Genomic DNA, 111,127 nt, shown 5'->3' on the forward strand with positions numbered 1-111,127 from the left:
TTTTCTTTTGTATTGCTTTTTGTTTTCTTTCTCTGTCTTGCTTTTTAATTCCTCTTTCTTTTTTCCTTTGAAAGTTTCCATGCCCCACTTGATGTCATCGAGATGAAGCAGTTGCCCTGGGGTCTCGAGGTGCCCCCTCCTCTTCAACAGTGGTACTTGGTACAGTACAGATTCTGTTCATCCTGTGGCTGCATCCACTTGAGAGATAACTGGGTAAGGATACAAGGCCCAACCAGAAAAATATTATTCAGGGCAAGTAAAAACAGCCAAGGTACACCCCCCCACACACACACACACACACATACACACTGAAGACAGAATGGCACACAGATCAGTAGTGGAGGTAAATGTGGAGCTCTCTTGTACCTTGTTCACACCAGGCTTAGTGTTAATTCAAGGAAGACCCTACACTTACCCGTCCTAGAGTTCTCTCCTTATCCTGGGATTTTTCCCCCTAGGCAGTAAGAATTATTCCACTTTACAAAATTCAGAACTGAATATGTCCCTCCAACACCAATGATTGTGAAGGAAGGAGGTGTCGATCAACTCTGGAATGGCCAGTTTGGAACATTTTCTTCCTTTCTTTCACAAGAAATTAAATGTCTTAAGATGTGGAGAAAGGCCTTTGAAGGAAACATGGGCTAAAACATTTGGGTTTTAATTCTGGGTTCATTTCAAACAAAATTTCAAACATATACAAGATTCCTTTGTGGGTTTTTTCCCTATAATCTTTATGACACAGCATCTGTATTGCTCCCATTCTTAAAATCTAGATTATCCCAAAACTGTTTGCAATGTAGTTCATATCTTGGAGTTATTTTTGTTTAATGTCCTAAAGTTAACTGGTTCTATTCCCAAGGGAAGGAGCTCAAAAAGTCTTCCCTTTCTTTTAGAGCCATGTTTTAGGAATGTTGTTTATCTAGCAAATATTATGATAATGTTTACAAATTTTGTTTCTTCTACAGTCGACTCCTTTTTATGGGACACGCAGTCAGTCGCTGCAAAGGCCTTTCTATTCATCGCCTAATTTTATGAATTTTAGAGGCTTGTGCCCTTGGATGTACAGCAACAAAACAAATTAACTCAGTGGAAGGTTATGATGTGATCTTTTATTTGTATGTATCTGCATGATTTTAATTCATTTTCATTTATTGAAAACCCCTTTTATGATGCCTTTGAGAAAAGGCTATCAAGTGTTTTTATATTTCAATGTGGCCACAAATTTATAAATAAAACTTGACATTTTATATCTGTATTGCATTCCTAACTTAATTTCTAAGTTGTTGGGCTAAGTTACTAGGAAGATGGAAATTGGTGGGAAGATTATTACCAACCTTGCTAATAGGTATTTAATACCAATACACAGCTGTTGAAAATAGGTCCTAGTGGTATACAGTAATATGGCCAGTAAGCCCAGCTGCAAGACAGAAGGGAAATTCAAACCCACCAGAGAAGCAGGAGGAAGCTCAGAAGGGTAAGTGGGCATGATGTCTATTAAGAGTCTCCCCAACCAAATTATAACCTAATATAAATCCAAAGAGTTGGAGTTTTTCCCCCTTCTCTTGACCTGTTGCTCCATTAGTTACTACTGAGCAATGTCAGCAACCTTTCTGTTCTTGGGACCAAAAATTCTGTATTAACAAGATTTGTTGCACAAAATGCTCTGAAAGTTCTGATCAGCCATCCATGCCTTTTCAGATTTATTTTTGCCACACTGTTACCATCATTTTAAACTTAGAAGCTGTGTTACCATCAGGAAAATCTCAATTGCATGCTCTGTGGTAATGATCCATGTACCTCTTGGTAAAAGGGGCACAATAAGACCCCCAGGTGAAGGTCAGAGTTTTTTCCAAAGTTCAAACCTGCCACTGAGTACCTGTCTCTAACCTGAGTGGATTTTTACCTGCCAAGAGTTCAAGTCACCCTGTCCATGTAATTACCACATTTTCTGCTCAGGCTTTAGTAACACGATATATTTTCTGTTTGCATATCCATTTAACTTTAATTCAGCAAGGGAAACACCCACTCCCTGAAGCTACCATGGTATCAGTCCTTTCTACAAGGAGCAGCTTCATTTCTGGGTGAGGGTACAGGGCATCTTGGTCTCAGTCTGCCTAGGGCAAGGCCAAGACTCTCTAAGCATCCCCCTGTAGGGGGATCAGATGTTGAGAAACTTGCTTCTTGAGCCTAGATTCTTCTATTATGATTACCTTTTTACCTTGCAAACAAAGAAAGCTTCTTCCATTTCAAAAGTTTTGGGACCACTATAGCCTCAGAGTAAGTTTCCCTTGCTTGAACCCACTATGTCAGGCCCAGGTGCTTTCCTGGGCTTCGTAATACCAGCTTGTGATATAAAGTGAACCCTCAGCATGACTTTCCTATATTCCCAGTGCAGAGTTCTTGATATTTGACCAGTTAACTCTGAAACACTCCTCGCACGAAACATTATCATTTTCCTACTGATAGTATTATTTACCTACTATCTCCCCATCCTTTCGAGCTTTCCTTATAAAGATCTTTTATTATATTTTTATGGCTTTTACAAAGGAGAGAGTAACCGACCCCCCCCCCAAAAAAAAGCAACTTCAGAAAAGAACACAAATCAAGAATCTAAAATAAATCTCTCCCCACCACAAAGTGTGTGCAGACAGATGGGTGGACAGATGGATGATGGTACATAGATGGTAATATATATATAGAGAGAAAGATTTACATATAAAAATACACATGTTTTCTCATATTATTAAAGACACCCAGGACATTACACTGGAAGATTATCTTATACTGTGTTAATTTCTTACTAAATAGAAGCACTTGGTTAAAGCAGATGGTTTAGACTTTTCCTAAAAGTTTAGTTACCAGAGCGCAAGTTAGCATAGGTCGTTTTTTATTCAGCTTTTTTGCCATAGCTGTTAAAATGTTCATCAAGCATGTATTTTTCTAACTCTTTCCCTCTTTCCTTTATCTGATATACCTACCCTGCCTGGCTACTTCAGAGGGTTCAAAATCAGTGTGGTGGTTTGGAGACGACACTGAAGGCTGGATAGTGACTTTGCCAGTTTTCTTATTTTGCTATAATTCTTCTGTTTAAAATGGAACCTATAGCACAAAAGAACTCAATGCAGTCATTCCTGACTTTGAGTTCATGACAATGTTGAACAAAGCTAAAGAGTTCTATAGTCCATCCTGTTATTCAAACATCCAAACTGTCATAAGCCATCCTCCCTGCAGATGGCGCTGTTTAATAGGTTTAGAAGTGGGAGAAGCTACCATTATAACATCTTTTTGAGCATCTGCTCCTGCTTCCCATTAAGTCTAAGATGCCATTAACTTTAGATACACTGTTTTTTAAAACCAAGATAAAGAAACTTTTTTTAGACAGAAACTAACAATCTGACAGTTTACCATTTAGTTTTTAAATAATTTTATAAAAATTCAAAGAGCTCTATGGATATTTTAAACCATATCACCTTGTGCCGTATAAAAAAGCAAATATGAACAAAATTAATGCAATCCTAAAATGTTGTCACAGTGAGTTTGGCTCTTCTACATAACTGCTTGGTTCATAGTCATCAATGTCCCTGGTTCCCCACACATTTACCACTCTTTGAGCCATCAGGATCATTGACAATGCAACATCTCTTTAAAGAATGTTCTGCTCTTATCTCCAGAACTACCTGCCATCTAGTGACCCCAATTTCTCAAGTTATCAGGAGGTGTCAGCACAAAGTGTCAGACCAAATTTTCCATTTGCAGGCAAGAACAGCTACAGTATAACTGTCCACTGGCCAATCTTAATAAGTTGTTGATTGTAAGTCCTCTAAAATACTGATGAGTCTTATTATGTGAAAGAAATGTGCATGTTAGAATGTGAAATATATGTGCCTGTTCTGTTCCCTAGAGATGCAGAAATGTGCGTATGCTGAAGTGTTAGTTATCTTGTTCAGGTAACATAATAAAGGGATACAGAAGATAAAAGATAAATAACTATCATGTTAGGTGGAAATAAACACTATGAAAGCATTAGGCTTGTAAAAGGTTTAATGTAGTGAGGGGATAGAATTTAAAATACTTTTTTTCAGTAAGGAAGGCCTCATTGACTAAGTGACATCTCGGCAGGGATCTGAAGTTGTCAGGGAGCTGATCACAGGGCATGGGGGCAGTAAGACCTCCAGGCAGAAGGGCATCAGGATGCAGAGGCCACACAGCAGGAGCATACCTGCCTGCTCAATGACTGGCAAGGACACCAGGGAGCTAGAGTGTAGAGACTGGAGGGGCATGGAGAGAGATGGGGAAGTTGCCATTTCCTGGCCCTCTTCCCCATGAGGTAGCCAAGCCACTCTGCATAGGGCCTCACAGGCCATAACAAAGACTATGACTTTCACTGTGGGTCAGATAAATACAGTGGAGGGTCTTGAGCAGAGGATTCTGAGAGGGTGTGGCCTGAGAAGGTGTGATGAACTGAACTTTGTCTCCTGAAATGACACCATGAAGCACTACACCAATGATGCAGAAGGTGAGCTTATTTGGAAATAGGGTCATTGTTGATGTAATTAGTTCTTAGTCCTGCTGACACCTTTACTTTGGATTTGCCTCCCAAATTGAGAAAATAAGTTTCTGTCGTTATAAGCCATCCCATTTGTGGTGCTTTGTTATGGCAGCTCTAGGAGACTAAGGCACTAGTGAGTGTTAGCAGAATGACTCTGGCTGCTGGCTGGAGAACAGATTCTCCAGAACCAAGGACATAATCATTAAGAGAAAGTGCAGTTATCTAATTGGGAAATACAGCATCATGGAGCAGTTGGACCAACAGAACTTAGAGACTGGTTATAGTATAGACAAGAACAGAGGGCTGCTGTTTCCCGAGATGGAAAAGCTAGCGGAGGAGCAGACTGGAGTGCAGGGCCAAGAGTATACATTCAGTTCTGAACTTATTACGATATTATTGGACATCCGCCTGGAGATATTGGCCAGGCCATCCCCTTAGGGCTTCTTCTGTTATCGCGGCTGGTCCACAATCAGAGTTTTCTTCTCACTCTGGACTGTAAGTGTCCTTTGCCCCCATTCAGACTAGAAGGTCTGTTGATGATCTTTGAGGAACATTACAGCAGGATCAAAAAATCATGACTGGGGGCCAGGCACAGAGGGTTACTTGTTATTTATGGGGTATGCCACTTTCAAAGTAAGCTAAAGGAAAATGACCTGTGTTTATGCCACCACTCCCTCTACATAGGAATCACCCCACCCCTTTTTGCACTGTTTTACTGAGCAAGTCTCATGACAACCCCGCTTTCTCTCCATGACCCCACAAGGCCCCTCATCTTGCCCCACCTCACACACATGCCACCCTCAGGGCTTTTGCACCTTCTGTTCCCTCTGCCTGGAACTCTCCCTCCCCCCTACACCTCAACCTGTTCACCTCCTACTCAGGCTGAAGATCTTAACTCATCACTTCCCCAGGAGAACACTCCCCCAGAGTGCATCATCCCTATTTGTTAAACTGTCTGCAGCTTCCTGTACTCCAGCCATTAGCAATTTTACATATGCAGGATTTGGTTAACCTCCATTAGGTCTTGAGCTGAACACACTTGAATGACACCTGAATTCTGTCTTAATAAGTTTCTCCAGGTACCTGAGAGAGGCCATTCATATTTTATCAGATCATAAAAAAGCAGTTGGATGTTTTGTGTTAAAGAGAAGAACAAAGTAGAAATTTGATAAGAGCATCACAAAGAAAATCTGAAGCAAGGAGCTCAGTGAAGAAAGTCACTCATAAGAATTAAGGAAGGTGTTTAAAAGGAGGATGCAAAAGAAACCGGATAGAGTAATAAACCAAATAGAGAGAATATAGTTTTCCAAAGGCATTTTAAAAAGAGAATTAACCGGTTAGGCTGAAATTCATCACCCTTTAATATAAGCAGCAAATAATTCTGTGAAAGCCACCAGTCTGGAAATCCTATCACTTAGTCATTCAATCAAACTACCATCAACCCAAGATTTCTTGCCTAAATGACAATATTAATTCTTTGTATAAATCAAGGAAATGAGGACATGCAACTCTCTTACCACAGAGTGGCTTGCGTCTTGCTAAACCTCACAGCAGGGCCTGTTGAGGAAATAGGAAGGGAAGGTTTGGGATGTCTCACAGGATTTTATGCTGTGGCTGTACTAAGGTGTAGCAATTATCCCCCCTGTTAGCATGCCGAGTGGGAACTGTCATACCACCATCACTTAGCTTCCAGAAAGTAACATTTTTATGACAATTCTGGTAGTAAAAAGTGCATGTTGACCCATGCACTTAAACAGATCTTTTCAATGTCCATGCACCTGAGTCTTCCTGGGAAACTTTAAAGTTCCTGAGAGGATGTCACACACAGATGAGCCAACTTACAGGGGCCTTGGAGGGTGAGTTTAGGGGTAACACTAAGCTTTGTCTTAACACACAGAGTTCTTTGTACATTTGAAATTATTATTTCAGATGTAAGATGAGTCCTTCAGAAAGCTCAGCACGTATCCACCTCCCTCTGGGCACTGAAATAAGCAGCTACAGCATAAGAAAGGCCTTTATCCTTCCCAAAGGGCAAGTCCAAGGGGACTTAGACCTGAAGAATCATCCTAACCTGCTCTGGAAGTAACTGTGGTAGAATCCCACCTTTCAAAGTGAACGCTTAGTTAATTAAGCACAGAAATCAACTCTGAGAAGACATTTCTAAAAAATAAATCCAAAACTCCTTAGGACTACCCCCTCTTTACTTATTGATGTTACCTACCTAAATTGTACTCACCTATGAAAGTTGTGATTTTTAATAGTCCCCTCTTACAAAACTAGCAGACCTGTGAATATGAACAGTATATGAACAGCTTCCCACAATGGGACCAACGAGGGACAAAAATCAATGGAAATGCTTTTTCCCTCTTCAATATTTCAGGTCCTCCTAGGAATGACAATGACTCTGAGACACTGATTGGAGCCACCATTGTCTTACCATTCCCTGGTTCCCATTCTAGAGTTGGTGAGCTTCTGACCTTTTAAAGATGGTGGGAACAATAAGAAATAATCTTGTATGAAATTAATTCATTCCAAGTAAATGCTAGATAAAAAAAGAGAAAATAAATATACAAGTTGTAATGACTTTTACCTCTCATACAAAACTCTTTTCCTATCTCCATAACTTAAATGAAAACTATACATTAAAGCTGGGGCATGGTGGTACATGCCTGTAATCTCAGCAACTCAAGAGGCTAAGGTTGGAGGATTGAAAGTTGAAGGCCAGCCTCGGCAACTTATCAAAACCCTCAGCAATTCAGTAAGACCCTGTATCAAAATTTAAAAAAATAAATATAAAAAAAGGAATGGGAATATAACTCATTGCTAAAGCATCCTTGGGTTCAAACTCCAATACAAGAAAGAAAAAGGAAGAAAGGAAAGAAGGGAAAAGGAAAAGAAACTATCTATTAGTACACCATTTTCTGAAGTTACCATTCCCTGGATTACATTCCTAAATTAGTTTTTTTTTTTAAAGGGATGAGAAAAAATGGCAGGAAAAAATATGTCCTATTAAAAGTAGCAGGAATTCATTCCTTGCAGATGAATGCTAGATATAAAAGAGGGAGAGAGGATGAATAAGTAGACTGTAACCAATGTCAATCCTAATTAATAGATAAATCCTTGCTGGTCCCCATTGCTATTACAGAAAGCAGCGCCTGTCTTGGCACAGGAAGCTCAGAAGTGTGGCTGACCTGTTATCTCAGTTCCTCAGGTGCCCTTGTGCTGTGCATTGTGGGAGCTGAGAGTTCAAAAATTAAATTCTCCAGCCTCCCTCTCAGGCTCTTCCGGCAGAAAACACTGGCAGAGATGAGAAGACCTCCATTTGCACCCTGGTGTTTTCTAATGATGTGTGCCCAGATTCTCCCAAGTAGGGCTCCTTAATATCAGGTGAGGCACAGAATTGTACTGGAGGATTTCTGTTCTATTTCTCCAAGCATCTCCTGATCTGCAGAGCAGAAGCAATGTGAGAAGTCGGGCTCAAGTTCTGACTTGCCGTTTCTTAGCTCCCTGATCATGAACACATCAACTTCTCAGCCCTAGTTAACCCATTTTTCTGTGTCTTAGTTGGGGTTCCCAGCGCAGAACTTGACAAGGGGATTTATAGGCAGATGACTTGTTATGGAAGTGTTCCCATTAAGGGAATGAGTAGGCAGGCCATGGAAAGGAAAGGTAACCAGCATGAAATCTACCTACTGAAGGCACAGTCCTAGCCTCCACAGGACCTCCAAAAGAGCTCCGGCATTAAACCCTGCCTCCAAATCCGTCTCTGATTCAAGCAGCAAACCTGAACTTTCACACTCTTGCATCACTTAAGCATAGGGGTGGCAAACATTGTGTAAATTTTCAGGCTTAGCTGGAGTCATTTGAAACCAAACCAGACACTGACCAAATGACACGGATCGGCAGAGGGACTGTACAAACCCACATTATTGCAGATGTCAGAGGAAGCTGAGCTCCATTTTCCAAATGTTTTACTTGTTTTCCTTGGAAGGTGAACTGCAAACCAGCTGATCAACTAGACTCACTGGAATACAACACACACCACAGGAATTTTTCCAGCAGTTCCTTTGCATATTACAATGGAGGGCTGAATAAACCCAATGGGACAAAAGATCTTTTTAGGTTGAAGTACGTCATGTTACACAGCAGTTTTTTGAACGTGATATTTATATATTTATATGAATTAAATGGTGCATTACAGTCATATATAATAGTGAGATGGGTTATACCATCATTATACATGCACATGACATAATTTGATCAATCTCATCCCCCAGTACCTACTCTTCTCTCCCTTCCTCTCTCCCCAGATCTGCTTGCTCTACTTATCTCCCTTCCATTATGGTTATTTTTAATATGCAGATTCACTGTTCATTCATGGACATAGCACAGTTGGGAGATTTCATTCCCCAGTATTTTCACATGCTCTTCCCTCCTCCCTCCCTCTTGACCCTAATTCCCTTCCTCTATTGGTTTCCCTTTCATTTATTTTTGTGAGAGTCCCTCCTTTTCTTTGTTTATTCTTTTCTCTCTTGCTCTCTGTTTCCACATGTGAGAGAAAATATTTGGTCCTTTATTTTGAGTCTGATTTAGTTCATTTAGCATGATGTTATCCACTTTTATCAATTTACCCACAATTGGCATAACTTCATTCTTCATGGCTGAGTTAGACGTCATTGTGTAATATACCACATTTTCTTCATCCATTTGCATGTTGAAAGATCCCTAGTCTGGTTCTATAACTTAGCTATTGTGAATTGTGCTGCAATAAACATTGATGTGCCTGTATTACTGCAGTATATTGATTTTAGTCCTTTTGGATAAATACTGAGGAGTGGGAGAGCTGGTCATGTGGTGGTTCCATGCCTAGTCTTTTCAGGAACCTCCATAATGATTTCCAGAGTGGTTGTACTTTGCAGCCCACTGACAATGTATGCATGAGTACCTTTTCCCCACATCCTCACTAGGGTTTAATATTATTTTTCTTCTTGAAGACTGTCATTCTAACTGAAATGAGATGAAATCTCAGGGTAGTTTTGATTTGTATTTCCCTGATTTCTAGGGATGTTGAACATTTTTTCATATATTTGTTGACCATTAACTGAAAAACTTCTTCTCAGTAAAAGAAGAGGTGCATAGAGAGCCTACAGAATGGGAGCAAAATTTTTACCACACACACATCAGATAGAGCACTAATCTCTAGTGTACATAAAGAATTCAAAAAACTTGACAGCAATAAAACAAACAACCCAATCAGTAAATGGGCTACGGAACGAACAGACACTTCTAAGAAGACGATATACAATCAATCAACAAATGTATAAAAAAAATGTTCAACATCTCTAGTTATTAGAGAAACGCAAATCAAAACTAAAATTTTATCTCACTGCAGTCAGAATGGCAGCTATTAAGAATACAAACAATAAGTGTTGGCGAGGATGTGGGGGGAAAGGCACACTCACACATAGCTGGTAGGACTGCAAATTGGTACAACCAATATGAAAAGCAGTATGGAGATTCCTTGGAAAACTGGGAATGGAACCACCATTTGACCCAGCTATACCACTCCTTGTTTTATATCCTAAGGACTTAAAAACAGCATACTACAGTGATACAGCCATATCAATGTTTATAGCAGCACAATTCACAATATCTAAATTGTGAAACCAAGCTAGATACCCTTCAGTAGATAAATGGATAAAGAAACTGTGGTATATATATACAATGGAATATTACTCAGCATTAAAAGAGAATAAAATCATGGCATTTGCAGGTAAATGGGTGGAGTTGGAAAATACTATGCTAAGTGAAGTAAGCCAATCCTAAAAAAACAAATTCCAAATGTTTTCTCTGATATAAGGATGCTGATCCATTATGGAGATGGGAGGGGGAGCATGGGAGAAAGGGAGGAACTTTAGATAGGGAAAAGGGATGAGAAAGGGAAGGAGGGGGAGGGAGGGGTATGGGGGTAGAAAGAGATGGACATCATTACCCTAAGTACACCTATGAAGACATGAATGGTGTGACTCTACTTTGTGAACAACCAGAGACATGAAAAATTGCGCTCTATATGTGTACTATGAATTGAAATACATTCCACTGTCATGTATAACAAATTAGAGTAAATTTTCAAAAAGAGATTCTCAGCTGAGTTCTACAAGACCTTCAAAGAAGAACTGACATCAATACTTCTAAAATTATACCATGAAATGCAAAAGGGGGGAACACTTCCAAACTCATTCTATGAGGCTAGTATCACCCAGATACCAAAACCAGACAGAGACACATCAAGGGAAGAAAACTTCAGAACCAATATCCCTAATTAACATAGATACAAATATTCTCAATAAAATTCTGGCAAATCACATAAAAAATATTAAAAAGATAGTGCAACAAAGTAGATGCCCAATAAATGTTTATTATTATATTTACATAGCTAATTAATTACCTTGTCTATAAAACTCCCTGACTGTGAAACTCAACACAAATGTAGGTTTTCTTTTCACTTGCTCTACTATTACTTTTACCTTCTTTTTATCTGATATGTTGATATTTTACTAAAAAAACAGTATGTTTATCCTGGTTTTTCCAGTTTGTTAATATATAACTATACCAAACACAAACTATGGTTATTAATCACTTTATCTGTAATTAAATTTTATTTCATCCAAATAAAGTTTGTATTCCAAAGTATATACATTAAAAAAAAAAAAGACAGTGCAGCATGTTCAAGTTGGGTTCATCCCAGGGATGCAAGGATGGTTCAACATACAGAAATCAATAATATAATTCATCACATCAATAGACTTAAAGACAAGAATCATATGATTATCTTAATAGATGCAGAAAAAGCATTTGACAAAATACAGCACCCCTCCATGTTCAAAACACTAGTAAAACTAGGGATAAAGGAATGTATCTCAACACTATAAAAGCTATCTATGCTAAGCCCAAGGCCAATATCATTCTAAATGGAGAAACATTGAAAGCATTCCCTCTAAAAACTGGAACAAGACAGGCATGCCCTCTTTCACCACTTTTATTCAACATAGTCCTTAAAACTCTAGCCACAGCAATCAGACAAATGAAAAAAAATTAAAGGGATATGAATAGGAAAAGAAGAACTCAAACTATCACTATTTGCCAAAGACATGATTCTATATTTAGAATATCCAAAAAAATTCCACCAGGAAACTTCTAGAACTAATAAAGGAATACAGCAAAGTAGCAGGACATAAAATCAATACCCATAAATCAAATGCATTCCTATACATAAGGATGAATCCACTGCAAGAGAAATTAGGAAAACTACCCCATTCTCAATAGCTTCAAAAAATAAAATACTTGGGAATCTAACAAAAGATGTGAAAGCCCTCTACAAGGGAAACTACAGAACACTAAGAAATAAATTAAAGAAGACCTTAGAAGACAGAAAGATCTCCCATGCTCTTGGATAGGCAGAATTAATATTGTTAAAATGGACATACTACTATTCAGATTTAGTGCAATTCCTATTAAAACCCCAATAACATTCTTCATAGAACTAGAAAAAGCAATCATGAATTCATTTGGAAAAATAAGAGACCCAGAATAACCAAAGCAGTCCTTGGCAAGAAGAGCGAAGCAGGAGGCATCACAATACTAGACTTTAAACTATACTACAGAGCAACAGTAACAAAAAAGGCATGATATTAGCACTGAAATAGAAATGTAGACCAAGGGTACAAAATAGAAGACACAGAGACAAACCCACATAAATATAGTTATCTCATACTAAACAAACATGCCAAAAACATCCATTGGAGAAAAGGTAGCCTCTTCAACAAATTATACTAGAAAAATGAAATCCATATGTAACAAAATGAAATTAAACCTCTATCTCTCACCCTGCACAAAAAATCAACTCAAAGTGGATCAAAGAGTTAGGCACTAGAGCAGAGACCCTGAGCCTAATAGAAGAAAAGTAGGCCCAAATCTTCATCATGTCAGTTTAGGACCTGACTTCGTTAACATGACTTCTAAAGCACAAGAAGTACAATTAAGAATCAATAAATGTGATGGATTCAAACTAAAAAGCTCCTTCTCGGCAAAGTAATCAATCAATAACATGAAGAGAGAGCCTACAAAATGGAAGAAAATCTTTACCACATTCATCTCAGATAGAGCATTAATCTCCAGGATATATAAAGAACTCAAAAAACTTAACACTAAAAAATCAAATAACCCAATCAATAAATGGGCTAAGAGGAACTGAACAGACACTTCACAGAAGAAGAAATAAAATCTATCAAAAACTATATGAAAAAATGTTCAAAATTTTTAGCAATTAGAGAAATGCAAACAAAACTACTCTTAAGATTTCATCTCACCCCCCATCAGAATGTCAATTATCAAGACTATAGACAACAATAAGTGTTGGCGAGGCTGTGGGGAAAAGGTACACTCATACATTGTTGGTGGACTATAAATAGTGTAACACTTACACATAGCTAATGGGAATGCAAATTGGTGCAACCAGTATGGAAAGTGGTATGGTGATTCCTCAGAAAACCTGGAATGGAACCACCATTTGACCCAGCTATCCCACTTCTCGGTTTATACTGAAAGGACTTAAAAATCAGAATATTACAGTGATGCAGCCACATCAATATTTGTAGAAGTTCAATTCACAATAACTAAACTATGGAACCAAACTAGGTGGCCTTCAACAGATAAATGAATATATGATGGAATATTACTCAGCCTTAAAAAATAATGAAATTATGGCATTTGCCAGTAAATGGGTAGAGAATATTATGCTAAGGGAAATAAGCCAATCCCCAAAAAACACAAAAGTTGAATGTTTTCTGATATGCAGATGCTAACTCATTCAGTCTCCATTATTTAAAGTTTGTGGTTTTAAATAAGAAATATGATGTGTCTAGGGATCACTCATTAAATGACATCTCTGATGGATTAAAGAAGGTAAAATAAGACCAAATCCTATTTCCTATCATACATTTCTCCTTAAATGACACAAACTTAGCAAAACATTTTTGCTCTCTTTTCTAATAATCATAGTTTTAAGGATCTCCAATGACTTTTTAAAAAGAAAAAAAAAACAGAAACCAGTCCAACTCTCATGATGTTGACCCAGTTTCCAGAAATCCCTTCATCCAATGCACCATTTCATACCTCCCTCCTACTTTTGCTTCCTCTACACACTTATACATTATACTAGGGGAAAAAAGAGAAAAAGATGAGACAAATCAGTTTGCTGCATGCCGTGTTCTATCACCCTCAGGTCTGGGAAGGAAGGAGTTCTGCTCAGGAACTCACACTTTATACAGCTTCACTCTGGCCTTCTCCACTGTGCCCTTTTCTGGGGGAAAGAAGTGTTCTGGGCCACAGGAACATGCCACCAAGATCTCAATCCCCCTGAATTCACTGCCCAAATAGCCCTGAACTTACACACAAGGCCTGCCTGAGCCCCACTGAGTCTGTCCTCCCAGGTGTGTGTAGCCCTGGGCCCAGTGGCAGCCCAGGGACAGTTGTCTGCTGGAAATACGGATGCAACTTGGACACATCTGCACGGGCAGGCCCCATGCAATGCAAGTGAGAGTGGGATTAGAGAGAATGGATTTAGCCACATCCATGGACAAGGGAAGGGATTCAAGTGGTGACCATTGCTGGTTCTTACCACAATGTCCCAGAGTAGAACTCTGGAATTCTAAATTAAAATCCACCTTTCCGGCTCATGAAAGTTGGTTGTCCAAATATGAGGGCAAAACTTATCTTGTTTAACAGTTTTTTCAATTAATTTATAATTTTTACATGGGTCTGCACTACATGTGCCTCCACTTACACCATTAGATAATAAGAGAGACCAAGGAACTGAGGGTAATGGAAGGAAGTGTTTGTAGTGAATCTTGGAAAGTTATCTAAATATGGTAAGAAGTAAGGACATGAGTAGAATAAGAGTAAAAAAGGGGAAGGCAATATCATTGGCCCTAAATGTGGTAAGGGCAAAAGTATATTGAAAAATTTAGATGAGAAATTTAAAAAAAGGATGATGCCATTTGTCCCACACTTTGTAGAAATCAGTCTATACTGATAAATTTAGGTGAGCTAGTAAGAAAGGGACAATACATTGATCCTATGCATGGTGGAGGTCAAATATTTATTAAAGATAAGTATGAGATTATCCCCACACAAAACCTAAACTTCTTAGAAACCTGAAGAATGGTTCCCATCTTGGGGCAGGGGGAGCAGAGGGCAAATTCCCAGGAACCATGGAGGCATCTTTTGTCATGACTATTGGGATGAGGGATCATTTTTACCTGCCAAAGATACTGATAAATAACATTCAAGGCACAGGAAAACCTTACACAACAAGAAATTATTTGGCCCAAAATGTCAACAGTGTCACTTTGTAAGAAACCTAGGCCTTGAATCTTTGCATATTTACCTTGTCTTAATATTCCCCAGCTTCCATGTGAAACCTTACATTCAATGTGTGTCTCCTGAATGTCTTCTATGGATTGGACCATGTGCTATACAAAGAAATTGTATTGTCAGTGTTCTCCACAGAAACAGTAGGGGAAAGAGAGAGAGACAGAGGGACAGAATGAATGAATGAGGAACTGATTCATACAATTAGGGAGACTAAGAAGTACCACAGTCTGCTGTCTATAAGCTGCAGACCCAGGAAAGCAAGTGGTATAATTCAATCTCAGTCTGAAGTCCTGAGAACCAGAGAATCCAATGGTATAAATCAATCCAAGGACTTCCCAGGAGAAGTGAGAAGTCCCTTCTAATCTTATATGGCTATACCCTCACAGGCACATCAGAAATAATGTTTCATTCAGGCTCCCCATGGCCAGTCAAGTTGACACAGAAAGTTAACCATCAGAGTGTTACAGTTGGATATGAGCTGTCCCCCAAGAGCTCATGTGTGACAATGCAGGAATGTTCAGGGTTGAAATGGTTCGATTGTGAGAACTATAACATAATCAGTGGGTTAATCCACTGATATGGATTAACTGGGTGATTACTTGCAGGTGAGGTATAGCTGGAAGAGTTAGGTCACTGGCAACATAACTTTGCAAAGCACTTCTCTCAGCTTCCTAGCCTTCATGCCCTTACCTGCTTTCCTCCATCACGTCCTTCCTCCATGATTTTCTGCCTTACCTTGTGTTAGGGTTCTCTAGAGGTACAGAATCAACAAGAAGTATAATTATAAAAGGGGGACTAAGTAGGTTGGCTTACATGACCAGAAGCTGGATGGTCTACAATGGCCATCTTCACAGTGAAGAGAGCTGGGAGAACCAGTAGCTACGCAATCCAAGAGGCTGAAGCCCCAGAACAAGAGGGATCAACAGTGCTACCCTAGTCCCAGACCAAAAGCTTCTGGAGAATCACTGGCAGAGCCTGCTTTGCAAGAGTGAAGAAGGGAGAGTCCAATATCCTCAGACAATTGCAGCAGCAACCAAGAACCCATTCAAGAAGAATTAAGCTTGCATCTGCTGCTGCTTCCTTGTTCTTCCAACTTTTATTCCACCCAAACCATCATCCTATTGGTCAGTGCTGCCCATGCTTAGGGAGGGTCTCCATTTCAGGTGGCTATCCCACATGCCAATCATTCCTGGACACACCTCCAATAACACACCTATAATCCTAGGCATCTCTTAATCCAATCAAGTTGACAATTCAAATTGACGATTACACTTTGGGTCCAGAGCTTCAGGCTCAGCTGACCACCAACTGAACCTCTGAAACTGTGAGCCAAAATAAACTTTTTATCCTCTATCTTGTTCTTGTCAGGACTTTTGGTCCCTGCAACACAAAAGCTGACTAAAACACAGAGATACAATGCCAATGATATGTCACAAGTCATGAGGAAGTAGATTGACAATATTCTCTAATAGTGCTTAAAAGAACTACAATAGGCAACACATATCACATATAGCATATAATATGTAGCAATTTTTTGGCAGGCTGAAATTGACATTTGATGTATATCTCTCTGGTTTTTCTCTAGGGCAAAGAAACTCTCTGGACATCATGAACCCTAAGAGAAAATCTTAGCTTAAAAACCACCATACCAAAGACTGCCTCATAACCCTGCTTCCCTAATCTTGCCTGCTCCAATTTTTGACTTACAATTTCTACTTTCTTTTTTTATGTTATATGCCCTTGTCCCATCAAATCTGATTTCTCAGGAAAAATAAATCAAACAAAACCAAAGTAGAGTGGAAACGATGATAATGAAAACTTAGTCGAATGTAAAGGACTGATTTATGTCCATCAGACTGAAAACAAGTAATAAATGTGAATCCTGAAGGTGTAGAACAGGAAACAAAAAAAAATATTTCCTCATTCTCCCTGACCATACCTTTCAAGTCTTCTTCCTGATTTGTCACATTACTTGACCACACCTCCTGACATTGCTCAATATTTGCTTGAGTGAGAGGGGCTGAGACAACTGGAGAAGGAGCTCTCATTGCCCTCTGCCCATCATCCAGCCAAGTCCTCAGTTTTCCAGTACTCTGCTGGAGAGATGAGGCATTCATACCAGCAGCCCTTAGTGGGGCTCCTACTGTTTTCTCTTATTCCAAGCCAACTATGCAAGATCTGTGGTAAGTACAATTTCAGCTAAAATTATTCCAGTGTGAAAGTCTTCTGAAAGCTATTATCAGAGCACTCTATGTAGAGTTAACTAAGAAAAGACCCTATATCAGGTCTATGTGTGTTTCAACTCCATGCAGAATGGAAAGGGTAATTTAAAAATGATGAGAAAAATGCCACAAGAGGAATCATAGATTCTGTATTAAACTGCTTGTTCTTCCTAAGCTCCAATCCTCTCTACCACAATACCCCTACCAAGTAACTCTCTACTTTGTTCATTTCCAGTGATGGAAAATTCATGATCCCAGAAACTTTTCAGGATCATAGAAAGTGATCTTCTGATTTTGAAGTGCAATCTATTTCTGCAGTTCAACCCATGGCTTTGGTTTAACCCTTTGTAACTCACAGGAAAAAAATAATGATGATAAGCTCTTTCAAACAATGAGTCTTCTCTCTTGTCATTGTTTATGTTTAGATATTTCAAGCTGCATATCTTCCATCCTTCCATTCTTTCTATAGGACATAGGTTAGAACCTCATCATCTCTGAGTATTAGCTCCAGAGACTGTGAAGTTCTATTAAAAAAAAGTAAAGTGGGAGAAAGGAAATCCAGACATGGGTCTAGTTTGACCCCTTAAGTGGAGGATAATGAAGGACAACTGTTGAAACACTTGATCTCTTGAAGTCTGGAATAGGCCTCAGATGTATGATTTCTCTTTTATGAATCTGTATTCTAGAATTTAGCTTTAAACAAATCCAAAGATGAGTAGATTGTGCCATCTGCAGCTACATACTCCTGGTACTCTAGCCAGCAAGAAGAGATCAACACCATAGGAGACAGGCTTGTATTCAAGCCAAGACTAAAACACAGAATCTTCCAACTCACATTTTTCTTCCTGTACTGTCAGTTTCCCTACCGGATCCAGAGAATAGGAGACTTCCGGGGAGGCTTTGAAGTTCAATTCATTGCAAAGAATAATTAAATTTGTCTTTACTGGTCAAGGAAGTTGATTAGAGTTGTTGAACAGGAACTAAAAAGTCTGCTTTAATGCCAGAAAATCTGCTGAACTGGATGCTTCCACAAACCTCAGAAATATGATTCACAATTATCCTATTATGCCTGCAACAAACTGTGACCTTCCTACAATCACTCCATTCAGATCTTCTTGAGTGTTTATTACAGTGAACAAAATGTGCAAGAGAAATCACATCTCCTGTCTCTAAGTATGACAATAGGAACTCCAGTTGTACTGTAAATAGGAACATATGGAGCATTTTACCATGTGTTAATATCCACAATTTTTAAATGAAGATACCAAAGGTCAAGAAAGTTACATAACTTACCCATAGTCATAAATTAAGGAGCAAAGAGACCATCAAAAGGTGCTGAACACAGGACTAGTTTTCTTCTCACTGTCTTACCAACCCATGAGACTATATGGAGATGGGAAGAATTTGGGGATATTTCTCAATATTGTAAACAAAATGTCTTATGTTTTAGGTGGCAATTAACTCTACTTATTTTCCTCCAGATCTTTGGGGCCTCTGGATTCTCTTTTACCTCCACAATAAAATGAACTTCCTTTCATGTTCTCCACTGTAATTTGGGGATATTGTAGGCTAAACCTAGAGACATTCCAAAGGGAGTGTGCTGCTAAGTAATGGTCTTGATGCCTGGCCAGTTGGGCAATCAGATAATGCAACTTGGGGGTCAATCATCAATGTAATAGAATTTTTGCCTTAGAATGAATGTTCTCAGGATTAACCCAATAAAGTTAGAAGAAAGAGAAGAAACTAGATAGAAAAAATAGAAAGAGCAATAGATAGGAGTCAGAAGACATGTATTCTAGTTTCAGTTAACCTTCCAATTATGAAAATTTCTTTAAGGATATTTCTCCAGGGAATGATACTAGATATCCCAGGCAGGACTGATATGCCAGTACCTGATTCACAAGCTGTTAAAATACTGAAATACTACAATGCTACTTGTCACAGAAGTCATGAAGTGGAGGAGGGCTCCAGACCCACCTCTGTATTATTTCACCAACAGCTAGTAACTACTGGATTGACTTTGATCTGGGCCATAACTATTAGTAAATATTTTAATATAACCCTTGTTTCTAGTCTTAATGTTTTATGAGCATTAATACTGTTACATAAGTTTGCTAAGTTCAGAACCAAAGGGGGTTGTGGACCACAGCTGAGAAAGTTGATGTTAGAGAATCGACCATGGAACAATACAAATTTGGTTTGGGTTCAAGTTCCCATCAAGGATTGGTCCAGTTATGTCAATACGGAACCTTCATTTTTAGTTAATGTAAGGGGGAAATGAAGCCATCCTGATCTACCTCATAATAGTATTGCCACATTATTTCTTCCTTTCTGTACTACAGAGGTCAATGAAGAAAACTACTCTTATCTGAAACATCTGTTGAATACAATGATCAATTCAGAATACACAAGCAAAACCCAATCTGCAAATGTCCTGTTGTCCCTCACCCTTGTTGGAATTCAGAACCAAACCCTAAAACAACAAGTCAAAAGAACTACGGAAGGGAAAGGTGAGTGTTATATTCTAGGAAATATTTAAGAAACGATCTACCTATCTAAAGAGATTATCTCCAACAAATCCTAAAAATTACATGTCCAAAGTACCTCTGATGCATTAGTCCCAGCTGTATAAAACCTGAAGTGACAGTGCCTAGCAGCATCAGATCCACTCACTCTAGAGCTAGGTCATGCTTCTTTGGATCCTTTAGAACCACAAAGGAAAGCAAAATATATAGACTCTTAATATGGTGTTGTAAACTAGATGAGTTTACACATAAGGATATGAACCACAAACAAAAAAGCTCACAGTAGAGCAGCATCTGTGGAACAATAAAAATTTGAAGTGGGTTCAAGTCCAGGATTATCCTTGAGCCAGTCACATTAATACTGAGCCTCAGGTTTTGAGTTGATATAAGGGGGAAATGAAGCTACGCTTTCCTCTTCATATTATTATAAGAGAAGTCTGAAAGTTTTGATACTCTGTAAGACAGAACATAAAAATCAATTATTACTGTCCTAGCAAGATGGCAATATGAAGATAGAAAATCCAAAGGTTTTAGTATATATCTATTTTTCTTTTTTTCATCTTTTGTAAATATTGCATGATTTCAAAAAATCCCATTATTTCATGAAAAAGACTAAGACCTATCTTGCACTGATACAGCAGAGCCTTAGAAGGCTCTGCTTTGGGGATTAAAAAAAAGAGAACGATAAAAATTTTAGTGTACAGTAGAATGGAGAAAAAGAAGTTATAAGCAATATAAGCCACAAGGAAGACAGGAAGCAAAAAAAAAAATCACAAGCATGTGTCTTGTTAAACTTGAACACTTTTCTTTTCAGATCTAAATTTAAGCTCGGGACAACTTGCTGTGATTATACTGGCTTTGGAAGCATGTCATCCCACTGGTGAAAACTCTACATATAAAGAAAATCTGCTCGGTCGTCTAGAAAAAAAATTCCAAGATGAAATTGAAAACATGAGTAAGAATCAAATGTTCAGAAACCCTCAACAAATTTGACTTCTCTACTGATTCAGAACTGAATAATGTCCCTCCATTGTGTCCTCCTTCCTCTTCATCCGATTCATCCTGTGGCATCCTTGCAGGTCACTTCCACCTCTTCCCTCTTTCACTGTGCAACCTGTATTTTTTTTCTTTTCAAACTGTGTTCAACTGAGCATTGCCATACCTATGTCAAGGTCTCCTTCTCACACACACACACACACACACACACACACACACACACACACACTTCTTTAGTCCTCCAAGAGCTTGGCTTTTAGACAAACAATGAGTAACACCAGAAACAGCTGAACAACACAGGACACTGAGTTGTAAGTAACAAAGCATTCAAAATTAATATAAGAGCTAAAAGTGGCCAAAGTACTTTATCACTGGGAAAAACGGGTTGACAGTGGTGGCTACTAGTGAAATGCATTATTTTTTTAAACTCCCACCTAATATATATCCTATCATTTATTAACTTCCTCCAATCCCACCTTCTTTGAAGTGCCTCCAACCCAAGCCTCTCAGCTTACTATTACAAGTGCAAGAGGCTTAGAGGTAGGAAACCTAGGTTCTAGTCATAACTCTGTAACCAGCTGAATATCTGGATAGTCCTTTAATCTCTTCACTGTTGGCTCTCCTCAGATTTAAAATGAAAGGAGTTAAGTCAGATTTGGTGGCCTTTAAAAGTCTTTACATTTCTTGGGTTTGCTCATCCTATGAGTGATCTCTACCTTCTCTTATTTACCTCTCTTTAAATATACAGAATGGCAATAAAGAAAGTAGGAGTATGTTGAAAGGAGTATATACCCCAGTACCATGAGTAAATATTTATCCTTTTCTTTCTGCCAGAAACACACGATGGCAATCCACTGACCAACTTCTACCAGATCAGCCTGGACGTTTTGACTTTGTGTCTCTTCAATGGGAACTACTCAACCACCGAAGTTGCTAAATTATTCAATCAGACAAAAAACTATTATTTGGGTGGTCAGTTCTCAGTAGGTGAGTGTCACTTAACCCAATTCCCTTGGATCCGAGGATACAATCACCAGTAGTTCTTGCCCTTTGGGTTTTTGTACCAACATTAATCATATTTTTTCCTATCTTCTTTACCCTCAGAAGAGAATATTCTTTGGGGGGAATCATGGATAATGGTTGGCAGTTAAGCCTCTTTCCAGATGTGTGGTACCATAAAAAGACCTGGCTCCTAGTGCGGCTTAATATTAAAATCTGTAAAATAAGGATGGAACATGAGAATGTACATACAAAATATTTTAGAAAGCATAGAGTTTAAGAAATAAAATTCAAGGCAAGTCATTTAATTTAACACTGCCTCTTTCTCTAATTTACTGAGACAATGTGGACATGTTGGTTGACTTGAACAACACAACCTCTCCTAGGGAAAAGTCTAATATTTTGATCAAGTAAAGGAGAAGAACCAATTTCCCACTGTGTCAGTTTAATCATCCAAAAGAAGTCTCCTCTAGATAACTAGTATTGGTGCTCAGCTCCTATGGATCCAGGTACATGGGCTCATCTTCATCTAAAAGGTCAAAGCAAAACACCAGTCAGTATTTCTGGACAGAATGTGAGACTTCCCATATTCCTTTTCTTGTAAGAGAGAGAAGGTGCCATACCAAGGAGCAATCAAGCATCAAAGAAAGAGTCCTTATCCTTCCTTCTTCCCGTCTTTTGCCTCATCCTGTCCCTTGAGGGGATTTACTGGGGAACAGTTCTGTTAACTGCCATTTTTATTCAGTGTAATGGACTGATTAGGAACACACAAAGATTTTTTTTTGTTTTATTATCCTGGATTTTCTCAATTCCCTTACCAATGTGGTTGAAAAGTTGAAGAAAGATTTAAAAAGATGAGAGCAATCAAGATCTAAAAGTGAAAGCTAGAAAGAAAAAAGCAGGGAGAGGATTTCATAAAAATGAAAGGGAGATCAGTAGAGTAGAGATAAGGATGGGAAAGGGAAGAACAGAGGAAATGGGGAGGTTCTGGGCAATAAAATCCTGCATTCCTGGAAATCCCTCCGTCCAAGACAAACTGGAATGGTTGGTCAACCTATCACCAACGTTTTGTTCCCTGACAGATATTGGTGCACTGGCTGAAAATAGACGGGAGATCAGTAGAGTATAGAGATTAGGCAGAGGGAAGAGTGGAGGGATAAGGGAGGTACTGGGCAATGAAATTGATCAAATTATGTTAAGTGCATGTATGAATATATCACAACAAATCCCAAGATTTTGTATAGTTATGATGCACCAGTAAAATAAAACAAAAATGGAAAACTGTTCATGAATATGGACTTACAAATCCATATATGGTTTTATGGCTGTAACATAATATGTTATATATGTGCACATGACAACCCCACATAGGGAAGAAATCTTGAAATAAATTTGAGTGCATAGTCCTAGAAAGATGATCAGCCATATCTTGAAATCCTTCTCCGCTGTCATCAATCCGAATGACCAAACATTCTGGTTTTTCCAAATTTGTCCATTTAGCTGACTCTAAGTCTTATCTCCCCAGAAATCCCTTGGTCTAAGACAAACTGGAATGGTTGGTCAAAACATTCCCAATGTTTTGTTCCCTGACAGATACTGGTGCAATGGCTGTCCTGGCTCTGACATGTGTGAACAGGACTCTAACAAATGAGCAGATCAAAGCAGAAAAGAATTTAACAAAAATTGATGAGTGCATAAGGTTCCTGGTAAAAAAAATTCTGTCTGAGAAAAAAGAAAATGGTCTCATTGGAAACACATTTAGTACAGGAGTAGCTATGCAGGTAAGTCAGAGGGTAAAAATAGGAGACAGAAAAGGGAGTCACAGAGAACAATACCTTGATCCCTTATTATTGACCCCTAAGATGATGATGATATTGTTATTATTACTATTATTATTATTATTTCTTTTTTAATACTTTTTATTTATATGACAGTGGGATACATTACAATTCTTATTACACATATAGAGCACGAATTTTCATATCTCTGGTTATATACAAAGTATATTCACACCAATTTGTGTCGTCATACATGTACTTTGGATAATAATATCCATCATATTCCACCATCATTGTTAACCCCATACCTCCTCCCTTGCCCTCCCACCCTTCTGCCCTACCAGAGTCCATTTATTCCTCCCACCCACACTCCCCCTCCCTACCTGACTATGAATCAGCCTCCTTATATCAGAGAAAACATTTGGCATTTGGTTTTTTGAGATTGGCTAACTTCACTTAGCATTATCTTCTCTAACTCCATCCATTTACCTACAAACGCCATGATTTTATTCTCTTTAACTGCTGAGTAATATTCCATTGTGTATATATGCCACATTTTTTTATCCATTCATCTATTGAAGGGCATCTAGGTTGGTTCCACAATTTAGCTATTGTGAATTGTGCTGCTATAAACATTGATTCGGCTGTGTCCCTGTAGTATGCTGTTTTTAAGTCCTTTGGGTATAGACTGAGGAGAGGAACAGCTGGGTCAAATGGTGGTTCCATTCCCAATTTTCCAAGAAATCTCCATACTGCTTTCCATATTGGCTGCACCAAATTGCAGCCCCAACAGCAGTGTATGAGTGTATCTTTTTCCCCACATCCTTGCCAACACTTACTGTTGTTTGCATGCATAATAGCTGCCATTCTGACTGGAGTGAGATGAAATCTTAGAGTAGTTTTGATTTGCATTTCTCTAATTGCTAGTGGTGATAAACATTTTTTCATATATTTGTTGATTGATCGTATGTCCTCTTCTGAGAAGTGTCTGTTCAGGTCCTTGGCCCATTTATTGATTGGATTACTTATTTTTTTTTGGTGTTAAGTTTTTTGAGTTCTTTATATAACCTAGAGATTAGTGCTGTATCTGATGTGTGTGTATAGTAGGAGGAGGAGGAGGAGGAAGAGGAGTATGTTTCCTACACTATTTTTCTTACATGATTTCCCAACACCATCTGAAATATATTCTTTTCACCTTCAATCTTTACCTTTTCATATCCAATGCTTTTATGAAGCCTTTCCTAACTACAATTTCTTTATGAAATTAGAAATTTTGCTACAACCTATCTTGTTATATCACATGTAATTTCACACTTTACCACATACTGTTGTTTTGTGTGTTCATTTTTCTTCCAAATTATGTTACTGCTGCATTAGTAGTGATAGTAGTAGTAAATAGTGTCAGTATTTGTTGTGTCCTATTAAATAAATTAATGCACATAACATCATGAGGAAAGGATTATCCTAAACAGGAACATGAGTCAGAGTGTCAGTAAACTTGCCAAATTTTATAAAGCCAGAAAGTGTTATGGATGGGGATGGACATCAACAGTTGTTCTCAAAACTCACTCCGTACCTATACTGTCATGCACACATTCCTCAAGGTCTGGCACTTTTTCTACATTCTTTCATTGACTTACTGAACTCTAAGTGGTAGATACAAGAAAAGAAAAAAAAAAGGTTTGAAGGGAAAAAATGCAGAGTCATTAGGATGAATAGTTATTTGCCAGGCTGACGTCGGGTGAGAGGACTTTCAGAAGCATCCCTTGGGGACTGGTCAAAATGCAAACACTCTCATCATTTCAAGGCCATGTGCTCCCCATTCCTACCTTAGGCCTTTGCTCATGCTGCTCCCTCAGCTCAGAGTCCCCTCCTCTTTCTTCCTTCCAACATGCCTCATACTGCCAAGCTGCCAAGGCTCACCTCCAATACCACCTCCTCCAATGAAGTTTTCCTCAGACTCACTACATATATGTGAAACCCTCTCCATTTTTGAAAGACAATGTCACTAGACACTTCTCTTAGGGCATTCATTTAGGGCACCTTTTACAATAGTTTGTTGATTATGTTTATTGAGTGCATCTTTATGATAGGTATTATTCTAGAGCTAAAATACAGGAGTGAATATGGCAGAGAAAGTCTATTTTCAATGGAATCATTGTAGCTTGCATTACACAATTCCCCTGCACTCAAAACTAGTCTATAACCTTCCATATAGTGGGAAAGACAACTTAATTATCCAAGGTGCTTCCTATGTTGTCAATGTTCAGTAAATTCTTACTGAATTAGTTAGGTGCCACCTTCCACCCTATTTGAAGTGTCTCTAACTCTTTCTTTCTCACTAGGCCCTCTTAGTGTCATCAAAATGTTATGAAGAAAGTGAATGGAATTGCCAACAAACTCTGAATACAACATTCAAGGAAATTTCTCGGGGAATGTTCAATAATCCAACTGCTGCGGCCCAGATCTTACCTCCCCTGATGGGAAAGACCTACTTGAATGTTACAAACTTTCCTTGTGACTCTGATTTAGGTATAAGCACTGAAGGAAGGGTAAACTCTTTTGCCTTTCAGCCTAACACCCAAAGGATGTGAGAGGCAGGAGTCTTTAGGGACTGAAAGTGAGAGGATAAGCCTCTAAGCCATAGAAGTTTCTAGACAGAATTCAGTTCTCATTACATCATCAGGAATTACAACCACCTGAGGACTTGTTCTCAGGGTGGCAGACCTTATTCTTGATTGAAACATAGATAAGTGATGTCTGTCTTCAAAGAGATGTTTTCTGATTGTAGATACAGAAATTCCCATCCTAGACAAAGCATCATTCCCATTCTAAACAAAGTATAGAAAGTGAATATTATATTTCTGACTTTTCATTATTCACACAATAATTTCCATTATTACTCTGTGAAAAAATACATGGTTGGAAAGAATATGGCAGTATTCTTAGACAAATGTAGTATGAATTATTTATTCAAACAGATTATTTTGAAATAAGGTAGAAAGGAGTCATTTTCTTCTATCTCCCTTCATTCCTGGTACAGCCACTTACGGATTTAGGGGCATTGGGCAAATGTTTAACCTCTAAGCTAAAGTAATTTCTAATGTAGAAAATGGTGACACTACCTCACACAGGTTTTGTGAGAACTGATTGAGCTAATTCATGTAAAATGATTATTGCAATGGCTGGCACTTAATATGTTCTTAGTAAACATTAAGAAATAAAAAGAGGGAAGATAAGCATTGCTGGATTCTGTACCAAAGGGGAAAAAAATCAGGACTGTCTGTGGAAAACAGGCATTAAGCCAACTGAATTGTTTAAACAGCTGGGAGTTGAGCCCAATGCCAGCATTCACAGGGTGAGTAGTCTCTGTTTTCATTTCTGTTTAGTCACATGAGAGATCTTCCCCTTGATGACATTTGCTCCTTGTAGCAAATTCATCTCTGTATAAAGGAAAGGAGTCCTTAGACAGGGGTAGAATGGTATGCAAACTCTGACACCATATTTATTCTTCTGCATATCTATCTCTGCTTTTCTGTCTCTGTCAGATAAATTCAACATTTCCAATGATGCACCTGAATCTAACACACCTTCTAACTCATCCTCATCCATCCGCGTCCATTACTCTGTGGTAATCAATGAAACATATCCTATCGATATCACCGTGCCAAATGGTTCAGTCTTCCTAGATGTGATGAAAAAAGCTCAAAAACAGAATCCGACGGAATTTCGGTATGTCTGACCATAACCTAATGCTAATGTATTTACTGTAATTTTGAAAGACTCGTTAAGAATATATCTGCACCTGAATATAAAGTGTATTTAAGACACTTCTGTACTGGTACTTTTGTTATCCATCTATACCTCACAGCAGGGTTTAAAAATACCTATTATATGCTAGGAAGATTATTTCACCTCAAAGCACCTTATATGTATTAAGTTAATGTTCACTTAATGAATGAATGAATCCCGAGATTCTTTCTTTTTTCAGCAAAACTTGAATAAATAGAACCTTTTATATCAGACATCTGTGTCTAGAAGAGTGGTTCTTAACTACTTTTGAATCAATGACTCCTTTGAAAATCAGATGAATGTAATGAATGCTCATCTCAGAAAAATTAACACCAAAAAAATTGACATTTCAATTGGTAATTTCACAAATGCACTTAAGTCTCTCCATTTCCCCTTTTCAGGAGATGTATGGACCCCTAAATTAAGGTTCCCTGGCCTAGAGAGGTCAAATAGCAAATTTAAGATATTTGTGCCCCTGAAAAGTATGATTTATTTGACTCCTTAAATCTAGTTGAAAGTTATTTATTGTGTCTAACAACATGCGCTGTAGAGAAAATCTGAATAATTGTGTGTGTGTGTGTATATATATATATATATGTAATATATATACATATATAATAAATATATTTAAAAGACTGATTTCAAGAGCTTCCAAGCAGATAATGAAATATGACTAAGGAATGTGAAATAGATAACAACCTTGTCATTTTGTAATACACATCACATGAAATATCAATCCTTCCTTCCTGATTGTCTTTTCTAAAAGAAAACCCACTAATTTGCAGTGCCTTGAGGTTAACATGAGGTTAACACTTTCTTCTACTGCTCCAGTATCTTCAACAGGTACTATTTCAGGGTGGAAGGTTGAAGAAGTTAATTGCAAAGTGTGTATAATGGCAGTGGGGGAAGACAGAGCCATGGGCATCACATTGCCACTTTGACAGAGTGTGAAGTGCCTGCATCAGAATCCCTGGACTTTTGATAAAACCTGCAGCTTCCTGGTCCCCAGCCCAGACCTAAGAATCAAATAATCTGAGTATAGGGCCAGGAAATCTGTATTTTGGGTTACATCTCCAAGTTATACTTAAAAACATTAAAGGGTCTCCTTTGAAAATTCTAAATTCTTATTACTCATTCACTGTCCCCACAGTTTCACAATGGAGCAGAGTGCATGGGGCCCCTACATTACTTCTGTCCAGGGTCTGTATGCCAACAACAATAAGAGAACCTACTGGGAACTTCTGAGTGGAGGCAAATCACTGAGCCAAGGTAAGAAGAGATGTACCAAGAAGATCCATGGAGTATAAATGCCCAAAGTTCTCAGGTGGGAGGGCATAAGCTTTTGTTGGAAATGGGCCAAAGTGTTGGGCAAGATGGCATCCAATGGTGATTCAGTGGTCATATCTTTTGACCTCTCTTTCTTCCTCTTTTCAGGAGTTGGTAGCTATGTTGTTCATAATGGAGAAAACTTGGAGGTTCGTTGGAGCAAATACTGATAAGCCCAGACTTTCCTCTTATGAATGCACCTTTTGGAATGGAATTCTATGCAGAAATTAGCCCAACACTCCCCCCTCCAATTCAATAAAAGATCAAGGTCTGTACAAGAAGAGCATGTTCTAATCAATTAATTTTCAAAAGGATTTTATAAGTTATTACAGGGATGATCACCTAAAGAAGAATAGATTAGACCACATGTCCAATAAGCTGGGTTCTGCTCAAACTTCCCCAACTATCTGGAGGATCTTTGGCAATTGGGAAAAATTAAAGTCTACATCTATGGCTGGGGTTGTGGCTCAATGGTAGAACATTTGCCTCACATGTATGAGGCACTAGGTTTGATTCTCAGCACAACATATAAATAAATGAATAAAATAAAGGTCCACCAACAACTAAAAAAATTATTTAAAAAAGTTCTAGGGTCTAAAGTTGCAGCAGCAACCATGAGATCAATGAAAAGCTCACAAGGAGACATCTCTCTGAAGAAAGCAAGGGAGGAACCCAGGTGTCATTGACTTCATACAGGCAGTGAGTAGAGAGAAAAACTGTGTGGAAAAGGAAATCAGTCCATAGTTTGAGGAACAATACTATCACCCCCTCTGTTTGTCTCCCTTGGTTCCATTTGTTCTTCCCCCACATTTATTTTCCATTTAGTTCCCCATAAATTCACCCTAGTATTCATGTTAAATATGCATGCAAAAAAATCACATCTGATCAGTAGTGGAAAGAGAATAGCAGGAGAGAGGAAGGGGAGGAAAAAAAATCACCTCTGATGTCCATTTTCACCAAATTTTAAAAAAAAAATTTTTAAAAAGGGGGTGAAAGGTGTCTAGGCAGCATGAACTGAATTGTACTGTAAACCAAGTACCTGAGTGGCATACAGATACAGCCAGGAGCCAGAAGTACCTTTAAGATGTCAAAAGGTTTCAGTCTACTGTCATATATAACTAATAAGAACAAATAAAACTTTTTTTAAAAAAGATGTCAAAGGGTGGAAGGTGCTTCACATATCACACAAATAGCCCATTTCAAGTAACTCCCAGAAGAAAGATATCCTCAGGTAGAATCAAAATATTTTAAATTACTCCTCATACTTTCTTCATGATAATCTTCCCCTCTTCCACCTGCGACCCTGCTTCATAGACAGAGGCTGAACCCTACTCCTACATACCACTTTCTGATACTGATTCTCAACTCTTAGTTCAACTCTCCCCTGTCCTCTTTTCAGGAGTTGGTAGCTATGGTGTTCATAATGGAGAAAACTTGGAGATTCCTTGGAGCAAGTGGGACACATGTCCCCATTATTAGACTGCAGTGGATTCTATCTTCTTGCTACTGTGACTTACCTTGAAAGTAACAGTAGAGACAGGAGAAAGGTGTAAGCCCTTCCAGGCCCTCATGGTGCTGCTAGTACAGACAGCAATTGTCAGGTGTAGACTATACACTGAAGATAGTAATTTGGGAAGACAAATCCAGAAAAAAAAATGTTAGAACTGGCACACTATCCCATACTCTGCAGAAGGGAATTGTACAAGGGCAGAAATAGCAGGAAGTGGAGACACCGGCTCACGTTAGACATTGTCTAGCACACCCCAATATGTACCCTGTGTTCTCACCTCACAAAACCACCAACATTCCCTGAGAAAGTAGTGCTTTAGAACGCATGTCTTACATTAGTTCACTAATTCACTCACAGTCACAGTCACAAGTGCTGGGGATTGAGGAGTGAGAAAAACAAACCAACCCCTACCTCCTTGAAGTAGTTATTCTAATGGGGAGGAAGACAGTAGACAACTGTACCAGTGTGACAGCCATAAGTTACAGCAGGGAAGGGTGTGGTGACGCTGGTGAGGGTGAGGTTAATAGGGGATGGTCTGGAAGGCCTCTCTAAAAGCTTCCCTTTGGACAAAAAGATGAAGGAAGTGAGAAGCCACCACAAGGATATCTAGAAGAGCGTCCTGGGTGGGATCCTGGAGGTAAGGACTTAAAGGAAACCCAGAAGCCACATCTTATAGAGCCTTGTAAGTCATAAAGACTTTGAATTTTATTTTAAGATGAGAGCCACTGGACAATTCCCCCCAAAAAGCAGCTACTTAAAATGCAGAAAAGAATCAGCCCCTTCCTTCATAATTTCGAAATACTAGTTCCAGTTCTGTATTATAGAGGAGTTTTCTTTGCTTTATAAAATGGGTACATTTATATATATATATATATATATATTTAATCTAGTTAACTGATGCCTTATTATCTAATTACTTGTCTGAAGGGCTTGGGTGTTGGAGACTGTTGTCATCCCCAGGTAAAGAAAGATAAATTTAATTTTTTTTTTAATGAAACAGAGGTCTTGTTTAAAAATCTTCAAAGAATCTGGGCCAGAACCAGGTCCAGGTTAACTTGATTAATTGCATAAAGCCAAACTTCACCTGGAAGATCCCCACCTGAGAACCAAAAAAGGGGCCTTGGACCATAAATGAGCTCCTGTCCACAGATCAACCAAACCTCAACAAAGTGGCTGCAGATAAACATTGAGTAGGTTATTCGACTGATGCAGTAAGGAATAGAAGTCTTGTTTTATACTCACACATTAGCCAAACTTTCTAATGTAATGACCTAGAAACTTGGTAAAGGCCACTTTCTTGTCACTGTCTTTGCTACACCTAGCCCCAATTCTCTGTATCACTGTACTGCCTAGAAGTCACCTTCAGACACCATGGAGGGTCTATACAGTGGGTAAACATAGATAAGCAATGGAAATTGGTTATATCAGGAAAAGTCAGCATAAGTAGTTAGGAGTGACTGGGTCAGGAGCAGAGTATTTTACAAAGATAAGCGTATATAAAAGAAGGTAGAATAACACTCCACTTGCAAACACTGGTATCTGTGGACAGGGAAACGTGGGCAGGACAGGAGAGTGAAATGGCTTGGCTTGCCCTCTACCTCCTAAACCTTCTCTGGGCTATGGCTGGGACTAGTACCCAGACCCGAAGCTTGTGCTGTGAGTATGCTGTTTATTCTGAGATAGCCAGGGAAGCAGTTACCCTGAGAAGAGGCAAAGACCTCAGATAAAAAGTCTGCTGATGAGAAAGTGATTGGAATAGCAATCACTGTAAGAGTTCCAAAGTGGGTGAGTCAGGGTGCAAGTGTGTGCTGTTCATCATTCCTGACTCAAAGAACTTGTGAGCCAAGTTGATGCATTTTTTATTAAGATGAGCTGAAGTACTATTGCAGGAATGATGCTTGCTGGTACAAGACAGACACTTAGTGGCCATTGAGACCTGGTACCACTACCAGGGAGGTAGTGGGAGGTTTTGGTAATGACTGAGGAACATACTGCCCCAAATCTTTAATATTCTTCATGGAAGAGTGGGGTGAACATAGATGCAAGGCAAACAGTAATTTTAAGAAGTTACCAGAAGTCATGTGAAATGTCCATGAGCCATATCACTTAAACATAGTAAATGAAAAATAACTTTTACAACCCCAGATGTGATTTTTAAGAAAATGTAAGGACTAAATTACATTTTAAAAATCAATGTTTTCTGCATTTCTCTTCAATTATTTAAGTTGCCAAAGCCAATCAAATCTTCTATTAAAAAAATGGGAATCATGTTTCTGAGGAGAGGGAATAAGGGAAAGAGGTTTGATAAGTAGTTTTTCTCTTCTCAGCTGTCCCCTCAGAACAACAGCCTTGGGTTGATGGCCTACAAGCACTCATGGAGAACTCAGTGATCTCATCAGCCTACCCAAACCCCAGCATCCTGATTGCCATGAATCTGGCTGGGACCTACAACCTGGAGGCCCAGAAGCTCCTGACCTATGAGCTCATGGCCAGTGACACTGCAGGTGAGACATCTGAGCCCCTTGCCCACCCTCACAATCACACACACCACTAGCCACTCTCAGATACCAACTTTATGTCACCCCATCACCACCTGAATGCTGCCTTTGACTGTACCTTGATCACTTTTCCTTACACACTGATAAATACCTGGAAAGAAATGTGTGTGAAGTGAGAACATTAATGGAGGAAGATGGTGAACCAGAAAGAGCTCCCAACTAGACGTACAGAGAGCAGGCTTCCAGTTCTGAATATGCCACTTACCAACTGTGACCTTGAGTTTGAGTTTCTTTTCTTTTCTTTTCTTTTTTTTTGGGGGGTGGGGGGCACTGGGGATTAAACCCAGAAGTGCTCTACCACTGAGCTACATCCCCTGCCCTTTTTTAAGACAGGGTCTAAGTTTCCCAGGTTGACCTCAAACTTACAATCCTCCTGCCTCAACCTCCTGAGTCACTGGTACTTTAGGCATGAGCCATCACATGCCAGCTACTCTGTGACCTTGAACAAATCACTGAATGTGACTCAATCTCACCTCACGCTCTAATAACAATAATGCCACAACTAATAGCAATGACAATGACAATACAATGTCTCTTCTGCCTACCTCACAGGAGTCACCTTAAGGCCCAAGTTCAATAACAAATTTTAAATTATTCTGCAGTTGCATATTTTCATAGAGAAACTTGTGTGAGTGTTCTTGCTGCTTTTTTAACTAGATACCAGGGATTATTGGCAGAGTCATGGATCACACAAAAGATACTAGATTCAATACTCCCTTAAGTATTTTTCCATATATATTTCTTCAGAAATATCAAAAAATTATGTGAGTACATAAGTTTAAAAAATCAAAATAACCTGGATATGCTCAGCCCTACCCTGGTGATCCCTCCTCTGAGGATGCCTTATGTCACTGCTCTGTTTGCTCCTCTGCAGACCTAACCACTGGGCAGCTCGCCCTCACCATTATGGCCCTCACCTCCTCCTGCCGAGACCCTGGGAGTAAAGTGTCAGTTCTGCAAAAGCAAATGGAGAAGTGGGCACCTTCAAGTAAGACCTCATGGGAAGGGAGGGGATAAAGAGCACAGAGTCTCTTTCCTGAAAATTTTAAACCCAGAAAGGAAGAGTAGAGGTGGGAGAGTTACACTGTCACCTTCTCTGATAATTCCACCAGTGACAGATTCACTCCTCAGTCAAAAAAAAAAAAAAAAAAAAAAAACTAGAAAGTCAACAGACTGTTCACACTCATTGGAAACAGCATCATCCCATCATCCCTTTTATTCTGTTCAATTGCCAGATGATATTCTGAAAAACACTGAAGTTACCCTTTGCCAATACTCTTTCTTTAGGGAGAAGTGTTCTAGCAATTTCTATTTTAAAAAATTAGTTTTTCCTTCTTCATAAATGTCTCAAGCATGAGGAATGTTAGTCTAACAAAGACTCTTTATTCCCTCTTGAGGCCCTAATGACCAAGTGACAGCTTTCTATGGGCCCAGTCTGGCGATCTTGGCACTGTGCCAGAAGAACTCAGAATCAACCTTGCCAATAGCAGTCCGCTTTGCCAAGACCCTGCTGTCCAATACCTCTCCCTTCAACGTGGGTAAGTGGCCACCATCAGACATTGCCCTAAGCTGAGAACATCACAGGCACGATGTGCTTAGTAGTGGAGCTGGACAAGGAAGTAAGGAGTTTGAAAAACCTGAGAACCATGCAAGCTTGTGCAAATGGGAGACATTTAGCAAAGTTTGTTGGATATGTGAATTAGGGAATAAATGAAGGAAGGGGAGATAGTAACATGTAGAAACAAGGATAATATTTGAAATGTCCAGCAGCTACAGAACCTCCACTGGGAACAATAAACATGTCACCCAAGTGTAAGGGTTACTTCCAAAGTGATGCATTGCTTCAGCCCTGCCCTGCACCATCTTTAATTGCTGCTAATCTTCCACACTCAATTTTCCTAATGCTTCTCCTTATTACATCCAAATATCCTCTTTCTATTAAACAGCAACTGTCTAACCCATAATGTTCCCGGCTTCAAGAAACACTGGGACCATCTTATTCCTTTATTCTGAAAGCTTTCAGCTGCTAGTGCATGGAAGCTTTCTCCTTGCACATCCTTCTTTGGTCCATTCCTCAGAGTGTAATGATCTCTTCTCTGTAGGGGTCACCATCATGGCCCTCCGCCACTCTCTCATCAGTAGCATTATCTCAGGCTTTGCCCTTTATCTATGCCTCATCAGAAACCTGTCGCATATCAATTTCTATCAACAAGCAGGTAAATGTACTCTGGGCCTTTCTCTGGATCAAGAACAGACGCATCTCCCTTTTCATCCTCGAACATTTCTGGGACATCTCAGCCAATCCAGAAACTCTGGACTTCTTTGCATTGGGTTTTAATAACACTATCATCCGGAATGAAGTTACATGACTTTCAGGTGGAGATTAGGGTAGGAGGAAAAGATCAGTAAAATAAAAAAATGTTATCTGGCAAGTTTTCCATTTGTTCTGGTCTTGTCACATCACAGCTTCCTCATTCAGTCCACACAGGTTTATCACACACTAATAATGGCAAATCCCTGTGCCGAGTGCTCTGGGGGATGCAAAGTTCCCTTCATTCAAGTGTTCACAGAGTGTAACAGCCACAAAACACAGCAGAGGGTGCTGAAATCGCAGAACAGGCAAAACAACAAATGCTAAATGAGTTCAGAAAAGAGGCTGCAACTGACAGAGAAGACTTCACTGAAATGTGGTGATGGTCAGATTTTCAAAAATGGTGGATTTTTGAAAGATAAAAATGGACAAAAATCATGGGATTGAACATACCACCAGTCTACATTAATGGAAAGTATGGGCTGTAAAGGTGCAGAGATCTAGGTTCAAGTTCTGCCCCTGCTGCTTACTGGTTGTGTGGCCTTGGGCAGTTATTTAACTTATCAGACCCCCCATTTCCTCATCTCTTAAGGAAGTTAAGTACAGTTTCCTATTCCAAAGATTATCCTGAGGACTAAATTAAATCATGTAACTAGAACTCCATGAGCACATGTAAATGTTAGCTGTTCAAAATGCAGTGGTGGCAATGATGGTGGTAGGTCTGTCCCCTCTGTGATTCACAGACACGGGAGCAGTGGCAACCTTGGCTCTGACCTGCATGTACAACAAGATCCCTGTAGGTTCTGATGAAAGCTATAGAGCCCTGTTTGGTCAGGTACTAAAGAATATTGTGGAGAACATCAGCAATCAGATCAAAGACAATGGCATCATCGGAGACATCTACAGTACTGGCCTTGCCATGCAGGTAAATACGTCTTGAATGCCCTTGATTGAGTCCAAGTCAATAAGCCCAGATTGTAGGATCAAGAGATCAGATGTCTGCTGACATCTCTGGAAAAGCCCAACTTTGAAGTAGATTTCTAATGGCACCTGTGCCTCAGTTTCTCCACTGGTTAAATGCAGGTAAGTGTTAATTCTCTCTTATCTCATAAAGTATGAAAACAAATCTATATGAATTTATTTTCCTTCCTTGGGAAAAAATGAAATAAATAAATTCAAGAAATGAATTGGTTTATTATTAATAATGACAAGTTTACCAGTCATAGTAATAATGATTGAAAGTTTGATGTGTACATAATAATATTAAAGCAGATCCTCAAAAAAAATTGAATTTTCTGATTCAATCTTGCCAGCCAAATGCTCTTTTTAGCCCTTTGTCTTGATCCAAAAAAGGTCAATTTTCATTTTAAATGGTTAATGAAAATAATCTAAAATTGACTCAAAAAATTCCCTCATAAATGGTAGGACCAGTCTGTTACCAAGCCCACACTCAGTCCTACACTCCCTAGTATATATTTCCAAACTTAGGTTTGGTAAGATGTTGCTTGATAGCTCCGACAACACTTCTCCCTACCCTAGTTGATTAAGGCAGCATCCTCTGTGGAATGCTGATGCACCCAGGATATTAAAAAGCCACCTGGGTCAAATCCTCTGATCTATACTGAGAAATTTATGCTCTGAAGTCTCAAAATATCTTATGGGATTAAGAGAAAAGCTGCACATGAACTCTCCACATCAGGAAAGGGAGAATGCTGGAGTTAGGATGCCAGCACTAAACCTAATCTAACTCTGGACTGCTACTAAAAGGAAACAGTCTCCTGAGAAAATAAATGCTGATATTGGTATTCTCCAGACATTAAAAATTAGTAAAGGGCATAAACAACCTAAGTATCAGTTAATGCTAAACATAAGAATAAAAAAATTCCCATTCCAATGTACCATGTTTAGTATTGACAAATAAGAATCAAGTCAGTTTTCATGTCATGGTTAATAAGAGTCTGTCACAGTACAAAGCACTGGATATTTTCCATGGTTGAGTCAATCATACAAGAGAATCCCCAGTACTCAGGTCTAGAAAACTCCATGAAAGAAAACAGGTAGTCTGGAAGAAATGAGCATACGAATTGGTGGGGGTAGAGGGAAGAAAGTCATGACTCAGCTAAAATAATCTTGCTTCAACCTAATGCCTGATAGAGAAGTGTTTATTTTGTAAATTTGCCTTATGAATTCTGTTTCGGATCTTATCATCTGTTAGTTATACTCTGATAAGCTGTACCTGGGAACTAAAGCTTTTCCTGTGGAAAGGCGGGACCTCCTCCAAACCCAAACACCACAGACCATGTGGGTTTCTCAGTTAAGACACTGCCCACCTGGAGTTTACTCAGGCAGTGACCCTATCTGAAGTCAGCAGGTATCTAATATATAACCTCCATCTAATCTAAAATGTTCTGGTATTGAGATCAAAGGGTTCTGCAGGTATAACAACTTGGGTTTGAATCCCAGATCTGCCCACTATCTTGAACAAATACTGAATTTCTTGGAATTTCATTTTCTCTACAATAGCGAAATTGCAACTAAGTTAAAAGAAATGTGATGTACAAAAAAAAAAAATCACAGATGCAATTTCACGCTTGCTCACTGTTCATGGTCTCTCCCAGAAGAACAGCAGTGCTATTAATATTAAATCTTTTTAGCCTTTGTTCTCCCTCTTCCAAGATGATGGTTCCCCTCACATGGCTCAAGCTACCCTCTCCCTTCCCAATGGCACTCTCAAGGCATTTCCTCTGTTCTAACATTTCTCTCTAAATGCTATCACTTTAAGCTTCCTCAGATAGGAACTTACACTGACAAGGGATCTCATAAACCTCTTCATGATAGTTATTAATGACATCTAATAGCTTAACAATATAGAGTTTTGGCATTGGTAACTCTTAGCAGAATTTGGGGGGGATATTGTTACTGATACTATCTGATACTTCTTAAACCAAACTGTTTTGTAAAGTCACCTGCAGCAAGATCTATGGTTCATGCTTGCCAAAGATAACAGTATGGTCATACATGTCACAACTGTCAAAGTGTCCATACCTCTCTCTCTAGCTGAGAGAACCATTTCTGACTCATCTCTACCTTCTTCCATTCTCCATAACCAGCTCCAGGCAAACCAGTCATCAGCAATCCTAGCCCTTTAACATGCTCTGGTGGCCCTAGCCAGCACAACTGTAAAGGAAGGAATGTGGTAATGATAGTTTGTACATCACATTACAAAATCCTTTTAAATATTAGCCCATAGAATTTCAAATGTCAATTTGAAATTGTCAAGCAGGAATTGTGCTTTTATTTAACCCATTAGATAAAAAACTCAACAATGTTAAGTGAATTGGTTGGTATATTAGTCAAGACTCATTTTTCAGTAAACTGAACTACAAATCATTTTGCTAAAAAAAAATGGGAATATCATATACACTTGGAATTCCAAGGCTACATTAGGTGGTCTCAGGAATAATCTGAATAAAGGGTTCAAACTATGATATCATGGGCCACCTTTCTTTTCTCATCTCAGCCTGGTTTCCCTCATTCTCTCCTGCTACGTGGCTTCTTCAAAGTATTTCAGGAAGATGATGACTCAATGTGCACTCGCACAGTCCCAGCTGAAAAACCCCAACAGGAAAAAGAAGTGTTTCTCTCCCCAACTACCTATATGTCAGAGAAAGATTAAATAGTTCATGTATCCACAGTCACTGTCCCCAAGGCATTGGTGCATTGAGATCAGCCCAACCCAGGCCACGAACCCACCCACAGCCTTCATGGTGGAGCCTCTTATTGGCAGTGCTGACAGTTATGAGCTATAGGGAAAGTCCACCTGAGGGTGCACATGACAACACAAAACAAGGGAAGTCGGCTACATGTGTACGGCCAGGTTTTTCTAAATCACAGCTCCCAATGGAGTTGGCTTTGCCCACTCTCACCCTCACTCTACACCCAAAGTCTGCTCATAAATATGGCAGCCCTACTGGTGTTCCTTGAATCTGACCATCTCACCAGTCTTTATTTTGTGACTAATATGTGACAGATACTGCGCTAAGTGGTAGAAGTGCAGCATTGAGGAAGAAAAATATAGTTCCCAGAGCTGTGTATTCCTTACAAGTCATGTAAGTAAACCTATACCTAATCTTTCTCTCTCTCTCTCTCTCTCTTTCGTTCTCCCTCTCTCCCCATGTTCCTCTCTTCCTCCCCTCTCTCCCTCTTGTCCCAGGCCCTCTCAGTGACACCTGAGCAACCTAACAAGAAGTGGGACTGTGAGAAGACTATGAATATAATACTGGATGAGATTAAGCAGGGGAAATTCCAAAACCCCATGTCCATTGCCCAAATCCTTCCTTCTCTGAAAGGCAAGACATACCTAGATGTACCCCAAGTGACCTGTGGTCCTGGTAAGAACTCTTAATATCTACCTCTACTTATGTCATAAGTCAGCACCTTATGCCAAGATGAAATGTAGGTCAAAGTTAAGTGGCATGTAGGCTTTGTATGTCTTCCTCCCACATCTGTCTTAAAATCCCCAAGAGCATATGTTAGCATACAGCCATACCATTCAACCCTCAGAATTCAGCCCCATGTCTACTTCATTCAGCATACATTTATTGAAAACAACTATGGACAAAGCATTTTGTGGGATACTAGAGAAGGGAGGCCTATAGTCTGAACAACCAAATAGCTTCACATTCATTTGACAAATGTACCGCCAAACATTATGCATATCTTATCATATCTGCTTTTTACAAAGTATGAGACAAATACACAAAAACTATAATATTTGGAATAATGAAACAAGTATTAAATAGAAATTAAATCCATTCACAATGCAAAAGCAAAAAAAGATGACCAATTATTGATTTTATTTGGGAGGCCTAAGATAAAAGAGGTGACATTTTAGTCATCTAATTATGAAAGCTTGATCTCACAGAACACCAAAGGGATGGTGTGGAAAAATAGCATGCTACTTTTTAATTTGAAATATCTTTATTTTATCCAATCATAAATACAACACAGAAATAGGTAAAATTCAAATATTGCAGAAATGTGTGTTTAGAAAGTAGGGATCTTTCATTAAAATTGTGTACTCCAGAGATAGTATTGGTATGGATTTCTAGCTCTTCTTTCTAATCAAATACCAACATAAAGTATTATTCTCTTAAATTAACTTCCTAAGACAAGAAGAGATTATAAACTTCTTATCCATTTCAACAAAGAATCTACAGAGACCAAAGTTAAGCAAACTGTTCCCAACCATACTGAATATTTATACTCACCTAAGTCCTTGGGCTGTTTCCCAATGATTTCCCAACTTTAACAAGTTGGCCATAGAGTCTTTGCCAGGATTCTACATTAGTTGTCCAAGTACCTTGTTAAATGGTCTGAAACTTATTACTTGCTTGAAATGTTTCTGGGATAAGTTGTCAGTAACAGACTTCACACCAACCACAGAAACCCCATAAACTTTGACGTATTTTATATATTCACTCTTCACAGATCATGAGGCGCAACCAACTCTACCCAATTACCCTTTCCCTGTCCCAACCTCAGCATCTAATATCACTGTCATATATACCATAAACAACCAGCTGAGAGGGGTAGAGCTGCTCTTCAATGTGACCATCCCAGTTAGTGTGAGAAGTGGATCAGTGTTACTGGTTGTCCTAGAAGAAGCACAGCGCAAAAATTCCATGTTCAAGTGAGTGCTGCGAGTGTTGCTTGCCATTCTCCTAGTCCTGCCTTCAAATATTTTCTCTTTCTCTCCCTTCCGTATCCTTACTTGTATTCCTTCTGCTAATTTAACATGCTTTTATAATAGCCCCTTGAGGAGCTCATGAAAATTTAAATCATACATGTCAATATAAGTCAAATGAGTCAATGTTAAGTCATACAAGTCAAGGAGAGTCCACTGTGGATTAGAAGACTCAGACTCCATGGCTTTGTTGGGCCCCAACAACTAGGTACTATTTAGGAAGATGTGGAATCTGTGCTATAACAAAGCATTTGAGATAGGAGTGCACAATCTGGGGTTAGTGAGTAGACTGGTGTTCATACAGGAGAAAATAGAGGGCTAAATTAAGTGACATCTGAAAGGGTAGGTTGGATGACAATGTAAAAAGTCTGAAGTCCCAGGCTAAGGAGATCAACTTTCATATTGTAGATATTGTAGATAAGCATTACAAGTTTTTGTGTAAGGAGACCCATGTTGTAAAATGGTCCTTGGACTGTGAGAAGAGGAGGCAAGCACAAAACCTATGATAGCTACAGTAATGAAGTGTGAAGTGACATTTACCTCACCTAGGGTAAATGAACCACACCAAGGAAGACTGTGCAGTGACAGGGAGTGGAAGGCAAGAGAATGCCCCAAAACTATTGATGGGAGTGTCAAAAATAATATCTTTCAGAAAAAATCAGACTGGTTTAAAAAATATGTGTTCCAACTTGAAACACTGGAGACATTTAGAGGAAGTCCTTGGAAAAGACACCAAGATAGGCAAAAGAGATGGGAAAATAATCTTATAGAGATGACAAAGTTAAGGAACTATGCAGTGGGTGGCAGACGCGTGCCCCCCAAAAAACATGAGGCAGCTCTAATATTTCCCATTTTACAGATGACACCCTAGACCCAAGGAAACTAAGGAACATTCCTAAGATCACATAATGCGTAACTGGCAGCGTGGAGAGCTAAGCTCAGATGTGACTGACTCTGAAGCTCATGTTCTTTCCACTCTCCTGTCAGGGAAGAGCAGAATACAGGAATAAATCATGGATGAAAAAGCTAAACTTTGGGGAATGCTTATAGTTTGCAAAGAGAAAACAATAAAGAAAAATAGGTAAGTCTGTTTAGAATGAGCCAAGGGAAAGTGCCCACTCATGGAAAGAAAAAAGGAGATTAATTTTCAAACCTTCTGAATATACTGTTCTTCTCTAAGCTTAGCTTTAATGTTGCCTGACTTTTCTTTTTCTGATTGTAAATATAATAAATACACATAATAAATTTTAGGAGGGAAAAAGCATAAAGAAAACAAATCTACAGTCCCTTCACAATATAACCACTGTTAATACTTTTTATAATTTTGTTTTTTCTATGCATATTATAAACAGTTGTAATCATCCTATAAGTGGAACAGATATTTCTATAAAATATGAATCCCATATTTTCATTTAGCATTATTGCTTATTTTCCCATTTTGCTGAAAATTATTGAAAAATATTATTTTCATAACTTTCAAATATCCAATCTCAGATATTCATTCCATTATTTATGTAATTTTTTACCCATTTCGGGCATTTACACTTTTTAAATTTGATTTTAAAAATCCATTCATTTTAATTTCATTTGATTTCAGGCAAAGTACTTTCATATTCATTAGTCATTTGAATCTTTTTCTTTTAAGCAGGATTTTATCTGATCTTTAAAAGAACTTAGAATTTCTCTGTCCCCTCATCTTACCTCCACTTATTGCCTGACCTAAAGTGAGGTATTAATTATGTATTATTTTATTCTTAGATTTGAAACCACAATGACATCTTGGGGCCTTGTTGTCTCTTCCATCAACAATATTGCTGAAAATGTTAATCACAAAACATACTGGCAATTCCTCAGCGACAAAACACCTTTGAATGAAGGTGAGAGAAGAAAAGGGATGAGCATATCTTCTGTAGTTGGGAGGCTACGGCCATTATTTTATTTCATTCGTTCATTCATTTAATCAATAAATGTGAGACTATATATGTATTTATAATAATTTATACAGTAATTACATAAATATAGATGTGATATGTAGATCCATAAAAGTATATATACATACACACACACATACATACATATATAGCCCTTCGATAGATACATCAACTCTTTAAGTATTAGTGGCCCTCTTTTTACAGTGGGAGCAACAATCTTAGTGACATTAAAAGGACTTGTGCAAGGCAGGCATCTAGCATGTGAGAAAGAAGACAATCAAACCCAGGTTTCCAAACTCACACTCCAGCAAAACCTTAACATTAGTTAGTCTTTGCCCAAATACTAATATACCCTCCAACTTAAAGAGCACTGGTGTATGGTTTTGTCTAAAGATGATGTTACCTGGTTAAGCTAATGTTCGCTGTCAACATGCAGAGCGATGGAAAGCCAAAGTCACAGCAGTGCTAAGGCTGTGGCTTGATAAGAAGGCTTTGTTATCCAATATCACAATGGGAAAGCTGTTGTTCTTAGCATCTGTCATATAATTAACAAAATCTGGCCAGTCAGAATTTGTAGAACTGTAGCATAGCACATAACAAAGATCCTGGAGCTGCACAGGCCTTGGCAAGAATCCCCTTCTTTTATTTAAGACATGCATTAGGCAAGTGATGAATCTTCTCTGGACCAGTCTCCACAGTTATAAAATGGAAATGGCTATAACAATTTCTTAAGTTACTGTGCAGATTACGGATAATGTATTTAAGTACTGGGCCTTTTGCATGGCATGTATTCAAAAGTGGTAATTATTATTATCAATTCTCCTACCTCTTTTATCTCAGAAAATTGCCCTGAGAACTAATATTAGACTAATTTTTGTGTCTACCAATTACTTTCTTTTTCTGAGAGAAGGATGGCAAAGGGAAAGGTCTCTGAGATTCAAAAAAAATGGGCCTGAACTTGTCACTGTTTCTGTTTCTTGAACTACCTGGAAGATAATGATGCACCTGGAAGATAATGGATGCTGTCATTTTTTATCTTCCCTGTCCTAAAAGACAAAATTCTCAACCCACTGCCCATCCCTATTTCTTACAAAACCTTCCCCCCAAAAAAGTGAAATACTTCTTGAATGCCCTAATTTTGGCTGAAATAAGCCATTTTAATAATAACTACCATTTGTTGTATAATTATTATGTGTTGGGTCCTGTATGAGGCACCCAGCAGTCACTATTTCTAATCCTGAAGATAACTCTTCAAAGAAAATATTATTAACAAAATTTTCTTTGTTGGGGGGAAAAGAGGCTGGCACATCTTAAAACATGCTCTACAAAATACCAACCTGGAAACTAGAAACAAGAACTCCCCAAATTCCAATTCCATGTTTCTTCCAGACTAACAAAGTGCCCATTTCTCACTAGGGTTATTTTATTCCTCAAATAAATTTAATGGGCTGATCATTTGGGAAGTAGGGGTGATCACTTGCACCATGATGACCCCATTTTATTCTTTTCTTTCCAGGAGTTGCTGACTATATTCCCTTCAACAACGAGCACATCACAGCCAATTTCACTCAGTATTAAGAAGGAGGTAAGCTTAGTTTCTACTGAACATCTCCAAAGGCTAGGTGAATTTTTTCCACTTTGTTTCAGAAGAAAAAAAATGGATACCTACAATGCTATTCTTATTTCTGGTGAAAACACTAAAGAACACTCTGTGGAATAAATGATGCAAAGTTCTCCAGAGTCTGAACATTCCTGACTCATGAAAACAAAATTTCCCATTTCCCAATAAAATGACCACCAGCCCTCACTTAAACCTGAAGAGACAGGAAGGGTCCAGCTGACTTTTCTTGGAGATCATTCTGATTTTCTTCATTAACTAAACAATGCACTCCCTATTCTACAAATGATATGTTTTTATTTTATTTTTCTTTATTTTTTATTGGTTCTTTTTAGTTATAAATGGCAGCAGAATCCATTTTGACATAACTATAAAATCATGGAATATATCTTGTTCTAATTCAGTCCCAGTGCCTCTCATGATATATTTTTAAAACGTCCTATTTGTGTTTCTAGTACCAAATGCTCCTTTTCAAATCGCCTAATATAAACATATACCTGTAGGTACAGCAAATATACATGAAATGGCCAAAATTGTTTCATATGAACACTCTCAGATGGTTCAGAACTCCCCTTCCATTTCTATTACTTGCTCTGAGTAAAATCAAGTTCAAAATATATGTTTTATATAATTTTATATAAAAATTAAAAATTTTCGTATATAGATATAATTCATATTTATAACAACATATAATATAAAAATATATAACATATTATGTGATGATCATAATTCTATCCTCTGCTTATAGGAGTCAACACTGGTACAAACTTTCTAGAGAAGAATATAAAAATTTGTATTACAAGGCCTAAAATATATAATTGGCCCTCTATATTCACAGGCTCTGCATTTGCAGCGTCCACCTATTGCAGATTTAAAATACTTTCAGTTGAATTTGTAAGGAATATGTACCAACTCTTCTTCCCTAAACAACATAGCATTAACAACTATTCACATAGCATTCATGTTGTCTTAGGTATTATAAGTAACCTGTACAGGATTTAAAGCTTACAGGAGGATGCAAATACCACACTATTGTATATAAGGGATTTGAGCATCCACAGATTTTGGAATCCCTGGGGTCCTGGAACCAATCCCCTGAGGATATTGAGGGCCAACAACTGTACTCAAACTTGACACAAAATCCCAATTGTGAAATTTATGCAAAGAAAAGAATCATAAGAGGACACAAAGATACACAAGAATCAAAATATCAACTGTGACTGTTGGAGAACAACACTTAGGTGCAGTCACAATGCACTGCCTGACACTGAACCCCAGCATGAGACAGACTGAATTTCCCAGCCACAGTCCTCCTGTCTTGGCATCTTAAAAACAAGTAACTGCTCACTGGTAACAGTGTGGCTCCCAGAAGAAAGAGATGAACCAACCACACAGACCCAGATCCTTATCCCCAACGCACCTGTTAAGTAAATCACTCTGTCCCAGAAAAATACCAGGACAGTCATTTTAATAGAAGAAAACTTCAGGAATGATGAATAAAGTGTCTCTCTTATCATGTAATGTACATAAATGAAAAAAGTAGAAGCTATCTATACATCCAACAATAGGGCTGTGGACAGACAAACTTTAATAGGACACATAATAGGATACTAAAGGTTACTATAATTCACCTTCAATACTTGCTGACTTGAAAAGACATTCATGATACAGAGTCAAGTGAATGAAGCAGACTATACAACATTATAGAATCATCCATGCCAGTGTTTTGATGGCTCTGTTTGAGACAATTACCAGTTATTTGGGGTTTTTTTTCTTTTTACTGTTTTCTAAGTTTTAGCTATTTAACACATAATTGAGCAACTGGAACCTGGGAAAAATATTTTAAGCAAAAGCATCTTTTTGCTTAACAATAAATTGGGCAACCAAAAAACCCTGTGTGTTTGTATGTGTATCTGTGTGTGTGTGTATTGGCAAGACTGGGAGCAGAGGAATGAATTGAATCTACCACAAGTTGCAGCTCTGCTTTGACAAAGTGCTTAAAATTTACCCATGTGTATATGCACTATAAAAATAAGGTGACTGCTATAAGTAATGAAAAGTGTGAAAATACTGTGAAATATATTCACCTGTGAGTACCTTGAGACAGGAATTCACATAAATTTAGTTTATAAAATACATCTAGGGCTGGGGATGTGGCACAAGCAGTAGCGTGCTCGCCTTGCATGCCTGTGGCCCGGGTTCGATCCTCAGCACCACATACAAAGATGTTGTGTCCGCCGAAAACTAAAAAATAAATATTAAAATTCTCTCTCTCTCAAAAAAATAAAATAAAATAAAATACATCTATTTTTCAAGACATTTCAGGGGTCTTTTCTAGGTTGCCAATGCATTTTCTAGTTGGTTTCCATTTGTCATTATCTCACAGATGAAAGAGTTCTACTCTTATTCCTTTGGAGATAATTATTCAGCTTAAGAATTTTTCCAAGCAATGACGCTCTTGTCTTCTGTCGCTGATTCCTACCTTTTGGTCATTTAGCACTAGTAAATTACCTAAGAAGAAACAGTTAATCAAGGGATTGACTAGTATCCCTGATTTTTAAAAAAAAGAAGAAGAAGAAAGTAGCACAAAATTACTGAAAAACCTAAACAAAAAAAAAATCAAGACTAGATGCACATATACAGAAAGTATCTAAAGGGGGAAAACCTGACATTTCCTCCAAAGTTCTTCTCACTATTTTACTATTCCTACTCACACATTCTCACAGTGCCACAAGAAAGAACCACAATATATCTCTTCACCAACTAGCACAGTTCCTGGCATAAAAATATATATTGATTATTTCAGATCAGAAAAGATAACTTCCAGATGGAAAAAAAAAATAGGCTGAAGATATAGTGTGAGAAGAAATCTGGACATGGAATCAAAATATTTTTAGCAATCATTCTGTACATGCTAGCAAGTAAGCTGAGTGACCTGGACAAGACAGATTCTCATTAACTAAAAACTCAATTTCTTCATCTAACAATTGAGGAGTCTGGCCTAGAAGCACCTCAAAAATTTTCTCAGTTCAGAAAAGGTACAAGAATTGTATTCCTGAAGATATGTATATTGTTTATAAAAAGCTCCCTACCCAAACACACTAGCTGTATTAAAAAAAAAAAAGAATGAATTAAAAGTAACAGCCCCCTCCATTCATAATCACATGTGTGTGTTCTTTAATGCTTTAGGTTAAGTTGCAGTGACTATAAAAAGAACTTTTGTGACCTCTATTGGCCACCAGTGGTAAAGCCTGAATTTTTTTTCAATGCATTTTGACACATCATACATAAATGGAGTACAACTATTCATTCTTTTGGTTGCACACGATGTAGAATCACACTGGTCGTGTAGTCAGATATTCACATAGGGTATTAATATCTGACTCATTCTACTATCCTTCCTATCCCTTCTCCTCTCCCCTCCCTTCACTTCCCTCTCTAATCCAAAGTACTTCTATTCTTCCCTAGCTCCCGCCCCGAATTAGCATCTGCATATTGAAGAAAACATTCAGTCTTTGGTTTGGGGGGATTGGCTTATTTTGCTTAGCATAATATTCTCCAGTTCCATCCATTTACCAGCATGTACCATAATTTCATTCTTATTTAAAGCTGAATAATATTCCATTGTGTATATATACCACATTTTCTTTACCTGCTCATCTGTTGAAGGGCACCTAGGTTGGTTCCATAGTTTAGCTATTGTGAGTTGAGCTTCTATAAACATTTATGTACAGATGGGAGAAATCTTTACCACCTACACCTAAGATAGAGCACTAATCTCCAAGATATATATAGAACTCAAGAAAATTAATACCAAAAAAACAAATAACCCAATCAATAAATGGGCTAAGAGGAACTGAACAGACACTTCACAGAAGGAGAAATACAACCTATCAACAAATATATGAAAAAAAATGTTCAAAATCTTTAGCAATTAGAGGAAAAAGATAAAATCAAGTGTTAATATGCAAACAAAACTCCTCTAAGATTTCATCTCACTCCAGTCAGAATGGCAATTATCAAGAATACAAGCAACAGTAAATGTTGGTGAAGATGTGGGGGAAAAGCAAGGGTCAACTATTTTCTTGTATGTGGAAGTTAAGAGATAAATAACAAATTTTAAAAAGTAGGGGAGAGGGGAATCTCATGAAAATAGAGTGAGAACAGTGAAGTAAAGGAAATGGAACAGAGAGGGAAAGGGGAAGAATTGGACAGGGGAGGAACGGCAGAATGAAATAAACCAAATTATGTCATTTGCATTCATAAACATGTCACAATCAATTATACTTTTATGTATAACTGTAATGCACCAATTTAAAACATCGATTAAAAAGATAAAATCAAGTGTTAACATGCATAAGAGTCTATAAAAGACCTAACTCCAGCAGATTAACAATTTTGTAAAGTAAGGTTTTTACCCATTTTCCCCTTGTCTATCCTTTTTCTGATTATGTTTGAGCAATTTTTCATATATTGTTGTGTATGTTATGAATATCATTTTCTGCACTGTGAATGGGTTCCCCTTTTCACTTTTCTAATGGTTTCTTTTGATGAAGAAAAGGTCTTACTTTTAATATAAAAAATTACATCATGCTCCATAAATACATACCATTATTTTGTGTCAGTAAAATAAAATCTGTAATGCTTGCAGAGGTACAATTCTCTTAAGAGAACAGAATTCCTGGAAGACCTTACTGCAGAAAAAGAAATGGCCATACCTTAAAAAAAAAAAAAAAAAACTAAGTCATTTTGCAGACAAAATGAAAAGAAAATTGGAATATGCACAACCACACAGAAGATAATATATTTAACAAATAATAAGCAGTTTTTAACTGATAAGAAAAAATATAAACAGTATGAGTAAAATATAGAAAAAACATACAAGCAAGAAAATTGCAAATGCAAAAACTACAATGGGGATGTACTTTAGACACAGTGTACTTACCTAGTATGCTCAAAGATGGTGGGTTTAATCCCTAGTATTGCAAAACAAAAGGTGTGTGTGGGAGGGTAAAATCAAAGACATGAGAAAAAGCTTGATATTAGTCATGTCTAAAAAGGAAAACTAATCTATAACCAATTTGTAAATTAAAGTAAATGGGACTTAGAAAATGCTAGTGAAAATCAACTTCAGTATACTACTTTTAGCCAACCATCTCTGTGAGGCTGGTTTTTGTTGCTGTGTCTTGCCATTTTCTCATTACTCCACAACTTAAAATTAAACTTTAAAATTGTTTTTTTTTTTTTACTTTTAGTCAAGGAAAACTTTCTCATATCAGTACCTAAAATGTCCAAAAGTGTAATATTCTTAACTATGAATTCCATTCAAAGGCAGAGCTCCTACCCTCTCCCAGCTCAATCCTGCTTTAGGTAGAGAGTAGTGAAAACAAAATGGGCAAGGGGTGTCTATTTCCCCCACTTAATGCTTTTATCAGTCAAGGAAGATCTTGTCTGCCCCTGATCTCTCGCCATTTGTGACTTCCGAGGAATGGCATCTGTTGTGGGCTGAATTGTGTCCCCCAAAAATGTGCTCAAGTCCTAAACCCCAATCCATCATCGGAATGTGATCTTATTTGGAGATAGGGTCTTTACAGAAGTAATCAAGTTAAAATGGGGTCATGAGGTGGATGTAATAAAGTCTGTTAACTCTTTGGAAACAGATTCAGCGTGCAGGTCCATCAAACTGTGAATAGAGTCCTCTCAATACTTCCACAGGCACGACGAGTCTTATCTGCTGCTACTTGTGACATTAATTTTCAGGGGAAGGCGACATGCAGATTTATTATGATTTAAGCACAACAGACATCAGTCTCCATTTGCTAATCCCATTTGTGTCCTAGGAGCTTGGATAAGGAACTTCTCTCATTCCAATTATTAGAAAGCTTCCGGCTCGTAAAAATAATTGACCCAACACTCTCCCAGAAGGGTGACACGTTATTTCACCGTAACTTGACTAACTTAAGCTACTGTCCTTTCCCTGGGATCGCTGGGCTCACAGATCCTGACTTTGCTTTTTTTCCGTGGTGAGACCCCGAGAAAGGCAAATCCTTTGACTCTAGGGATGGAATGGGCAAAGCAAGGATGACTTACTCGTCTCGGGGAATTGTTGGGAGGACTAATACAACAGGATGTCCTCGTCTGACACATGGCAAGTCTCTAAAACGGTAAACCAAAGACCGGTCCCTGGTATCTTCCTAAGGTGGTTCCCCAGGGTTCCCCTCGAGAAGGGGCGTAACGCAGTAAGGAGCTGACTGCTAAGCGAACCCCAGGATTGAACGGTGAGGTACTCAAAGGAGAACACTCAGAGCCCTTCCGCCTTCGGAAAAGACGCGGGATTGGGTAGAAGCCGCCACAAAGCCAAGAAAACGCGCGCAAGTGGCTGGACGGGACTCATGTTGACCCGCAGACAGCAGCGCCGGAACGAAGCTCCCGGGATCGGGTTTCTTCCCTTCCGGCGGGACTCTGTGCAGAGTGGACCTGCGTGAACACAACTTCCGGCAGGGCTAAGCAGTATCCTCAGCACATTAACTTGGCGCTGAGGCGCCGCTCCGGACCCGGGAGAACGAAACTCTGGTGGTAGCGGAGGGAACCTGGCTGCCCGCGACCATGTGGAGGCTGCTGTCTCGCGCCAGTGCGCCGCTCCTGCGGGTGTCCGTGTCAGGTCAGAAGTCCCTTTGGGTCCTAAAGAAGACTTCCCCCTTCTCCCCCCCCCCCCCCCCGCGCCCTCCAGTGTTGCCTCTTCCAAATCCAAAAAACGGTGCTAGCTGCAGCTGGTTGGGAGCTGCCCTTTCCCGCCGCCACCTCCGCTCTAGGGTTCCGTTCCAAAGGGGCACAGCCATGTGGCGGGGTGGCTCCAGGCTGACTTCTTCAGGGAAGCCTGAGCGCCCATTTAACGGAACCCTCTAGGCGCTGTCAAAAGTACCTTTAGCTCAGCCTTTGTCGCCTGGTTCAACTTTATTTGTCTTTGTAGATCCTAGGGCAGCCCTGCCCGCCAGTGCTGGCCTAAAGACTCTGCTTCCGGTGCCATCCTTTGAAGGTGAGAGTTTGTCTATCACTTTCCTCTTGGTCTTTTCTCTGATGGAACCCAGTAGAAAGTAGAAGACATTGGGTGTCCTTGTGCCATCTGTCCCCATTCACTCATTCAGTAAATAATGCGTTGAAGGCATACTATATTGTCGGTGTTCTAAACACCAGAGGTAAATAACGAGGGGCCATAAAAGTTCCCTGCTCTTAATGGAGCAAAAAGCCAGTGGGTGGTTCCCCTATAGCCTATTCTTGGTAAGTGGCCCATGGTCCAATCAGCCAAAACTAATTGGCCTCAAATTTGGACTTTTGATGTTCTCTCCAAAGGTGATTGCATGTATGCAATCATTTAACAATATTATGTAAAGTGCTAATGTATTAAATATAAAAGTTTACAATAAGCCTCAGTTTTGTAAACTAATTTGCCATTCTTTTTTTAATATACTGGAAATCTCAGAACAATTAAAAGCATGTGGCTATCTGAAGGTCTTCAACGTGTAATTGTTAAATCACTTTATGTTCTGGGAAGTACATACTGACTTACAGTCAAAAGCATTACCAAGTTCATTTCTAGCTGCATGAGAAAGCTGGGAGGCAGCTTTTATAACCTGGAATAGTAATAATTTTATAATTCCACTGATAATTATATCAAATATCATTCTTTGAGGTCTCCTCTGTTTTATGATTCCATCATGGAGCCATACTTGTTTTACTACCGAGATTTTTTTTTACATAAATGACAAGATGTTTGATTCCCTACCCCTCAAATTGCCAAGGAAAGAAGATAAAGAAGTCAAGTGTCTGGTCTGAGGTTATGCCCACCCAACCTCACCCAGTACACTGGGGCACAGATTAGGAATTGTGCAGGTCTCAGCATAACAGCCTCTACATATATCAAAGACAGTACATTGATTGATAAGATTCTTAAGTTGTAAGTTTTCCAACAAAAACGTGGCAGAAATGAAGAACTTAGTTATTTTTATATGCAATAAAATATGCTTTTATCCTAACATCCAGAGATGCAGTAAACTATTTTTTAAAAAAGAATCATATTATCTGGCTTTGCTGTTTTAATTGGATAGTCTAGACCAAATTACAAAACATCTCCAGGCCTAAGGTTCTTCATCTATAGAGATTAAAAACACTTTCTACCTTAAATTATGTTTCTTGACCTGGGTGATAGTGATGTATTTGTCTCATGCATTCACTTTCAGATAGTTAACTGACCTTTATGTGTGTTAAATGTTTAAAAAAAAAATACCAAGGCTATGAAAGTGTTGTGAAGATTAAGAGAAATAATGATTTCCAAACAGTTCCTTTAATAGGTGTTAACCCCCGAGTGGGGTTAAAAAATGCACATTAGCTTCAAGGTTAAAACTTTGCTATCTTCAAAGACTTAGAAGCAATTGCATTAACCATTGTCAATAGCTGGAAGAATGCAGTTTTACTAAATGCATTCACAAGAAAAATGTAATATTTCTTTGGAATTATTATCCAAAGGTAACTCCTTAAGAGTTACCATTTACTGTTATAACTCTTTCGAGAGATATGTAGCTTTACTTACTCTTGGTTGTCTGTGTTCCTTTTAGATATTTCCATCCCTGAAAAGCCCAAGCTTAAATTTGTTGAAAGGGTACCACTTGTGCCAAAAGTAAGAAGAGAACCTAAAAATTTGAGTGACATACGGGGACCTTCAACTGAAGCTACTGAGTTCACAGAAGGCAATTTTGCAATTTTGGTGAGTGAAGGAAGCTACAGATTAAAAACAAAAAAATTTTCAAAGTCTTCAATTCTAGTCTCTTCCTCCAGTCTGTATTAGAAGTGCCTCACAGGGATGCCACATACTAGCTGCCCTTTAAACAGATGTATAGAGGCTACTAGGTACCCTGTATACATATATCTTTTTAAATGTAGAATGAAAATACGGTGGTTCTCCCTTATCTATGAAGGATACATTCCTAGTATCCCACTGGATGCTTGAGGCTATGGATGGTGCTGAACCCTATGTACAAGCATTGTGATACCATGACAGTGCATCTAATAACCTAGATGGCTACTGAGTGACTAATAGATGGCCTAAATAGCACAGTTACATACTGGACAAAAGATAATTCATGTCCAGGTGGAATGGAGTGGAAGAGGATATCTTGCTGCTCAAAACAAAATGCAATTTAAAAACTCATGAATTGTTTACTTCATATTTTTTTAATTTAATATTTTCAGACTGTGGTTGACTGTAGATAACTGAAACCACAGAAAGAGAAACTATGAAGGAGTTGGGGGAACTACCATAATATAAAAGCAGAAGAGAGACTAATTTGCCCAGCCAGACCATGAGATCTCTTCAGACTCTCAGTAAAAATAAAACTATCCACAACTTCAGCTATGAGGCAGCTGTTCCTTTATTTGTTGAGTAACTTCCATAAAAACTAATTGAGTAGCTATACAAACAGGTGCACTGAGCTTTATGTTTCATCCAGCAGGGAGACATTTCAAAGTTCATCAGCCTGCATGAATAGCCCCTGCTGACCTCTTAGAACCTCATGCCCACTTCTCCAGCCACTCTGGCTTTTACTCCCATTCAGCAAGCTCTTTACATAAACTGTTCCTCTACCTGGAACTCATTCTCTTGCCTTAACTAGTTTTTATTATTTTGTCCTCAGCTTTAAATGTCACTTCTTCAGAGGCCTACCCTGGCTCACCACTGGAATGGGTCTACCATACTCTTTTATTACCATATGCTAGGCTTTTCTTCCATGGTACTTCTTAGTAAGAACTTACATTTTCATATGTATCTTTGAGGCATGGTTTCTAAAAAAGGGAGACATAATAAAACCCACTAAAGACATCTAAGTTCCCATGTGTTTCTAATTCTCTCATTTACTTTTAGGCATTGGGAGGTGGTTATCTCCATTGGGGCCATTTTGAAATGATGCGCCTGACAATCAACCGCTCTATGGACCCCAAGAATATGTTTGCCATATGGCGAGTACCAGCCCCTTTCAAGCCCATTACGCGCAAAGGAATTGGACAGCGCATGGGGGGAGGCAAAGGTGCCATTGATCATTATGTGACACCTGTGAAGGCTGGCCGCCTCATAGTCGAGATGGGTGGGCGATGTGAATTCAGAGAGGTACAGCACTTCCTGAACCAGGTTGCCCACAAGTTGCCCTTCCCAGCAAAGTCTGTGAGTCGTGAGACCCTAGAGAAGATGCGGAAAGATCAAGAAGAAAGAGAACGCAACAACCAAAACCCCTGGACCTTTGAGCGTATAGCCACTGCCAACATGCTTGGGATACGGAAAGTACTGAGCCCATATGACTTGACCCAGAAGGGACGATACTGGGGCAAATTCTACATGCCCGAACGGGTGTAGTGAGGGCACAAGGAATGCATGCACGTGAGCTGCTGAGAGGGGGATCTGCACTTTTCTTCTCTACAGCCTGACCATTAAAGACTCCAGGTATGTCTTAGGTTATATCTAAGAAGCAGTGTGTTATCTGTTTTTTTAAATTAGAGTGTAACCTGAGGGTATAACTTCTCATTGGTCACCTTTAATCCCTTAAGAAATTAAGAATGATTATTAAAAACAAAGTTCTTGGTTCTCGTGGATTGTGAAATAAATGTCTTCATCACTCATGAAAGTCTGACTTAAAATGTCCGCCCTTGCCTTTCATGTGTACACACTTCAGGAACTAGTTTCCATGACATTTACTAGTTAGAGATACAAATGTTTTTGGAGTAGTAACAAAGAAAATAATGACACTTAATAGGTTAATGGATTCAAGAGATATTTATTGGTGCCATCTACCCATCTTCTTTGAATCTGGAAAGAGGGGATGTTGGACAATATGACAAGGAACATAGCTTTTAGCAAAGGAACTTAAAAGTTGAAATTACATGGTGCCTCCTAGTCTGGAGGTCTCCAAGGAGGGGAGTGTTAGGCTCTTTGTGTCTCTGCAGGATTAGCACAGTGCCGTATGCCATCTGGCACACAAATTACCACTGCTGGATGAATGAGGACCCCATGTGATTCAAATTCCCATGGTTCCAGCACCCTGTTTATAACAAGATTAATCCATATTTCAGAGCTAGCCAGTTATAGCCCCTATTCAAACTAAAGGAAACACAAATTACAAGAAATGTTAAACCATTTGCTTTTGAAAATTAATAGAAAGCACACTGATAAAAATGTCATTTTTATCCCATTTTCTTAAAAAAATTACATCTCCAGAAAAGAAAACAAGAATTTATCACCGACTTTCAGAAGTACACATCTTCACAGTTGGGTGGTCCTCAACAAGTCATGTACTATGAATTTTTAATGTATTTTTAGTGATCCTTTTGCAGTGTAATCACTAAGTAAATCATTCATATTGGAACTCACATATACATAGTTTTTAAAGGGGAACAGAACAACCTTGAGTTGGACACAGCCTCTGGACCACTTCTGTGCTGGTGCATTCCAACCAACAGTTTCAGCCTGCAATACATACCACGAAGAAGTAAAGCAAGCGACCACTTACTCCTCCTTTCTTACCTCACACTTCACCTGTTTGTGTGGACCACAGAGCATGGTATGTTGACTATTGGAGGTTCAGTCTTGATATAAACATGTTTCTTTTGTTGGGGGTCTATTAGTGAACTGCCATCCTGCAACCAACCATCTTCTTTACAGAAAGAGGCTACTAATAGGACTCCACCATCACCACCCACAAAAAAAAAACGGGGGGGGGGGGGGGCTGTTAAGTGTATCAGCCCAGTGGCTGTCAGCTTTCACAGCTTCTGACAATAAAAAAAATAAGTAAAAAAAATTTTAAAAGGTTCCCATTGATGCCTTTAAAGAGTCAATCCCAAGCACTCATCCGTGAGTGGAATCACAATTAATAATAGATCGCTGAGTCAGCAGATATTTGAGCACCTGTGAGTGGCAGGCACTGTGCTAAGCACTGGGGACAGAAAAGTGAGCAAGACAAGGCCTGGTACCTCCCAATTTGAAGACTACTGTTGGACCCTGAAGAAGGAAGAAGATATATAGTTGGTCAAGGGTGAGACCTAGAAGAGCCTTAAAAGCAGAAGTGACAGGTGTGCTGATCTTAGTTCACAGCAGTTCACAGAAGACCCTGTTGAACTGGGTGTGCTATAGGAACTGCCTCTCCACAGCCATCCTGTTGGTGTGGGCTCCAATCGTCATCTCCTAAGTAGGTACCCATTATGCCTATTGATGTACCCTGCAGGCCCTTCCTTTAAACCATTTGCCTAACCAACTACATATTGCTGTGCCCTCTGTTCCTTCATTCCTTCCCCCTCCCATTTCCATATTTGCATACATTCTCCCTTTGCATAACGTAATAAGTAGTTGATTGATGCCTTGTGTCATAATAAGTTGCCTAATGGAAAGAGGTGTAGCTGATGAGGAGTCTGCAGTGGAGAAGTGATGACCCCACAAAGGTGGGAGAAGGATTGGAAATGCCACGAAGATCCATCTGTGAGGGCAGAAGGAAATAACAGAAGAATGGAGGGGGGAAAATCATAGATTGTAGAGCATGGTATTTTATTTTCAAACAACTCCCTCTTCAGTAGGGGTAAGACAGTATTCACAAGGTTACACTAACTTATCCTAACCCCAGTTCAGGGTCCACCTAATGCAAGAGCTAATTCTTTCTCATTCTGCCATTCCCAGACACCAAGGCTCAATTTTTACAGCAGGAATCAACAATTTGACCTGTACAAAGCATTCTGCTCCTAGGTGCAGTTATGGGACAGATTTCTGCCTCCTTTCTTCCTTGCTCTCCCACTGACTGCTACCAGCTCCACTCATTTTTATCTGAAACATCCTTTTCCTTAGTTTACTCTTTACCTATTCTAGCACCTCATCACACACAGATTAGGGAAACTGGCAACAAACAGTGAATGCTCCCAAACACAAGAGTGTTTAGTGAAAGCAGACCTGACCCTCCTCCCCAATGACAGCTCACCTTTTTCAGGAAAATATGCTCCCAATGGTGGAAGCCAAGATGATCACAAGGATAACACAGCAGATCATGATCATGATCTTCTTCTGCTCATCCAGACAAGGAAAGAAAAAGCACATGAGCAATGACATCACTGTGAAGGAGACAGTTCTGACTAAAGGAAGACAGGTGCCTCTGAACATGGAGGAGGGTACAAAGGGAAAAGGAGCAGCAGAAGGGAAGAGTGATGGATCTGGCTTCTGGAACCCGGAGTGTTCACAGAAAAATAGCAGGGTGCTCTGAACGAGTGAACAAATTCTTTTGTGAGAAGTACCTCAACTCTGAAACTCAAGTACAGTTACACCGCATTCTTTGGGAGTGAAGCTACTTTCAAAAAATTGAACTTTCTAAACCATCAGAGTCCTAAAACCTGAACAAAAACCACCACATGGTGGCACCAGATCACCAAGTGTTTGCAGGGAGATAAGAGACAGAACTGTTTTGCAATCATTAGAAAGTCATTTATTTTTAAATTAACAATAAAATAATCAAATTTACATTTAAAAAAATACAAAAACCCTTCATGTGTTGCATTCCAAACTTAAAGCCCCAGGCCTCAGTCTCAGATGATAGTAAAGGCCTGAGATTACAGCCTGTCTTCTAACCTCATAGCCATGGGGAGAAGGGCATCCCTGTGGCTCTGTTTGAGTGCTGGGTAGTGAGAAGTGAGGAGCCTTTGCACAGGAAGCTAATAGGCAGTGCCTGGATCAGGGTGCTTTCTCTGCCTTAGAAAGCATTACTGTCAAAGCTGAAATACAGCTAGTACCCCAAATCAGGGAGACTGGCAGGGATCTAAGGGGCTACCTACAGCTTAGTAGTCACTATACGAAAATTTCCTGGCTGTTGCTTCCTCTGTGACAAGAACTGGGGAAAACAAAGAACCTGTCAAGCACATTCACCCAGTAGCAGGTAGTCTCAGGTCTCTCCCAACTAACTCCATCCAAGACAGGACATCCCATAGGTCATGTGGATTGCTGTGGGATGTTCTCAATGAAAGCCTAGTGGAGGCAGCAGACAGGGAAAGGTGTCAAACTATTACACCTTTACCTGCTGCACAGAAACCAGAAATCAACTCAGTCCTCAGTCTGAATATCTCATTTGATTCTCCCAGTTCTCTTCTAGAAAACAACTTTGTTGATGACATAAGATGATCATAATTCTACAATGATTCATTTGCAGGTAAACAAATGCAACTTATCTAATTTTTAGTCTAGCTCAAAAAAAATTTTTTTTAATTTTTGAGGTCATAGTATCTTTCTTTTCTAGTTTCCTATTTCCTGAGAAACAGACACATATATGTACATGCATCTCACATACACATTTTTAAAAATATACCTGAACACATGAGTGACTGAACACTCAGCCTCATGAAACCTTTTCAGAGTCTGAGACTATAGCACCTTGTCCCCAGCCCAATTTTAAATCCCTGGTTAATTTTGGCCTCAGGGCAACAGCTTCACAAAGAGTCACTCCAAAGGTGAAAAGCCAGTTTCCAAAATTCATAGGGAAACAAATGTTGGAAATCCTCAGCCTTTGAAAATGGCAACCTCAGATGACTATCATCCTGGTCCCTCTTTGAGTAAACATGAGAACACAACCTAAAGAAAGACCAAATTGGCCCCCCAGGTTGATCTTAATTTGAAGTTGAATTTCAAGCAAGTCAACTTTTTGGACCAAAATGGCATCTGCCAGTCACTCATGTTTTCAGGACCCACAGGACTGGCATCCTGCCACGCAGAAGTCCTCCATCAAAACCCTATTGTTGCCAAATTTAGAAGAATCCATCTGCTTTGTTAAAGATACTCCCCTAGAAAAATACACTGTAATTTCTGGGAGTATACTCCATGAGGTAGAAGATGCAGCACCTTGGGATAGTCTCACATGGGATTTCCAAGGTGCAAGGCATAATTTGACACACCACAGGAGGGAAAAAGCTGGGTCAGTTCATACGGTCCAGGAGGAAAGGTACTTCAGTTGCTGGGGCAGGAGTTGGTTTTGAGGAGAACTTGGGGGTTGCATCAGGTAGGTTAGATTCCTCCAGGGCTAGATTGATTGCTGAGTCAGGTCCAAGGATGGTTACAAGGAAACAAAGGAACGGGTTCCCTTTGCTCTCAGGAAGGCCATTCAGACTCCATTCCCATCTGAAGATAAAAGTGGTCCCACCAGGCTGGAGTGAAATCAGGTTCTAAGAGAGGCGGGGAGAGGAGCTGATCAGCGTACCACGTGAGGAGGAGGAGCAACAGGAGAAACCACTCACAACCCTGGAAGGTGCAATGATCAAAAGCAACTGCAAAAGAATATAAAAAATACAAAAAAAGAAAGCCAACCAACAAACCCAGATAGGGCCTGGGATTAAATATTCCACTGCAAAAGAACAAAGATCCCAACTAAGGGAGCAACGGAAAGCAAATTCTGTGGGCCTTGTATAAGTCTGTGTGAGAGAGACAGGCTGTCACAACATTGGGAAGACTTGGGTGGGGGCAATCACTGCTGGCTTAAAACATCAGTTCTCTGGCTCTCCTCTTGAGTACTAGGTTCCAGAGCCTTCTGGTACTCAAATCTCTATGCCCTTTAGAAAGCAGAAGGGCAAAATGAAAAGAATATGGGAAAGTTCGAATGTCATATTATGACCGCTCCACCTTATAATCTACATAAGCTTGGCCAATTTCTTAACTTCTGAGCTTCAAAGAGTTTCCCCCATCTAAACTGGGGACATTGATAGTATCTTAGAGCTATAGCTGATGTATGTCCAGGGAGCATAGTCCCAGCTTGCCTTCACTCCCTCCTATTCAGAGACCTCGTCCCCTCAGGTGGCAAGGATGAGGGTGTCCAAACCTAGGTAATGTAAGTGTTGACTTTGTTAGGGAATATGGAATGAACCATGAGGAGCAACTTTTCAGCAAATTATCATCTTATAGAAGGGGTTAGTCAACTAGAAACAATGTATTAGTCTCCTATCCATGAGGAGTCACCTCAAAAATGATTCATTTACATTCAGGACTCCTGGAAATGGGCATGAATTTGCAAGGGGCACCTGAATTTGGAAGGCATCTATCAACCAAGGATATGGGAAGATAGCTATCACACCTTTAAAAAAAAAAAAAAAGTCTTTTCCAATGAGATAGTTAAGATTCAGGACAAAACTCAATATCTTTACAGTCAAAAAGCTATCAAGGACTACATGGCAAATGTCAGAAAAAAGGAGAAAAAAAACACCAATAATTAAGTGCCTCTGAGAAGCCGGTCACCTAGCTACTGTTTCTCTCTCAAGAAGAGGTACGTGTTTAGTGATATGATTAATAATCTGACTTTCAGACCTGCTCGTCACAAGAAAAAAAGAGGAATGAAGAAACACACTGGAACTAAGTACAAAAACACAAAGGGGCAGCTCTGGGTCTCAATAAGGACATTTTCAAGTCTGAAAAATGTTTCTTTCTATTACCTCAGAAACTCAACTTCTGTGAATTTACAATGAGGAAGAAATAAAAAGGGGGGAAATGTTACATAAGGTTAGTCACACTGCGTTATAACAAAAATGTTGAGAAAGTGTTAACTGTTTGAAAGCATATCCACAATCTCATGTTGAAGATTAGATTTACAAAGAGATTTGTGTGTGGGACGATCCTTATGATTTTGTCACTGGGCACAAATAATAGATAATATAGTTTGAACTGTATAAAACTGAGTATGTGTGTGAACATGCCACAGGGTTACTAGCAATAACGTTAAAGCTATTTTCATTTCTTCTACACTTTATAGGCTTTTAAAAAAACTACACATGCTACATTTTATTCAGAAAAAAATCTTAAAAATCAGAGTCTTCATAACCAGATCATTCTGTCATGCTAATTGCTACTTAATGATCAACCCTATCTTTTGAAAACAAATTTTTAAGAAAATTAATAGCACTGATTTTAAAGTCACTCTGAAAAATTCTCTAGACTTTGTAGACAATGATAAATAGCTACCTTATTTTACAAAGACAAAGTAAAATGTAGTAAAGAATAAAGAACTCCCTAGGTCCACTATTAGCTATGTGAACTTAGTGCTGTTCAACTTACTTCTCTTTAAGACTCAATTTCTCTAAAATGTGCACATTAGCACTACCTATCCCATGAGAGTATCCACGGACAAGTTGTGTAGTATATTGTTTGCTACAACTCAGTACTTGGGAAATGTTAGCTATTACCTCATTCAAGATCAAACCAGTCAACCACAAAACAAAACTACAGGATCCAAACCCCAAAACAAAGCTTCATTCTCAGTGTCGAGGATATAGAAAGCAAAGCCCAAGACCTGTGTAGGAATTCAGTAGGAATTCAGAAGACAGACCCCAGATCCAAGACACAGACTCCCTCACATCCACCTGCGTGTCAATGGGATGCTCAAGTATGCCAGGAGACACTCAGAGAAAACAGAAGACAGGGACAGTTTAAAGAACAGGAACAAAAGGAGACCTGACCCATCTAATGCAGCCAGATCTGAGAAGAGAATTTTAAGGAGATGTAAGTATCCACAGGCTACCAAAAGTTTTAGAAAATTCATTATGCCCAAGGACAGTCATTAGAGGAAGGAAGAGGAATGTGAAGTCCCAGGCCAGTTTCCTCATGGGAAGCCAGTTCAGAGTCCCTGAGAACCACCCCTTTACTTACATTTCAGTGCAGCAGCCCCGCAGGCCACTCATTACAGCCCAACGGAAAGTCCAATAATCAATGCTAAAATGCCCAGCAACACAACTACTATCACAATGATAATTATCAATTTCTGGAGAAGGGAATAAGACAAAAACAAATCATTATTACAGGGGAAAAAAGCAATTCATCTAAAACCCAACCCCTCTCATCTCTGAAAGAAAGCATCTATCTTATCAATCCAAATAATCAGCTTACATCTCAGTAACACAGCCTTTGGGACAGGAGTCCCCTGTGTTTCTCCTTTGCTAGCAAAGCAATAAATCATCTTTTTCCTTTTAAAAAAAAAGAAAGAAGAAAGAAGCAGCAGCAGCTTACAACTCTATATAAGGATATCAGTTAGGATATTTCACGGTTCTTAAATTACTTCTAGACTAACAATGCCAGCAGATGGAAATATGGAGCTTGTATTAGCTCTCAGTTCACACTACAGTCTTGTAAATGTGGACAAATGTAGTAAGAGACACCACCATGGGGTCTCCAAGTAGCAATTATCCAAGACATAAAGTGACTAAGCATTCCTTTTCAAGAGGGAGTATAAAAACATTTTTATAGAGTCCTAATTTTTCTTTTTTAATACTAGGGATTGAACTAGGGGTATTCAACCACTAAGTCACATCCCCAGCCCTATTTTGTATTTTATCTAGAGACAGGGTCTCACTGAGCTGCTCAGTGCCTCGCCATTGCTGAGGCTGGCTTTGAACTCGAGATCCTCCTGCCTCAGCCTCCAGAGCCACTGGGATTACAGGCATGTGCCACCACAACTGGCTTAATCCTAATTTCTAACTTCTTTTCATCTGTCCCCTAAAGTCCACCTCTACCTATCAGACCCAGTATACTGAATGGGTTCACCTCATAAAATAACTTCCAGCTCCCTAAGTACCAGCATAAGCAATAGATGCAGTTGGAAGAAAAGGCATTGAAGAACAAAAATATCAGAGCCCATGAGAAATAAAATTAGTAAATGGAAGAAGCTCCCAAAACTGGATACCCACACTCAATGAGTAGAGCATCTTAGAAGTCCTTGAGCAGCCAAGGCCCAGAAGAGTATGCAAACACCAAGGTTTAGTGGAAAAAGCATGATTGGGATCTGAATCTGAGTCCCAGCTCCTGTATTTACTAGATGACCTGAAGCCAGTTACTTAACTTCTGGCCCTCAATTGTTTCATCTAAAAGTAGAAAAAATAGACGCCTCCATAGCTATGAGATATGTACGTAGCAATTAGCACAGTGCAAGGTATGAGACAGAAAAAAAGAAAAGTGGGCCGGGCTTGGGCTACTGGAGTGGAAGACAATGAAAAGAAAGAGTCGGAAGAACAGAAGAGGCAAGTGTAGTGTCTGAAAGGTTCATGAGCTACATCCAGGACAGGACTAGCAGCAAGACCTGGACCATGCACCTGTCCTGCAGAGCTGCCTGCTGAGCATGTTCTTGGGTAGAGAGCACGTGAGCCAGATCCATGCAAGGCACACTAGGAAGGAAGGGTGAGCAGCTAGTCTCTAGGAATGGCTGAGGGAAGGAGGGTACGATGAGGCAAGGACAGAGCTCAAAGGCACGGGCTCAGAGACACAGGTGGGGGTGACCAGAGAGGAGAGAAAAGTACCACCAGCAGAGGATAAGGCGCTCACCCTCCGAGCTTCACTTTGATACTTGACAGCCTTTTTGGTATCTGCCACGGCCCGCTCCACAAAGCCCACTGATTGGTCCATGTTGTTCTCAATCCGGTCAATCATGGTTCCCTTTCCCCAGGTGCAAGAGGAGGCAGCAGCAGAAACAGAGACAGGAGGAGGGAAGAGAGAAAGAGCGAGAGACAGCGAACAAAATGGACCCTTCTCTGAAGGTAGCAGGAGAATCTCACCTTTCGGGCCTGACCCTGATACTTCACAGCTCTTTTAGTTTCGTCTCGTGCCTTCTCCACATGGTCCACTGTGTGCATGACATTCAACTCTATGTTATCTAACATCTCGCCCTGCAGAGAATAGACACTAGTCACACCCAGTTAACCTATCCAGAACAGCCCTAGCCACTCAGAACCTTTAGGGAAGAGGAGCACCGAGAAACCTTGCAACTCCACCTTCTGTAGGTCACATCTTCGCATTTCCCATGTGACTACCTGTACTTCACAGCCTTGATGGGGGTCACTCATTCAAGGGACGTTCATTGAACTACTTCTCTATAACCAGCACTGTGCTGGACATGTGCAGCAGACTGTCTAGATGCCTGTTAACTATATATGAATATACTCTTGAGGGATCCCTCACCCATATCTATCTCTCTCTCTCTCTCTCTCTCTCTCTCTCTCTCTCTCTCTCTCTCTCTCTGTCTCTCTCTCAATTAAGTATATGGGGAGGAGCTATATATCTCATGTTTTCAGAGTATCACCAGTGTACTGGCCTCTTCCTGGTCATTCAGACCTGAAAGTTCATTCAGCACACACTGACCTTGCTCAATATTGTAGAGTAGTGCCTGGCACACAGTAGGTATGCAATAAGTATGAGGTTGGAAACATTTGCTTTCTCCAAGAGAAATCCCCAGGTCCCTAAGGTCAGACATCGGGTTTACCCAAGCTGTTTGGGTATATCTTCCTTCCTAGATGGTTGTTTCATAATAAGATTCTCAAATGTTGCCCAACTATTACTTCCTGACATGGATGTTTGGCCATTCTGGTTAATTCCTGTGTGTCTGAGAATGGAAATTACTCTCATTTCCCCAGGACTTCCTCAGTGTAACCCCATCACGTTTGGCCCACTGTGAACAGAGCAAGGCACTTACCATCACTTGAATCTCAAACCCATTCCTCGGCAAGGCAGTGTGGGGTGAAAAAAGAAAGTGGGGAGGAAGGGACTTGAGAAATGGTCTCAAAACCAGAAGGAGGGGGGCGCAGAATCAGGCCCAGAGCAGAGAACTAATGTCAGAAATAGCTAGACACACTCAGGCTTCACCTAAGTTTTGCACTGTCTTCCTACGAAGCAGTCTCCAATCCTATCCAGGTGGCAGAGCATCTAGAAATCCTGGTAAACGTGTCACAGCACTATGACCCTGTGGCATATATATCTGTGTCCTAAGAGTTCGGGACCATCTGGTGCTGTGACGCTAACCCCACATGCAGGTAATACAGAATTCAATCCTCAGCACCCTACCAAACTCAGCACCCTGAGTTTTCCTGTTCTTATTCTTTTACTATTTTTTCCCTTATGTTTGTTCTTGTTCCTTAACACAAAATTGCCAAATTTTCAGAAAAACACAGGTGAAAAAAAAAAAGAATAAAAATCCTCTTTAGGTTTCACTAAATTGTCACTGTTAACTGGATAAAAGAACACATTTTCAACGTCATTAGTCTCACATGAGGAGACTGTTTAAGCCATCACCAAGAAGCCCTATCTCTAATTTGAAAAAAAGAAGAAAGAGGGGCTGGGGTTGTGGCTCAGCGGTAGAGCACTCGCTTCGCACGTGTGAGACTCTGGGTTCAATCCTCAGCACCACATAAAAATAAATAAGTGAAATAAAGGTATTGTGTCCAACTACAACTGAAAAAAAATTTTTTAAAAAGAAGGAAAAAAAATCCTGAGGCTGGGTGAACTAGGCATTTGATATAGCACATCAGACTCTGTGTCAGCTAGCAATGACTGTTAAGTCAAGTAACGGGCAAGAAAGACAAGGCTGAGGCGGCCCAAGGTGCCAGCATTTGATGAGAATGCGCACCTCCTTGAGCTATGGAATTCTGCTCCTGGTATGCAGTTCCCTGGTTCACCCTTCGTCACCTGACTTCCACTATGCCTTTCCTCCGCTGTTCTCATGGGAACCTGAGCTTTCCTCTCCTCCGTCCCTGCCAGTTACCTGGTTCTCCACCAGCATGGCGATGTCCATAAACATGTCATGAAGTTCTTTAATGCTGCTTTCCAGCCTCACAATGTCCTTATGCCGACCCTCGATCTCACTGAGGGCTTGCTTGGAAATCTGCGAGTCGATGATCTGCAACAGGCCACACAGACAGGCCATCAGCCTCCCCTGCAATCAAGGCTGCCCCTGCAGCTGCCCTCATACACACCCAGGTGGGCTCCTCACATCCCCTATGTCCCTGCAACTGCAGCGTATCCTGTGTTTGCTAGACCAGGTGAAGCTTTCCAGGCCACATGACTCACCCCAGAAGTGAAGATGGCAGGGTTGCCACTCTCTAGCATCTCCTCCAGCTCCTCATCCGTTGTCTTTTTGCCAGCTTTATAACAAAAGAAGTAGAGCATCAATTTCAAGATCAAAGCAGAACTCCATTTTTGAAGTTTCCTGAAAATTAGGAATCTGGTTGCTTCATTCTAAAGACCAGGGTCTCTACAACACTGCCCCCAAAACCTTGCGATTTTTTCTTCTGATTCCTCCCCTCATCCAATCCATCCATAACAGAAATAGCAGCTCCTTTCCTAAAGTACAGATCATGGTGCTCACATCACTTCCCAGTTTGGGCTGTGTACTAACCTCATGCTTTATGCTACAGACTTCAAGGCCTTCCTTACAATGTACAGTTCATGGGAAGCCTTCCCTCGACCATCTTAACCTTACACTGCCACTCCAAACACACCCTTTTTCCCAGACCCCCGATGGCCTACGACCTAAACACATGCATGCCTGTTCATACAGTTCATCCCACTTGAAGCACACTCACCCTGAAGGGCCCTGACTTCCATATCACAAGTTCCTAAAGGGCACAGCTTTATGCATGTCCTTATTCCTCACGGCAACCTGCACCATGCTCTTATTTCACAAATGTGCTTTGCTACTTGACAGCAAAAACGAGGGGAAGCAGGTGCTTCCCCTCTAGGATGAAAAAGTGCTGGACTCCACAGGGATAAAATGACTTGGACCTGACAACCATGTGCCACCTTTTCCAAGATGCAGGATGTGCCAATGCTGTAACATCTGCTCTGAGATTGGGCACAAAATATCAAGCAGAAGCCACAAGCAGGGGTGCTTGCTGCTTGTTCTCCTACAGTGTCACAATATGGAATGGACAATCACATAGTAGGAAAAGAGGGAGGAGGGTCACCAAACCTTAAACACATACTAATTTCAAGCTGCCGCTGGATTCGCCCTTTGCTGCGTTCACGAAAGTCCACCTGAGCCTCATTGTACTTGGTCATCACCTCCACAAACTTCCGAGAGAGGACGGAGTGCTGTGGGAACAATGTTGGATGAGTATGTCCCCCGGAAGTGAGGGAGGGAAAAGGTACACAATTGCTACAGAGTTTCTTCCCTTCCCCACCCCACCCTCCACAACCTTGTCTACAGCAGCACTAGGCTGGGACTCAAAAGACCAAGTACGATACTTTTTTTACTTCCTAACTTGGATCACTGGGTAAGTCTACTGCTATTCCAAAGCATGGTTGCAGTATCTGTCTACCCTCCTGACCTCACATGGTAATTAAGAGGCAAAAGGAGACCATCTCTGGGAATCCTGGAGCCCTACAACTACCTGGATTAGTAGAAGTTTTCTGGCACACCCCTGGCTTGTTTTCTAAAGCTGTCAGCCTCCCTTCCCACAAGTCATGCTACCGAAGATTCTGGAGTTCTTACTTTAACTTGTCACCCCCAACTTTCTGTACTTATTGGTAGATACATTCTCTAGTAGCCCTGGATGCTTCAGCTCAAACCTTCATAATAACTTTTACTCCTTGCCTACCTCTCAGAAATAAGCCTTATTTGTTTGCCTTTGCAAAATCACCATTATCTCTATTTTATCCAAATCCACTACCACCAGGCAAATTCAGTCACTGTAAAACTGACTAGAGATTCACCAGCCTCTTGCTCTTCCTCACTTGTTTCCAGCTGGATACTTGTTCCACGGCCACTTGAATGTCATGCAGCTCCTGAAGGATACAGATGATCCCCAAAGTTCCTGGCTCCAAACTGAACTAATGACTAACAGTCTTTTCAAAAAAGACCTCCGTTTCTTTGCCTGTGAAACAAGGAGGCACTAACATTGCTTTGGGGAGTCTTGGGAAGTTCTTAAGGCCCCCCTTAGAGAAGGAGATTGTGAGAAAAGGGCCCAAAGGGGCTGGACTCTAGCCATGACCCCTGCTTCAACCTGGATAGTTCGACTTTAGCAGTTTTTCATATCGAGTTCCAAATAAGAATTGTAATTTTTGTTAAAAAAGACTCCACAGCTTAAGAAAAAGAAAGAAAATAAGAATTGGAGAAGATGATTGTCAGATCAGGGACAACTTTACCTGAGATTTCCGAATCCGAAGGTCTGCTGATGAGCGGACTTCATCTTCTTCAATATGCCTCTCCATACCTGGAATGAGAAGAAGGTCATTCCGGCAATGCATCTCCTCTTCCTTCTAAGAAACATACCTCCCCCCGCATGCTCACACACAACACCCATGAAGGGGGAACGACAGGGAGGATAATCCTCAAGGTCAGCTCATGTGAGCTGCTTTCATTAGCCTTTACCACACAATACCAGGTCTGAGTCTTGGTCACCAAGAGTCTAGCTCAAATCCTTGCCCTGCTGCTGACCAGCTCTGTGACTTTGGGAAAGTCACTTATACTCTCTTATGTTTTATTCTCTTGTTTATAAAATGACACAAATGCCAATACTAGTTGAGTACCCCTAACCTGAAATGCTTAGGAGCAGAAATGTTTTGGATTTCAGATTTTTTGGATTTTGGAATATTTGCCTGCACACAATGAGATATCTAGGGGTCAGGACACAAAATTCTTTTCTCTCTTACACACCTTATAAACACAGCCTAAAGGGTTTTTCGTCATATTTTTAGTGCTTCTGTTTTTGGACTGGGATCCTTCACATAAAGCCAGGTGTAGAATTTCTTACTTGGGTCATATCAGTGCTCAAAATGTTTCAGATTTTAGAGCATTCTGGGTTTTGAATTTTTAAATTAGGGAAGCTCAACTTGTACATTCCTCACAGTACCAACATGAAGGCTAAATGAGAATGCACATAAAGTGCTTATTAGCACAGCGGTAACCACACTATCATTATTATTTTTGGAAGCTGCTTCCAACAACCCCCTTTCCACACCCATTACAATAGTTACTGTAATTTATTTGGGGGGAAGAAATGACAAGCTAGGCTCAGTGATTCTGCTTTCTCATCTGAGCAACTGCACGTACTCACCAAGTTCTTTGAGCAAGCATACAGACTGCAGCCATGGAACTGTGGAAACCCTTTGTTCCCCAAAATAATTGAATCTATGCTCTGAAATAGGTGGTGGGCAGCAATGGAAGGTGCCCACCAAGAAACATCTGTGGACTGAATAAATCCTGTGTGTATGTATGTCTAAAATTACTATTCCAATGTCGGCTGATGCTGGGGAAACAGAACCAATAAGAATACACCCATGGACTGAGCAAAAGGACCAGGCCAGTAGCTGAAGCACATTCCAGCTCCCATCTCCTAACTTCAATTCTGGACTCTTTCAACTACAGTCAGGATTCAAGAGAAGGGGACTTTCTAGGGCTGCCATAGGTCACTCCAGGGACAGTGCCCAAACCATAAGTCACTTCATCCAGGTGACTGTCAGTTCAGAGGAGGTACATGCAGGGAGCTGAGTGGATGGTGGCAGGGGTCAGCTTGTTCCCCTGTTCCCTTCTTACTCTTTAGTTTGTTCCGGACATTGTTGGCCCTTTTCTTGATCTCGGTTGTGAGCTGCTCAAGGTCATCCTTGGTTTCTGGGTAAACAGAGGAGGTAGAAGCCATTAGAAAAGGAAGGACTAACTTCTTTTACAACCATCAGCAAAGGGTGTGGGAGCTTAGGCACCCACTGCTCTCAACAGTATTATCCTAGTGTGTTTCCCAGAATCTATCATTAGAATCAGAGAGCTTATTTTTAGAAAGCATTTTCAGGTTGGATGTATAGCTCAACGCTAGATCCTGTGCATGAAGCCCTGGGTTCGATCCCCTGCAACCCCCAAAATTAATATTTGATTAAAATAAAAGGAATTCTCCAGTTACCATTTTCCAGATGTACAGAGAAAATACCCAGGGTTTAAGCCCCAGAATCTGCTTTTTCAACAAACCTCCCCAAGTCAGTTTTGAGAACTTTTCTTTTAGAGGAAACCACCTGGTTTATGATGAGGGCTTAATCTCACAGGATAGGAGAGAATTCTGTGGGAATTCTAGGTGAAAGAGATATCAGTCAAGGTTCATCAACTTAGAATGAAGCAAGTATTTTTGATACACCTACTCCATTCCCAGGACTATCCTGGATGTTAGCTATGACCATACATTCAAAAACCATCCTTAGCACCCCACTACAAGCTTGGAATGGGGCTAGAAACTAAGGAATCAGAAAGAAGATGTAGAATCTGCCTCCAAGATGCTCGAAGTCTAGAGAGGGGTGGGAGCAAAATAAACTAACAGCCCTTTCATACAGTTTGGAGTAGGCTGGAGTTCTGACGAGGTGGTTATAAAGGGCTCCCTGGCACAGCTAGGGATTGATAGGGATCTGGGAAAGTTTCTAAAGATGAGGAAAGTAGGACAGAGTCTCAAAGAAGGACTAAGGGTTAACCGGGTAGTGAAGGTGATTGGCATTGGAGCCCCAAGGAGCAGGCACAATATACAAGAGGGAATAACAAATATTTGGAGAACAGAATTCAGTCTGACTAAAGTATAAGTAACATGGGAACATGCAGAGTGGGAGAAAAGGTAGAGAGGAGGGCAGGAACCCGACCCACACGATTCCCATATGCTCTGCTAAAATGTTCCAACTTTAATCTTGAGGTAATAGTCATTGAAAAAAAGTAGAGTGAAATGACAGAATTGGGCTTGCCCCTGTTCTTAAGGAACAGGAAATGGAGCCCTAAATTTTACTCTCAAAATGTATTCCCCCTACTATTAAGAGGAACAAAGGTTTGCCTCTGTGGTGGTTAAAAAAAATAAATTAAAAAAAAAAAAAAGCTTAGGAACAGGAGTCCTATGAAACTGAACCCTACGTGGTGACCACCGCATGGGAAAGGTGGACTTGATCTGGTGGGATTGAGAAAGGGGGCTGGGAAAAGCATTTCAGGTGGAGGAAAAGTAGAGAAGGCAGACAGGGGGGACAGAGCATGGAGTATGTAGGCAGCAGTAAGAGTCACTGCCAGCCACAGGAGGGTCCAGCTGGGAAGCAGAGGAGAGACTGGGTAAGTGGTTCAAGAGGGACCATATAGGGAAGACCTGACGGCTGGGCAGTGAGAACTCAGATAAGGTAAAGAAATCAAAGAGGTGATACGGTGTGGACATTATCCAGGGCAATGTGGACACCTCCCTGCTGTTCACAGAGGCGAGGAAAACAGGAATGCCTCTGCCCCATGCAAAAGGTCACCACTGGGTGACTCAGCTGAGTAAACACTCACTTGGCTCTGGAATTGGTGCAGACAGAATGATACTGTAGAGTTTCTTTGCTTCCTCCACATGCTCTGAGATCTTGTCAATGTTGAGCCGAGTCTCCTCGATCTACAATCAGAAAGACAACAGCCTTCATCATCAAAGAGAAAGACTACATCCACAGCTGAGGGGAATGCTCAGCAGAGCTTCTTGGTGACACTGCCACCCGGTGGGCTTGGGGAAGGAGATGATGACTTCAAGTCTTAGCTGCCCAGTGAGCACCCTTTCCATAGAGAGATAAGCACCCTTTCCATAGAGAGAGAAACTAGTCTCAACAGAACAGTCATTAAAAATCCATCCTCCTTCTCCCTGAAAGGGAAGTGTTCGCCCCTCTTGAATGGCATGGTTCAGGCCAGAGTCAAGAAGGTCAGGAAAATCCAGGAGAACATCAGAGGGAAGATACCAGCAGACCTCATCAGGCAGATCCCTCCTTAGCCCAAAAAGTGAGGACAGAAAAGGGTGGGGGTGGGGAGAAGAAAAGGAAGGAGCGAAAGGGCAAGGAAAATACTTTGAGAGAGAAGAAGAGGAAGAAAAAGACAGAAACAGATAAAGATAACAGATGGAGAGGGGGAGAGAAAGAGAATGAACAATGGTTGTCTCAGGAGACAGCAGAGTTTGTCCTGGGCACGGGTTCCAGTGAAAGATCTCAACCGGATTCCCACAGCTGATCAGGGCTCAGAAGCTAGAACCATGGACCATTTCTGTGCATGTTAAAGCTCTAGATTGTTCAACGGGGTGTCATGAAATATTTCCAGCAGCACGTCACTCCTGAACAGAACACCACCACCAGGCACCGCCGTGTGCACAGTAAGTGCTACTTTAGCTCCCTCCTCAAGGCACAACAGCCCCTCTTCAGTGCAGGCAGATGTATAGAGAGCAGCACCCACAGGGTCTATCCACCTCATCCCTCAGCATGCAGCAGTCAACCAACAGAAAGCTTGTAAACTGACAGGCAGGAGGATCTTAACATCTGGATACAAGGAGAGAACAACTCCATGTACATGCAGCTCCCAGTGTCCCTTTCCTCCAGGAGATGATTTGCCCCTTTTTTAAAAACCTGATCACAGTTTTCCAAATTGGACAGAAAATAGGAGAAATGTAACTTGAGCTCTAACCCTTAAAGTCATTCATATTTTTGCCACTGAAGCAAGGAGTATTCCCCTCCATGAATATGTTGGCTCTGATGTATCACAGTTTGACAACAGAATCACTTGCTTAAAGATGAATAAAATTTCAATGTAAGATCATCATAGTATAGATGTACATTTAGGTAGCTATCTAAATATTTGTGAAGACCTTTAACAGCTGACTAAATAACTTACAAGACTATTAGTAGCATTATTCAAATGAGGAAACTAATGCTTAAAGAAGTTACAGGTGACACAGCTGGTGGTGGAGACAGCACCCAATAGTTCCCTCCAGGATCCATCTGGGATCTTTGTCCATTTGATCTCAGACCTTTTTTAATTCTCTACACTGTTCTAGTAGAATCTCAAGCCTACTCAACTTTAAAAAGGGCCCGTGTTACCATCATGAATACTGGTGGTTTCTAAAGTTGTAATCACATCCAGAAATTTCCACCTGTTCTTCCTTTTTCTGTCACTCAAATGCAGGTTCCTCCTACAGCTCATAAAATGGCACAAGTTTCCACTTCCATCACATGGATGTCTTGCGAAAGAAACTACACGGTACTCACGGGACTGAGAAAGACGTTTTTCTAGAACAAAATGCACTAACCAATTTAAAATTAGTTTAACAAACTTTTAACAAATCACAATACCTTAGATTTTGCATGGCCAATGGACCAGTTATCTTACAAAATCTCTTCTGGAAAAATCACTTAATGAACTTAAGAGTGCCCTGGCCCAAACATTGGTCAATGGTTCAAAGCAAAGACAGGACTTGGGAAGTTGCTGGAATGAGTCTATAGGGCCTCAGGTTCAGAGTCACTTCAGGCTTGTGGAGACTGGATGGGAGATGCTCATCCAGCCCTATGGACAGGAATGTTGGGTCCTACATCCTCCGTCCTCTCCCTGCCCACTGGACGTCCCAGGCCCCAGGAGCATACACTCCCACTCCCACACCACGCCCCCCCCCCCCCAGTCCTCACCCACTGCAGTGCTCTCTCTATCCTCATCAATTCACCATTTGGAAGCATTTGATTTCACAGCGCTTTAGTGAGTTCACCAAGTAATCATAAACCTCTCTGGGTCTTCAGGATGTGACTAATCCCAGAGGAGTTTTTTGTTGCTGTTGATTTTTTCCCCATGAACTGAGTGTCATTGTTTTTACTTGGAAGTGCTGGTTTTTCTCAAAGATGACTTTCTGGGTATTTCACAGCAGCAGCTACATGTGATTTCCTTTTGTGCAGTTGCCAGATAACCAGAAAATTATGAGGAGAATGGGGGAGAGGAGAGACCTAGTAGGAAATTGACAAGTGCCAGATCTAAAAGCCTAAGAGCTCTTTGTTTGGAGTTGAGCATGCTGACATTCCCTGCATGGTCATGTACTCATGAACTAGAATTGACAACACACGCTTATCAGAAACAACTCTGGCCCTTCACAGTACTTCTGTGAGGTCACCATCACTATCTCCTTTTCATACACAAGAACTGAGGCTCAAAGAGGTAGAGAAACATACTCCAGGTCGTGCTACAAAAACAGGCAAAACTAAGGTTTAAACCCAGCCATCTATTAGGTACCAAACCCTGTCTCGTGAATCAGGTAAGCCTGCAAGAACCACTATGGAAGGCTCCTCTTCTCTCCCTTGTCCACGTGCATTCCACCTACATCAGGTTAACACACATGTTCAACCTGTGTTTTGTGAGACTGGTTCAGCCACATTTCACAGAGATCATGTGCCTTATTTCTTTGTCCTGAAAACTTCATTACAGAGAGCTTTTTACACAATGAGCTTTCAAGAAACACTGCTGATGGAGGGAACCAATCCAAAAGTGGGTTTGTTTGTTTGTTTTAATCACCATGTTTTGGTTTTTGATCACCATGCTACAGCTAATACATTTCCAATGCCTTCTGTCAGTAATATGGGACTCCAGATAACATAGGATTTAAGAAAATAAGTTATCATCAAACAGATTAGGTTCAAGTTTTGGCTCCATCTTTCAGCATTTTTATGACCTTGACCACGCTTAGGTCAAATTCTTAACACAAAATACACTCCCACACCATGCTCAATAAATGTTAGATGATGACTGATATTATATAAAAGTTGCCAGCAATTTCCGTATATTTACTATATGCCAGCCACAAGCATGTCTCGTTTAATCCTTTCGACAATCGTAATGTTAACATAGCAATGATGTCATCGATAGCCACTCAAGGAAATCTAAAGGCAGCAAGTCAAATCACTTGTTGGGTGTTGCCAATTGTAATAACCATATTATACTAAACACTATCATCTAGCTAAAAGGAAGTACTTATTTTGAAGGCATGGATGGCCTTTCTCTGGACTTAATTAACCAGTAGGATCCAGGTAGGCAATGAAAAGCAGAGGAAGTGCTGCTTTGGAAACTAGCAGGTTGCCATGGTGGAAGATGAAGCAAAAAGCTTTGTTTCTTGTCCCAGAATTAGTCTCTACTTCCCCTAAATGCCCCTGTATCTTGTACCTTTAGGTGGGTATTAATTCATGCATTTTTATGTACTGAAAATTTAACTTTGTACCCATTCTAAGGTGACAAAAGTAGCATGGCTGTAGTCAAATAAATGATCCCTCCTTTTTACAATTCATACACCTCTACTTTTCCTCAAAAATAATGGCATAAACCAGGTGCAGTGATGCACACCTGTAATCCTGGAGGCTTGGGAGGCCGAGGCATGAGGATGTCAAGTTCAAAGCCAGCCTCAGCAATGGTGAGGCACTCAGCAACTCATTGAGACCCTGTCTCTGAATAATATACAAAACAGGACTGCGGATGTGGCTCAGTGGTCGAGTGCTCCTGAGTTCAATCCCTGGTATCAAAAATAAAAGGCATAATCCAAAGCAATCCTTATATTTGAGCTTCTCAGTCAAGTCCTCTGGATTTGTTAAGTTTGATTGACTGACCGACTGATTTTTGGTACTGGGGACTGAACCATGGGGTGCTCTTCAACTGAGCTCCATGCCCAGCCCTTTCTTCCATTTTATTTTGAGACAGGGTCTTGCTAAATTGTCCAAGCTGGGCTTGAACTTATGATCCTCATGCCTCAGCCTCTGGACAGCTGGGGTTACAGGGTGCACAACCACGCCCTGCCTTGCTTCTTTGCTTTAGAAAACAAACACTGTTAAGAAGGGAGGGAGAAGTCACCTTAGTCAAACAAGCAACAAACAGTCAAGTCCCGAGGGGGTTTTATAAAGACTGGGACTAGTGTTTCAACTTGTTTTTTTATGAATGAAAAGAAAAGAATGATCTCAGAGTTATATTGACCAGCAAAAACAAGTTTTCTTAGACCATAATCTCAAATTAAGTATATCTGGGGTTTGCGTTACTCAAAATTCAGTCAGGAAAACAAAAACCTATGTAATCATTTGAGCCAAAATAATACAGGGAGTTTTTTACACTGGGAACAAAGGCTAAAAAGCCCAACAGAGGATGGTGAGGCACTCTGAAAACAAGCAGCAACAGCTGAAGGCACAAAGACGGGGGGCCACGAGAGCCTGACCTTGGTGGAGTCCACCAGAACTGGGGCCATGGAGGCAGAATCTGGGGAGAAGACACAGACAGCACTTCCGTGTCCAACCTATTAGTATTCCTATAACAAAAATGCCCTAGACCTGATGGCTTCTACAACAAGCACACATTTCTCATAGTTCTGGAGGCTGGGAAGTCCCAAATCAGAACATGAACGGGGTGAGCACAAATATTCATTCCCTAGCACTGCCCTCGGTCGAACATACCAAGAGCAAGCTGGTGAAGGAACTTGCAAAACATAATTCTCTGCAACAAAGAACAGAGCACAGGAAGGGTGGGTGATAGGCCTGGGAGCACACAGGCAAATGACTGGCCAGGGCTTCCTGCCTGACTATAGAAAGAGACCAGAAACGAAGAGCGTGCCAGCTTGCCTCGTTTGGTCCCTATCATCCAAATATCCTATTTAAAATGCTAAAAATATTTAACCTGCTGAGTGTGATCTAATGCTTAGATTTCTTATTCCAACCACTTGGAGATTCTTAGTTCTAACAAAAATCAAGCTTACTAGCAAATCCCTATGTTTCAAGACTGGTCACCTGGCAGATCCTCTAGCCAGGCATTGCCCCAGTCCCCCACCCCACCTTGGACCCCCCTCTAGGCTCTGCAGCACTTTGCCCACACTCTCTAATCCTGACTTGGACCTCCTCCAGAGCTGGGACGTTGGGTTTCTCATCTTTGACTACTTGATATCCACCACTGTTCTGTCAAGCATGGATGTCACTCAGTAGAAGTCTGTTGAATAAATAAATGAACATAAGCAACCTCAAGAGACAAACATGCTATATATACTCCTGTAAAACAGTTTCCAATTTTTTTAAGTGCACCTATTTTGGATTCACTGTTTCTTACACACACACACACACACACACACACACACACACCAGTGAATTCATGTTGGTGCCTGATTAATGTGATCATATATGGGGAGGGGAGGTAATTAGGTAATGAGAGTGGAGCCCTCATGAGTGAGACCTTATAAGAAGAAGCCAAAGCTAGCTTTGCTCTCTATCACGTGAGGATACCACAAGAAGTCAGCAGTCCACGGCCTAGAAGAGGGCCCTCATCAGAGTCCAGTCATGCTGACACCTTGAGCTCAGACTTCCAGGCTCAAGAACTGTGGAAAATAAATTTCTTTCTTCCTTTTCTTTATAAACCACACAGTTTATGGTACTTTGTGACAGCAGCCCAAGCTAAGATAGAATCCAAAAAAGAAAACTCTCTAATAGCATTTTCCAAAGTGTATTCATTCATCCTTGTTAAAAGAAGTTCCATGTCACAAAGGGTGAAAAACTCAATGCTGGGCTAGCCAAGGTGAGCAGGTTTCCTCACAACAGGACTTCATGGAGGCTTTGAAAAGTTAATGTGCATTTTAAATTTCTAAGAGAGAAGAACAGGAATTCCAAACACGCTTCATCACAGAGACTTTCTGCATCCCACACTGTGTTCCAAGACAAGTACTTTGACCCACCAAAGAGCAAGCCCCTCGACTGCTGTTCTTTTTCTTTTTAACAGAATTCTTCTGTTTTGGCAGCTATGCTGCCAGCCTGAGATGATGGATCTTGACCTGCACTACAGAGATCCTGGTAATCTTGTCCCTTTACTAAGTACATATTTTCCTGGCACCCTTCCAGCTAGGGATGGTCATGACCACATGACCCAGTGATAGCCAGTAAGCCACAGAGGAAGTCAGTTTGACCATTAGATAGCTCTCCTCCCTGATAAAAAGAATTCTTAGACTTTTCTAGCAATTCCCATTTTTTTTTTTTTTTTTTTTTTTTGCTAGTGATGCTGACGCTGGGTGATGTCAAACAGAGCTATGACTCTTGAGTAGTTTTAAACAGGGGCACAAATTCCTTAATGCTCTTCCCATTGAGAAGTAGGATCCCTGGGTTTCTCTCTCAAATCTGGCAGGCTAGTGACTGCGCTACGTAAGTTTCGTTGCCAGAACACTGGCCCTGCATCCCTGAACCCCATGTCACAAGTCCAGCAACCCTGAGTGCTCCATGCCATGAGGAACACTAGACACAGAGGCCACATTTGAGGGCTTTGGTTGACAGTTCCTACTGAGCTTTTCTTTTTGGTCATCCCAGTCCAGGCACCCACTTTTAGAATACTGAAGTTTCTATTAGATTCTAGCCTCTGGTAGTTCAATTCTTCCCAACCAATGCTCCACATATTGTAGAGCAGAGATATACCACCCATTGTGCCCTAGAAAAATACCCAATCAAAAGGATCTGTCAGCATAACAAAATAGTTGTTTTACACCACTAAACACTGGGGTAGCTTGTTATAAAGCAATGATAATCAGAACAGACTTGATCTCTTAACCCTAAGGGAAAATCCCAAAGGATCACAGAGATGCTGGCCTGAAGCCCCAATACATCCTAATAGGAAACTTCTTCACGCGTGGAATAATTACATCTCTTTACTGCTTAAGCCACAGTTAGTCAAAACATCCCTAAATGATGCCCCATGCTACTGCTCAGATTGACAGATCCAGACCAAAGCCCCACTCTTTTCCCCATGCTTTGCTGCATTGGCCTATCTGCTGGTATTTCTGTTTTGGGAGTTTCTTTTGCTCCACAAATTGCCATAGATTGACTTGTCTAAAACACACTCCGATCCCATTATTTCCTTACTTACAACCCTCCAAGTCTCCCCACCACTCTGCAGTTGTCCATTGCTGCAGTAGGTGGCAAAATCAGATGCAAGAAATGAAAAATCCAAACCTGAGCCATCCCAGTCTCTATGAACCGGGCATGGGTACGCATGAGCTCCCAGGCAGATCTGAGGTGCAAGTCTAGATAAGAACCCCAGAAGGGCTGGGGATGTGGCTCAAGTGGTAGCGCGCTCGCCTGGCATGCGTGCGGCCCGGGTTCGATCCTCAGCACTACATACCAACAAAGATGTTATGTTCGCCGAAAACTAAAAAATAAATAATAAAAAATTCTCTCTCCCCTCTCTCTCTCTCTCTCTCTCTCTCTCTAAAAAAAAAAAAAAAAAAAAAAAAAAAAGAACCCCAGAAGCCCACCTTCCTCCAGGCAGAAGGCCACACTCCTTCTTCTGTGCTCCCACAGTGCCTTTTTGATATTTCCACTACAATATGATAACTTTTTTAAAATTTCTATCACTCTCACCAGATAGAAAGACACCAGAGAGCAAGGACCTGTCACACAGAATACTGCACCCCAGCACCTACTACACCATCAGGAGGCGGTCAGCATGGTTGGATGAACACAGAACAATAGACAGCTGCCTTCAGAGGCAGGTTTATTTCCTCCAAAACTTTGCTTTCTCTGCCAACTGAGCAAACGACCACGGAAAATACAGAAAACTGCAGATTAGACAAAGTCCAGGGTTTATAATTTACCAGGCCTGGGTTGATTGGCCAAAGTAGCCTGAAAACCCAAGGGCCAATTCTTTAATAACTGAGAAGACAGAGAAGCCATTCAAATTTTACACTGCAAAGCACATTCTGAAAATATGTTTTGAGGTCCATGATTTCATCTGCATCTTGCACAAGCCTCTATGACCAACCCATGACTTGCACTATGAGTTCTCAGCAAAGGACCTAATCAAAGGTGTCCTGTTGGCACCAATCCAAAAAGCAAAGTCTATCACAAGAGTGCTATCTTAGTTAGCTATGTCCTACAGGGTACACTGGGCAGGTTCCTCAGTCATACACAGAGGGGAAACTCCTTCACTTCCCCAAATCCCTATTATCCAGAGTACTTTATCCCAATATGAAGGATATTTCCAAGCCATGCTCTATAAAATGAACTCTATGGTCTGCTTACTCATGAGTATATGGGGACAAAAGGGTGATGAGGACTAAAATTTGGTGGCACTGTGCTGGGTACATCCAGATACTTTCTCATTTTATATTCATAACAACTAGTAGATTGCAGTACTATTCCCATTTGAGAGAAAACTGGAGTTTAAAGTAGCTATACAACTTTTTCAATGGGCAGAGCTGAGATTTAGAGTAGGATCTGTTCACCACTGCCTGCAGGATCTCTTCCAGTGACCATTCCCTCTCGCCTCTGTGCCACCCCCACCCCCCAGCATCTTTCCTCTCTGGGCTCTTGCAAATGAGAAAGGAGGGAAGCAACACTGCCTAACCCCATTCTAAGCTCTTTCCCAGTGTCAGCTCTTCTCATGCCCAACTAAGCTTTGAATATTTTTCTCTCCGTTTCACAGATAAACCCGCAGAGACATGGAGACCTTATGGAACATGACCAATATCACACAGTTCATGACACACAGTGCTCTTTTCACCTCACCATGCAGTCCCCTTCTCTGCCTTAAATATGATGGGGTTTCCTTGTTTTTTTTTGTTTTTTTCTCCTAAGTGATCAAAAAGCATTTAACACAAAGAAAGCAGTAGGAATCCAAACAGCCCTGGAGGTGGTCACACTACCTCTCTCAGGGGCCTCTTCCAAACACTGGGGTAGCTTGTTATAAAGCAATGATAATCAGAACAGACTTGATCTCTTAACCCTAAGGGAAAATCCCAAAGGATCACAGAGATGGGGCACATGGGGCACTTTTCTGTCCAGAGAATGCTTGCCAGATACGTGAGCTCATGTGACTCTCCCAACAGCCTTGAGAGGGACAGGCTGACATCCTTGACTTCCAGAGCAGGAAACTAAAGCTAAAACGGGTTAAGTATCTTAACCAAGGTCACACTGCTACAAAATGCTTGAGGACAGACTCCAACCATGCCTCACAAGTCAAAGCCCATCATCTTCCTACCTCATAAGGAACACTGACTCCCAGGACCCACCCACCCACTAAAAGAGCAAGAAGTTACTAGAGGAGATTCTTCATCTTAGGGAAGACATTCTTTAATATGTGTGGCTCTCCAGGGCAAGAATTAGGGACAAACTACAGAATCTGCAAATGTCTCCTGAAGGCTACTCCTCTCACCCAACCCCCAATGAACAGAGGACATTTGCCCTCCAGGATCCACAAGTGGAATAACACTGGATTCACAAAAGCCCAGCATCGTTTGATCTCACGACTTCCCCGACCAAAGGGACAGACCCACCCACAAGTTGGGTGTGGAGCTGTGGAGGTTTACAGCACACTTCCCAATCAGGTCAGCACATACATGCTCAAGTTTGCGCTTGAGCCTGGTTATTACTCTAGCAGACGAATGGGCATGACTGTCAAGCCCCACTCCACTGCATTTAGAGGAGATCTGGAAGCTACGTTTCCACATCCACAATCCAGATGATGGGCAGTGCCCAAATTTTCCCTGCAAAAAGAACACAATGCCTCTTCTTTTCTTTTGGGGGGTAAGTGGGGGGGACCTAAATAAAGAAGCCATTATACAATGGCAGAAACTTCAGCAACAATAAGCTTTCTGGTTTGTTGTTCCCCCCCCCCTTCTTTTTTAACATATTATTCATTGAGCACACATATGCCTGATGATACTCTGGATGCTTTCTAAGCATTATCTCAATTGTTATGATAACCCTATAAGGAATTATGATATTATCAATGTCAATTTACAGATGAGGACAGACTCCAACCAGGGTTCAGCATGTTAAGGAAAGCTCACAAACTCAACAGTTGGACAGAAGCAGACTGAGATTTGAGCCCAAGTTCATTTGGCTCCAAAGCCACTGCTTTTCCATCACTACCTATCAACATCCCTACAAGGCCTTCAAGATCAACAAGCAGGTGAATTTGTAGACATGGGCAACCCATTTTGGCCCCTGTTAAACTTTACAAAAATAAACTGCTAGATTCTTGGTTTCTCTGTTACTGCTAAAATTAATTAAATTAATTTTATGGTCAAAGGGACCATAAAAATGTTTGGAGACAACAAATTTGATTTATCAGAATCAGGCCTCAAGATGAAATTCAATTTTTACACTCATGGCTGTGAGCCTATGGTTGATGTGTTTAAATTATGTGCTTTGGCAAGAAAGGATATCATTAAAATGCTGTCATGTAGCATACAATTTTAAAAGCATATCCTCAATTACATGTAATTTACCCTCTGATGACTGGAAGATTCCAGTTGCTCACAAGAACTGGAGACTCCCCTCTAACATTTTCAGCCCCCTCACCCCAACAAAAGACTGCCTGCCACCCTTGAAAGAGCCCAGATTTTTTACTCTTACTGAGGAAGCTGTGTTTCCTTATGTATATTCACCCCCTCCCCCCAAAAAAAATGCAGGAAGGTTGCCCACCTCAGAAAAGAATTCATCCATGAAAGCTGTGTTGTCAATAGCGATCTCCACCTCGTCGGCATCATCATCCTGTGTCAGCTGCTTCTATAAAAGACAAAAAGGAGCCGAGTGAGAAGAGAAACACAGTAAGTAGTGAACACTGAATGCTCACTAAGGCCCAAGAGCTATGTTAAGCTTGTTATACATCATTTCCTTTAAAACTTACAGCAGCTCTATGAGGTCTTAAAACTCTGGTGTAGTACTATCTGAAATCTACTGACTTTTTGCAGGGGATGACAGACAGGGAGAAAGGGAAAAACAAGTAAGCTACTCATCCTGTTAGGCATAGGTTGCCTTATCGGCTAGATGCTGATAATATCAATACCTAACTCACAGAATTTAGGGATATAAACACTTTTGCACAGGCCTGACACACTGAAATGCTAGGGGTTTTTGCTATTTTGATGATTATCATTTGCTGCTTTTCTGGTGCTGGGGAATCAAACCCAGGTGGGATAATCGAACCCAGGTTGGGAACCAAACAGGAGCCTCACCCATGCAGGAGAGCACTCTACCACTGAGATGCACCCCGAGCCCAGTGCTAGGTCTTGTTGCTACAGCCAGTGACGGTATGAATAATGGCATTTGAACAACTCACTCTAGTCGAACCTAAAACATACGAAGGCTTAGTAACTTGGCCAAAAGCCACTCAGCTACCACATAACGACAAGCAGATTCTATCTAACCCATCTACTGGTTCTGGACCCTTTGAGAAAATTCTAGCTACAGTTCCTCCAAAGCATGAACTATGGATTCTCATAGCTGGAGTAAAAAAAATTTTCCTGTTTTTAGATACCACCTATTACAAAGGAAATGGTGCTATGCTGTCCCCTGTCAGCTATTGTTCAAAAGGAAAAAGGAAACTCTCCTCCCTTCCCCGGCCCCAGCAACCTCTGGGGACCCACGATTTCTCAATTTTATTCACCTTCCTCTGCAGAATCACCAAATGGCTAAGGAAATGATTACATTCCCACCCCGCAACAAGGGCCCGAGCTATTTCTACATTCTTCCGGATTGTTCTCCCCAGTCCACTGCTGAACTGCACACTGCAAACTCATAAACACAGAGAGCAAACTGGATACTGAGGGGGCAGGTGGCGCAGGGGAAACCCCTATGCCTGCTTCTGCACAACCTTCAGCAGCCTATGGCCCAAGACACGTCACCCAAACACTCAGAACTCCACAGGCAAAGAGACCACCAGGAGCCTTTTTCCTGTACCCACTACCATCCCCCTACACACACACAAGGAGTCACTGGGATTTCCCATAGATATATCGGGTTCTCCAACCTTGGAGAAGTCTCATGACTCTCTCTCGCAGCATCTCACTCTCTGGCTGCTCTGCAAAAACCAGCTTCCCTAGATTAATAGGCACTTTCAAGGGAGTAGAATCTAATACCTCCACAATAATCTTCCTAAAACGAAACTGATCACGTCCCTCTGCCACCTAAAGTTATTTAATGACCGCTCATCTGCTAGAATTAAAACTCCCAAAATACCTACGAGAACACACAGGGCCCTTTAAGATCCAGCCCCACCCACATTGATGGTCTACACACTTAGAATTCCTTATATTTCCTGCACACATTCTTTTTCACATCACTACTGTCACCCAAGGGCTTCTTCCTGAAGGGCGTTTGTCCAACTGGCAAAATTTTACTCTGCCCTTAAAACTTGGTTCAGATAACCTTTGTGTACCTTACCTGACACATGCCTCCCCCATGCAAAATTTACAACCTCCCTAAGCACTTTGTACAACGCTTACACAGCAACCGCCAGAGGCTATTATTTTTATTCCTTTATTTATCTATTTTTTCTAATGATAAACTCCTGGTGGTTCAGAATTGCCTTATGTATCTGCTAAAGTAGATTCTTTGTGTGTGTTTGCGGGGGAGGTGTCTGCTGTCCATTCAATAAATCTTTCTCTAAATCACATCCCATGTGATTCTGGGGAGGCCATCAATGGTGACCTGAGCACCCAGAGGAATGTCACTTGTGAGGGGAGTCTGAAGTGAACAGAGCTGAGCTAACCAATGGCAGCATGCAACAGAGCCACCCTCCTTCCTGTCCAGGGTGACCCCTGGCTTTCAGCAGGGTCTGCAGATCTTCCGCAGTATCCCCTCAGTGAGTTGAACAGGATCCTCCCAATGCAGTCATTTTGTTCATTAGCCAGAGCTGGCTTTGTCCCTTGCAATTAAAATTCAGCACTGTAGTTGTCATGAATTAATTGATCCCACATAGTCCCTGAGTACTTAACACAGAGTAGGCATTTAACGGAAATTGCATTAATTTTAACTGAATAAATAATTAACTTCAGCAGAGTTCAGCAGCCTGGACTTATAAAGTTTGAGACAAATGTTCCCTTGGTCAAACATCAACACTCAGGCTTCTCATCAGCCTCCTCAGGTTCCTCTACCAATAAGATCTCTGCAATTCTTACTAAAAAGCAGGAACCTGTCTTCCTCTGGAAAGGAAAGTTAATAAGCTTTTGCTGAGTGTCCTTTCTTCCAAGGTCATCTGGAGACGCACACAGAAGGGGAAAACCTCAAGTATGTGTCAATAAGATCCATTCCAAGGCATCGCTGCCTTGTTACTTGCTGGTCACTGAGACTTAAACACATGGTTCTGTATCTGAGTCTCCATTTCCTCATCTGTGACACAGAAATAATAGCATGTCACTGGACCTTGACTGAGCATTGGGCCCCATGTCATTGCAACAGCCTCCCACCCATTTGGTTATCTCTCTGCTCTAATCGCATTATATCCCCATTTCTCCATATATGATAGTTCCTTGTCACTGCCTTGTCAAGTTCAAGGCCTCAGTCTGCCTTTCAAGATTCTTTGGAAACCAGCGTTTTTATGCCTTAGAGTCATACCCCTGCTCTCCACCAGGAGCCTTCTCCCTCCACCTGATCTCACTGTATTCTGCACCCATCACACCCATTCCTGCTCCTGGGCTTCTGTGCACCCTCCCTGCCACCACAAATACCCAGTGGCTGGAACATCTCTTAGCCTCCTCTGCTAACCAAACTCTATCTTCACAGTCTCCCTTTGATCACATCTACCCCACAAAACTGCCCCCAGTTTTTCATCTAAGAATTTTATGGGTTGTAATCTCTACTTCTGACCTCAATTTTAAGCAACTTGAGGTCAGAGACAGTATCTCTTAAGACTTAGTAGCTACAGGGCACCTGGCACAAGGCTGGCACATAAAAAATACGTATCCATCGACTTGTCACCTGCTTGTCACCTTCTGCCTGCATGCCTACTAACACCGCCAAAACTTACTCTTGGGTTTTATGCCAACAAGGAGGAATCACTGAAAAGCCACCCTCCTCTTCCCTGCCTCTTTCCTCTATTAAAATTATATAGCATACATACATATAAATACACACATACATATATAACTTACATATATATAAATGCGTATTTTAAAAACAGCCTGCCAGGACTCATTTGAGGATTAAATAATATTTTAAAGTTCCTACCCAATGGACCAAACAATGGGTTACTGACACACACAGAATAGAGCCTGGGTTTCTGGCTTTCTAGCTTCTCCTAGAGTTTTCCCCCTCACGCAGCACGCTATTTCCAAAAGTAGAAAACAACATTTAATCCAGATCAGATGTGCAGGAAGAGGCCATCATCACTTGTTATCTGGAGTCACATGAGCCTGGAACTATCCCCAGGGATCCCCTACAGAGTAGACTCTACCAGATCCCAGGAGGGGCTCCTTCCTTTCTGACACAGGTGGCTCTTGCAGACCAAGGGGCATTGGAGACCCCAAAGGCAAGGAAAGCATACAATGCCCTTTATCCTCAGGCCTATGACTGGGCTTAGCTGAGAAGAGAACTTCAGCATCATTATCAAAGAATCGGAGTATGTGGTAATAGGAACGTTACAACAGCTGCAAGATCAGCCACGAGGGGGTGGGGGTAAGGGGTCAGTACAGGGGAACATGAGCCCAGCACCCATTTCCTCCCCGCCCAGCCTCTTGACGCCTCTCATGTCAAAAGATGGGAGATATTAGGAATGACTTAAGCAACACTGGGCTCCAGCTAGGGATGTGTCTCCCCACACTTGACCCTCAAATGTACACCAAGTTTGAGAATTCACAGCCAAGGTTATGACCTTCCCTCTGCACAGAAAGTGGGAAGAACTGAGGGGCCCAGAACTCAAGCTCAAGCAATTTAACCGGCCATCCTCTCACTCAGTGCTGCCTTTCAAACTGCCTTCTCCACCATCCTCAGTCCATCTGACCACGGGCCCCTTTTCACTAGCTCAGTTAATAAAAAGAGTTGCCACCTGTAGGGCCCCTACAAAGTGCTGGGTAGTCACCACACCCTCCTTGCTTTCTGTACACCATGTCATCCAATCCTATCTGCAGTCTGTAGTGAAGCAAGTGCAGTTCAGAGAAGCTGTAATTTATTCAGGGTCTCCCAGCCGCCGACAGAGTCAAGGTTCAGGAATAGGTCGCCTGTCTCGGGGCCTCTTAGGGCACTGTACCCTGCACAAAGGGTATCACAAGGGTATCACAAGAGCAGCCAGGAGCCAGGAGAGCAGCAGTCCAGCTCTGCAGAAAGAACCCTGGGCTGGGAGACAGGAGCTGCAGGCCTAGGGGACAACAATTGTCTTTGTTAAACCTCAAGTTTCTCAGCAAGTCAGGTTAGCTTTCTACTGTGGTTTGGGGAAACCCCAGGATGCCTCAGAAGCCACCCAGGGGAGTCAGGGGGAGGGGAGGCCTACAGGCAGGGCTCCTGGGCCTTGCCTCCCTCTCTAATCTGCATAACTTCACTTTCACCTGTTTATACAGTGGATACAAGATTTCATTCTAAGAAAGTGTCCGGTTGTCAAAACAAGGAAGAAAGAAAGAAAACAGAAAAACCACTGAAGCAGATAAATAGGGGCCCTCCAGAAGAGAGAAAAGGAGATGAATTCCTGCCCCTCCCTAAATGGAAGCAGGGCTGCCCCACAGCATTTCATTAAGGATTTTACAGATCAGAGCAGAAAGACAGGGCAGGGACAGAGAAAGAAAAAGGAAGTCACCCCACAAGAGGAAGACCTCCTTCACCAGCTGTCTGACCGCCTCTTCCCATAGGTGCCCTGACCCCCAGAGGAGAGGGTGGCAGGAGGAGCCAGAAGGCCAGGAGTTCCCAGGAAGGAGTCTCTGGGTGAAACAAAGGACACAGGGGAGGGACATCTGGTCCTTCACATCCCACAGCAGGATAGTAAAGGACTGTGAAGTGGTAGGCGGGAACCTCCCAACACATGTGCAGGTGACCAAAAATGCTGTACCTTCTCCTCCCCACCCCGAAACAGTTCTTCACTCTGGAAACAAAGACTTATTATAAACCCAGACTCTCCTGATAGACCTGATTCAGAGGGACAAGAGCATCTGCTGCCCACACCCACCACCTGCCTTCTCTAGGATGAGGGTCTGTGGGTCAAAGACAAGAGACCACGCTTCCTTGCACGGGTTCCAACACACATGGACACACGCCATGCACACACTGCCTGACATCTGGGATTTCCAGTCCCTCTTCTTTGGTCTATAGACAAGAATTCTGAGTGAGCATGTGGGCTCTCAAAAAGCACCGGGTATAATCCATTTCCCATTTAAAGAGTCAGATGACCCTTCTCCCATGCCCAGTTCTCCCCATGACACTGTTCTCTGTTGCAGTGAAACCCCCGCCAAAGGAACACTTCCCCTTTGTGCCGATCTTACCGTCCACAATACCCTAGTCAGATGAACCAAGAGGAAATGACAGACAAGGGGACCCTGGGTGAGCCAGCTTTGGCTTTGAAGATTCTGTTCTAGCTGAGAGACGGAAGGCAAGCAACTCACCCTGCGTGGGAGAAGACGCTGAGGAATAAACTCATTACCAGATTAAGTCAGTGGACAACTGGAAGCAGGCCAGAGTCCCTGAGGACTCCCTCCACCCATTCTGCCATAACAAATCATAGCAGACAGCGTGGGTGGTGGAGGTGGTGGTGGTGGAGGTAGTGGTGTGGTGGTGGTGGTGGTGGTGGTGTTGGCAGTACTCTCGTGGTTTCAAATTATTTAATTCTCACATCAACCTTATGAGGAACAAATTTTAATTTGCCCACTTACAGATAAGGTGATTGCTTAATTAGGTTAAATGATTTATCTGAAATGATTCAGCTACTAGATGGCATCATTAGGATTCAAAGGCTGCTCTGTGGTAGCCCAGGGCCCCTGCTTACACCTTTACATGCTACTTGAAGGCACCTCCCAGTCTGGCCAGGTAACACATCCTAGCTCATTTCAGAGGACGCTGCAGCGTCTACTGATCTAAACTGAATTAATCTACATGAGTGAATGAAAAAGATACCGATGCATAGAATCCTGTAAATGAGCATGTATGTAGAGATAAATCTGACTTTGAGAGTTCACAGCCTGACTCTGACACTCAGGAGCTGTGTCCTCTTAAATGAGTTACTTAACCACTCTCTGACTCAGTTTCCTTTTTTGTAACAGGATCAGAATAATCTGCTCATAGAATTGTTGTAAGGATTAAATGAGCTATTACAATGTGAAATGCTCAGAGCAACTCTGGGCACATAAACTCTGTTAAACGCCCAAGTTCACACCACCTCAAGTAGAGAATGGAGCCTTGCTTTTAAAACTGCCAGTTCTCCAAAGGTAATAGCCAGTGTCTCAGCAAGAGTGAAGTTCACGTGGTTACTGGAATTTACTTCATTTATTTTGAAACTGTCATTTTAAAGAACTAGAGCTCCCTCCAAATTCTGCTTTGGCTACATTCTCACCACTTGACATTTACTGCTCTCATTAGCATTCACTTCTAAATAGTGTGTCACTTCTATTTTGATTCATTTTTAAGCCAAGAGTTACATGGGAAGGTGTTTTGAAATTTCCAAGGTGGGTAAGCTGGGGAGGATTATTATTGTATTGTGATTCCTAATTACATCTCTGTCCGAGAATATATGACTTGTAGTCTATGCATTTTCTTTGTCTTAATACAGGGTCATTATTTCTTATTTTTCCATGTGTCTTTTGAAAGAACTTCTATTCGGCCAGGTGTGGTGGCTCACACCTACAATCCCAGAGACTCAGGAGACTAAGGCAGGAGGATCACAAGTTTGAGGCCAGCCTCCACAACTCAGCAAGGACCTAAGCAACTTAGCAAGACCTTGCCTCAAAATAAAAAATAAAAAGAGCTGTGAACATAGCTTAGTGATAAAACATCCCTGGATTCAAAACCCAATACCAAAAAATAAAAAAAATAAAAAGGTTCTTAAACTTGCATTATATTTGTTATATACAAATTCCATCCCCACATGTCATTTAGTTCCTAACTGCTTTTGCTTCTCAATACGTGAGCTCGATCTGGGTAGAAGCAGCGAACACAAGAAAAGAGAGGATTGGGAGACCCCCTCTGGGTAGATGTCATCTTTATCAATAAGGAATCTGGGTTAGGAAGGTTAATCCAACCAGGATTACCCAGCTCATGAGGGGAAAAAAAGAGCTGATTTTGGAGCCTCTTGGCCCAATCCAAGATTCACTGCTACATCAACTTGGAGAGGGAACTCAAGGTCTCATAACCAACCCCCACATCCCCAGTCTTCTTCACTCACAGGAAGGTTCCATGCCAGGTAACAGACTCATGTGTTTGTTCACTCATCCAACAGTATTTATGGAACATCTAACATCTGTTAAGCCACAGTATAGACGCTGGAAAACCACAAACACACTCAAACCCCCCCAGCTCTCCAGGATCTCACTGTCTCAGATGGCAGATGGACCGACAGGCGCTTCCAGCCGCACCTGGTGAGTGATGACAGCACACAGTACAAGGAAAGTATAAGCACACCCAGGAAAAGACAGGTGCCCAACCTCACCTGGACACAAGGCACAGCCAGGGAAGGTGCAAGCCTATCAGCAGAGAATCCTTGCAGAGGTAGCTCCTTGGGGAAATTTTGAAAACTGGATGGACTTACTCCAAGAAAACCTACAAGGCCATTGCAGGTAAAAAGACCACATCTTCTTTCTGCCTTCTCTCTCACCCTGCGACAGAGCTGAGGGATGTCTGAGAAACTGAGGCAGTGAGAAGATCCCTCTTCACACCCCGATTCTTATGATCGAGTCAGAAAGATTTCAGGCATGAATTTATTGAAGGCATAGTAAAAAGGAAGAGGGACCCTCTAAAGGGAGAGAGTGGGTCCTCTCAGAGAGGAAAGGCACAACAGGCCTCTCCTGCATTCCAGTCTCACTGGGGATCCCAAAAAAGTTTCCAGAGTCCTACTCATGTCCAACTCTTGACTTTTGACTGAGAGCAAGATGACATCAGACTTTCAAGTACCAATTGCCATGACAGTTCTAGGTCACCCTGGTGGACGCTGAACGGCTCTAACTGGATTCCTAACCATACATTCTTACAGATTTTATGGTCAGGAGGAATTATCCTGATCTCCCAGAGTTTCAGGATCTGGTCACAAAAGTCCCCCTCCAGGGTAACTTGGATTCCTCTTTATCAACTTATCTCAGGCCTACATTTCTCCTGCAGTTAACAAGTAGTTTGCTGAGGAATATGACCTATTCTGTTCACTTAGGCCAGGCAGGGCTGCAGGTAAATTGCTCCTTGGGGGAAAAAAAAAAAAGGCATGTGGGGGTCAGCACAATGGGCCCTTTTTACAGAATTATTCTCTTAACCAGGTGTTCCTAACAACCCCTGGAGCCATTCAAACAAATCTAAATAATATCTTCTTTCTCCTCCTGGAGAACTCAGCTTCCCTTTAGTTTCTTCCTCCTCCACCCAGGATTCTTCATCTCTTTGAGACTTCCTCTCCCTCCTCCACCCTCCAAACCTGCCCCCCCCAACACCTCCTCAGCATTCAGCTTAAGGACACAGAAGGAGGAAGGAAGGAACACTATCTTACACCCTTCTCAGACCTCTCCTCAAACCTTCCTTTCATCCTGTCCCATAACTCCCTTCCCACATGGCCCTTCTGGAATACTTAAATCACAGTTAAAACATGAAGCATTCGTTGAAAGCTCTAAGTCAGCTAAGGATCCTTATAAGACGTGCACTTTATATTTACCAGAGCGTTTAATCCCCAAGCTAATCTTCTGGGGACACTTCCCATCCTACAGCTGAGAAAACTAATGCACAAAGATGCCAGGTATCCTGTGGACAGCTGGGAGAGGGCCCGGGCTGCTGGCCCCAGAGCCTTTGTTCTCAACCATCAAGGAGTGATGACTCTTAGCAGCTAACCCACCCCCACCCCAGCTGCAGCAGCAGCACTGGCCCTAGGAAATGCACTTCCAAAGCACCATAAAACAGTGCCATACTGACAAGGTCATGAGAAACAAAGGACAACTGAGAAACTGTCCCAGGCCAGAGGAAGCTAAGGAGACGTGACAACCCAACACCAAATGCAATGTGGTGTCCTGGATTGGATCCTAGGACAGAAAAAGGGCATGGGTGGAATAACGAGTGAAATCCAAATACAGCCTGGCATTTAATGAATAATAAGGTACCAGTTATCATAGGGGAAACCAGCTAGGGGTAGACAAGAACCTCTGAAGTATCTTTGTAACTTTTCTGTAAAATGAAACATAGTCCAAAACAAAAAGATTTTCTAAAAAAACACCGGCACCTGATGTCACACCAAGTCGCCCTGCCCTAACCCAGACAGCAGAACATACCCAAATAGTACACGCTTCACCAGTCTCTTTAGGAGGGGGCTGAACTTCAGACTGTCGCCACACAAAGACTGCAGAATGTGGCTTTGGAAATAGCCTGTTAATGCCTAAAAGCAGGGGTCAGGGACCTGAAAAGGGGCCATATATAAAATAAAAGGGGGTTGGGGATTTATCTCAGTTGGCAGGGAGCTTGTCTAGCATGGACAAAGCCATGGGTTCAAGACCCAGAACCAGAAAATAATTAATAAATAAATAAACAAATAAATAAAGGAGGCTGGAGATAAGGCTCCTCAGGGACTACAGAATCTGCAGGTAAATCCACTGACAAAATAACCCCGTTCATCCCCTGAATGGTCTGGTTTTCAGTCTTCCAAGCTTTGGGCTGAGAGAGAAGGAGGCGTGTGGGGGGCTGTGCTCTGTTCCAGAGTCCTGGACCTAACAGGGCAGACAGCTTCTGAACTTGCAATACCAATGAGGCTGTTTTTATATATCAACAAAAAAAATCAAGTGGGGGTCAGGGAAGGTATGGTCAGTGTGGTCAGCCTGGGAAACATCCATACAGTGATGATACTGGAATCCAGCCTTCAAGGACAAGGAGGATTTTGCAAGGGAAAATAAGATAGCTAGATTTTCACTGAGATACCTACATCTTCTCCTTCATTGTCTTTCCAATAAGAGTCAGCCCTCCATGTCATCTTGGGCTGAGGGTTTAGGTAAGGGTAGGTACATTGGAACTCATTCATCCTGGGGGATGGACCGTGACTTCTGGCTTCATTAGGAAATTTATGGGTTCCCGGAGTAAATGTTCCACTTTAAGCAGGTAAAGTTTCACCAACTCACAGGGAATAGAGCACAAAAAAATCAATCCTAATAATGAATAAGAGGTGCATAAGGCCCATAAGGGTGCATAAGCTGCTGTTGATCAGCCAACAAAAGAATGTTTAACACGCACCTACCAGGAAGAGAGCTAGGCCCTGAGACCCAGGGGGATATCATTATCTGCCACTGTACTGAGGAGCATAAAGTGCGGTGAGGGAAATGATCATAGTACAGCACAGGGCATGATACAAATATATAAGAGAGACTCACTCAATTATTGATCCCACCACTTTCCAGCTGGGGATCTCTGTCAAACATAAGCCTCAACTCCCTCACCTGTAAAATGGGAAGAATACATAAGACTGCCTTGCCTTGCTGGATTGAGAGGATCAGGTAGGCAAGGCACCTAACGCAAGTGCTGCCCAACAGAAAGTAGCTGCTTAATAAATTATAATTATTACTGTAGTTGATATGGTGACAACAAAAAGAATCATTGATCTTCAACACAGAAGATCAACTGTTAAAGACAGAGTCCAGATCTTAAAAAAAAAAAAAAAAAGTAGAAGGTTGTTTTCAAACCCACTTCATGGTAATAAAAACCGGACTGACTTCAAAGTATTTAATTGTAAAGCAACATACAGTCAACACAAACTGCAGGACCGAGGGGGAGCATTCTAGGCTGTAGTTAGGGAGCACTGTCTATAAAGAATGAATTTGGGGAGATGGGTATAAATGCTGACCAAAGAGGGGAAGGAAGTGCTGGAGGGAAGAGAGGACAAGATCCTGCGCAACATCTCTGCCTTGGCGCCTGCCAATCCCTCCCTCCCCCACACTTACAGGAATAAAAATAAAATTAATCCCCTTCTCTCATCCAGGCATTTTCTCTTGGCCACGGGCTGATGGGTCTGTAATCCCTTCTCAATCCCCGTCAGTCACCCTCATCCCAGCTCTGCTCCCGGCAAAACATCTCTCCCAGGAAATGAATCCTCCCAGGTTGAGAGAGGAGGGGAGGAAGGAATCCTGACTAATAAGAAATCTTATCACTAAAGGACAGAATCCCAACAAAGGGGTAGGTTGGTATGTCAAGATTAGGTGATGATCCGAAGCACCTGGCGCGGAGTAGGGGCTCAGTCAGCATGTACAGGTAGAGGGAAAATATAGCTTCCTGCTTCTAAGGGATCAGCACCATCCTGAGCTTCACTGGGGAAGGAGGACAGCACAGCCCACTAGGAAGGGGCCAGACACAAGACAGGACAGAGAGAATAAAAGTAAATCCGCCCTCTAGAGCCCCAGGGAGTTGATTTCATTAGTGTGCCCACTGGTGCTGATCTTGGAGGGTCTAAGGCACTCCACAGATCAGTCTCCCAGGGGATCCAAAGTCCCAGACCTCTTTTCCATACATCACTGGCTTCTCCATTATCTACCTTTGACTTTGGGGGTTTTGTTCTCTTCCAAGAAATACATTTCTTTGTCTTCCCTTTATGGCCACTTACTCTTTAAGACCAGGACTTTGTACAATAATTCTGCTTAATGTCATATACAGCAGGATGCAAAGCACATAGAGGTCAAAAGGCTCTGACCATGGCAGTCAGTGGCTGCCATACACAGGCACCTGTGTGAATGCTTTTTGCATTTTTATATTCTCGATGGTTTATACATGAAGCACTCACCCATGGGAGAGTGGTTGAGAAAATACAGTCTCCTGGTCTTTCTTCCTAAGGGACTCTACATGCATCTGAAGACAGTAGATTACACTTGAAGAAGGACCTGAACTCAAAAGCTTTACTTCTGGAAGTCCCACCTCCTTGCTCATCCCCATCTCAGAGGCCAGCCAGTCAGGTCTTCCAGCGGCTGCTTCTGCCACAAGGATGGTGTATCACAGTGTCTATTTCTTGTGTGTCTCCCCACCTGACCATGAGCTTGCTAAGGGCCAGAAATAGGTGTTAGTTGCCACTCCACTCCAGCACCTACTGCAGGGTCTGGAACACAGTGGTTACTCAGTAAATGTTTGCTGAGTGAAAAGAGGACCAGACAAGAAGGTCCCTAGACTGGGAATTGTCCAGACTCAGCAAGTTCAAAGTTCACCTACAGAGAAATCAGAAAAACCACTAAGAAAGGCTGGATGTGGGCACTGTACCTTCTTGGCAAGCCTCTCCCAGGTCAGAAGCAAGCTCCTGAGGGAGTCCATCAGGAGGGGCAGCACAAGAGACGAGGTACACCAAGGCTTGTGACCATGGCCTTGGGAAGGTCTGCCCTAATTTAGTGTGGGTGTTACTCCCAGGGGGCCTAGTACAGAGAACTCACATTCACTGTGGTCGGTGATTGTCATGGATTATCTCATTTCACCCCCACAATGATGCTAGGGAAAAAGGATAATGGTCCACCTTATAGGTGCCATTCTGAGGGGAAATCCTTATGGTCTCCAAATCCTTGAGACAGACTCACATCACAAACAGTGAAGCTCAGGAGAGGCTCACAATAAAATATCTTATGGGATCATACATTCTCAGGGTTCGTGGAGGCCTAAATCTCCTGGTTCAACTTCTCTCCTTCAAAAAGATACTCAAATTCCTGCAGCATTTAACATCCCTACAAGCTTCTTAGGAAAGAAACCCTGCTGGAGGGTTTGCCACCTCTCCAGTCAGCCTACCCTATCTTTGAACAGTAAAATTGCTCTTACCAATTCCTGACTTCTATCCACCCACCCCACACCTTCCCCTGGTATCTACACAGAGCAAAGCTAATCTCATTCACATGCCAACCTTCCTGCTATCTGAAGGCACTTACCACCTCCCTTCCTGGGGTTTAGAAAGACATTGCACAGGCTACTCTCATTTCATGAAGATTAGCAAACACTTTTGGTTGAGAAAAGGAACCAGAGAAAGACGTTGGCATATCTTGTTGCAGTGAAGGTGATTCTTGGGGCAACAGGTAGAGGAGATGAACTACAGGCCAGAACACACACAAATCCTGACGGTCTTCACAGAGACCATTAATAATGCCAGGAGGGTCTTCTGGGATCAACTAAAGTCCTCCTTTTACAAAGGAAGCATCAAGAAGCAGAAGGGTAAAGTGGCAAAAGCAACACAGCTAATTAATAACATGGTCACAATTAGAAGGCTTTGAACCTGCAACCCAGTCCTCTTAGCACTGTGCTGCCCCGCATTTCTCTACTCCAAAACCTAACAGCAACCACCCTGTGATTTCAGAACAATACTCCCACAATAACAGCACCTTCTACAGTCTCACTTTCACTACACTCCCAACGGGTAAAGGGAAGAAACATATCATTAGCTTCCTTTTATAGAGGGTAAGAGGAAGCACAAAGCACAGAGGCAAAGGGACCTGCTTGGGTTCACTAGCAAATTGCATTTATTCTTGGAACTCAAAGCTCAGTTAAGACTCTTTACTCTGTTGACAATGAGCTATTAAAGGGCCAGGGGGCATCTTCCTCTGGAAATGGATTTCCTGAATAAGGAAGGGGGTCACCTCTGTCTGCAGTTCAGTTTGGCACTTTTTTTATGACATACTAAAATCTTCAAAGCCTTCTTTCCTTTCTGCCTCTTCAACCAGCATGCTTCAAAGGAAAGAGTATCCGAAGTCTGGGTTCCTCTCCTGGTTGTGCCCTGACCAGATCTATGACCTGGGGCATCCCTCCTACCCAGGGCCAGCTCCAGCTTCTCCATCTATAAAATAGAGACAATAAATTCTGCCCTGTAAGTAACCAGGATGCCCTGAGGCTCACATGACAAAGAGCAAGTCTGGGGCAGGGGCAAGCTCACACCCACAGCTCCCACAGTATGCAACTGTTCCCCTGTTCTTGCTGCCTGGCCTCCTCTGCAGCCCTACTACCCAATGCATGTGAAAGGGTCATGAAGATCTCATCCAAGCAAAGATGGAAGAGAAAAAAACAAATGCAACACCCTAACACTTCTATTTTCCAAAAGACATTTACACTTATTAGCATAATACTTACCATTTATAAATACTACATGCATGCACCATACAAAGGGTGCTTCTGCATACTCTCTTGCTTTTAGTTTTCACAACTACTCATTTTACAGATAACTTAGGCTTGGACTTTAAGGAATCGCCAGTAAGCAGGGGAGTGGGGGGCAGGAGAAAGCCCCACTTCTAACCCAGTTCAGTGCTTTCCAAACTTTAATGTGCTCATAAATCACCTAGGAAGATTCATAAAGAATCAGATTCTGCAGGTTTAGACAAAGGCCTAATGTGCTGCTTCCAAGTAGATGGACTACACTGTATCAAGGGAAAGATTTGAAATTCCATTAAGGTAGAGCCTGCGTCACTGAGTGTCCAAGGTTTAACACGGGGCCTGTGCTATAGAACGCACTCAATAATTATTGAATGAGTCAGTGAATATCTGACTGCAAAATTCATGTTTTAATGCTTCTCTATATTGTCCCATTATGATCCTCAAACAAACCTCTAACATTCCCACTTGACACACAAGGAAACAGGCTCAAAAGAGTCACCTGGTTTCAGTTTTTGTGAAGCAACGCCCACAGCGGTTAATCTTAGGATCCTTTACTCTGACCACAGCTGTCCCAAGGAATGGGGGCGGAGGGTGGGAGTGCCCCGGGGGACGTATAGCAGGGAGGTGCGGGTTAAATACAGACCACTGACGGATAGCTGGAACCATCCCAGCATGTGACCGGCCCACAGCTGGAGAGGTCCCCGGAATATCTGAGCTGCTCCCGGGGAAGGAGTCAACATGGGCCGGTGTGCCCCAGGAGGGAATCAGAAAGGCAGGCGAAGGAGACCAGTTATGGATACGGTGCCGAGCAGCAGCCCGACACTTGTGGGGTGACCCCTCCGGACCTCTCCGCGAGCCCCGCTCGGCCCAAGCACCTCCCGCCTGTCCACCTGGGGGTGGGAAGGTTAGAGGCGGTCAGGGAAATCGCTGCTGGACGATGAATCACCGGCACATGACCCTGCAGGACCAGGAAGGGTGAGGAACCTGCGCGGGATGCTGCGGGGGCTGGAGAGGGCAGGCCTCGCGCTCGGCGGCCCTCCAGCCTGGACTTGGGGAGCAAAGAGAAGCCCCCCCTCCAGCAGCTCCCCCTCCCGGCCGCGCCCCGCTGCCCCAGGCTTCGCGGGACTCACCGCCTTCAGCTGCTCCAGCCGGTCCTTCATCCTGGAGCCCAGGTGCCCGGAGGCAGGTAACGCGTCCCAGGTGAGCGCGTCCCAGGGGAACCGCCGGAAGTGGCGGCCGGTCCCGGCCGGGGCGAGGGAGCTCCAGGCGGAGGCGGGCGGCGGCCCTCGCTAGGAGGAGCGTCCCAGGCCACCGAGGCTCCGCCGCGCCGCCTCCTCCGGCCCCCGCCGCCGCCGAGCGCTCCAAATCCGGCTCCCGGGCCGGCGCCGGCGCGCAGCGCTCCTCCGCCCGCAGGCCCGCCCCTTACCTGGCCGCGCCCGCGCTCCGCGTTAAAGGGCCCGCGCCCCTCCCGCCCGCCCGGCCGCTGCCAGGCCCCCCTGGCGCCTCTCACTCCACCTCTAACCCCTGGTCCCTCAAAGGAGTAGAGGCTCTGGCGCTGGTGGACCCTGCCGCTAGGAGAACCGTGGGGGTGGCCTGGATGGCGTCTTTTCTACTCGACAGCCATTCATGAACTAGACTGGGATCCAGCCCCCAGCTGACTCATGGCTAGGGTGGGACCATCTCCTGAAAACCAGCCACTGAGACAAGGTGATTTGTGCCGCCGTGGGTGGGAGGAAAATGTTCTGATGACACTCAAGAGATATTCCCCCTGGAGGAAGGGCATTCCAAGTACCAGAAGCAGCGCGGCCCGGGCTGGAAGGGGTGTCCCGGGGTGTCCCAGAGGAATAACTAGAGATGAGGAGGGAAGGGTGAGGCTGCGGCCAGGAGTTTGGGTTTTACACTGTTGGCCATTGGGGCCTCTCGGAGTAAAGGAAGCTGTTAGTAGTTGAGGTCTGACACCTGCCGTGAATAATTTGTATACCTTTGGGAAAGCTCTGTTTCTCAATAGGACCCGTTTCCGTATCTGTAAGTCGGAGATAATATCTATTTGGCCGTTTAATATCTACTTGGTCTACTTGTGAATATCTACAGGTCTACTCATTTCCTACCAAGTGTAGAGGTTCCCGGGTGTTTTATGAAAAGATGGACCTGTTCTAATTGCCCCTCCCTCCTTATCCCTTCTCTTCCTTCTCCCTCTCTTCCCTTCGCTATTTTTTTTTGGGGGGGGGGGTGGGGGGTGGGGAACGGAAGACCAATGACAAATTGAGCAGAAGAGAACTCAGTAAATGGGACTAAGGAACCAAAGATGTCATTCTCAACTTAGGGAAAGAAGTTGCTCTATGCATTCAGTTTAAAAGGCTATAAATAGTTTTGTAGTTCTAACAGGACTTTGCCCTCTTCTGCGACATGCATGCTCCACGCTGACTTCATCGACTGCCATAAAGATAGTCTGTATGACAGGGGTTGGGCTGTTTGAACTAGCCCTGCGGTTCAAAGCCCTAATCCTCTCCATGACGTCCAGCAAATATTCTTCTGCCTCCAGCGCTCTTTAGGTGGAGTCTTGTTTACCACGAAGACTTCCATGCCCCCTGGTGGTCATAAAAGGAAAAGGTGAGTATATCACAAATAATACAACACCTCCTTCCTTTGATTTTTGTTAGTGGGGATAGCAAGGTTCCTGCACTTCTGGAAAATTGGGTCTCCTAGAGGAGACAGAGAGATGAACAACTCTACATTGGAAGTTTGAAAAGGACCATCGTAGTCAAGAGTAAGGATTCCATCCCATAGCAGGAACCAAGAAGTGGCCATTCATCCTCCACCGTAACACATTCAAGGGTTCTTGTTAAAACATAATTGCTTTCAAAAGAGTGAAATCATGGCTCTTGTACAAATATAAAATGAACACGCAAATATTTTATTTAGTTCATTAATTAATGAAGGAACCAGTAAGGACTTAAACTTGTGCAGAGGAGAACTCAAAAAACAGATACACAGGCAGTAGGGAAGCTGAAATGAATATAATAATAAAGGCATAACTGTCTCTGTGGTGGGGGATCAGTTGTACTTCTGCCTGATAAAATTTATTTGCATCTCTATGGACAAGAATCATTTGCATTACTATCCATTTTTTAACTTACAGAATTGGAAAATAGCTACATAACCATTCAAGGCACGTACCATTATAAAAATCAAATAACCCAGAAAAGTGCATTAGATAAGTCCATCACAGGATACATGCCATAGGACACTCAATAGTCTTTGGGGGGGAGGGCATTTTAATTTTTCCAGTTCTTGCAGACACTCCCAAGGTAACACCTTCCATGGTTGAACAACACTAACTATATGTAAAAATTCTTTGTTATACTGAACAAAAATTTCTCTCCCTATAACTTCCATTATTTCTTGCTCCTGGCCTTTGTGCAAACACTTAAGAAATTCAATCACGTGATGGTCTTTCCATGAAGGGAGAGTTGCTATAGGAAAGGAGCACAATTCCCAGGCACATGACCAGGAGGCCTGAGTTACCATGAAATAGCCATCACTTGACATCACACAGCTTATTTTCTCCTCTGTCAAATTAGGGTACTGACCAAAACTAATAATTCCCAACTGTTCAAAGTCAAGACTGTCATATAATCATTATTTTTATTTACAAATCTCTCATTTTAAAAAATGACATATCCCTAGAAAATATATATACTATTTAACAAGACTCTATAATAAGAAGCTTGGCTTCTTATAAAAGAATGTTTCCATGATGGGGGGTAAAAACAATTCTTTTGTTCACTCTATGTGGCTGTAGCAAAAATGTCTATATTTCTCTGAAAGTTTTTAAACATTGAAAATACCATAAAGAGCCCTCTTAACTGCAATTAAAATCCAGAAACCCAGAGAGAGAAGCCCATCGGCACATGTTGTTTTATTATGGCATTCTATTGGAAGGTAGTTATCAAAAACTTGGACCCTTCCCTACAACTCCTGCTAGGCATGAATTCTAAGTTGTTAATTTTATATTAATACTTATTCTTTCAGGCAGAAGTGTGGATTCCATTCCACTGTCTGTGCAAGAAACTGAAAAAAGTAATTCTGGACAAAGTGGCTCAGGCTTGTAGTCCCAGCTATTTGGGAGAATGAGACTGGAGGTCTCCCAAGTCTCTCTCAAGTTTGAGGCCAGCCTGAGCAACTTGGCAAGACCCTGTCTCAAGTTTTTACAAAATGGAGAGGGCCCGGGGTTGGGATATAGCTCAGTGGTAGATCACTTAGCTAGCATGTGCAAGGCCCTGAGTTCAATCCCCAGTACCAAAAAAAAAAAAAAAAAAAAGTCAAGTAACTGTGGGACAAGGGATGGGGGAAGGGGTCCACGGACTGGTCAGGAAGACTGATAGTACACCCAGCTGGTCCACAGGATCTTGGAGTAGGGAGTGCTTAGTAGGAGCTCCCTCTCTTGGATGTATTTGTATTTTTCTGCCCTATGATGGTACTTGGTCTCCCACCTACTGGGTCTTAGTGCAGCTGTTTCCCCACTGGGGAAAAAAAAATAGTCAAGATTAATTCAAGTGTTTGCATTTTGATTCATAAACCATCAATATTTAATTTCACATTTACAAACAAACCCAAGAGAGCCTCTTGAGTTTGGGGACTCCACTTTCCTCCTTCCTGCTGAGCCAATGTCTTTCCCACTGAAGAAAAGGACTAAACCTAACCCTACCTGTACAGCCACAGCTGCTGTGAGACAGGTGAGACCATTTCTGTCTGGGGTGTCCTGAGGCAGTGTCTGCAGGGTTTGGTGTTGAGTAGAAAGAGATAAAGGGAGCTGGAGAATTGAAAAGGAAGATCCTTTCTCTTCCCCACTGGAGAGAGGAAGAATAAACCTCCTGATTGACAGTCTCCTCCTCCTTACAGTTTGTATTAGTTGTCGGTTGCTACCTAAGAATTTGCTCTAAAACCTAGCTGTTTAAAACAACAAACATTTATTATCTCATAGTTTCTGCAATTGAGAAATCCAGGTCCAGCTTGGCAGGATGGCTCAGCCTCAAGGTCAAGGACCTGTTTCCAAGGTTATTCATATGGTGGTTGGCAGAATTCAGTTCCTTAAGTGCTGTTGGACAGAAGACCTCAACTCCTTGCTGGTGATTGGTTGGAGGAGTCCCTCAGTTCCTTGCTACATGGTCCTCTCCATACAGCAGCTCACAGCATGGCAGCTAGCTTCTTTCTACCAGAGTAGGAAAGTAAGAGGGATAAAGAGAAAGAAAGAGAAGCCCCAGAGTTGTTGAGACCTATTCTCAGGTGTGACATTCCATTACTTTTGCTGCATTCTATTATTAGAACTGAGTCACTAGCTTCAGCACACACTCAAGGCAAGGGGATCATACAAGGGCATGAAGGCCAGGAGCCAATTCAGTGGCTGCCTGACATAGTTCAAATCCCAAATGAATGCCAGAGTTTTGCAACTTCACTTCTTAGAGCTCTCTTCTCCCCCATACCAACCTGGACAACTCCAACCCAGTCCCCAGACCTCAGAGTAGAATGTTCTAAGGAAAAACACCTTACTTCCCAGGAGGGAGTTAGGTGTCCCTTGAATGTGCTTCTCTGGCACCCTAGATTCCTCCATTGCACCCTTCCATATTGAATAATAACCTGGCCACTTGTCTCCACAGGAGAGCAACCTTGTCTGTCTTGTTCACTGATGTGGAATCTGACCTGAACAGAGGACCAAGACGTACTAGACACTCAGTAAATGTTTACTAAACTTATTAAATGAACCTTCTTAAAATATGGTTCTCACCTTTCCATTGTGTTCTCATTACCAAGAGAGAGTCCATACTCTTCTTGGAATCACATTCAAGGTCTTGCCCAATCTGGCCAAGGCCTTGCATAAGGTCACTCCAGACACACAGCTCCACCGTCAGCCTCAGCAAACCATCACCTCTTCTCTTAACCTAAGTCATCCTTCCATGAGATCCCACTTCTCTCTGCCTCTTATGTCCTTCTTCCACGTCAAGTCTGACAAATTCCTACTCCTCCAAGACAGAGGCTCTCTGCATTTCACCCAGGTGGTTTCCATACTTGTCTCTGTACACAACCTCCCAACTTGTTCAAGTCTCTTTAAAAAAAAAAAAATCTTATGTTGTCTTGAACCTAGTTTTTCACATAACCATTTCTCTAGATTGACCATGAACTGCCTGTGAGTAACAACTGGATATTTTTCCTCCATAGCTCTCATGAAATAGGTCTGGGGATCCTTCCCCTCTCCCTAAGGAGGAAAGAAAACCCTTCCTGGATTTTGGCTTTTAAAACCAAATGCAATTGCAACTCCACACAACTTAAAGGATGAATTTGGTGTTGCTGAATTGAATTCTAGATTTAAAATAATATGCTTTATTGACAAAGGTGTTTTATATCATGTTGTTCAGATGTTTCTCTTACATTAAACATCATATACTATAGGTCTGTGTCTATGAATTTCAATGTAAATTATTTGTGCCACAATTTGCTTTGTGTTTTTACATAAACTCCTCAGGCTCTGCATCCATAAAGCACAAAGTACTACACCAAAGAGGTTAGTAGGGAAAATGTGAAGATTTGGTAAGGAAGATTCTGAACAAAAAGCCTATAGTTATTTCTGACCTGCTGAAGATAAGATTGTTTCTTACAGCACTTTGAATAGCTGTCAAAACTAGTAAGATAATCATAATGAAACACAGGAAAGAGGTACTGGGATAATTTTACTAATTAAAAGGGTAAGTCCCATAGTGTGAGTACTTCTCAATTTGGAAATTTGAGTAGCTATGCTGAATCTTTTACTTTACTTTTAGTTCTCTTGATATCTCCCAATAACTTAGGGGTGAGGTAGAATGGATATTGTCCCCATTTTATTGTGAATTAAATTAAGTACGGAGAAATAAGATGGTTTTTCCAAGCTCACATAAGGTACTTATAGCAGGCCATGAGAGCTCGTGATTGCATGCCCAGGCTGTGGGACCAAACTGCCCAGGTCCAATCTCAGTTCTATTATTACTTGCTCTGTGATCTTGGATTTATTTAACTTTCCTAGGCCTAAGGTTCCTCATCTGTAAGCAAAGATAAATAGTCATACACATCTCATGGGGTTTTTTGAAGACAAATGTGAGAACAGATGGAAATCATCACTTCCCTTATTCAATCCCTGGAATAGACCATACTAACTAACCCATTATAACTGCACTACTTTCTCAAAGAACATGAGGAATTGAGAAATGCCTGTAATACTTCAATCAAGTATGAAATAACCTTCTTAGTATTGAAAAGTCAACAGCAGCTACTAAAGCACTTTTCATAAGAGGTTTCAACAGGGTAATACACTTAAAAAGGCACTCAAAGAAAGTGAAAAATAAGGTGAAATGCATCCTTCATCTTTTTTTTTTTTTTTTTTTTTTTTGTACCAGAGATTGAACTCCCGGGCACTAGACCACTGAGTAACATCCCAGCCCTATTCTGTATTTTATTTAGAGACAGGGTATCACTGGTGCCTCACTTTTGCTGGGGCTGGCTTTGAACTCATGATCCTCCTGCCTCAGCTACCTGAGCTACTGGGATGACAGGCACGTGCCACTGAGCCCACCTCGCATTCTTCATCTTTGAGAGTCATGACTCAGGTTTCCATGCTGCAGTCTCTGAGAAAACCTGCGGCAAACCCCTAATAGTAGTTTGATCAGCACAGTGTCCTTCACACTAGTTGAACACATAACATTTATTCCACCTAAAAACCTAATAACCAAAGAACTAGTGTCCTAGCAGAGTGTATTATAGAAGACCATAAAAGAAGCAGCAAATGACTACAAATGAAACAAAAGGATTTCCTTTAGGATTCTTGTCTATCAAAAAAAGAAAGCAAAATTTCAGTTCCATGTAAAATGAATTCTGGTCATTGTTTTTATTGATCAAGCTTCTGAGCCTTTTACAAAAAATAAAATGTTTCAGCACATTTTTATACTTTTCCAGATAAGGAAACAGAGACCCAGGGAGATGATTTCCCATCCTTGTGCCCTGCCAGTTCCCTCTTTCAGAAATGCATTTTCAGAGATCTGGAAACTTGTCATGATGCAGTTCAAACACCACCTCCCACCATTATTGCCATTTCTCCCTCCTGTCCCTCTTCTGAAGTCTCAAAGTACTATATTACTTGACCCTTGGTGTAACTGTCCCTTGAGTTCCTCAATCACATTAGACATTGCTTTGAGACAGAAGCTGCTTCTTACTTACCTTTCCATTTCCTGCTCTACTTGCTACAAGTGGATGCATAGTACATTGTAGAGAGCAATAAATAGTCTGTTACTGCCTTTTTTTTATTGGTTGTTCAAAACATTACAAAGCTCTTGACATATCATATTTCATACATTAGATTCAAGTGGGTTATGAACTCCCATTTCTGTTACTGCCTTGTTGAATGAAAACAATCAACAAATCATCAAAGAGTAGGGAAATGAATGGATGCCCCATAACTATGGAAAAGATGTTCTGATACATCTGTGTTCTGACACTGTTGTCTTGAGACAAGTGGTCATCTGGTAAATGACTACCACCCCATAAAGAGACACACCAAAGAGCTCCTTTCCCTCCTCAGTGTGTCCACTCTGTTTCTCTTCAAAAATCATCTTTGCTCTCTGTGAATCTATTTGAATCAATATTTCCCTTCTTCTACCCCCAGAGAGGTTCCGTTAATAAAACAAATCTACCCTATTGTGCATACATAGCTAGGGAGAAACAAAAAGAAAGGAGAATATGGAATATGAGAGAAAGAGACTAGAGACGGTACTGAACAGCTCAGAGGATGGCATCCAAAGGCCAACTAACATAGAGTTAGAGACGGGGATGAGCCGCTTGGCTCCAGGATTAAAAGAAGCAAAGTGAAACCGCTAGCACTGAAATTCCAGAGCTTTCCCCAGCATCGTTCCCTGGAAAATAAATTGGGTGAAAAAATAATATTTTTTAACAGGTTCAGAGTTTAGGCCACATCAAGAGAAAGAAGCTACGATGTTCCCAGTGTGATTTGCATCTTATTGCTGGTTGTACATCCCTCCCTGGATGTACAGCGTTTGAGATTGTTGACAACCTAATAACTGGATATGAAGACAAGTCCAAGGTAGGGCTAGACATGGGATGCTAATAACCACATTCACAGCAATCTCTCCCTTTAAAAGTCATGAAGTATTTTCACTTAATGTATCTGGGGATCCTCCTAACATAGCTACATACTGGGGGGTTATTAGTCCTCATTCTGGAGATGAAGAAACTGAGGACGACAAAAAAAAGATGATATTTCAAAGTACTGCAATCAGGAAGCCTAACAGTATGAAACCACTGCCCTGCCAGCCCCCGTCTCCTCCTCTTGCAGTCGACTTGTGGTCTTCCCTGGGGGGTGTTGTGGAGGAACAGTCAGAGTGCTCACTGTGCTAGAGCACAAGGAACCTCATCATTGCTCTCTTCAAAGCCTCCTTAAGCTCCCTGTTCCTCATGCTATAGATCAAGGGGTTCAGCACAGGGGTGACAAATGTGTAAACCACAGACACCACCTGGCCCCTGTCTGGAGAGTACCTGGAGCTGGGGCACAGGTAGATGACACTTGTGCACCCATACTGCAGGAGCACCACAGTCAGGTGGGAGGAGCAGGTGGAGAAGGCCTTGTGCCTCCCCTCTGCAGAGCGCATCTTCAGGATGGCAGCCACAATGAAGACGTAGGACAGGGTGATGAGCAGGGAGGGAATGGTGAGCACAATGACACTGACCACAAACAGGGTGACCTCATGGACGTGGGTGTCGGCACAGGCCAGCCTCATGACAGGGAGGACGTCGCAGTAGAACAGGCTGATCTCCTTGCTGCTGCAGAAGGGCAGCCGGAAGATGAGCACAGTCAGCTGCAGGGCCAAGGCGAACCCCAGCACGAGGGACCCCACGGCCAGCTGCACACACACGCGCCAGCTCATGATGAGGGTGTAGCGCAGAGGGTGACAGATGGCCACAAAGCGGTCGTAGGCCATGACAGCCAGCAGAATGCAGTCCGCGCTGCCCAGGAAGATGAAGAAGAACATCTGGGTGCCGCAGCCTGGCAGGGAGATGAGGGTGCTCTCTGTGGACAGGACGCTGGCCAGGGTGAGAGGGGCGATGGTGGAGGAGTAGAAGACCTCCAGAGCTGCCAGGTTTGCCAGGAAGAAGTACATGGGGGTGTGCAGACAGCGGTTCATCCAGATGGTGAGGGAAATGGAGAGGTTGCCACTGATGCTGACCAGGTACATCCCGAGAAAGGTCACGAAAATCAGCACCTGCACCTCGGGGAGTCGGGAGAAGGGGCGGAAGTGGAAGTGGATCATCCCAGTTTGGTTTGCTTCCTCCATGTGTCCACTGCATCGGGCCTGCTGATAGCCCAGGCGCTGCCCCTGAGGACAGATCAATGTCAACCAGATGCTTCTACTTCAAGGTCTTCATCTATAAAGACAGGACAGTGTCATTCTCAAGAGCCTCCGGAGACTAAATGTGGGGCTCCCTAGCAAGCTCTCATGCATGCTAGTGATCCTGAAAACCACCCTCCTTTCACCTCTTCCAGATCACCTTGATGCTTCCAGCTTCCCCAGGGAAGTCTCCTTTGGGCTCTATCCTCTCTCATCTAACAAAGATGTCTGATGCTTCTTTTCCACTAGTCTTCCACCAATGCTCGCCATTTTCACGTCCTTCTGTGAGCCCTAACACCTGCTGTAATGTCCCGTCTCTAATCCTAGCTGATCACGACTGAAAAAGACCACAGAACTCTGTCCCCTGGTGCCACAGCAGAGATTGGCATTATCAACCCCAGCACCCTCCCCCAGCCCCTGAGTCAGCCCCTCTTTCCAGTCCTCACCAAGGCTAGTCCCTCACCTCATCACCCTTCTCTTCTACCCCCTCCTTCCCTCATGCTCCGGCTCCAACTTCACACACACACAAAGAAGGAACAGAAGCCCACGAGGCAGCTCTCCCTCATGCTCACCAGCTCTGGGCCTGCAGCGGTCCCTGCTGACCCGGCTGCCCATCACACACTCCCACCTGCCTCAGTGGGAGCGTCCCTTCTCCTTGGCCTAAATACTGGCCTCAGCCTCCTGCTGGGTCCTCTGGGGTCTTGCTCCACAGATCCACTGCTCAAGCTCCAACACCTACCTCTGCCCCCCACTCGAGAGCGCCCTCAGCTCCCCCAGTATAAAGAAACTGCCTTCAGGGTTATGTCACCCTCCCGGCTCCTCCCAGAATGGACATCTGCTGTCCTTCCTTCATCCTGGGCCGTGTGCTTCCACCTCACCCCTCCAGCTCCCTAGACCACTTTAATGAAGACCACTGAGGACTTCCACGTTCCTGAATCCAATAATCTGTTGCATATACACCTATATACCCTTTTCCTGAAAATTCCTCAGTCCTTGGCTCTGTGCTGCTACTCTACCCTCTAGACACTCTATTCCCCAAATTTGGAGAGGTTGCTGTTCCTGTTGGTGATTCACCAAAGAAAGGTTTTGCTGGTTATGTATCACTCGCCCCCGATCCATTCTCTGCCCAGCTCTGCCCCTTGAAAGGCTGGTCCCCATGCATTACGTCACCAGGGCTCCTTCACTCTCTGGCTTCTGGTAGGAGAGGTACAGGCAGAAGAATGAAGAACAGTATGAAGACAGGCAGGGTATTTATCCCATGCATTCCATGCCACCTCCTCCTCCCTCTTCCCTATTGGTTCTATGACTGCAGTTCTGGGTGGGTGGCCTGACCCCCATAGGACCAGGTACAGCTGGGCTCAGTAACACTGTTCCCTCACGATGTCACTTCCACCATGGCTAGCCCTGAGTGCCTCATCACCCCTTGTATATTCCAGGAATTCTGCCCTCACCCCTGTAAATGGTCCCAAACTGATGCCTGTCCACAATTTGTTACATACAGTTGATTTTCACAAAGTTATTTAATGCTTAAAGGGAAAAAAATATTGTGTTTTAATTCATTCTAGAGTCTCTTGTGTATAGTGGTTTACACCTATATCCCAGAAGCTGAGGCCAGAGGATCACAAGTTCAAGACCAGCCTGGGCAACAAAGAGAGACTCTGTCTCAAACTAAAAAATAAAAAGAGCACCAGGAAGGGTCATGCATGCCTGTCATCCCAACACCCCAGGAGGCTGATGCAGGAGGATCAAAGCCAGCCTCAGCAAAAGCAAGGCCTTGCTAAGCAATTCAGTGAGACCTTATCTCTAAATAAAATGCAAAATGGGGTGGGGATGTGGCTCAATGGCCAAGTGCCCCTGGGTTCAATGCCTGGTACCCCCCAAAATAAAATAAGATAAAATAAAAAGGGCTGTGCATGTAGCTCAGTGATAGTGTCCCTGTGTTCATTCCCCAATTCCAAAAAGATAAAATATCTTCTTTTATTTTTTTTTCTTTGCACCACTTATGATCAGTAGAAATGCATTTCTAAGCAAGTTTTTATGGGATCTAAAACAATTAGACTCTCTCTCTCTCTCTCTCTCTCTCTCTCTCTCTCTCACATACACACACACACACACACACACACACTCACACACAAAAACAAACATACGGACAAGCACACACCATATCCCCTGGAGAAAACTAATCTGATGCTTATCCTTGTTCTAAAGAGTAAACACTTGTTTTAAACAGTTCAGAGTGTTATTTTAAAATAGCATAGACTGAGTGGCTTAGACAAGATTTTCATTGCTCATAGTTCTGGAGGCTGGTAACTCCAAGTTCAGGGTGCTACAAAACTGGCTCTTAGTGAGGGCCCTCATCCTGGACAGCAGATGCTGCCTTCTCCTGTATGCTCTTATGGCAGGGAGAGGAAGCTGTAGGGTCTCTTCCCCTTTTATGAGGACACTAAACCCTTCAAGGGACATGCATGCTGAATCACCTGAAACTGATTACTCCCCACATGCCCCACTTCCTAAGACCATCACAACGGGAGCTACAGTTTCAACATGTGAGTTTGAGCAGGAGAGACCGCAACATACCTCACATGACATGAAAGGTGGAAAAAGGTTACTTGGCACTTAGCACCCTGCGGTGACCAGATCATCCCCAAAAGACTGAATTTTGCTCTACCCCTGTCTGAGGATATGCCGTGACCTTTGTACACATAATGATCCCTTAACCTCTTTGTTGCTGCTTCTCACACAGAATAAGTCATGCTTAGTATTCCTGCGGATGGCAGCTTTTCCTCTAAATACTAGCTCTCAATGCCCAGTTTGCAAGTAAAATGTTTATTTTTCTTTTTTTCCTAAGTGCTTCTAACTCTGTGCTCTCGTCTGATGATGCAGTGTTTTGGCACAGCCTTACCTGGGCAAGTGGGATAGAATATCGGCTCCTTCATTGCTGGTCAATTTCCATATGGAAGTTTGTAAGAGTCTGTTGTTCCTGAAGAGGTGAAATTGAATTCCTGGGAGCAATGGCAGGAGCACATCCCCCCTCCCCCTCCTCTCTCTCCCTCTCCCTCTCTATCTCTCTATCTCTATCTCTATCTCTATCTCTATCTCTATCTCTTACTGTCTCTGTCTCCAGGGTAAGTAAAGAGGCCTAGCAGACCCTTTACCCCAAAGATTTGACTTCCATGAGTCCAACATGAAGGGGGAAGTCGGGGACTAGAAAGAGAACCGTTATCTCTGACACAGTGCCGTGTTCACCTCTGGGCTCACTTCTTTGTAATTGTCCCCTCCATGGTCTCCAAGCTCCATGGGGTAGCCACCGACTCCACTTCACCCTCACTAATACCCAGGACCCACATCAGTGCCCGGCACTTGATAATTATGCTCTGACGCAAACCCTGAGGTTTTATTGAGATTAGTAGTACCGGTGACTCACATCAGTACGTTCAAAACAGAAAAGGTCATCTTTATTTTCTACCTCTGATACTATTTCTGAGGAGAGAATCGGCAACTTCCAAGAAGAGTTTTTAAATGTTTCATGATTAAACCAACGCTCCACATTAAAAGTTCTCCCAACAAAACAGACCCGAACATGGACCCAAATGCATGAAGATGCTTCCAGGATGGTTTAACGGTTTTTCTATAAAGGAAACTAATACCGTGAGTTAAAGTTCAAGGCAATGGTGGGGTATGCATATGATCAGCTCTTACATTCCCATTAAAATTGTGCCACTTAAGAGGCTTAATGAAGTAAGTGCTGATAGCGTAATGCTGACGGAGGAAACAAAGTGGCACATAGGGTGTCAGCAATGAGGTCATCGCTCCAAAAAGAAACCAACCCTCCACGCTCAGCAGCCTTTTAGAGAGAATTAGGAGATGGATGTTT

At 41.8% G+C, this 111,127-nt stretch overlaps 5 protein-coding genes and 1 long non-coding RNA gene across 10 annotated transcripts; 4 read left to right on the forward strand and 2 right to left on the reverse strand.

The window, feature by feature from the left end:
- The first annotated feature begins 17,087 nt into the window (after positions 1 to 17,087).
- Tcn1 (transcobalamin 1) lies at positions 17,088 to 28,791 on the forward strand. Its single transcript, XM_026411652.2, has 9 exons — positions 17,088 to 17,166; positions 19,548 to 19,715; positions 20,545 to 20,685; positions 21,561 to 21,713; positions 23,319 to 23,506; positions 25,849 to 26,035; positions 27,052 to 27,235; positions 28,446 to 28,564; positions 28,730 to 28,791. The coding sequence occupies exons 1-9, from the start codon at positions 17,088 to 17,090 to the stop codon at positions 28,789 to 28,791; spliced, it is 1,281 nt and encodes a 426-aa protein (XP_026267437.2).
- Positions 28,792 to 31,708: 2,917 nt separating this feature from the next.
- Cblif (cobalamin binding intrinsic factor) lies at positions 31,709 to 44,255 on the forward strand. Its single transcript, XM_026411653.1, has 9 exons — positions 31,709 to 31,787; positions 32,459 to 32,635; positions 33,564 to 33,677; positions 34,087 to 34,227; positions 35,744 to 35,925; positions 39,214 to 39,391; positions 40,491 to 40,692; positions 42,505 to 42,623; positions 44,194 to 44,255. Exons 1-9 carry the CDS (start codon positions 31,709 to 31,711, stop codon positions 44,253 to 44,255), a joined length of 1,254 nt encoding a protein of 417 aa, XP_026267438.1.
- Positions 44,256 to 50,781: 6,526 nt separating this feature from the next.
- Mrpl16 (mitochondrial ribosomal protein L16) lies at positions 50,782 to 54,968 on the forward strand. The gene is made up of 4 exons (XM_026411659.2): positions 50,782 to 50,956; positions 51,266 to 51,331; positions 52,908 to 53,056; positions 54,209 to 54,968. The coding sequence occupies exons 1-4, from the start codon at positions 50,902 to 50,904 to the stop codon at positions 54,692 to 54,694; spliced, it is 756 nt and encodes a 251-aa protein (XP_026267444.1). The 5' UTR covers positions 50,782 to 50,901; the 3' UTR covers positions 54,695 to 54,968.
- Positions 54,969 to 55,134: 166 nt separating this feature from the next.
- On the reverse strand, positions 55,135 to 98,190 carry Stx3 (syntaxin 3). 5 transcript variants are annotated; one of them, XM_026411655.1, is made up of 11 exons: positions 97,960 to 98,190; positions 82,292 to 82,375; positions 71,370 to 71,469; positions 69,630 to 69,704; positions 68,240 to 68,307; positions 67,078 to 67,186; positions 66,164 to 66,237; positions 65,859 to 65,993; positions 63,880 to 63,990; positions 61,985 to 62,096; positions 59,430 to 59,517 (listed from the first exon to the last, which is right to left on the reverse strand). In XM_026411655.1, exons 1-10 carry the CDS (start codon positions 97,987 to 97,989, stop codon positions 62,016 to 62,018), a joined length of 867 nt encoding a protein of 288 aa, XP_026267440.1. In that variant the 5' UTR covers positions 97,990 to 98,190; the 3' UTR covers positions 59,430 to 59,517; positions 61,985 to 62,015. The 5 variants fall into 5 exon arrangements, with proteins under 5 accessions (XP_026267441.1, XP_026267442.1, XP_026267439.1 ...); XM_026411654.2 differs by lacking the exon at positions 61,985 to 62,096 and having other exon boundaries at positions 56,717 to 59,517; XM_026411656.1 differs by lacking the exons at positions 59,430 to 59,517; positions 61,985 to 62,096; positions 63,880 to 63,990 and adding an exon at positions 55,135 to 55,801.
- A 118-nt stretch (positions 98,191 to 98,308) lies between these two features.
- LOC113198815 (uncharacterized) lies at positions 98,309 to 102,676 on the forward strand. Its single transcript, XR_003302899.2, has 3 exons — positions 98,309 to 98,536; positions 99,372 to 99,439; positions 102,487 to 102,676. It is a non-coding gene; the product is annotated as an uncharacterized LOC113198815 (long non-coding RNA).
- A 3,584-nt stretch (positions 102,677 to 106,260) lies between these two features.
- LOC113198811 (olfactory receptor 10V1-like) lies at positions 106,261 to 107,199 on the reverse strand. Its single transcript, XM_026411658.2, has one exon. The coding sequence runs from the start codon at positions 107,197 to 107,199 to the stop codon at positions 106,261 to 106,263; it is 939 nt and encodes a 312-aa protein (XP_026267443.2).
- Positions 107,200 to 111,127: the final 3,928 nt, after the last annotated feature.

This window comes from Urocitellus parryii, chromosome 4 (assembly GCF_045843805.1).
Source record: "Urocitellus parryii isolate mUroPar1 chromosome 4, mUroPar1.hap1, whole genome shotgun sequence".
Classification (NCBI taxonomy): domain Eukaryota; kingdom Metazoa; phylum Chordata; class Mammalia; order Rodentia; family Sciuridae; genus Urocitellus; species Urocitellus parryii.

Bases quoted from the DNA above. Each gene is read 5' to 3' on its own strand.
- Mrpl16 (XM_026411659.2), top strand. From the start codon at position 50,902: ATGTGGAGGCTGCTGTCTCGCGCCAGTGCGCCGCTCCTGCGGGTGTCC. The intron at 50,957-51,265 runs GTCAGAAGTCCC...TTGTCTTTGTAG, and splicing joins CCTGCGGGTGTCCGTGTCAG to ATCCTAGGGCAGCCCTGCCC. The intron at 51,332-52,907 runs GTGAGAGTTTGT...TGTTCCTTTTAG, and splicing joins TCCGGTGCCATCCTTTGAAG to ATATTTCCATCCCTGAAAAG.
- LOC113198811 (XM_026411658.2), bottom strand. From the start codon at position 107,199: ATGGAGGAAGCAAACCAAACTGGGATGATCCACTTCCACTTCCGCCCC.
- Stx3 (XM_026411654.2), bottom strand. From the start codon at position 97,989: ATGAAGGACCGGCTGGAGCAGCTGAAGGCG. The intron at 82,376-97,959 runs GTGAGTCCCGCG...TGTCTTTTATAG, and splicing joins GGCTGGAGCAGCTGAAGGCG to AAGCAGCTGACACAGGATGA. The intron at 68,308-69,629 runs GTAAGAAGGGAA...TTCTCATTCCAG, and splicing joins TGTCCGGAACAAACTAAAGA to GTATGGAGAGGCATATTGAA.
- Cblif (XM_026411653.1), top strand. From the start codon at position 31,709: ATGGCTTGGCTTGCCCTCTACCTCCTAAACCTTCTCTGGGCTATGGCT. The intron at 32,636-33,563 runs GTGAGACATCTG...GCTCCTCTGCAG, and splicing joins CATGGCCAGTGACACTGCAG to ACCTAACCACTGGGCAGCTC. The intron at 39,392-40,490 runs GTAAGAACTCTT...CACTCTTCACAG, and splicing joins CCAAGTGACCTGTGGTCCTG to ATCATGAGGCGCAACCAACT.
- Tcn1 (XM_026411652.2), top strand. From the start codon at position 17,088: ATGAGGCATTCATACCAGCAGCCCTTAGTGGGGCTCCTACTGTTTTCT. The intron at 21,714-23,318 runs GTGAGTGTCACT...GTTCCCTGACAG, and splicing joins GGGTGGTCAGTTCTCAGTAG to ATACTGGTGCAATGGCTGTC. The intron at 27,236-28,445 runs GTATGTCTGACC...CTGTCCCCACAG, and splicing joins CAGAATCCGACGGAATTTCG to TTTCACAATGGAGCAGAGTG.